Source organism: Amblyomma americanum, chromosome 6 (assembly GCF_052857255.1).
Source record: "Amblyomma americanum isolate KBUSLIRL-KWMA chromosome 6, ASM5285725v1, whole genome shotgun sequence".
Taxonomy (NCBI): domain Eukaryota; kingdom Metazoa; phylum Arthropoda; class Arachnida; order Ixodida; family Ixodidae; genus Amblyomma; species Amblyomma americanum.
The window spans coordinates 111,701,174-111,844,146 of NC_135502.1; the positions used below are offsets into that span (position 1 = coordinate 111,701,174).

Here is a 142,973-nt window from a genome sequence, read left to right on the forward strand (position 1 = left end):
CTGAGCACGGGAGTACCTGTCTGCAGAAGACACTGGCTCTACACCGTGTATGGTGCTCGCGATGGTTACTACAGAATTGTCCATCCAGCGGACAACGATTATTCCATCGTCGCTCAACACGTGCTCTTCGTGTCCGCGAGGTTGGCGCTTCACGAAATCCGGTCGAGCGATAGGGCACTCTTTCGGAACACGGTTCTGCCTCACTGTGCCACCTTCGTAGCCCTGTCCGTTGAGATGCATAAGTAGAGGGATGCTCGTGAATAAGTTGTCAAAATAGAAAAAGAATGGAAAATGGTGAGCTTCTGACGGCAGTTCATCCACCATTTGAAGAAGTGGCGCCGCAGCTTTCCCAAAGTCCTTTTCATATTTTGCAGACATCCCTGGGTTCCCCTGCTTGCCTTGATACACTTCAAAGTTTACAAGGTAGCCATTCTTGGCATTTAGACACCAAACTTTATATCCGAAGCGAATTGGCTTTCCACGTATGAACTGTTTACAGCCATGGCGACCGTAGTACTCAATCATACTTTCGGCATAGCTCAAGTGACGCACAGGCTGAAAGTGCTTCAGAAACCTCGCTTTCAACAGTGTCATCAATGGGCGCAACTTTGTTAACTTGTCGCTGAGTGTCAGGCTCGCGTTGTCCGCACAGTGCAGAAACCTCATTATCTGTATGAAGCGGTTTCTTCGCATGGCGTTGTAGACCATGGTGTTGCGCATGTCCGTGCCGCTATCCCAGTAGCACTTTTTTCCTGGCAAGCGGGTATAGCCGTACAGGACGAGGACTCCGATAAAGCATCTCATTTCTTCTGTGGTGACCTCCGGATCAGGCATATTCAAAAATAGCGCGTATTTTCGTGTTTGCTCAACGAGCAGCTCCACTACGGCTTCATCGAAAAAGAGTTCGAACAATTCCACAGCGAAAAAGTCCCTGTAAGAGGAAAAGTTTGGGTCGGGAAATATGGCAGGACTCTTTTGAAGATCCCCCTTCTTCCACTTCGAAGTCAGAGGTAATTTCGCAGAAACGCCTGCATCACCCGCAGGTGACGAGGTGTTCGATGCTCCGTCGCCTTGCCCGCCATGGTCGTCGTCGTCGTCGTCGGAATCACATCCACCAATGCGGCGTCCGTCCGTGAAAACAGTTTCGGCTCCGGCTCTCAGCTGCCTCCCACTCAGATTGTCAATGAGCCCGCCAGAGTCCTCATCTGCGGAGTCCTCATCCGAATATGTGCTAGCTTCTGGTGGTTCTATGTAAATTGCTGACACGTCGTCATCTTCTTCTTCGAGTATCTTCGCTATTTCTTCCAACGTCAACCTATTTAGACAATAATGCATTAAATGAGTATTGCGGGAACAACCTTGCCACAGTGCGAGTGAAAAGAATGCAGATATGAAAAATAAAAAATTTACGGAGCCCTAAGGCCCAGCGTGACCATATGGTAACGCAGAAAAACATGCGCTCTTTCGTTCATAAAACAAACATCAATCCCTCCAAAACGCTCACCGGTGGTCGCATATTCAAAGGGCTACACGGAGGTAAGTGCATCCTCCTATTGCCTAGAGGAACAGTGCAAAAAACACACTTACCCACGGGAGCGTTGCATGGCGACGCACCTCTCACAAGAACACTATTTCCCGCCTTTTGAAGCAGCTGACACAAAACATGGACAGCTCGTGACACCTGGCGACCTATAAAGTAAACACTAAGCTTTCAAACGCTGTATACGAGATTTTGGCGCGGGTTTTTGAATCTGTATAAATCGAAATGCTTCTTGCATACTAGCGTGACCATATGGGCACGCTGGACCTTAATGGGTTAAAGTGCGCCTGTTAAGTACGAAATATTGGCTTTTGTGGTCTGCAACGCTTTGCCAATACGAGAGCAAGCCATCGCTTATTTCGAGCAAACTTTGCATTTTCATGCTTTTCGGCTCGTTTGTTGCAATTTATAAATAGAATATTGAATGATAGGACATTCTTGATTATCGAACAATGCTTGTTTCTTCATTATTTTTTGACCAGAAGCTGTAGTTCTGCAGTCGGTAGCTCTCCACCCCATGATGCTTAGAGCGCCAATGGTGGCACAAGTGGTCTCGATGAGGCTCCATGCAAACTCCCATAGGCGGGGCGCCAGCATTCCCTCTAGTCAATAGTAAGAAACTATGTCAAAAACAGAAAATGTCTGTTTTTTTTTTGCTTGATCACGTTTCTGTTATTTCCAGTAACAGATTTTTTTCCGCGGGGAAACAAAAAAATTCCGCAAAAACGCCTGTAATTTCACACACTTTTTTACAGTGTAGAAGAGAGACGGACAACACGAACGCTGAATCTAAAGTTCACCAACTAGCCTGCAGCTTTCCGCTTTAAAAACTCTTAGGTGAAACATCCTGTATATGGGGGTATCTAATGTGACCACGTCTGAACGTAATGTCCTCGTTCAAATAGATTCACAGTGTAAAGTAACACGGTCAGTTCCCACCAGATTAAAGAATGAGACGGATCCCAGTGACCACTCCTCGTCGAAGCATCCAACAACGCATGAGTAATGTGTAGCTATCTGCGCATGCGCGTTGACGGCTGGTGGCAGCGCTGCACACTGCTAAAACACTGAGTTCACACAACGGTTCTGTTCCCTGTCCCGTTTCCGTCAAGGCCCAATTTGGCGTCATTGATGACAGTTTTCCTCTGTATTTTTTCCTCGAATACGAGCTGCCAGGAGGGTAAAAGCAAACACGAAAACGATCGGAAAGGTGCGCAGATATTTAGCGAGCCCCTAGTAGCAAAGTTGACAGCCATTCAGAGCGGTATCAATGCGCAGTTTCACATTTATTTAAAATGCAGCAGCAGCTTTTTTTGTAGGCTGCGTTAGCTGTTAGGAATCCAAAGGCGCATGATGAGGTTGCCTTTTCAGTGACGGACCAAATCTTATGTTTAGAGCACAAATAATTACTGTGGTGCAGTGTGTATACAGTCCTGCACAGCACCCGTACAGTACTGCACATTATTACAGTATACCTGTGCATTCAACACACACCGGTCACACTGGTCTCAAGGTTTCAGTTTTTCTTACTGCTCCTTAAAGAGTCCATCTAATGTTGGAGGTGCATAAAATAAACTATTGGCCCAAAACTATTGGCGCAGTATGATCGGTCTTGCTCTATATGGTGGTAAGGCGAGCCAAAAATTGGCAAATTGATCAGTAATTGACGATTTAAATTAACAGAGAAAGTGAGGCTAAACTCGATAGGGGCGACGTACGTGCTGTGCTCAGACGTCGTCCCCTTGCTGGCAGGCGGCCTACTGTTGCCTGCAGTGACTACACTACATCTGATGAAGTCTGAGTGCAATTTAAACATTACTATTCGAAGGAACTTCAGGCGCTCCGAACAGATTTTTTTTCATGCAGTTAGGGACAATGTACTGTGCTAAGGCAAGGCTGTACTGTGCCAGTACTGTGCGGTTTAACATATTTTTAACGTGCCTTAATTTGCTTAACAATACTTCCCGCCAGAGGAGTATTCAAGGCTAAACTCACTTCATCTTCTAAAGACAAAGACAGAGGGATGAGGCCCAATATAGGTTACAAACAGAGCGCCGAATAACGGACCGCTTGCGCAAAACTAAACCCGTACCTGCGTGTCCTTGATTTTCTTGCCATAGTTTCGGACCTGCGTTGCAGAAACGAATCAGTGGAGTGGGTAAGTCTCTTTAAAAACAGGGATGCATATATTTTCTTCTTGTTGTTCTTGAAGAATGGGGACTGCGGGAGGAATTTCAGGCGCGTGTTCAAGTTCAAATATTGCGATAATGTTTCAGTAAGTACGCAATAAAGCCATGAAAAGAAAGTGTAACAAGCTCTAAAAAGTATGCGTGTGAAAAACCTAAAACCAACAACAACGCGATCGTCAAACATGCTCGAAGAAAAGTTTGTGAGATTTGATTGCTGTTTAATAATGTTGCTCTCGCCAGACATTTAAGTGAGAAAAGAATGCTGCATTATGAACTTCTCAAAAAGTATGGAGATCCGTAGCACGCCTCTCGTTTAATATTTTACCACAGAGGTGAAGATGAGTTGTAAATTTTTTTCTGTCATATACACGTGACAATTCCAGGACACCCGAGACAATGATGAAGGATGATTGTTTTCTGCAGATCGGTTCAATACCGCCAGCGGATTTGCTTTGAGAATATTGAATCTTACCACGAAACGCTCAATATTTTTTTCCCTTGAAATACACGATACAACGTAAGTCTTCAAAATGTTGAACGTTAGCATCAGTGCTGTGTTTGACATATAAGCTAGAGTGCTACCGCAAGCGAAAAGAAATCCTTTTTACCATCATACGTGTAGGCGTACGGAACGTCATGGCCACTCATACAACGCTTGTCGGAGTATTGGATGTAGCCATGCGCCTGCAGGAGTGCCTCGCCCAACATCAGGCACCTTATTCTGCGTAATAAAATGAAGTTAGGTGAAAAAGCAACTGGAGAAATGAGACACTGTAGCTGAAGGCCCTAACAGCTTTCTTCCGCAGGCTACAGTTGTACCGCACCGTCCTATACCGCTTATCTGCATTGTTCATCAGGTAAGATATCAACATGTTGAAGAAACTGACGTCTTTTGAGGAAACGAGAATGATGCAGCATTTCTAGGTGTTCCTGGGAAAAGGAAGAACTTCGTTTGCAGCGAGAGCTTCAAAACAAAGTTCCTATTTTGGTTACAGAGAGAGAGAGGGAATAAATATTTAATTGTAAAAAAAAGATCGGTGCGGATTGTGGGTGGGGTCCTCAGTTCAAGACTCCAGTGGCTTCCGCCGACGCTTTGGTGATGACGGCTAGCGCCTCCTGGTCTTCCAGGGTGCCTCTGGCCAGCGTCACCTCCCACTGCTCCAGAGCCGCGTTGTGCGGCTTTAAGTGTTTCGGTTCGGCTTCTCTGAGCATTGTTAAGAACGGCGACAGCACTTCTATTAATTAGCAAAGGTGACAGCAAGTCTCGCCTGTTGGCATCCGTTTCTACTGGGTGGCTTCGAGCAACTCGGTGGCGATAGCTCCCAGGCCGGCCGTCAAGCACCACACGGGACCCGGGTGTCAGCTGGTTCTAATTTCCGAGCTTTGCCCGATCGGAGTGTGAGACCCGAAAGAGCGGATGGCTGAAGTTTTGAGCTGTTACAGACGGAGAGCGCCAACATGCCAAGAATGTTCGACTGGGAGTCGTAAATCGACATATCCCCCCCCACCTCCCAAACCTGTTGTTTACGGGAATGAAATGGCCATCCGCTGCGTGGGAACATTTCTCGGGACCGTAGTTATCATTAGTTCACGGTGCCGGACCCACCCGGGACGCAGCGACATGGTGTCGGTGGAGGCGGCGGCAACGGTTAATCACGGCTGACGCGGCTGTGTAAGTTTAAGGCGAGCAAGGACGCCTGAATGCTCGCGCTTCGGAAGAGACCTCGTCTTCCCCTAAGTGCCTTCCTATAAGTGGAACCATCTGCGCAAGTGCAGCGGCGGCCTTTTGTTCCCACGAGCTGTGCAGTGCAGGTGTCTGACCTTCGACGCCGATTGGGCCTCCATTCTGGCTTTTCATCACTGCTGCAGGGACAGCACGGACCATAACTTGCCATTGTTGCGAGAGTGTGTTGTTGGGGACGTCCTGGAAGGCGGATCCTAAAGACTGGACACGTGATCGACATCACAGTAATTGGACGCATTTTAAATGAACTAAATTCCCCAACAAGGGACCCGGGGAAAGGAAACCCTATTTAAGGAGAAGCTGGTATGTGATAAACCAGCTCCCGATTCGCTTTTTTGAACTCTGCAAAAATGTAAATGAACCCACTCGTAACCTTCCTCCCATCACCCAGCTCCTATAACTCGTCGGCAGTCCTGTCCTGGTGGTGGCGGCGGTGGAATCGGCGTCGTCCTGAACGCGTGGTTCCATCAGAGTGCGACTCCGAGCCCCACCATCCAACAGCATGTCCATTTAATGTGCGTGAATGTGGGAATTTCGCCACACCAAGGACATATATCTGTGTATAATGTTGCGTAAATGCGGTGTAGGTGGTGGAGATTGGGTAGAGAGAGGGCTTGAATGCGTCTTAAGTGGTAGGAGTTCTCCGGGGAAAGTTTCTTATGTGGCGGGAGGTAGAGACGCCTATTACGGCAGAGGGTCTCTAGGTGGGTTGAAAAATGGGATTAGAGGCGGTAGAGAGTAGAGCCAGTGTGCCCCGCTCGTTTGGTATAATCTCCAGCTAGGGCAACTGCCCTAATATTGCCATCGAGACCTGCATGTCCTGGGACCCAGGTGATGACATGGTCATACTGGAGAAGGCCGCCCAGGTTGCGGAGAGCTGTGCGTGAGGCACGTCCACTCGTATAGGCACCTCAGGCGGCTTGGGTGTCTGTAAAATGGGGCTGCCGTGGTTTTGAGTGTCGCCCATTTTGATGATAATGGCTATTGCTATGGCTTCTGCACCCGCCGGACATGAGGAAACGGAATACACAGGAAATTCAACATTGGCATAGTCTTTCGTAACCGAACTCCTCCTTATGTGGTCGAATTGGGGCGTTGCTTAGTTAAGAGTCGAAAAGTGGACATCCTCTAAAAAGCGCCCTTCTTGTAAATACAACTCGAATATCCTTGGGAGACTGGGCATTCATGGAAAAAGGATTTACATGGACAGTTCAGCACTGCCGTAGTTTTTCGTAACCGAAGGCTCCCTTCTCCTTTTGGCTGTATGGCGGCCACGGAGCAAGACTATCCAGGAGGTGAAACTCCCGTCAGCGCGAGCGAGCGCAGGCGACCAGATAAAGTCACAATTGTATGCGCCGACGGGGGCGCATGCAGTGGCGGCGCCTTACGGCGCCTCGTAGAAGCAGCAGAAAAAAAAATGCAGCGCCCGGGCAGGCGGCTCCAGTACAGAGGCTAGAACCTTCTAGCCTCTATAGCTCCAGCGCGCTCTCCGGCGGCGCGCGCTCAAAGCAGATGACAAGCACCCAAAACGGGTGCTTGCTTCAGCGGGCACGCCGTGACGTTGTATTTCAGTACTTTCCAGGCCGCCAGAAGAATAGTGGCGCTTCGGGTTTGTGACCTTTTTTTGGTCGCCGCAGACGGCGGAGTTTCCACTCCTTATAGTCTTCCTGCGCGATGGCGGCGCTACCTCAGGTAGGTTCAAAGAGTGGGTGTTGCCTAGAAAGCTCCCTTTGTGTTAATGCGACCCAGGTTGCCTTGGGAGACGGGGAATTCATAGGGAAAGGTAGTTCACTGGAAGTTCACTACTGCACCAGTCTTTCGTGACCCAAGTCAACCGCCTTGTTCTGGCCGAACGGAGGCTCTGCCTAGGTTTGGGCAGGAGAGTGGGCTTTACCCAAAAAGCACTGTTTTTGTTAATGCGACCCATGTTGGAAAGGGAGAGGGGTCATCCTTGGAGAAATGCTGGGACGAAAAATGCAGTCGAGGTAGCACTCGTAGGGCGAAGGCCTTCTCCATGGAGAGGGCAAGGAGCCTGAGAGGCCTTTTCTTTTCCTTGTGGTTTCCCGAAACGTGTCTTGTATATATGCTACCTGAAGCCGAGGTGTCATCACCATGTCCGTGGACGAGAGCAGCGATGCTCCGGTTACCAGGGAGATGGAAGGCGGCTAGGGATGTCTTCCTGGTGGGAATCCTGTTCCAATGGGAGGTTACGCTCTAAGGACGGGAACCCATCGCCGCCGGGAGGACGCGCGGTGGCCCAGCTGGTCTGGGCGCCTCTCGCGGAATGTGCACGGGTGGAGGCAGAGCCATCTCAGCCACGGTTCCTGGTTGGGACCGCCTTGCGGACAGAACTCAGTCGTGTGCCGAATGCCTTGGGCAACCGGCCCAGTGGTCGTTTGACCCGAAGGAACGTTGGGGGTACCGGCAGTTATCCTCGGTCATCCGACGCCCGGCGGAGGGCTGGCGCTGACTTCCCTATTCCACAGCTGCATCGCACGTGTGGCTGTAAAACGGGAGCTGCGGTCCTTTTGCAGCTTTTACAGCAAGGAAGCCACGGCAAGCGGAAACGAAAGGATTTTAACGTGATAGCGTTAAAGGCCACATTCACCAGAAAATTCGGCGTCGCGTTGTCGGCATCGTGAGTGAAGAATCACGGGCGTGCCAGGCGTGGCTCTGGCAAGCGGTCCACAGAGTGCAACCTAGGAGGCAGTTGGGCCACCTCGGTGACGTGCCCTTGCGGCGTCATCACAACCTACCCATTGGAATGTGAGAAAACTACCCACCGTGGCAGGTGGCCCAGCGTTGCCGATTGGTCACTAGGAAATAGCAACCTGGGTCGCACAAGGAGGACTGGTGGCAGCAGCTGCCATTCGGGGCAGTGACTTATCGCTTAACCGCTACGCCACTGCGCCAGAAGTGGTAGTAGGGCTCCCAGGGAACTATGAATTTGAAGTAGAGAATGACCAATTCCGCACACATGGGCATTAACTCATTAACTTTATTACGTCATACCCTTAAGGCGGAGCTGAAGTGGCCCCTCCAATTTCGCGTCGTCGTCGACGAGTCGAGATAAGCAGGTGGCCCAACTGCCACCTACGTCGCGCACGTGACCGTGTGAATTCATCATTGCGAATTCATCAAACTACACCCCGCGGCATGCGGCAGTTAACGATTGGTCGTAAGTGGTTTCTCGGTCGAGAAGAGCAGCCTGGGTCTCCCAAGTCCCACCGGTGGCTGTATTTGAAACAGCCACCTGCCAGCCGGGGCAGTGACACTCCGTTTGACCGCTGCAACATTGATCCAGGTGTGGTATGGGGAGTCCCAGGCATCTATGAATGTGAGGTAGATAATTACCAACTTCGCATATATGGGCTTGTAGACAGAACCGAAAGGACAGGGATTTCTTTTGTTAAAATTCAGGCCCCAAAGCGACTCATGCGATGAGGGACGCCGTAGTGAAAAGCTCCGGAAATTTCGACCACGGATTGCTAACGTGCACTGGCATCACACAGTACACCGACCTCTATAGAATTCCGCCTCCATACGAATTCAACTAGAGCGGCTGGGATCGAACCCGCGTCTTTCGGGTCAGCACTAGAGGACAGAGTATACTTACGCGAGCGGGATCTCTAATCCTATCGCATTGTACTCTCAAGGGTGGTTTAAGCGTTACGCGATGGTGAAAGAAAGAACAGCGTCATTGTCTGCGAAGTAAAACGCAAAGAGAACACCAGGCCGCTGACTGGACCCATTAACGCTCTCGCGTCATACCCTTAAGAGCTTAAAGGGGCTCTGAAACACCTCCCGAGCATGCCTTGTAAAGTAGCTAACTTGCTAGATGTTGTTGCGATGAACATTCGAGAGATAACATACATCTACGCGCAGTAGAGAGCCAATAATTACATTCTAAAGTTGGCGGGCTCTTTCCTGCGACTTTTTCAGGCTCGCTCCCTCTTTTGTGCACCATATCTACGTAAATACGGTTTCGAATGGCTATTGAACAGTTGCTTCTATAGACGTCACGGAGCCGTTACTGGACACTTATTTCAAATTACATGTAATATTATTAGCTTCTAGTGATTACAACTGAAAATTATGGATTTTCAGTGCGTGATAATGTTTTTTACAAGATTTTCGTTTTGCACTCCCGGTCTGGGGCGGGCGGTCCTCGCAGCTGTCACAGCCGCGGTTGTCGCAGTCCCAGCGCAAGCTGTGTATCATGTGTTTTTGTTTCTTGCGTTTCCCACACGACATGTGTTTCGAAGTTCGCTTGCTGGTCCACAGGATTAAGACTGGTGCCTCTGTAACCGTATGCCGACGTTTCGTACGTGCAGAAATTTTCGGTTTGCACCGTCGTCACTAACCAAGTCACGCCGACAACTTGCGCCGGTAAGTAATATATCCTCGAGGCTCAACACAGTGCCGGCTAAAATAAGGTTTCAAGTGTGTATTGTGTTTAATTCATATGCGAGCATACACCCCTGTTATGCATCATGAACGTACACGGTTTTTAAAATCTGCCCACGTCTACCACTGGCTAGTTTGCGGTGAAACTGCGCACGGAGCTAGCATATTGCGGTAACTTTAGGCTGGTAGTAAGCTTGGCAACGGTACATATCTGGTTCGGGCGCGCATCGCAAATGAGCCGGCGGTTGAGGCGGGAAGATTTCTAAAAGTCGCTACAGTAAAGATGCATAGCACGAAATCTAACGTGCAGCGACAGCGAAACTGAAGAAAACAACTATATTTAGGGCCTCTCTCTCAACTGCATGCGTCATGGTATTGCATATGCTGTTTTCCCCCTTGCAACGTTTCACATGATATGCAGTGATAACGAAACATCGAAGGAAAGAAAGAAGGAAAAGAACTTTATTTGAGGCCAGTACAAGGGCTTTTCTCTCCTCGGCGGCTGGCCGTGCTTCCAAAGTTCTGCATGAGCTATAGAAAATGTGTGTATGCAAGAATAAAGCAAGGGTTTCCAAGTGCAATAAATACTCCATTAGTTGGTGCATAATCTTATGGTCTGCTTTATGCTGTTGTCTTGTCAGTGCAGAGTAATTGATGGGTAGCAGCGTTCTTGTGAACAGAAAGACTCACTAGTCATGTGCAGAGTTTGCTCATTTTACTATCATAGTGGTACTTGTATATGCAGTTTCCAGGAGGCACTGCTTTTTGCCAAAAGATGATTCATCCTATGGAGCAGCAGCATAGGTTTGTGGGAATATCTGCAGCCAATTTTTATCCACGAGCAACGTGTAATTCTATCCTTTGGCACTAAGAGCTGCAGGTAATAAAATACCTTACATGGCCGTAAATATTACCTGCAGGCAAGTGGTTACTTGTGTCTGTAGGAAGGCCATACTGACCTTTGAGTTGAGGCCAGCTGCACTTGTCACCAATGAAAACATACCATTCTGAACCATTGTTCACAATCGCACATCGCTCTGCCTTTTGCTATTTGTCCCTAACCTGCTTTAATCTCTCCTCGACAATGCTTTTTTTCCAACTTTTTTTCGTGACGTTAAGAAGCGCTGTCTAGAAATTAATCGGTTTTTAAACACAGATTCCAGAAACATTTAGGCCTCACCGACATGGAATCTAAACATTTGCCACTGCCGTGCTTCCAACGCAGCGATCTCCGAACCATCTTTTACTGCGTGTAAACCAGATGCGTTCACCTTACCTTCCACCACAATGGCAGCAGCGACAGTGACGTCAATGGCAGAAAGAGAGAATAAACATTTATTTGTAAAAAGAAGACCGGAGCGGATTGGGGGTGGGCTCCTCAGCTCAAGACTCCAGTGGCTTCCGCCGACGCTTGGGCGATGACGACTAGCGCCTCCTGGTCTCCCAGGGTGCCGCTGGCCAGCTTCACCTCCCACTGCTCCAGAGCCGCGTTGTGCGGCTTCAAGTGGTTCGGTTTAGCTGAGCAGATCCATGTAACGTCCGTGAACGGGGGAATATCGCCACACCAGGGACATGTATCTGCGCATAATGTTCGGTGAATGCGGTATAGGTGGTGGAGATTGGGGAAAGTAAGTGTTTCGATGCGGCTTAGGAGGTAGGAATCCTCAAGGGAGATTCTTATCTGGCGGGGCGTAGAGACGCCTATTTAGGAGGAGGGTCTCTAGGCAGGTTGAAAAATGGGCTGAGAGGGGGTAAAGAGTAGACTCAAGGTGCCCTGCTCGGTCGGTGTAATCTCGAGCTATACACGGTATCTGCACTAATATTGACATCGAGACCTGCATGTCGCCAGGTGATGACGTGATCATACTGAAGAGTTCCGCCCAATATGCGGAGAGCCGTGCCCGGGACTGGTCCTCTCGTTTAGGCTCTGCAGGCTGCTTGGGATAAAAATGTGAGTGCCGTGGTGTTGGGTGTCGCACATTTCGATGCTGATGGCTATTGCAATGGCTTCTGCGGCTGCAGCATCCTGTGCCGTGAAGGACGCTCCAAGAAAAGGGGTGTTGGCGTGATTGACAGCAGCGCAAGCATATCTGTGGGGCTGCGCATAGGAATTAACATCCACATATATAGCAGAGCTGTCTTCGCCGTATGGCCTGCAGAGGCTGCGAAGGCGGGCCTGACAGCGCGGGGCCTGTGACTCGTGCTTCATATGGCGAGGGATAGGGTCTATGTAAAGGCGTGAGCGGACAGCATTTGGAAGAACTCCGGTCAGGGCCATGGGTCGCCTATCCTTGAAAGGATGGCCCTACCCGCCGAGGTGGTGAGGAGGCGAGTCTGTTGGGAGTTCAGAACAGCCTACTGGATTTCCGCAAACATGTTGTGAATCCAAAATGCAACCAGTCTAGTGGTGGATGTACACATGGGAAGGCCCAGAGCTGTTTTAAAGAGGGCATAACGGATAAGGATATCGATCTTACTCTCGGCGGTGCGATCAATATTGTGGTATATGGGAGACCATACTGGATTCGACTCATGGCTAGGGTTGGATAGGGCATGGATAGGGCGGTTGTGAATTTGATTATGATTGGGCCAGGGGAACGATAGCGGGGACCATGAACACGGATGATTTCCGATTTCTCCGGTGCACACTGCATACCGCTGCTCTGAACAAAATGCTCGACCGCACTGATGGCTGTTTGTAAGGCTTGCTCTTTGGCGACGCGGAATCCTCAGGTTGACCAGATGGTGTTGTCATCCGCATAAATGGTATATCCGATGTCTCAGAGAGTGTAGAGAGCTTGTGGGCGAGAGGGGCCATACGTTTATTGAATAGCAGTGGTGATAGGACAGCTCCTTGTGGAGTGCCCTTCTCAGGTGCTTGGAAGGAAGACTATCTAGTAGATACGATACCTATCGTGGCTGTGCGGGCAGTGAGGAAGGTGGCGATATATTGGAAGATGCGAGAGTCACAGTGTATATGATTTAGACCTTCCAGAATTGCAGAATTGGAAATGTCGAAGGCGCCCATAATTTCAAGTGTTAGAAGAAGGTGCTCTCCGCCAGGAGGTATCCCCGTGAGGACTTCGTGTTTGATAAGAAGAAATGCGTCATGTGCAGAAAGACCTGATCGAAAGCCGAGCCTAAAAGGGGAAAAGAGATTATTATCTTCAATATAGCTGCGAAGACCTCTCCATAAGTGCTTGGCGAACGGCGTAGCAGTTTGAGGCTGCCTTTCTGCAATGCCATTGGCCACAGCCCTGGAAACACACAAACCACACTTGCCATATTCTGTGGAGATGAAGTTTCAGACTCGAAAACTCTCTTCATCAGTTGTGTTTGCATGAATCAAGCAGTCATTGCACTGTGATGAAATAATGAAAAGGAGGCCTGATATGCGGGTGGAGTCAAATAGAAAGGCGCAGTGAACGGTCTCGATCAAGGTGGGAACCGGAACCACGCAGTCAGGAATAGAATGAAAAAGGCGGTGAAAGGAGGCAGAGAGAATTGCCATATTTGAGAACTGCAATAGGACGAAGGCACGCTTTGATGCTACGCACCACTATCTCCGTTCGGCAAGTTCGCTGTCGTATTTTTCACCGGATCACTATGTGCCGGCCGAAACGAGGTAGATGCGAACGCGGTCTGAAGGCAGCATTTCAAATTCGTCAAGCTCGCGTGCTTGCACTCACCTCTGCGTCCTTGACATGGGTCAGTGGTCCGTGTTTGGGGCAGTCGCCGGAATGGTCGACACCGCAGTCATCGCAAACTGGAAGCAGATTACCCGCACCGTGGTTTAGGAAAAAAAAAAGGTGTGCGGATGCCGACATCAGAATGGGCACTGAATCTTCCTTGGACGTTCTGCAGACGCCCTGCAGACATCCTGAACGTCTATAGAACGTCCAAGGGAGTTTCAATGCCCATTGGGATATTTTATATATGCACTGCTCGCCGACTGCAGCGGAATCAATTTGCGCGTGAAATATCCGTGTCTGGGTGTCCTAGGCTCATTCAGGCCATGATAAAAATGAATTCATCAGAGCACTCCTTTTGTGCGACATACATTAACCGTATAACAAGCTGCCCAACTGGCCGCTCCAGAAAGTGAAGCATGTAAGTAGCTAAGAAGGTTTGTGCTAAGAGCTCTTGACGCTGTAGACAAGCCGCTCTGCATTTCATGTGTTCATCCCTTACGAACTACACTAAAAGACTCTTTTACAATAAGGTGTGCATTTCCCATTCTCGTGTTGGAAGTCAGGAACCGGCTTTCGCAGACAACTCACATAGGTATTCTTCGTCCGAGTTCTCCTCGCATTCCATGTAGTTGATGTCTTTTCGCTGGCGTCTCGGGTAGCGGGACCCGCTGGAAGACGTCTCGGGCGAGGCTGCATTTCACCCCACGATATTTGTAAGACTGGCTTGTAGAATCGTGCGCATCAAGCAGTTTTAACGGCACGCTACTATTTTGCGCAGAAAAACAAACATGCTCCAGACCAATCAAGCGTCACTTACTACATTCTATTAGGAGAACAAAAACCAAACAGCAGTCCCCAGCCCAGTAAAACATCAAACCATATATAATCTCTAGTAATTGAGTGATGTTTCAAAACTGTTTCAAAGGAAAGTTTGTGAGAAAGCTCGGAGGATAGTTTGTGAGTTTCGATCGGAATTCGTGGCGTCTATGATTGACCATGACACATTTCTTGATAGCCTGAATCGTTTCCTGATCCTGTGAATGGACTTGCAGCTGCCCAATTTTTATTGGAAAAGGTGTGTTTACTTGATGTATGAAATCTCTGAATGGCTGATTGTTACTGTGTACGTTCTGTACGTTTCAGAGCCCCATTGATTATAAATTCTGCCACTAATTTATGCATCGTGTAGTTAAAACAGCTCTGTGCCGGGCGCATAATCATACCGAGAATCTCCGAATTTGGTTACTAGAGCAGCGACTTCTACTGACGGAAAAGGAACCGTATCGCGTGCATTTCCACGAAACTTTTGCAAAAGAGTGCGCGCATTTTTCTCTGGAACAATTTCCTAGGATTCCTAGGAAGAGTAGTCCACCCGTACAAAGGAGCTCATTCAGTCAAGAGATTAATGAACGTATATGGCCTATGGTTTTCCCTTTCCGGTGGCTGTGTATTTGTAATTGTGTATGTGTGGTGGGTGCGCGCGAGGGTAACGGATGTGCGTGCGTGTGTGTGCGTGTGCGCACGGGCGTGTGTGCCATTTATCAATGCCAAATTAAGTCGTCGTCTTGGGAAAACCACCGGGCTTCTCCGTAACGAAATTCAATGATTGGTCAAGAGGGGCGCGACGCCATCAGCACCATCAAATGTGTAAATCTGAGGAATTTTCTAGTACCTTCCACTGAATTATCATAGCGACACAATCTTCCACCTCAATCCACTCACTAATCCCCACCAATCCACCTATCTGAATTAATAGAGACCCATTAATCCGCACTAATCCACTTTAATACTTTTTATGGGATGGGCTTACTCGCAAAATTGGGGGGTCCTGTGACATTCCTTGTGTGCTCCGAGGTTCCGCGTTCCACGGCGCGGCGTAGACGGAGACCCAGATGACAGCGGCATCATCAATTACCCAGCCATGCTCTTTGAGTGACGACCAGAACAACCGGACCCGCCGCCGCCGCCGCGGGGAAACAGGCTTTATCCTCCCCAATTTGCGTGGCCGTTCCAGGTGCGGCCCTCCCGGGCACATTCCAGGACAAGGGAGCTGTCAGCGGGCCAGAGCGCGCCGTACCACAGCCGACGCTATGCGCTACCGCGAAGACAACATTCTTTCCCTCCTTCCCCTTTCGACGTGGGCTATTGCCGGGAAGGCACCCACAGCTTCCCGCCGTGCCTCGTGAACAAAAGCGCATTCCCAGAAGGGCCGTGACGGACACCTGTCATGGCGGACAGGCAGTACTCGCCAAGAATGTGGAAAGACAGGCGCTAGTGAATTAGCTCCGAAGAGAGAGCCTGTGTATACTCTCACTTGAGAGAGAGTGGTGGCGTTTTTGTTGTTTATTTAGTTTGTATGTTAACAGACTCTGGGTTCGAGGCTAAGCCCAACCCAAGGGGTTGTCCCCATCTCGCATGTTATTTTGGATTGGAGAATTGATGCTTTGGGCGGGCCACTGGAAATGACCGCCCTTAGTCCTTTGTTAATAAAGTGCTTAAAAGCACATGTAAACGGATGCAGTCCAGTCTGAGCTGGGGCTCCATGCCTAGCATGTAATGTGATGCTACTTAGGCACTAACCTGCCCGGTCGATGAGTAAAGTAGTGCAAAGTTTGTTCTTTTGTAAATTCAGTTCTGCTTTTTCCAGTTTAACTCTCTGTATATGTATGTTGTAAAATTATGCTCTGCTGTCATCATCTACAAGCTCGCCTCCTGTTCATCTTCCAAGTCGAACGACACTAGAGGAAGGGTTTGTGAACCATCCTCGAAGAAACGGACGACTATTGAAATTCTACTGCATACACGCTCAGGGCGACATCGTTCGCCAAGAGGGCCTTCAGCGCCGAAGCCCGACGGCGTGCAGCTTCTGCCAGCAACCGCTCGAGCCCAACTCCGGAGCCACTCCATCGCCCCCATGAAGTCGTCGGCACGTAAGCTCGGACGCCCCAGCCTCTGATGTATAATCTTAATCATCTGTAATTATTGAATATACCTGTTTGTTTAAACTGAGCCATACGGTGTCTCTTTGCCTCTCCGTCCCGTGTGGACCTGCGCATTATGGGGGTCATCACACTGGTGTCAGAAGTGGGGTCTCAAAAGCAAATGTCCTCTGAATGCTGCGACATTCATGACTTCAAAATTGTAATCAAAAGGGAATCACGGGACTGATTGTGGGACTTTTACCCCCATTTGAGAGGCTTGAGGCACCGGAGGGCTTGAAAAAAAAATGTCTTTATCTGAGGGAGCTCCCACTCCACAGCCGTCGCTCGGAGCAAGCATGCTGGCATTAGGAAGCGTCATTCCGACGTTTACGGGAGATAAGACAGGGGTTCCAATCTGCGATTTCTTTTCCATGCTAGAAGAGATTGGGAAAATGGGGGGATGGTCCGATGCTCAAATGCTGGGAATGGCGAGGTGTAAGATGGCAGGAGCTGCTCATGATTTTGCATGGCGAGACGAAAAAGTAAAATCCACAAAATCATTTGCGGAATTTAAGAAGCTCGCGTTTGAGCATTTTGACACTGAACCACGTCACGTGCGAGTACAGAGGTTCCGTGACGCCGGACAGATGGTAGGGGAGGACGTGCGAACGTTTGCGTCGCGGCTTCAGCGCTTAGCGCGCGATACGTTAAGCAGGGAGGAGGAAGAAGACCAGCTTAAGAAGAAATACGCGGAGGATATACTTAAAGAGGAAATGACCGCTTTGTTCGTGGCTGGTCTGCAAGACCCCGTGCGCCGGTTCGTGCTCTCGCGCAAGCCGAGCAATTTCGACCAAGCCGTGGAGGCCGCATTGGATGAGGAACAAAATGAGGCGTTAACGACAGCCGCAGCGAGAGTACGCGTCATAGAGAGAGCGGTGCTCAACCCTGAGGTTGCTCTCTTGACAGAGCGGTTAGATCGCTTTGAACAGCTGCTATCTCAGCAGGTAGAATGCCAGGTTGAAGCGCGCGCTCAACAGCGCCCATTCGCTGGAAACCGGAGACCGCCACAAAGCTACAGGCGCGGTATGCGAGATTTTGAAGAAATCGTATGCTTCGCTTGCCAGGGTCGCGGACACATCGCCAGGTTCTGCCAAAACGTGCGCCGTGGGGAGCCACAAAGAGAAGCAGGCGAGACACGCCCTAAGCAAGCCTACAGCGGGGCTCCAGATACCGAGACAAAAAACTAGTTAGTCCTCCCCAGCCTGAGGAGCGTGGGGAGGGAGCAGTAGATGATGAGGTGGTGGTAGTTTGTGTGGCCGACGAGGCATGCCCTGTTGTGCGTTGCAAGTTAAATGGTTGTTGTATGGAATTGTTGATAGATACGGGGTCAAAGGTGACATTGCTTAAGGAGAGCAGTTTTAACACGATTCGAAGGAAGGGGGACCGCGAGGTGTTGGAAGCGTCTGGTGGTATGGCAACCAAATTTTTAGGCATAACGGGGGATCCTCTTGGCATAAGTGGACTCTACCGGTTACACTTCTCTCTCGGCGGAATTGCATTGGAGCACCCCTGCTACGTATGCCCGGACACGGTGTCTCTGCCAAACGGAGTGTCAGGTATATTAGGGCAGGATTTTTTGAGAAAAGGGAAGGTACTAGTCTCATTCTCTGAGGAAGAGGTTAATGCGGGCGGATCAAAAGTTCCGTTTTTGAACAGGAGAGGGGCTGAGATTCGCATTACCGATATTGACACCCGCCAAACAGTGGGATCATTGGAGAAGGTATATTCGCGGGTGGCCGTCAGGCTGGTCGATGAGGCGGTCGTCCTTCCTTGGTCGGAGCACATTTTGTACGCGTTTGTGCCTTCAGATGTAGAGAGCGGCGCCGTGGGAGTGCTTGAGCCGGTCGACTCTCTCAGCAATGGCCTGAAGGCAGCCGCGTGCCTCGTGACAGTTAATGACGCCCACAGAGTGCCCCTACGGGTGGTTAACTGTAGCCAGCAGCCACTGAGCCTTCCCAAGAACAAAACATTGGCTTTCTTCACCTCTGCGATAGAGCAACGTGAGCCCACCGATACGGTACTCGCAACTGTAGAGCATGCTAGTCCTTCGGCTGCTCCAAAGGTGTCGTTCGATCTTTGTCACGTAAAATCCAGGGAGAGGGAGGCTCTGGCTGGTTTGCTGAACGACTACTCGGAGGTATTCGCCGCGTCCAACCTGGATTTGGGCTGCTGTGGCGTTATAAAGCACAGGATAGAAACCGGCACTTCATCGCCCGTTTACCAGCGTGCGTACAGGATTCCTTACTCCCAACGTGAGGAGATGGAGCGGCAGGTGCAGGACCTGATTGATCGCGGCATTGTCGAACACTCAAAGTCACCCTGGGGAGCACCAGCACTATTGGTGGAAAAGCCAGATGGCTCGTATCGATTGGTAGTGGACTACCGCAAACTAAATGCCGTAACTCGCATCGATCCGTACCCCATCCCCAATATACAGGAGCCGCTTTCTCAGCTGGGCTCTGCCAGGTACTTCACGGTAGTGGACATGGCGGCGGGATTCTGGCAGATAGCAACGGATCCGGCAGATGCCGAGAAAACGGCATTCAACACGCCCTCAGGGCACTATGAATGGAAAAGAATGCCGATGGGTCTGGCCAACAGCCCTGCTGTCTGGCAGAGAACCGCTGATGTTATCCTGGCAGGTCTTCTGTGGAGGCTGTGCTTCGTGTATATGGATGACATTATCATATACAGTGACAGTTTTGAGAACCATTTGCGTGATATTGAGCAGGTTTTGGTGCGACTAAGAGGAGCGGGTCTCAAGCTGAAGCCCTCTAAGTGCCAATTCCTCAAAAACGAGGTGAAATACCTCGGGCACGTTGTTTCAGCTGACGGCGTGCGACCGGACCCTGAGAAACTAAGGTGTGTCTCGGATTTTCCATCCCCGACTAGCGTCCGCCAGGTCCGGCAGTTTCTCGGCCTGATCGGTTACTACCGAAGGCACATAGAGGAGTTCGCCAAGCTCGCTAAGCCGCTCACCGCCTTAACAGCCAAAAATGTCGCCTTTCGCTGGGACGAAAACGCGGGGGATGCTTTTGGGGCCCTGAAAAGGAAGCTAATGAGTGCACCGCTGTTGCGCCACCCGGATTTTAATTTGCCCTTCGTTATGGCCACAGATGCGTCAAAGTTCGCAGTTGGTGCCGTGCTATCTCAGGTTATCGAGGGCAAAGAACATCCCATTGCTTTTGCTAGCCGACAGCTGAGCACCACAGAGCAAAAGTACGGAGCTACGGAAAGGGAGTGCCTCGCCGTTGTCTGGGCAGTAAAGCACTTCAGATGCTACCTTTACGGCCGCAAATTCAAGCTAGTCACAGACTGCCATCCTCTGAAATGGGTGATGAGTGTCAGGGACCCTAGCTCGCGACTCGCTAGATGGAATCTACACCTGCAGGAATACTGCTTTGAAGTTGAGCACAAGTCAGGAAAGACACATCTGAATGCTGATGCACTCAGCCGCACAGCTGCCGTGGCAGCTATAGATGAGTTTGTCCCCGTAGTCGACCCCGCCGAATTACGCACAGAGCAGTGCAAAGATCCTGACCTGAAGCGAATAATCGAAAGCTTAGAGGGCGCACCGTCTCACCCCGAACAGCTAGGTTATTTTATTGGCAAAGACGGCACCCTGTGTCGGCGCACGAGGCCAACCAGGAAAGGGAGACCAGAGAAAACCGCTTGGGAGAGAGTCGTCATACCTCGGTCGTGGACAGAAAGGGTTCTTCGCGCGTTTCACGATGCGCCATGCGCCGGTCATTTTGGCGTAGCGAAGACACGCAGGCGTGTGGAGCGTTTGTACTTTTGGAGTGGCATGCGACAGGATGTTAGAGACTACTGTGCGAAGTGTCATTCCTGTCTCGAAAGAAAAACACCCAAGGGACGAAGACCAGCTCCAATTCAGCCGTTCCCTGAGGTTTCGGCTCCCTTCGAGCGGACAGGTATGGACATAATGGGCCCATTGCCCACGACCACTTCCGGAAACAAGTACATTTTAGTATTTGTCGACCACTTTTCAAAATACGCGGAAGCGGTAGCACTCCCAGATCAGAAGGCAGACACGGTTGCAAGAGCATTTGTCGAACAGATCGTGCTCCGACATGGACCCCCGAGGCAACTCTTGACAGATCGGGGAACGAACTTCGTGTCGCAGCTAATGAGGAGAGTTTGCGAGCTGCTTAAGATCGCTAAGAAGCAGACAACACCGTACCATCCGGCTTGCAACGGCGCGGTGGAGCGACTGAACCAAACCGTGGCCGGGTTCCTGTCGCATTTTGTTTCGCGCGACCAGCGGGACTGGGACTTGTGGCTCCCGTATGCAATGTTTGCCTACAATTCCGCAGCACACGAGAGCACGGGCGAATCGCCATTCTTTCTTCTCTACGGCCGAGACCCGGACCAGCCTAGTGAAGTGCCAGAGGGCCCCCGTCGTGTCCCATACGCTTCACTGGACGACTATAAGGTTGAGCTAGAATCGCGCTTGCAAGTGGCGAGGGACATCGCAAAGGAGTCCTTAAAGAAAGCGGCGAAGCGCAGGAAGGAGGTGCACGATCGCAGTGCTAGAGACGCGCCGTTTGATGTGGGGGACAGCGTGTACATTGAAAACTGCCAAAGGCAGATTGGGCTAGCTCGTAAGTTCCAGACGAAGTGGAGAGGACCGTGCGAGGTTGTCGAGAAGCTTTCTCCGGTAAACTTCAGAGTCCGAGACGTGAACCGGCGTTTGATAAGGATACACGCAAATCGCCTCAAGTCGGCACCGGTTCAGTATTCACGAAATGAGGAAAGGGAAAGCGCGGATTTTGATGGGGACAGAAGTGAAGCGGAGCGCGCAGATAGTTCGCAAGAAACGCCCTCTCCTGCATTTGTTCGGCAGGCGCCCGAGGTGACGGCCGGAATGCCACCGGATTTACTTCATGCATTGCTAGAAGAAGAAGCGCGCGAGGTTGCCGCGCAGATAACGCCAGGAGAGGCTCCTGCCACGAGCCCTCGCGAGTCCCAAAGCAGACAAAGGGGCACAGACTTACTTAATATGACTCATGAAGGCCGATATCCGCTGCGAAATCGGAAAGCTAAGTCGGACTAATGGCGTAAACAGAGCGGAGTTGTGAACTGGTTAGAATTGTGGAATGCCGCAGCTCATAACATTGCTATATGCGTATGTGTTAAGTTATCGGAGTTAATAGTTAAACCTTTCTGTCATTAAGTAACACCTTCACAGGAGAGCATGCGGAGCGCATGCAGAACCTGCCCTACTTTCTTTCGTTATCTATATTTTTGTCTGTGCCGTGATCGTGCTAGAAGTGGGAGCTCCTTTGTAACTGTGGTAAATTTATTTCGTCCAGTTTGGACTAGAAAGGAGAGGCTTGGGTGCTGAGTTTCATGTTTATCTGTAAAAGAAGATCAGTGCTGCCCCTGGAGACGCCAGTTATGACAGCGGAGGCATTGGTGTTGTGCAGTGGTGTTGAGTGCAGCGAAAAGTGTTTTGTCGGACGCACTGTGCGAGGCGATTCAGAAAGACAAGGGGAGCTGCAGGGACTCAAATGTTCGGAGAACATTCTTCTGGAGGGTGAGCGAGTGTGACATTCCTTGTGTGCTGCGAGGTTCCGCGTTCCACGGCGCGGCGTAGACGGAGACCCAGATGACAGCGGCATCATCAATTACCCAGCCATGCTCTTTGAGTGACGACCAGAACAACCGGACCCGCCGCCGCCGCCGCCGCGGGGAAACAGGCTTTATCCTCCCCAATTTGCGTGGCCGTTCCAGGTGCGGCCCTCCCGTGCACATTCCAGGACAAGGGAGCTGTCAGCGGGCCAGAGCGCGCCGTACCACAGCCGACGCTATGCGCTACCGCGAAGACAACATTCTTTCCCTCCTTCCCCTTTCGACGTGGGCTATCGCCGGGAAGGCACCCACAGCTTCCCGCCGTGCCTCGTGAACAAAAGCGCATTCCCAGAAGGGCCGTGACGGACACCTGTCATGGCGGACAGGCAGTACTCGCCAAGAATGTGGAAAGACAGGCGCTAGTGAATTAGCTCCGAAGAGAGAGCCTGTGTACACTCTCACTTGAGAGAGAGTGGTGGCGTTTTTGTTGTTTATTTAGTTTGTATTGTTAACAGACTCTGGGTTCGAGGCTAAGCCCAACCCAAGCAGTTGTCCCCATGTCGCATGTTATTTTGGATTGGAGAATTGATGCTTTGGGCGGGCCACTGGAAATGACCGCCCTTAGTCCTTTGTTAATCAAGTGCTTAAAAGCACATGTAAACGGATGCAGTCCAGTCTGAGCTGGGGCTCCATGCTTAGCATGTAATGTGATGCTACTTAGGCACTAACCTGCCCGGTCGATGAGTAAAGTAGTGCAAAGTTTGTTCTTTTGTAAATTCAGTTCTGCTTTTTCCAGTTTAACTCTCTGTATATGTATGTTGTAAAATTATGCTCTGCTGTCATCATCTACAAGCTCGCCTCCTGTTCATCTTCCAAGCCGAACGACACTAGAGGAAGGGTTTGTGAACCATCCTCGAAGAAACGGACGACTATTGAAATTCTACTGCATACACGCTCAGGAAGACATTGTTCGCCAAGAGGGCCTTCAGCGCCGAAGCCCGACGGCGTGCAGCTTCTGCCAGCAACCGCTCGAGCCCAACTCCGGAGCCACTCCATCGCCCCCATGAAGTCGTCGGCACGTAAGCTCGGACGCCCCAGCCTCTGATGTATAATCTTAATCATGTGTAATTATTGAATATACCTGTTTGTTTAAACTGAGCCATACGGTGTCTCTTTGCCTCTCCGTCCCGTGTGGACCTGCGCATTATGGGGGTCATCACAGTCCTTTGGAATAACTTAGAAGGACTTTGGTGTAGGCCAGTTGATATGACATCATGAAGAGCAAAACCGCAAAACAGGACGGGACTGAGGCAGGCGACAACACAGGCGACAACAATATTTTGTTGTGGGCGATATTCCAAATGCTATCTCGTTTTATTCTCTGAATGTGGTTAAGAAGGCCCGAGGTTTTTTTAGACTACCATTATTGTAGGTGAGGTGAGACCACCATACGCGGCATGTATATGGGCCGGCCGTGGGTTCGGATCCTATCGCAGCCGCGCGATTGTCTTTTCTACTATATTTTACCCACTGGGGGCCCTCAGTGAATGGTAATTGGTTGTTGAGCCCCAATAAAGGACGCGAGATTCAATCCCGACCGAAGTAGAAGCACATTTTGATGGAGGCAAAATGCAAATACGCACACATGTTCTGTCGATATATCACGGCACGTTAAATACCCTATAGCGAGGTAGGTGGTCTATATTATTCCAGAGCCCTCCACTACGGCGTCTCTCATACATAGGTAGCTGTGTAACATGATGCAGACTGTCGCACAATTAAACGCGTGCCGTAGAATGCTTTTCTCAGCTAAACTGATGAGTTGTTCGAGCTCAAATTTCGGAGAGAAATGGTGGATATTCAACAAAGAAATTCCACTAAATTCGGCAAAGAAATTCCGGCAAAGAATATTCGATATTCGAATATTCGGCAATGTAATTCAACTAAATTCCGTCTTTTTTTTTACAAAAGACTTGAAATTTAGTGGAATTTTGGCCAAATTAAGTTTTTGTCATCCTTAACAAAGCAGTTGAAAAAAAAACGTGTTCAAATCTCCCGCAAACTATCCCCACCCACCTCCTTTGCCGAATCTCCACATCTGCCAAACGAGATGGCGCTACAAGTACAATCACTGAAATAACGGCTAGTTTCGTTTCCTCGTCGCCACAGACGATGCTAATATCCGACTTCTTTTTTTTTACCGATTCAGACAATTACATCACACAAATGTATCATGAAACAATTGTACCGAGCTGCTGCCATTTCTGTGCGGAATTTGAGCTCGAACAAGTCACCAGTTTAGCTGAGAAAAGCATTCTACGGCGCGCAATTAACTGCGTCATACGCTGTATTTATTATCATTTGCCTATCGAAACGAGCAGCTCGCACTAACAACTTGTCACGACCGTCCAATCTGAAAAGGTGTTTTCTCAACTGCAACAAAATATTGGTTGAACATATTTTCCAACGTCTGTTCTAGGTCGAACAAAACTCATTCTAAGCGTATACGGGGTCACGGACCTCTGCGATATCGCTCCGAGATGCAACTGAGGCAGAGACGTGCATCTTTCCATCAGCATATGAAGCAAGAAAGTGGCCGTAAAAATAAAAGAAAGAATTATCTCAGCACCTGACACTGTGACAGCTCTTTGTATACTTACGGGAATTGGACTTTGTTGGAGGTTTAGCAGGTTTAGCTGGGGCCGGTTTTGGTTTCATAAATTCAGGAAGCACTGGCTTCAGTCCTGTAAATATGCAGGTAAGAGTCATATCTTTTATGCGCAAGTCTTTTTCTGTTTGTATCTCCTTTTATGCTAGCAATCATTGATGTCTGTCGTGGTGTGCGACTGAGCCGTTGATTCTGGCCCCACAAATTTTCTAATATGCACAGTTGCTGCGTTTTTTGAAAATTGCGTCATTCTGGTAGCCTTAAACTATATTAATCGCAGAGAACTTTTAAAGCAATTCGCGCTTTCAAAGACGCAGCTCCGAAGGAAGGCAGTACAAAAGAGTTCACTCACCCAGATTCAGCATCAGCTCGTACTTCTTTTTGAGGTTCGAGTCCGCCGTCTTCATGCATTCCGAAAGGCCCTTCCATTCTTCGTCCGTGAAATAGTGACGAAAGTTTGCAAAGTCGTCTTCGCTCGCCATTCCAGTCAACGCACGAAAGTCTCAGCAAAGATCTCTCTCCACTTCTGCGCGTTAACCGCCACTCGGAAAGGCTGTCGTCTGCGTGAGCGCTTAGCGGTTCATGTAACAATTATACAGCTTAAACACGCATAATCAGTTTAAGTTGACTATCACGGAGTTAGTAGATCTTTTCATAACGTTTTGCGATGAATATTAGTTCACATTCGTCCAGTAATTACAAACAAGTGATTACAAATGATCACACAGCCAGTGCAGAGTTTAGCAGGATCCGAACACTCATCTGGCCACATTGTAGTATTCCCTTTTTTTTTTTTTGACGGAAGTTTGTGGTGGTCCGTATGGTCGCGTTGTTGTGTGGAAGTATGTTGAGTCTTCCCAAACGCGCGAATATAGTGCTGAGACTTCGCAGGTCTCGATCTAAATTGCAGGCCGTGAAACATAGCGCGAGCGCTATTCATAATTTGCTGCGACGAACCGCCCCGTAGCCGCTTGTTTGAAAAGCGCGCTCAATTTAATGCGCGTACTTTGCTTTCGAGTGGCGAAGCTGGCCTTCAATATCGACGCACATAATTTTGCGCTGATCGTTGCAACGCTGTCAGCCTAATTGATACGGTCCAATGTGGGCGTGAGATTTGTTTTTTTTTCTCCTCAGGTCTGTGCCTCAGTGCCTGAGGCTTTGCACAGCGGCTACAACGTGTTGATCGAGCTGGTGGGGTTAGCGGTTCTGTACATGTGCATTTTTTTTCTCCACTGTTGAACTTATCAGCTTACGGGCAATAGCGCCTAGGGCAGCTCTGAAAGGTAGAACAGCTGTAGTTTCATGTGTGCATGTGTGGTGTATTGCTCTTCAGGAAGGTGTCGCGAATTGCCAGGTCTCAGGAGGAAGCAGTTGTGAGCGGTCAGGTGGTAACAGGCCTGAATTCACTTGTGAATTTTGCAGATACACATTTCCGTGTTTTGACTGGAGCACTACTATGTACTATGAAAAAAAAATCACGTTTGGTCCGAACTACTAGGTGCACTTCTCCAATTAAGCTAATCATTGCCTGTGGCATTTATAGTGAAAGGAGGATGTTTGGAATTTCTCTACTGTTGACATATTCTTTAAATACGGTGTTACAACTTTCTCAACAGTGTGTACATAAATTCTCTCCCTGAATGCGATCCATAGAGATGTGTTGGCATGTAGTTAGGGATTTAGGCAGCTGCGCTTCTTGCTATCAACTAATGCATTATTGTCTGTTCACTGCCTCTTAAGTTGCTTCTCCTGGTCCAGTTTCATGTAAATCTCTTTTCCCGTCTCCTACACTTTCTCTCTCACGGTGGAGAGGATGGGAGAGTAACCCATCAGTTAGCACAATGGTAGCACCAGATTGCTGGCCCATCTTCTTGGCCCAGTACAGAAGTATGTGTTTATGAACCTCATGTTGTTGAAGAAGCATTCACAATTGAGTTCTATATTACTGAAGATTGTAAAAGCTGCTGGATGCATAAAGATAAAGCAGGCCAGAAGACTAGAATGGCAACAGCAATAAAGTGTAGAAACACCAACGCATTGCAAATTAAACAAAATCCAGTTTTTATTCAGCTTACTGATGCCATCATGCTTGCTTGCAAAGAACAGATTTTGTTTGAAGAGGCGCCACATAACGATTAGGACGGCCATAGCAGTCTCATGCTGAAGTCTATCTTGGTGCGACTAGGGGTAGAGCATTCTGGCGGTTGGTCACAGGCATTATTTTGAATTCTCGCTTCCTATGCTACACAGCAAATTGGCAGAAAAAAAAAACTGTCTTATTAATTACTGTGCATTCGTCAATGTGGTTGGTTGCATTGAGGCATAATTCTGGAATAAATTCTTTTCACCTTTTGGAAATGGACCAAAGACAAAAGAAACACACACTATGCAGATGACTGATTTGTCGTTGCTGATCCTATCTTCACTCTTATTCTTTGTGCCCATTGTTTACTCCTTAATCTTAATTATTTATGTGTTATTTTTATTGATTGTTATTCTATGCTTAATCTTATTCATTGCTCCAGGCCTGTGTCCTGAAGGTAGGGTGAATGCAATTCAAATATTAAACAGCCAGCTCACTAACTGCAATGATGGCACTGATGAACTGTGTGTCATTTGTAATGTTACTGTAATGTCATAACTGGCCCAGCTATGCCTACTTCAGAACAAGGGCCTCTCCCAGATCCCTCCATTTAACCCTGTTCTGAGCCACCTGCAGCGACCTTAGCCCCGTAGACTCCCCAATATAGTCTGCTGCTTACCTGACTGTTGGTGCCCTCTTGTATGTCTGCATTCGCCTGTGTTACCCAAGGATCTCTCGGGTAATGTCACTGCATGATAGATTGTAATTAGAGCTTGCTCCTCTGTGAATTTTTTGGTGTGAATAACGCGCTACACACTAACAAAATGACAAATGGAAGAACGGGAGACACAGGACAAGCGCGCACTAACAACTGAAGTTTATTCTGGTACGAGGGTACAGAAATACATCCCGTCACATGCTGAAGCAATCAATTCATTGTCAACAGCTGTGTGTTCTTCCAGTTGTCGTTTTGTTAGTGTGTAGCGCGTTATTCGCACCAAATGTATAATTAACTAGCCCACATTGCTGCCTTGCCTCTGTGAATATTGAACAGATCTGGCCGCTCATGCTTTGCTATGCCGTGCTGCGAGTGAGTTGGTACAGTGCAGTAAGTATGCCTTGCAAACATGGGTGCAAAATTATATTAACAGTGAAATATGCAATGGAACCATCTTTTCTAAGTTTTCGCTTTGGACCAAAGTCATCTTTTGTGTTCCTAAAATGGTTTTGCCTTTCTATCATTGACTCAAGGCTGATCTTACAAATTATATTCTGAATAAGGAATAAGTGGGCATCATTTGTAGTGTACGGTGATCGCTGTTTTTTGTTTGCCCTGTACATCGTGTGTTTTCAGAATTAGAATTCCATTACTCTTTCTGCGAATGTATGGCACCATTCAGTTCGAGCTGAAACTCTTCTCCTTCCTATATCACCGTGTATGCATTGTTCTTTTGTTTTCTGGTTCCAACTTGAATTTCCTCTTAGCAAGATGAAAAATGGACGCATTTTTAAGCCGGCTCTCTCTATCATCCATGGCTTTTTTCCTTCCTCCCTGTCTTTGCACTGCTTTTCCGTTTTTCAGTCATGCTGAACCAACTAGCCCAATGCTCAATGTTTGTGAGCAAGCCAAGGGATTTGCCACTGCTCCTGTAGTGTGCAGGTAGGTTGAGAGACCATGGTCCTGAGCATAAATGGGTTGCAACCACCCACCCATGCTCTAACCTGTGTATGGTATGCATTATGTGCCCTTCTTTGTCTCTCTCTTTCCGCTCTTCACCTCCGTCGTCCCTTCCTCCTCCTGGTGTAGTTCAGGCTTGTACACAGTGTGAAGCAATCTACATTGCCTTCACTCTCTCCATAGCTTTCTCCTCACTACAAAGAGGACTGTGTTTCATTGAAAATGTCTGCACTGAGCTGAGGGGTCTCCATCACTCTCATATTCCTAATTCCTGTTTATCTCCACATTCCTGATGTGATACCTGCGATCTTGTGATCAAGCCCAAAGCACTACAGCATTCTGGCAGATGGAACAGGCTAAGTTGTGAGCTTTGCAGGGGTTGTTAGTGCCTGAAAGAAGATGACTTATTTGGCTTTCAGCTATGGGTTCTCCCTGTTGATTCAAATTCCTTGTCCTCCGTTTCGCTTGAATAGCTTCTTCACCTTCTGTTGTTCTGTGTGTGACATGCATGCTGGGTTCGAGACCATCAAATGGTGCCTGAAGTGGTTTCTGAAATATTTCCACAGTCATGGTGAGTTGAATAATAACAATAATAATTGGTTTTTTGGGGAAAGGAAATGGCGCAGTATCTGTCTCATATATCCTTGGACACCTGAACCGTAAGGGAAGGGATAATGGAAGGAGTGAAAGAAGAAAGGAAGAAGAGGTGCCGTAGTGGAGGGCTCCGGAATAATTTCGACCACCTGGGGATCTTTAACGTGCACTGACATGTGCACTGACATCGCACAACACACGGGCGCCTTAGCGTTTTTCCTCCATAAAAAGACAGCCGCCGCGGTCGGGTATGCAGTCAGCTTACTTTGCCGCTCCAGGACACGACGCTATTATGGATCCATTCATCAGATTAAGTTTGGAGATGGCGTCCAGCACTAGTGGTGAGTGCTTCTCTCACCACAGTGTTTTGTTATGACTCTCTGCATCAATGCATACTCTGAGCTGATAAGGCTTCTCTCTTATATCTTGTTTTGGTCATGTTCCTTCACCCGGCTCTCCGTGCACTTTCTAGAGCTTTTTCTTATATCTTTCAGGTGCAGCTTGCTAATTTCGTTTCAGAATGATAATGTTTATTTATTTTATTAAGCTTTCAAGACAGTCGCAGATCTAGAGCAAGTAACATTTTTCTTCTTTGTGAATAATCTTGAAACAGTCAAGCGTGTGAAGTTCACAGTGGCACCGGCTGCACTCCTGACAGCTTACGCTGTTTTAATGCTGTAGCATTGAAAGTCCCGTGTCGCAGAAAAGCTGGCATCAGTGTCATTGGCCATGGGCGATGGGCCACGGGAAAAATGCCTACCGTGGCAGCTGGCAGATCAATTAATAATTGTTTGCAAGAGGCTGCTTGGGAAGAGCAACGTGGGCTCACCGCCTTGGGGTCGGTGAGCTGGGGTACCTTGTCAACTTGGCTGGTGCCGGAGATCGATTCCTTCTGGTCTTCCCGAGTGGCTACCGCGAGCTGGGTGTTACCCGGTGCCTGGACATTGCCGGGCCTGCGGGTGGTGTCAGCTCGGGGCTGACGGTCGCCGAATTCTGTCGTGCTGCTGGAGTTATTTTTTTTTGATGGTCCATTGGGTTCTTCGGAAGGGCGCAGACCCTTCCAAACGTTGTTGTTCGGCGGTGATGAAGGGAGATGTGCAGCTGAAGGTCAAAGAGGGAATATATTTACAGGATGTACAAGGGAAAACTGCGTTACAAGTTGAGTCACACAGACAGTGAAGCTTCAACTTAGAAAGACAGTTCTCACACAGAGAGACACTGGCTACAAGCCCTTACTCATCGACCCGAGGTTAGAGTCTAGGGTTGTCGAGTTACGTGCCACTGCACGGAGCCTCTAGCTCAACTAGACAGGAGTGCTCTCCAATGATTTTACATGCAATTTTAAAGCTTTTGCAAACAAAGAAGTTAGGGCGGTCATATTTCGAGGCCCGCCCTAAGCTTCGATAACCAATGCAGGTAGCCACGGCCCCTGAAGGTTGGACCCAACTTCGAGCCCGGGGCGTGGCTAAAAAGGAAAAGGAACACATACCGAAAACATTCTGAAAACCTTCTCACCTGCGCGTCGCCTCTTGAAGGATGAAAAGTTTTTTTTTTCAGCTAATTGGCGGGACCACTAATCTACTAGCTCGCCGCAGGAATGTCAGATGGCGGAGACCCGCGACGCTTCGGTGCCATCGAGAATGCCAAAAAAATGGGGGCCCATCACGGAATGCGACGCGGTTCGCATATTTCCGTAGACGCGCAGTATGGCGATTTGCCGCCGTGGGAGTGCTGCCTAAGACCAAGCGGCACCACGTGCTCGTTGTGTGCGCCTTGCATGCTTTCTTGGGCCGCTTAACAAAGCTAGGAGCCTTCGACCCTCACAGCGGTGCTGTCAAGCGGCAAATGATTCCTGTGCCTTTGCTGCTGTTTGCGGGAGAGGGTCACGCAGGTAGGGGGGAGCTCGGAGCTTCACTGAGAGCTCTCCACGCAGACCGGAGGCTCACAGTGACCGCAAGCTAAGGGGGAAAAAAAATGTATGCTTTGATGAAGCGCGGCGTTACAATAGCCTTAAGGTTTTCTAATATGCACGTGTTGGGTGACAAGGTTTTTTCATGTTTGCTTTCTAGCTCTTTTTGTTTTTACACTTGAAGGCACGGTTCTAGGGCTACTGTACATCTTGTTGCACATGGTTGACATTATGGTCTATTTTTATGCTCATGTCTTTTCCGAAAAATAAACAGTTGCTGGTAGCACATCGTCGTGTGTGTGTGTGTGTTTCGTGCCAGTTAGCGTGTTCCAAAACCTTACGATGAAATATCAACCAGCCTCCCTAGTAGGTCTTCAAGTTGGGATACAGCCACTTTCCCCTCTCTAGGCCTGTGTACTGTGCACAATTTTTATTCTATTTATTTCATTACCCTTAGGGCTCAAGGGCATTACAGAAAGGAGTGGGTTACATATGAAAGTGAAACAAAAATACAGCAGTATATAAACATATAAATCAAAATAAATGAGTGTCACAAGAAATGAAGAAAGGTTACATCAGAACAGTAAATAAGAGAGGCTAGAAAAATAAGATAAGCATAGAAGGCATAACAACAACTTTTGTAAACATTAAAAAAAAATGGTACCACTCTAAAAAAGCATCAACATGCACATATACAGAACAAGAACAGGAACTGTTTTTTAAAAAGATTGGCTGGATCAGGAAATTAACTATAAAAAAGCAAAAATGGCAGTGCTGCAGTTTATCTATTTATTACAAATACCTCAAGGGCCCTTGGGTGAGGGCTTTACATGAGGGATAAAGCTAAAGGTGCTCCTTTGAGGATGTAACATAGGGGGGGAAGGGTCACTGTAAAAAACTTGTATAAAGAGCATAATTAACAAGCAAAGGAGCAAAAAACAGGTAAGGTATAACATGAGAATATAATTAAGCACCAGAGAGTAAATAAAGAAACAGGCAATAGGAAACAATACAATACAAATTATAGGTTTAAAGAAAATGATAAGGCATAACAGAAATTAAGAATACTACAGTGTACGTATAAGGCACGAAAAGAACAGAAGTAATCGCAAAAGTACAGCAAATAGAAAACATGGAAACTGGAAACATTTCAAATGCCAACGTCTCTGCGGATGAGATCAAAAAATGCGGAGGCGTTAGATTCAATGGCTCTATGTGCTGGTAAATTGTTCCACTCCATGATAGTGCGTGGCATGATTGACTTGGCAAATGCAGATGAACGACACTTGATGCGTTTAACTTTGTGGGGATGGTTGAGCCGCGGAAAGAAGGCTGATGGCGATTGGAAAGAATCGTGGTGAGGAGATGGATGGTGATGCAGTTAATAGAAAAGTGGTAGTCATGATAGTTTATGGCAGTGAGACAAGCCTTCTAATTCACCGCGATTTTTTAAAGCAGTGACGCTGGTAGCATGTGAGTAGTGTGAAAAAACAAAACGTGCAGCATGGTTCTGCAAGGACTCAATGTTAGCTATGAGGTAGGCTTGGTCAAGATCCCAGATGGCTGATGCATATTCATCTTCGGACAAATGACTGTTATGAACTTAACTTTCTTCAGGTGCGAGGGAGCCAGTCTGAGGTTATGCTTTAGCGGGCCGAGTCAGAGGTTGGCAGACGCTAAATTCAGATTAATGTGGTTAAGCCATGTTAAGTCTGAATGCATGCGACTTCCGAGGTACTTGTAAATAGTTCCAAGTTCGAAAGAATCGTTATTTAAGAAATAAGTTGTGGGAATGCAAGAACTGCAAGTGATAGACATAAGATTAGTTTTAGAAGTATTGAGCGGCATAAGCCAAGATGTGCACCATGAGGTTACTGCATCAAGGTCAGTTTGCAAACATTGTTGATCAGTGATAGAAACAATATTACGGTATATCACATAGTCATCAGCAAAGAGCTGAACTTGAGTAGACACAGAGTTAGGTAAATCATTAACATATATTAAAAAGAGGAGTGGACCAAGAACGCTCCCCTGTGGTACCCCAGAACCGACTAGAGTAAGTGGAGTTGTAGCTGTTGATGGAGGTAAAATGAAGTCTAGCGTTCCTTGGGTTTATGACAGCAGCAGGTTAGAGTGAATGCAGACTTGGATGCAGAAATATCAGAAATTTCGACGATAGATCCCGGGACATCATCATCAGCCTGACTACACCCACTGCAGGGCAAAGGCCTCTCGTATGTGTCTCCTATTAACCCTGTCCTTTGCGAGCTGCGCCCACCCTATTCCTGCAGACTTCTTAATCTCATCCGCCCACCTAACCTTCTCCGCCCCCGCTACGCTTGCCTTCTCTTGGAATCCACTCTGTCACCCTTAACGACCAGCGGTTATCTTGCCTTTGCATTATATGCCCTGCCCAAGCCCATTTCTTCCTCTTGATTTCAACTAGGATGTCATTAACACGCGCTTGTTCCCTTACCCACTCTGCCCGCTTCCAGTCTCTTAACGTTACACCTATAATTTTTCTTTACCTGGCTTGCCGTGTTGTCCTTAACTTAAGCTGAACCCTTCTCGTTAGATCCGGGGGCAATTCCAAATAATGTCCGGACCCCGTAGAGTATCTGTTACGGGTTCAGTTGGGTTTATTTTTGGAAATGTGGCGGAGAGTTTGAAGGAGGCTTCACTCCCGCCATCGGTTGGCCTGGTATTGCACTACCTCAGGGATCGGCCTCGTCTTTAGCGCCTCTTTACTATCCTGTCTTTCTATCCCATCTTTCAACTCTCCTACTATCTGCACGTGGTAGCGATTGTGGCTCGGCTAGAGCCAGTGAGCAGGCCTGTGCACTTTCCTTTTCTTCCTTCCTGGCAACAACAGACAGACAGATGCACTTGGGATGAATGAATTGTTTCATTAGCTTTTTTCTTCCTGTACTGGAGTTTTACACCACGCTTGCATATGTGCAGTACCTGAAAATGATGCATTCTAAATCCACTTCTGACGCGTTACCGTATCCTACAAGTTACTACACTACAGTGACTATTTTAGCACGGCACAAATTGTAGTGCACTATTTTTATGCACCGTGCAAAGGCAATAAGTGTTATTATTCTTTGTAAACCAGCGCAATGGCACGAAGCCAAAAAGGAGAAGAGGGGACAAGACACAGTACTGATGTGATCCCTCACAGCTGAGACCCGCAGGACAGTGGCGTAGCCAGAAATTTTGTTAAGGGGAGGGGGGCTCATGTTGCAGCACGGCCTTCTCATAGAATTTGTGGAAGGCTCAAACGCAACAATAATAACTGCATTTCCATTGCAATGCCATTGTGTATTAGATAACGCTACATACTGTCTAGACAAGTGAAATATGTATTTTTTTAAATAAAAGAATGTATTCGTGTGTCTTAAAATCATGGCAGACATGATTACAAAACATAAGACTGAGCAGGGGACAAGACAGCAGGGAAGGAAACAGGACGAGCTCATCCTGTTTGCTTCTCTTCTGTGTCTTGTCCCCTGGTCAGTTTAATTTCTTGTAAGCAAGTCATACCAACTATGTATCCCCTTATTGTTCACTCGTGGCAGACATAACTGATACCAATGCTTCCATGTTTTTGCGTATTTATTAAGTAAAGAAAATATCCCACGAAGTATAAAACTATATCAGTCTGAAACCAGTAAAGCAGTGCATGCCGCTGATATGAAAAACGTAAAGGCATGAAATTAGCAAGTAGAGGACAAATATTTTAATGAATGTTTGTCGTTGAGGAACCTTTACATGTTTGTACATATGCAACGGCCAGGGAAAAATCTCTACGATGCTGTCCTTCGTGCCATAAATAAAAATAAATAAAAATTGTACTGAGCAGCAGCAGCTGTCACCGGTCATGTATTGCGAGTAATTGCACCGAAATTTTAGTCGCAACAGCGAGCCATCGATAGGCCCTTGAAAGTTTGTGCTAGGATGGGGCCCCTTGCTTTACATGACCCCAGGTGCATTTGAGTTTCCACAAAATCAAACCAGAGTTAGCAACGTTCGTGCCAAAATGACTTCTCTAGTCTGAAAAAGACACTGTAGGTGGCAAAATCTAGAATGACTTCCAGAACCGGTCATTGTTTTGGTCAGCGGTGCGGGACAGTTTGAAAAAATTTGGGGGGGGGGGGGCTGAAACACCACAAGCATCCCCCCCCCCTCCTGGCTACGCCCCTTCCGCAGGATGCAGACTCCTGTAGTGGCCCAGTGGTATCAGCATTTACCTCAAATGAAAAGTGTGGAGCTTGATCCCTAGAGCTCCCAGCTACCCACCAGTGATAAACGCGTACAAGCTTTTCCTTATCTTGGTGCCCGGATTCACTGGGTGAAAAACTTTGAATTTCTCTCAAGTTGTCTCCACCGTCTGTAGATCAAAAAGATGTTAGCTACTGCACTCTTCGACTGACCTGCTCTTGCACTAATGAAATTTTGCTTGCAGATGCTTACTGCCCCAGCTTGTGAAAGAAGCCGTCTTGTAGAGGGCTGGTGATAGTGGTGTAATGAATCTGCTTAACAATCGTGTGCAAAGGGACTTGTAGGTTTTTCAGTGAGTGTGCCGCACCTAGAAGCGATTGCTTTGTTTCAGGTGAATTTTGCATCCTTCATGTCGTAAATAATGTGGTTCTTTTATTGCCATATAGTGAACGCTGCAAATAATATTGCAAAAAACAGTGAGAGGGGTAGCATGTCAGGCACCATTGTCGTGCAGACTTATTTTGCCACCAGTAAAAACAGCAATTTTCTTTCGCATTTTGAAGTGTTACGTGCACCTTCAAAATAGAAATTAAAACTTCCATGGTCATCCAAATGTTTACTTGATAAATCACGGGAATTTGATGGTGCTATGTGCATCAATTATGACACATTTTACGAAATTTTACTTATCCCTGCAAAATAAACCACCAGTATTTTGCGCTCAGAAGTTAACAAATTATCTTAATTAAGACATAGATATACTATTTAGGCAGAAAAACATTTGATTTTGATGGAAACAACAAGTGGAATGAACGGATTAAGAAAATCCTTTGAAAGGATAAGAAATTTTGCTTCCCTAGATGATGCCGAACTACTACAGTATAAAAACCATCGACCACAGGTTGATTAGAGCCCTTCAAGGAGATTCCAAGGTGCAACAACGGCAACCAGGACCCAGATGCAGGAAGAAACAGCCCTTCTAGCTGCATGGCTTGATACAGCTCATCTGTGAACACACAGCTAGACCATCACCTTGAGCATCAAACTTTAGCCGGAAGGTCAGAAATAAAAGCATTTATTACAAAAAGCACAGCTCTGATGGGGCTGTCAGATAAAATATGCTGCACACACAGCATGTACAGTATTTATGTGCAGGTGGGCTCCCGGCGTGTTCTTTCTTCACAGTGTCTTGCACTCTACAGTGGTGTCTGCATTTGTGGTCACCCAGGGGTGACTCAGTACCTCATCAAGGGAAATTCGGTCGGCAGGCCATGTCTTCAACAACTGTTGAAAAAAGAAAAAGAAAGACTATGCTGAGCGCAGGCACTCGCACGTGATCAAATGAATAAGACCTGTTTCATTCATGGGAAGTGCTTGCGGATCATGGAATCCCCAGAATAATTTAGAGTCCACATTTTTTTTCAAATGTGGTGCCCTCTAGGAAGCATACCAAAATTTGTCCGCTACACAACTGGTGGGAAACAAATGCATGTGGCCACTGCTGTTCCCACTACTGGCACAATCCGCTTCAGCAAGGCACCAACTGCTCATGTGATGCAGCAGGTGTCCACATTTGGCTGTTGATTGCTTTTGTGGCTAACACGAATTGCACATGCGTGGCGTAAGGTGGCAATTTGTTTTCAGCCAGTGGGTTGCAGGCATCTCTAAGAGACTTGGACATTCCGAGTTCATAATTGCATCATATCCTTCGAAGTCCCGTTTCTCCAGCACAGCAAAGCATTTTATCAGTATATCGAGTGGAACTATTTTAAAACAGCAAATCGAAACCAATACTATATGGCCAAAGACTGCACTCTCCTCGACTCCATGACGACGTCACAAACATTCCTGAAAAAAAATTGTGCACAGGTTAAATGGCTGAAACAGTGATTGAACGGTACCCCATGCACAAAATGCCTCAGATGATCTGACACAAAGTGCGAAAATTTTGTGCAGCGAGTATAAGTCAATGTGTTGGCAATGTCTGCGACATCCCAAATATAGTGTTGCCCGTGGAAATCACACGAAATGACACATTGCTGCTAAACTTTGTGGAAATGACCCATGTGGCGAGGGGAACCTACAGCAATTGTTTTATGTGAATATAGGAACCTTGAGAAGCCCTCGGAGTTGCTCTTTGAGAGGTCCAGTCGGTGCTTGTGCAAGTGACCACCACAATCTTCTTCCAATTCCAGCTTTCAATGCTGTCCAAGAACAAGTCAAGTAACAAATTTTTTTTTGCGTGTGTGTGGCTCTAGTGGTCATTAATATTTCGTCCCCAATAACCCACGGCTGCGCAGTCCAACAAAACGTGTACATGGCTCACTCTTGACAGGTTCAACTTAGAGGCCTGCGCACGAGGTACAAGAATACGCATCACAGGATGGCAAGAAAGGGCTGCACTTATGGTTCCAAAAATAAAGAGAAGGCCTGGTGTTGCACTGCACGCATCTGAGTGCAGCGCAATGCTATTTTTCTCCTGCAGTACTTTTCCTCATTCAATGTCTTCAAATGCAAAGCTTTGTGCTGTCACAACTTGCAGCTTGTCATAAAAGCCAATAAAATTGCCATCGCCCAGATGAATGAGCCAGGAACATGTAGTCCAAAAAACAAAAAACAAAACCTTCCTCCTGGATTTCTGATGCTACTGTGCGAATTTTAAACGTTTAAAGGAGACTAAACTGAGACATTAGGCGTACGGAAAAAGGCGATCTCACACACACACAGCCACCCACATTTGCGCGCACGCGCACAATTAGAAAGCACATGGGTATTAAATTACCAGACAGAAGAAATGCAAAAGGGCATAGTTCCATCAGTTAAAGCTGAGGCGGCCGTGACTGGCAAACTTTTCTAGCTTGTTTTGTGAGCAAGCACCATGACAATTTCTAAGTTTTGCTTACCTGTAGTGCTATATGCAAAAAATACGCTTCTATTTTTGTCACTTGCCAGTTGTACAACAGCCTTCATCGTCGATGTCACTGGTCTCAGATTCTCTACAATGCGCATATTAGCCGTCTGCCGAGCCACTTTCAAGCTGCCTGTTTACAAATGCAAGATGGCGATTTTTTCATTGTCTCTCATTTACTATGTTAACAGTTGAAAAAAGAAACGGGTATGTTTAGCTCCCATGATGCTGGCAGCATGGGCAAACAAGCACGAATTTACAGACAAATTTTAAAACAAGCGCGATTTTAGGTAGGCAAGCTATAAGCGAACGTCCCCAATGCCGCAACATTTGATAAACTGAGGCGCCCCTTCTAGGTTGTAGAAATCTGCAAAAGACACCAAATTCTGGTTGAGGGTATTCTTTGAAAGGATACATAACACAACAGCATACGTGGGTATTCTCTGTAACATGTGGTATTCTCTTATGACTGTGACTGCTACACAATAACTGAATTTCGTCACATCATGCTTCGGTTTCAACAGTGGAATGATGGCTGCGATGTCAAAGGTCAGTACAGGTCACATGAGGCATAAAAGCATTGATATAATATCTGCTCCATCTTTCTTTGCGATTCCCGCTCTGGAGACAGGCTGGCTTTAACGTTGCAGTGAATTAAAATGAGAGAGAGAAAACTATATCGCAGTTTTTTCATGCCTCAGGTGACCTATATTGAACTCCTTCATGACAGCCATAGTTCGGCTGTTAAAACTGAAACCAAAACAAAATAAGAAAAGAAACTCAACTGTAAACTATTTTGCGGTTGTTGCCGAATGCACTGGGATGATCCATGCATACCAATGTCTTATGTGTTCTTAAAAAGAAGAAGATAGGCAACCAAAAATTTTATGTCTACACTCCTTATACACATTAACCTTTCAACTCCTTACTGAGACAGCAGAGTCGATTTGGGCACTGCATTAGCCCATAAACTTCAAGTGTCCAAGTGCAGCATGTCACCAGCATGTCACCAGGACGTACTTCCCAGCTAGGTATCGTTATGTGCCAGTTCAGTTTCCTCAAGCACATAGCGCTGCCATCACATGAGTGCACTAGATGCCCCCTGTGCAAGTCATCACTTGGCTCAGAGGCAACCTTGCTCACCTTTCCAATGATGTCGCGGGCATCAGCGCTGACGTATGGTGGAAACTGGGCCCTTGCGTTACGAATGCGCTGGTACGTCTCCTGCGTGGTCTCCGATTCGAAAGGCGGCTTGCCGACCAGGAACTCGTAGATGAGTATGCCCAGGGCCCAGTGGTCAACCTTCTCATTGTACACAGTGCCCTCGATCATCTCTGGTGGCAGGTAGTCCAGTGTGCCGCACATGGTCGCTCGCCTGCAGACCGGGTTGCAAGAACCACAATTAAAGGCCTATGAACCGCAATTAAATGCATGACAGGATGATAAAGCAGTCTCTTTGCTTCTGCTGCCAGAGGATAAGTCTTACTGGCCGATTGGCCAGACCACACAAACAGAAGGGCATTCGGAACAGAACAAGAAAAGAGGATGGCATTGCAATTCTGTGCCAATGACAGAAGGCTATTTGCTAAATGTAGATAGAAAAACAAGGGGGTTCTGCACTGTTACTTCCTATGCTCAATATTAACGAAAATGGCGGAAAAACATGTCGACCATCTGAAATGAGGGCAAGCACTGAAATACAAAACTTTGACATGAGCACACCATGTATATTTCCCCGCGGGAAACTTCTGTGTAGATAATGCGGTTTAGAACATTTTAAAACATTAGGAACAGTCAACTGAATTCCCTCTTCAATTCTGGGTTAAGCAGTGCACCTTCAGAACTATTTGAAACCTTGGAGACCTAATGAATAAATCTTGCACCGTGGAAAAATGCTACCAACATGGCCCGAAGCTATGGTTCAATACAACAGCCGATAATGATCAAGACACTATGCTGCCTTACACAATGGCCAACACAAAAATACTTTGAGGACACTTGCGCTCACCTTACGACTATGACTTGATAGCATTAAAATGTCCCTATAATTGCTTCACAGACATCGACACATTTGCTGCTATAACAAACCGCTTTATTACACATCATTGTCCATATTAACTGGTAATACTAATTCGTGACCCTAATTACCAATTCCGCTTGACCGCCTGTTTTCAGCAAAACTACTTTTCTGTGTCACTACCCTCTTTACCAGGTCAGGATGATCCAGTCACACCGACACAGACACCGGGGTTTTTGTCGAACGGGGCCTTTGAACCTTGAGAGTTAAAAGCTGGCCATAGGAATAGATGCCACCTGTAGCTACTGGTGGCATCAATGATTGATAATAGCCAGCAAACAAACAAAAAAATGCTGAAGAAATATATGGCTAAAGCCTCCAATTTCTTGTAGCAGAAAGATTAAAATTCCAAGAATGAAAAATAAGGAATCTGCAACATGCTGCGGGAAGCCTCCCGCATGTTAATGAATGTGACCTTTCACGCGGCAGACGTTTCCTCTGCTTCGTTTCTTCGTGCTCTGCACTCCCCAGTTCTTTGCCCATCAGTCCTTTTTCCCTTTCTTACCCCTCGCGGCTTCTTTCAATGACTTCTCTTTATCAACAACCTGCACCACGTTCTTTCCACATTTGCAGCAACTCTCTTGACAATGTGTGCTGGGTGCTTCACCTCAATGACTCCTGTCGACAAGTTTGCTTTTCCTCACACCTCTCAAATTTGGTGGGAGCTTCTGTGGTTATGAGCAGAGTTGTGCAACTGTTTTCCCCAAACCACTGTTAATGCTGCTTGTGGAGCGCCAATCACATGATCCTGCAGACGTCGAACAAGTCCAAAATTCTAGGACATCAATTTTAATTTTGAGGCAACTGTGAAATATTGTAAGGTACTGTTATGGAAATGTTGACAAAATGGTCCATTCTTTTCATGCATAGTAAAATTATCTTTTAAGATTGTCCATCGCTTGCATAGAGTAGTTCAGACTGCCACAGAAAACAAATAGGGATCTTTTTTGACGATAGCGAAAACGTTAATATGTAGCAAAAAATACAAGCCTGTAGAGGGGAGATCTACTGATATACGGCCAGCAGCGCTTCCAGGGAGGATTGGCAGCTGATAGAAGAGCCAACACCGCTGTTTGTTTGGCTGATGCGACTGCCGGCTACGCTTTTCTTGGTGGCTCTGACGGCTTGTGCTTGGCTGTTCGGTCGTGTCTTGCAATGGGATATCACAACTATACGGCATGTTTCAAACTGCTTGTCAGCGCGGAGTGGCGAAGCCAGCGAGAATAACCGCGTGCGCACAAGTTTGCCCATAGACGACAATCGTTGTGTCGGCAAACTTGTGCGCACGTGGCTATTCTCACTGGCTTCTCAGCTCCGCGCCGTGATAAGGCGCCGACAAGCGGTTTGGTCGACGCTCGTGCGGTACTGTTAAAGAGTTGTGTGGTGTGGTAATTGATTCGCGGTTGCTTTCCCGGACGAAGTTGCGAAAGCAAACTTATGGAATCCGGAACTACCGAACAATTCGCTGGGCCGCAAGTGATGACGCTGTTTTAGCGTCTTACTCAGCTTCGTGCGTGCACCTTCATGCCATCCTGCAAGGGGGTGGGGGAGGGAGGGGGGGTGCGCGTGGCCTTTCATTTAGAGTGAACTTTTTTCGGGGGCCGACCAGCGTAGGGTGCGGGTCCGGGTGGTGACATATACGCAGCAACATACACTATACCTATATTGCGAGTTATGACCTTTGTGGAGTTTTTTAAGTCGCGCTTGCGAAATCAATGCCTAATTTGCGCACCGCCTTCTTAGAGCCCTAATTTCTGAATAAAAAGTGCGCAAATTATGCACTTAAATACGGTATTGATTATTACAGTGGAATCCTACTAGTATATGAAAAAACTGAGTTCACGAACTTCCCATTGAAAAATGCACTAGTCCAGAATTTCTCGGCATGTGTTCCATTTCACTGTAACACAGATGACTTCACAGCTGCAGTCCCGGCTCTTCACATGCACAGATTGCCAGCACGTGGCACAGTCGCTGCTGACAAGTGGTCGCAATATACGCCATGCGAAAATTCAATTTAGCATAGAGTTTCCTGTGCTACAACTGCGCATGAGAGATTTACTGGAGGCGACGACGGCAGTGAGACATTTTTTTCTGCAATACCCTAATAGCTAGCACCTTGTTACTACCCGAACATAATTTTGAAAAGCAACTCAGGTGGGTCTTCACAAACATTTTAAGTTGGTAGCCACATCACATTCCTTCGAGTGCTCTCGAAGGCCACCACAAACCATTTTTGAAACTACACAGTGGAATACTTTTAAAACAGCGGAAACAGCAAATCGAAATTGAAACACAGCCCGCGGCCAGAGACGAGAAAAGAAAAGCACTCATACGCGTGCTGAATAACTGCAGCTGTGACTGGAAATGACGAGTCTTTTGATAAAATGCTTAAGACGACCTAATACAAGCCTCAAAATTTTGTTAAATAAGAGAGGAGCACGTATGAATGTGCTGAAAATGTTTGAGTTGTCGAAAAAGCAGTGTTTCCCACAGATAACCACTGAACCGAGGCTATGGAAATGACAAACTTTAAAAATCGATTTGCCACGAAATGAAATGACGCATGGCTGCCAAGCTTAACGGAAGTAATCGGGAACAAGAGAAAAACCTACAGTACAAGCTTCATTAGAATAGGGTAACCTTCGAAAACCCACTAAACCCAACTGTTTCAACACATAGCGTCTGAACTACGGTTCGAAGCTGCTACATGTCTAGGTATGGCCACACATGTTGCATGAACAAGGCGACTACTCCGAGCTTAGCATGGCAGGTTGTCAAAGGGGTGGACAAAAAAAAGTCTCTTAAGCCCGTTTGTGAAATGACAAGCAACTTGAACTTAAGGCTTAAGGAGGTTTAACATCCCAAAACGACTAAGGCTATAAGGGACGCCATAGTGAAGGGCTCCAGGAATTTCAATCGCCTGGGGTTCTTTAACGTTCACTAACATCGCACAGTACATGGGCCTCTAGAATTTCGCCTAAATCGAAATTTGACCGCTGTGGCCAGGATAGAACCCGCGTCTTTCTGGTCAGCAGCCGAGCGCCATAACCACTGAGCCACCACGGCGGCCAGCAATTTGAACTGTAGTTTGCCTTCTAACAACTTTCGTGAGTTTAAGTTGTTGCTATAAATACTCATTTCAGAGTGAATAAATGCGTTCAGATAACCAGAATTGACTATCAATTCACAGGGCATGATCATAAAAAGTTATGGCTTTGTAATTTACCTAATGAGAGTTCCTGTAATAAGGCCAACAAGCAAGCTTTATCCAGAATAAACATGAATTGTGCAGCTGTTGGCTCTTGAAAAGGCCAGAAGAAGAGAAAACATGAATGATGTAGAAACAGCCTCCCATGTCGCAAATATTTACATGCACTGCATGCAAAGTTTTGGTCGAGTGGTCGAGACGCCTTGGGCTGCCGTGCCAAGGATTTCAGGTTTGATGCCTGCACTTGGGCAGATATCCACTTTTTCCTTTTCTGGGCTACTCTTTGTATCAAAGCGAAAGAAACACCTGATAGTAAATGGCTTACTAAAGCCTCCAGCAGCATTGGCCTGCAACAATGGTTGAATTTATTAAAGACCTGCAAAAACAATAAGTGATTGCTCATTTATGGTGTTTCTGGCAGAACCACTGATAAAGCTTTTCCTTAGACCCCTTAGAGCAAATGTAGCTGCCAATGAAATGACTATCATCAGCTTATTTTACTGCCCCGAATGCGTGCCCGAGACGAAGAAGGCGGATTCGCAAACATTCAGCGATGCAAACATTTTAAAATATAATGTTTGCAGAAATATATTTTTTTCTTACCAGTGCTTAGAGAATAAACAGACATAGTTCTTCAGCATGACATGTATATCAGTGAAGTCAATGAAGTTTAAGCCAGGCTCCTGTAAAACCTTACCAGGTTTAAAGTCTTAATTACTCACCATAACAACGGCGGCCACTAACTGGATGTGGTGCCACATTACAGCACCATGAATAATTGTGACTTCACAGCAGAGCATTAAGAGTCAAATTTGAGCTCTGCATGAACTAATAATCTATTAATTTTTGAATTTTATCAACACCTCTGTGGTCATTTTCACCTGGTTCTACCCAAGGCGAGTGTGACGTCAACTCTGGTGAGCCCCGCTATCCAGGTTACCCAAGCGATGCTGCCAATAATTCCGAATAATTATGATGTCTAGTTTTTTTCTAGAAGAGAGACACTGACATAGGAAACAAGTGTGTTGTCGCACTAGTGCAGCCCTGCAAACAGAGTGAAATCTTCAGGCTCACAAACTGCAGTCCCCTCCCAGAGCTGGTCATATCATTGCAAGTTTTCCGGCCCTCAATGAGTCAACCTTGCTGTATAGGGGGCTCCAATGCCTTCCCACTTGCCGACTAGCCTGGTTAACGGCTGCTCGCATGGAGCGAAGGGTTGCAATACCATGCATAACACTGAATGGCTGGAAGCCCATCTTTGCATTAATATGGCACAGCTGCACTTCAGGCTGTGCAGGGTGTCGGTGAGTGCTGTCCCAACAGAATCAGGTTGCTTAGCGGGCTTGGTCACAGAGGTGGTTAGCATGAGTTGCATCGTCGACGGGCTACTAGCTGACTGTTCATCCTCACTTGGCTTGAAGTTTACGATTTAGTACAATGTCCATAGACCCTGGCACCATCAGGCATACCATTAAGGCTATACAGACCATCTGACTATAACCGAGTTGACCTTTGGGCGACCTCATACACTTTTACGTCCTTTGCATAGCAGCTGATTCACTGGACCAGCATTATCCAGCATGCCAGCTGCACCAAATTTATGTCATTGCATGTTGAACATGGAGTGCATTAGGCCACGTAGCAAATGGTTACAGCCCAGCAACCTGCACTGTTAAACTACTGCTGTTAAACTACAGCCTGTGTTGTAACAAAACATGGCAAACTGCTGTAGTTCAACAGAGCTGTACAGTCTGTAAATTAGCTACAGTTCATGCAGCAGAGAGGCCTCCATGTCACCAGCTGAACAGTGCAACTGTCACGCCACAGCAAAAGATGTGAATGGCCCCTGAGCAGCAACTCACCTCCACCTTCAATTTAGCATCGAATCCCAATATCTTCTGGGCCACTATGGCATATATCTGCCGGAGAGACTGTGCTAAGTGTATGTTGTTGCCTACCAAGCACTGCACATGTACAGCACCAAGAATGTGCATGCACATACCACATTTTTCTATTTTCGTGTGTGTAAGTCACGCTTTTTTTCTGAATTTTCCATCCGTGACTCATATACCTTGAAAAATCATGCACTGCCACACGCCATCTTTTGGCATGACCAGCAACTAACATGAAGAGGAAACCAGTGCCTCTCAGCCCACTACACCTCTGCCCTCGACATCTAGACATAGACACGATGGCCTCCAGTGACGGCACCAAGCGCAAGCTCAGTGCCTTGCTGGACATTGTTTCAGAGTCTGGCGTCCTAACCCTTTCGGCATCAAATTGCTCACTCATTCACTCACTGTTCTTTCTTACTGAATGTGATGGCACCTTGCGGTGGCCCACGGGTTAGGGCGTTCAGCTACCGAGCCGGAGTACCTGTGTTTGAACCCAAATGCGGTGGCCGCGTTTCGATGGAGGCGAAACACAAATGGTGCCAATGTGCTGTGCGATGTCAGAGGGCACACTAAAGATTCCCAGCTGGCCGAAATTATTCTGAAGCACTCCACTGCAGCACCCATTTCTCTTCTTTCACTCCAACCCTCCTTCCCTCATGGCGCAACTGAGGTATCCAACTTGAAGCAGGACAGTTACTGCACCATTTCCTTTTCACGCTGCCTGAGAGGAGAAGGAGTTACGATGCAAAATTCAAGTTCTCTGCCATTGAATGTGTGCTGGAGAATGGGATCAGGGAAGCAGGGAGACTGTTTGACGAGAGCAATATTACCCAGGACTGGCGTAATTCAAACCTTGCAGGTGCAAACCTGCAAGAGCACCCCAGCTGACAAAGCTAAAAAAAAAGAAAAAGCACTCCATAGGAAGAAAGCACCCTGGCCAGTGCTCGAAGATCGTCTGCACATGGCAGCTGCCGCAAGAGTAGGTATCTTCACCACACTTTCCGACGAAGGGATCCTCAGTATGTTTATAGCACTCGCAGAATGAGCAGGTGTGCATTATACACTAGTGAGACTTGATGATTATGGATTATTATGGTGCAAGGGCATCTATGGCAAAAAGCGCCATGGCACAGGGTATTTTCGATTACTCAATGTGGGGTCAAAGACCCGTTTTTCAAGCATTTCACCACTTACTAACCGAGCACCAGGCCAAGAAAAAGCTTGTATCCACTGCAGCACCGGTGGGTATAGGGTGGCACGGGAGATCTAACCTCGCACCTCCCAGATGTGAGCAGGATGCTCAACCACTCAGCCACTGCTGTGGTGCTAGTGAGACTTGTGTGAGGCTTTTTGAGAAAAACTGCCATTTGCAGGGGGCGCAACTTATGCACAGGTGCAACTTGCAGACTGAAAAATACGGCAAGCCCGGTAGCGTTGCCCCTCTTTCAGGTCTAATTTTGTTGTAGCATCTTTCAGGCAGAGATGTTGTGAATGCTCACATCACAGGCTCACACAATGTTCTCTTAGCAGAGCACAGCCTCGGCTGGCATCTGTGCATGCACCAAGAAGGAAAGCCATTACATGCAAGGGTAATTCTTGAACTCCTACCGCTCGCCTAATACAGCACACACAGGAGGATACTCCATGACAAAATGACTGTCATTCGTCGCAATCAAATCAGCTAAGATTTAATCCCCCAAAAGAAAAGCCATGCTTTTTTGAGCTTGAAATAAAGAATTCACTACAGAGTGCCCAATTAAAGGCGGCAGATCGGACATCAAAGTTGTTGAGCAGCACACCATTCTTGGAGTTACGTTCTCTTATTTAATCTGGAATTTACTTGCCGAGAATATACCGTAAAAACCGGACTATAGGTCGGACCGGAATATAGGTCGACCCCCTAAGTAACCAATTCTAAAAATGAAAAAGATCTTTTTCAATGGGAAAAGTACCGAAAGACATCCTTACTTTGAAACAAATGCGACTCGAGAGGTTGCACAATGGTGACAGTATTTAATTTCATTTAAATGCTGCTTGTATGTACACCCGGCAAATGTTTTAACAATATCGCGCACCAATCGGCCCGCGTGTTTGTTTCTGGCACAGGCATGTACGGCGCCGTAGAGCAAAGCCCTCCTCTTCATGAATCGCCGCAACCAGGATGGCGAGCCTTTGAATTGCGCCCTCGTGAGTCTAGAGGCACGCGCGATCTCTGCCGCTTTCACGCGGATGCATTCGGCAGTCACAGGCAGCGATCTTGCTCGCAGCGCAACGTTTCCTTCCTATTCTCGATACACTACGGTCTGCCCACGAAATGATGTTTTCTTCTGGATGCTGCAAGTTGTAATACGCAGCCTCTGCCTCCGCCAGTACTGAATGCTCTTTTCGGATACTCCAAATTCGCGCTGTGCCGCCAGGTTCCTGTGAGCTTCCTCGTACTCAATCGTGTTTTTCTTGAAGGCGACGGTAAATTGCCGTTAGCTTCCGCTTTGCACCTACTGAAACGCAAAATGGCGGCACTGCGGCTGATGGCGATGGTGATAGAGGCTGCTGACTTCAGCCACCCATTGTAGCAAGACTTCCGTATTTTTTCCGCCAATGACCGGTATATAACACGGGGGTCGACTTTTCACCATGGTTTTTTGAAAAAAAGTTCGACCTATATTCCGGTTTTTACGGTATACCCGAAGCTTTTTCGTAACTGGAGCAATATCGCTAACCCGCACTCTTTCTTCCACAAAATAAACAAATATATCCCACATTGTTTGCCTAGAAGTTATTACAGTCTTGTGTGGCTGACCATTAATTTAAACAAAAATCTAGTTTTAGAGAAAGAGGCTAGCCATCACATATTGAAACGAAAGCTCCACTTTCCAGCCAGGCTTCACATGCCTGATGTCATACCATGTGATTGGCCACAGCTGAAGCCGAGCTTCGCCCGCGCCGAGCCTCCACCGTACCACATGACATTAATACGTGATTAGCCGTATATAGCGAGCGCCTCGCCGCGCTCACTTCAGTCGGAGCTGTTGGGGGCTTGACTTTGCGGAGGGATGGAGGCCTGTCTTTTGCTCGTCTCATTAGGTAGAACCAAATTAAACCCGAGCCATTTTCCGATGGGTAAACCCCGATCAAGATCTAGCTATGTTCGTAGGTAGGTGCCAAGAGCATAGAATAATAAATAAATTATAAAGTGAACATTGCCACGACTAGGATTCGAACACATGGCGCCACGAACAGATCAGCTTCGCTGACCAGTGCATGATAGCATTATGCTATCATCGCAGCCTATCACGCCTCCTGTTAAACTGCACCACACTCGCAAGCTGTGCATCACACATCCTCGTCTTCATCAACTTCCATCTGCGGCGCGAACAGATCAGATCAGCTTAACCTCGATCAGAGATTTAACCGGTTCTAATTTTGTTGCCAGACGTGCCAACGACCCAGCAAAGGAAAACCATGAGCCAGTCAGGCGAAACACATGCTTTCGCATTTTAGCTGCGTTAAAACCCTGAAATTTTTTTGTTTTGCTGCTGATCTCCTACCGTACTTTCTTCAGCTGTATAAAATTCTTCAAATAAATCATATTTATAACAACAGAATTTTGCACCCAATCATTCATCTGCTTTAAACAAGCCTTACGGTTTTATGGGGTTTAACAGCCCGTAGAGACTCTGGCTATGAGCTACCATAGTGGAGGGCAGTACACGAGCATCTAGCATTTCACCTCTATTGAAATGCGACTCTTGCTGCCAGAATCGAATCCGTGTCTTTTGGGTCCGTAGGCGAGCGCCATAACCACTGTGCCATGCCAAATTTTCACATTTGTACCAGCAAAGAATGCGTAGGAACCTTCCGAGACAATGTTGCTCTTGATGGAAATGCAATGCATGGCATATTGTCGTGTAGTGGAGAAGGCAGTCCAGGCATTGAGGAAGACAGTAAAAGAAAGTTCCAAAAGGAACTGTTATTGGGCTGACCTGTGCCCACAATGAACCGAATGACTAGGCGGTGGCGAAAGCAGCAAATATGCTCAGTGGTCGTTGGTGTGCCCGCAGCTCTTGGTCGTGCTGTATTTAAATCTGATAGCGCATTCGGAGATATGACGAGCAAAGTTACCACGACAGTTTGGAACCACGCAGAATTGGCTCTGCCTGGATGCGATCAATCGAGATGAATCTGGTCACGTCTTGCATCACAAAGTGATAAAGCCATGTGCTGCCAGATTTGAAGAACAAACAAATAACGAGTAAAAAGATTAGTGGCAATACTATAGGCATGCGTGGCTGTCAGCAAAGTAGAGTATCACCATACACCCCGAACCCAGCTTTAAAAACCTATTCCATAATCAGCCTCATTTATTTTCCATCTTGTAATTAAGATGTTCAACTGGGTTATCATAATACACTGAAATTTAGAGACATCACTTGCGTAGCTCACTGATGAAGCATGGCGTGAAAGTAGATTAATGTGTTTTAACTTTTACGTGCCAAAAAACTGCCATTTGCTATGACATAGTACAGCAAAAGGCCCCAGATTGATTTCAAATACTGGGATTTCTTTAGAGAGCACCACAACTCAGTACAAAGGTGGTTTTACACTTTGCATCTGTTGAAATGGAGCAGCAATGGTCGGAGATGAACCAAGAGCTTGTGTGCTCAGAAGCCAAATGCTATGGCCACTGCGCTGCTGTGCCAGGTGCACAACAGGAGAAGCAATGATTCACACAAAACAAGGCTGGAATAGAGTCTCCTTCACCGTTACCGACCCCCTAGGTACAAAGAAAAGAGACTGCAAGTAGAAAAAAAATTGGTTGATACACTTACTTAGAAGAGGGCGCGTGTACGGACCAGCCAAAGTCTGAAATCTTGACATCGCCATTGATTCCCAGGAGCAGGTTTTCGGGCTTGATGTCCCGGTGGATGACCTTTTGGCTGTGGCAGACCTTGAGAGCGTTGCACAGTTGGTAGATGTACTGCACAAGAGGAACGGGCCCCTAAGAACCTCAAGAGCAAGGCAACCTTGCACTGTTTTGCACAGCACCGCCAAGTATGTCGTGGTGGCTTTTACCTCATACTGCACAGCATGGACTAGTCTATCAGGGTCATGATGAGTACCTAAAAAAGTCCCTACACACTACAGTGTAAGAAAAACAATGCACAAAGAGCTGTCTAAACCATGCTCCCTGTTAACATTTAGCAAAAGCACTGTTTGCGAAGTTGCTGCCAAAACACTGGAAGAGAAACAGGCAGCATGTGCACATAATTCAAGTGATTCTTTTCCACAGAAAGTGGCCACAAAGCCAAGGTAAGCCTGTGCTCATCCGACAGGTGCCTGGTGGCAGTGCAGTTGAAACCAAGAATCTCCCACAGATGAGGCAGGGTGTTGCATGTGCTTGCATGAGGAGGCAAATACGCACCGCACCCTGCCTATTTTCATTTCTGGCTGGCCTTTGCCCTGGTCCTACGTTTTGTATTCACTCCCTGATCTCACGCCCTTCCTACTTTTGACATCCGTCAGTATTGAAGTTGGGGCTCATTTGCCCTCATAGTTATGACTGTTGTCCACAACAATAAGGCTATGGAAACTAATTATGGCGCACAGTTCACAAGCTCAGAGAATATGCACAAGCTATGCAACAGGAGATTATAAAGGGTTCAAGAAGAATCCGAACCACAGTCGCCTCCAATGTACACGAAAATCTCTGCGTGCAGCTGTTTCCACATCAAGCCTCAACCACCGTCGGAAAGCTAATTTCTATTTATACTTTTTGATCTGATAACACTCTGTGGCGATGCAAGCCAGTGCAAGTGGTTAACACAAAGCAGAGCCTCGTTCGTTGTGGCTGCAGGATACAGCTCCAAACAGAGAGGGCCCCATACAAACGGCCAAGCTAGGCTGAGCTCTGGCAAGCCCGAAACCATAGAATCTGAAACAAGAGGCAAATGAAACAACAGACAGCGAACAACAATACTGGGCCTGTATGGAAGTATGTATTGTAAGTAAAAAAGTTCAGTTTAACAGCACTTTGTCTCATTGGAATCACCTAGAAGACATCACAGTGGCGCAGAAACAGGCAGAGTGCTTACTGTCGCAGCTCTCTGGTCGGTGAATCTCCTTGCTCTGGTGAGGTGGCGGTACAGCTCCCCCTGGGGTGCATACTCCAGGATGAGGTAGACACGTGTCTCATCGTGGAACCAGTTGTACAAGCACAGGATGTTTGGGTGCCTGCATCAGGGACGCCATTTTCCACCAATTGTTTACCTCTGCAGCTAGCATACAGTTACAGCTAGGGAACCTGGGTGTGGCCATTCCAAGCGCTAAATTCAGTTTGGGAGTAGAAATGAACCAATTTTACAGAAAAACTCCAATTTGCAGCAACATGCAGCAGGTTTAATACAATGGTGCAGTTTGGTGCGAACAGCATGGCATTCCCATGACTGGCCTAATGAGTAATACTAATGAGGAAATTTCAGATACCTTTCAAAAACAAAGCACCACACTTACCAAATAAATTAAAAGGCCAAACGCGTTCATCGAAAAATAGCAAATGCCCAAGGGCATACAATACAAGAATCTTTGTGCACGCAAAGCACAAGTGCACTCTCAACACGAATACTCCTGTATGGGAGTAAAAAAGATGTAACTGTCCTCTAGCATGCTCCCTTTTTACTCCTTTCTGTTTAGAGTGTGGTGACCAAACCACTAAGCAATGCACTCGCAAAAGAACTCATGACACCAAATTCAAACGCTTCTTTGAACACAAAAGCAGCAAGCATGTATGCCCCCGTGTGTGTGGGAGTCAATGCCAAAATAGCTCAGGAAACAAGTGTGGCGTGACGTCAGAAGGAAGACTCCGGCTTCACGGGGTTTAATGTCGCAAAAAGACTCCGGCAACGGGGGATGTTGTGATGAAGGGCTCCACTAGTTTTAATTACTTGGCGTCCTTTAACATGCACTGACATTGCACAATACACAGGCCTCTAGCATTTCGCCTCCATTGAAAGGAAACTGCCATGGCCGGGATCGAACGCGTGCATTTCATGTCAGCAGCCGAGCACCATAACCACTGAGCCACTGCGGCGGCTTCTGAAGGAAGACTCAGAACTAAATCTCACTCAAGAATGCCGTTAGGAATAAGCTAGTGACATACTATTGTTCACCTTGCTTTACTTTGACAGCTTTCACAAACCTTGAATGCGTTACACATACTAGTAGAACAGCAATGTTCTGTAGCCCCGAGCTACCGTTCTAAAAAAATGATTTATTCTCAACAGCAGTGAAAGGAAATAAAAATTGGCGGTGGTTTAACTCTGGTTAAACCTGGAGTGACGCGATACCTACAGCTGGCAGAGTGGAACTTGGTCATGTGACCAACCATGTGACGAACCATGTGATCAGCCATGTGATGAACCATGTGGTCAGCCACGGCGCCACTCCGCCGACACCTGCTCTGCACCACCTGACCAACCACGTGACAGTGTGGCGGTCCCGCCACGCTGAAGGCTCGAAATGCTACCATAATGAAGCTATCGCTACAAAACTCTGTAGCAACAAACCCACTTAACACCAGCAAGATATAATGCTTCAATACCTATTCATGCTTCTCCATTCTGTGAAATATGATCGGTCCTGACTCCCGCCATTCCAAGCTGTTGATGCCTGTGTCGGCTGTCTTGCTTGTGTTCAGTTTCAGTTATTGTTCTGAATGCAGCAAGCGGTGCAACAACCTTCATGCATCAAGTGCCATGCAGTGCAATATGAAACAGCAGCCTCACCTGAGGTGAGACTGAATCTCGATCTCCCTCCGCAGCTGGTGCTCCACGTTGTTCTTCTGCAGCTGTGACTTAAACATCACCTGCGTGGACATTTTTCGCAGTTCTTTCACGGGGACTCTTTGTGGGCTATGTGTGTTTTCAGAGCAAGTCATAACAAAGAGGTTGCGGTCTCTGCCAGCTACCAGCAGCTCTTGCTTTGCTTTGCATTGGTGGTGAATACTCTAATGTAGTGACACCAGAACACCCATTCTCCTGCTGGCTAAAGGAGTTACCCGGTAGGCCAGAGTCGTAACAAACGCGCATGCCAGAGAGGGTGCTCTTGAGAACCGGCTACTTGTCATGCGATGTAGGTGGAACCTGGAAAAGGCGTGCTTATGCGAGTGGAGTGGGAGCACAAGAGCACACAGCTATCACTGCCCCTTCTTTGTTGTCTGGGAGTTGGCCATTGCCTTTGAGCACACAATGGAATGAACTGAACGAACTAAGTAGCAAGTAAGATAACTTCACCTCTGGTTGTAAATTTGGTCCGTCGTGACATGAACCGTTGAGGCCGTCTGGCATTTTGGATGGTGCAGGGCAAGTGGCAACTACTACACCAGCTTGTAATTACATAAGAATGAAATAGACACATGTGCCAGCAGTTTGTCCTGGCTAGATAAGGAGTAGCACCGTAGTAGCCAGTTCAGAGACTTAAATGAGTTGTAACAAACCAACAGGAATGCCGCAATAGGTACGTTCAGTTGCCAAGCCAACGCTGGCCTACAACTCCATCACAGACCCTACAAGCAGCAATCAACAATGTGGAGAGGTCATGTAAATGGTAGAACAGGGACTACTGTAACCTCAGAAAAGTACAAGCCGCAGTACTTGCAAATGGATAGAAAACAGGAAAGTTAAACTTAAACTTAGCTTAATAAAGACAGCTGTTGCTCAAACTCTTTAGGTGCCACTGGGCACTTCTACTACAGATGAAGCCTTCCATAAATTATCTATGTGGACCAAAAAAAAAACCAAACTGTTTGTGTACATGCCTGCAACACAGCAGCACACAGTTGTGTACAAAGCGTCCCGGTGGTCGCAACATCACAAGGTGCTTCAGGTAAGGTAGGACCACAGACGCTGCCAACTTTCGACCTGCAAGCAGGCGAAGCTCCGAGAACCACCAAACTTGCTCTAGTGAATTTAAAATTTGTGATCAGTAGCTTACACTCTCATGGCATATGTTAGCGTCAGGCTGGGGCAGATGCAGCTTCTTTTCTACTAGGAGATTGTCCTAGGAGATTGTCCTAGTCATGCAGCATTATCGTCCTTTCAAGACAGTGCACCAATGCACTCATGGCTTACACGGCCAGCTGAAAATGCTCATTCCTTTCTTACAGTGTTCACCGTTGTAGTTAGCACATGCTCTGTACTGTGCCTTACAGGTTGTAGTTAGCACATGCTCTATACTGTGCCCTACAGCCTAGCACCTTGGATATATTTCCTTTGCAGTTAAACGTAGCCAGGAAGTATGCCAAAAATAAAGCGAGAAAAAAAATTTTTTTAAATTGGTTTTGAGAGAAGGAAAGGGCGCACTGACTTTTCAGTGGGCATCAAAACCATGCCAAGAGGGAAGGTATGAAAGATGGAGTAAAATAAGAGAAAGAGGTGGTGTAGAGGAGAAGTCCAAATAAATTTCGACCACATGGCGATCTAATGTGCACAGAGCTCCTTGCCAGCGCCCACGGCCTTGGGTGTCCGGCATGTATACGTTGCTGTAACGCATGAAGGCCACCGGGTTCTGCGCCTGCGGACTGGCCGCGCAGTTCACGTATCGCATCAAGATGGATCTGTCCAGCGGACGATCGCCTACCAGGAACACCTCCCCATCCTTGCGAACCTGCGGACAAGCCGGGAAGAACATCGCCTTGGCGTTCTGTCCCCACCTTTAGCTTAGGGACGCCATGAAACTATCTGACATATTTGTGAAGCTTTCTTTCTTTCGTCTCCCCTGGCCATCGCAAGCCTGCTGGAAGCTACTATAAAAAGGGGTCGTATATTTACTAAATTTCGTTTAGAAGATTTCTTTTAGTCCCTTCTCATTGGTAATGACTTCCCAATGACCTATGCCTTTGTGGACGACCCCAATGAGAGAACCAAAAGAAATCAGAACGAAACAAAGATCGCGAAATGTGGTTCGAGTCTTTGTAACCTCCAGTCAATAATATTACCTGCTTTGCAAGTTAAAGTTCGTGTGAGGATTGTCAGTGCATAGCTACAAAGCGAATGGGGTTCATTCCTTAAGGGCTGTGCTCCTGAGCACCACATTCTGTTCCTCGAGTGCAAAGAAACTGACCAGTCTTGCGAACATTTCATTTCTATGACGTACGCAATAAGAGTCATTTTGCGCCAACAAATGTCATGAATACTGAAAGAGTGAAAAATCGAAGGAATTTTACAAAAGAATGCTGTAAGCATGGTTTTGGCCAATCTTAGCCTAAAGCTATAATGTAGAAGACAGCAACAATGTTCACAGTGATGACTTGCGAAGCTGAATTCAACCAAAGTGCGCTGCACACAACACCGTTAAAAAAACTGTTTGCCGTGCTTTTTCAGTTAGGCAGATATTTCGCTAACACAAAGAGTGTGGACGTACTTCCTTCCGTAAATGAAAGATCATGCCGAGAGAGATTCGTATCGAGCATTTCAAACGTACATCAGGCGATATGTAGGTTTATCCTGAAAGGTACAAGGCGTGAACAGTTCCTTTGCATGCATCTGACGGAAGTAGGCCAATGAGTGAATATATATATATATATTCACTGATTGGCCTACTTCTTTCAATGAGTGAATATATATATATATATATATATATATATATATATATATATATATATATATATATATATATATATATATATATATATATATTGTAACTATCTAACAGCTGTCGCTAAGTACAAAGACAAGTTCTGTAACCACTGCCTCAATGGTTCTTAAGAGGTCCTGTGTCCGACGCACCTGCCAGGTGTAGCCGTTGTCCTCTGCGTTGTCCTCCACGTTGAAACCCTCGTATGGACCAAAGTAGACCCTCCTGGGATGTGGTTTCAGGGCGAGCACTCCGTACTGGGCCCCTTTAATAGTATAGCGGCAGATGGACATGCCCTCGGGGAGGGTTTTGTTGGCAACAAGCGGGTCCCCGGCCTCCACCTGCAAACAGCGTTTCAGTTTGACTCCCTGCAATGCCAGTGGCTAATGTTTTTTATAGCACTGGAAATGCACAGATTACACTTTTCATATTCTCTGGACCTGAAGTTCTTGACTCTACAATTGTTTTCATTTGCGTTCGCTTGACTGCGGCAGTCTTTGAAACGAGCTGAAATCATAAAAAGGCGTGCACGTGTTGTATGCTGGTGAGGTCAAAAAGGAAAGGCGCAGTTAACAGTGTCGCTCAAGGCGGAAACCCGAACCACGCTGTCAACACAAGAATGCAACAGGCGGTAAAAGGAGGGAGAGGGAATTGCCATAGTCAAGAGCTCCATTAAGATGAACGCATGGTCTTTAAGCACCACTGTCTCCGCTGGGAAAGTTCGCTGTAGAAGTTTTCATCGGCGCGAACGCAGTTTGAAGACAGTGTTGTATGATCACCATCCAAAGTACAAGTGCTTGGCACTCACCTCCACGTCCTTGACGTGGGTCAATGGTCCGTGTTCGGGGCAGTCGCCAGGGTGTAGTCCATTCCGCAGTCATCGCAAACTACAGAGTATCCAGGCCGTGGTTTCAGAAAAGGGTGCGAGGATGCTGACATTTTGTATGCAATGCTCGCCGACTGAAGGGCCCTCAAACTGCGCCTGAAATATGCGCGTCTAGGTGTCCAAGGCTCATTATGCCATGATAAAATGAAACCTTAACAGGACGCCTTCTGTACGCTAGACATTAGCATTGTAAGACGTTGTCTAACTGGCCGCTCCTAGTGTGGAGCATGTAAGTAGCCAAGAGCACCTGACGTTGTAGACAAACCATGCTGCATTTCTAATGTTCATTACTTACTATATAGCTCTGCTTAAAGGCTCATTTACAACGAAGCACGCATTTCCCATCATCGTTCTGCAAGCCAGGAACCGGTTTTTGAAGACAACTCACACAGGTATTCCTCGTTTGAGTTTTCCTCGCATTCCATGTACTTGATCGCTTTTCGCTGCCGTCTCAGGTAGCGGGACCCACTGGAAGACGTCTCGGGTGAGGCTGCATTTCATAACAAGATAGTTGCTGTAAGCGTGGCTTGTTGCATAGAATCGAATACAGCGGTTCTGACAGAACTTTACAATTCCGTGCCAAAGAAAAAAAAACATTTAAGCTGTAGCCTAATCAAGTGTCTTCTACAACATTCTATTACAAAAAATAAAACAGCAATCCTATCATCTAAAACGTCAAACCGTTCATAATCCCTAGTTATTAATATTTGAGAACTTACAGCCATGCAACTGCCCAAAGCTCTGCTGATTCTTAGCTGGGTAGCACGACATCTTTATTATTTTTGCTTTATTAGCATATGTCTGCTAACGGACTGTTTCAGGGAAAGTCTCTGCAGAACATTGGCTTAAAACAGTAATATAGCTTCTGTCGGAAGCAAGAAGTTGGTCCTTTGTAGCACTCTCATGTAAAGCCCCCTCCCAAGGGCGCTTAAGGTATCTGTAATAAATAAATGATTGAAGATCAAATCATGCCTTTCAGCTGGAAATGTCCAATTCCAGCTAGAACTACATGTTTGTAGCTATATTATTAAACCGGAAATCGTGTCCAGCTAGAACATTTCTTGCTTTCAGCTGGAAAATTTCCACTTGCAATCCAGTACCTCCAGTTTGAGTCTCGTCCACATACGGCGAGAAAGTGTCACTCCAGCGACAAATTCAGCTCAAGAAGTTCTTTTACAGAGTGAATACCCCTGAGGAAAGTTTGCTTAGTCTTCAGTTTCATCTCGCAATGCCTTACTGGCTCACCTTTAGGTAACAGCCAAAGAGCACAGGCATACATGGACATGCACCTCAACACTTAATGCTTTTATTTTTCCATTCACACCTTTAGTTCCAAAAGATCCCGCAATAATTTGTCATGTATGCTCCCGATTGATTTAGACCTCGCTTTTAATGTACTGCCGCCCAGCTCTTTATGGCGATGGGTCCGTCACGTGCTTTCTGGTCTCACTGAATACCCCTCTCTTGATATCGCTTTTACGGATATTTGAGGTGCACAGGGAATAACTAAATAAGCGGGCTTCCCCCAGGAACCCGCCCACTCACGAGGGTTGGCCGGATGACCCCTGGCGGCTGTCTTCGGCGTCCTCCGCGAAGCTGACTTGCTTGACGGCACGCTTGGGGTAGCGTCTGTCGTCAGCTCCGACTGCACCGGCAACTGAATCAAAGAAGGTGGGAAACGTTAGGTCCCAAACGACATGCAAGTATACGTGTTCGTTGCAAAGGCTGGGAATGGACCACGTTTCATTTTTTTGTTTGTAAAAAGAAAGTTACTCCAAAAGCGTTCCTTATCATTCCTTCAGTTAAGCGTCGAGAATTAAAAGCTGCACATGTAAGCTGGTGTAATCATTCATTCACCACAATACATATGTTTTTAATGACCACACTGTGCCAACCAAAGGCGTTCAACCCAAACGATGAAATGATAATGGAAACCAAAACAGGATAGTGCAATTCAAAGTGAGGCAGAGGTAGGCAAATTAACCTTGTGGGTCCACTTACCTTCATAGCGGGCTAATGAAAAGACAGTTATTAAACATTAGCTTATGACCCGGCTAATCTATAGAATTTCCTAGTGAACTGACATCCGCCGCGGCTGAGGGTGTGTTCCTCAAAAGATTTTCTATTTCGAGCACACGTTTAGGAAGTTTTGAAAGTGGTCGCTAAAACACCGGTGATTACAGCAAATAAACAGATGAAATGGTCATATAATTTCTCTAGTAATTCTACCTTGTAAGGGTGAGGAGATTGGTAACTTACGTGTCTTTAAAAGGTAATTATCCTTCGAAGGTCCTCTCTTCTCTTTCGGCACGATGTCCTTTGACGGCAGGAGGCCACAGCTGACGCCGCCAAGCACCAGGCTTCTTTATCTGGCTTGAGCTCGCGTTCTTTGTCTGAGGAGACTGATAATGACATGCACAAATAACTCGCGATAAACAACAAGAAATACTTATCCCGCGGTCCAATGTGTGAAGCGGGAGACAATGATGAGACTTAAAAGGTAAACAACCACTTTGTCTAAATTGTAGGAATAGTGTATCCGGGACACTCGTCCACGAGGGTAGGTTGAGCTCAGAAAGCATCACAATGTGCGGTTTGCGGCCGATGGCCTTGCACAATTTTAAAAAAAATAGGCTTTTCGAGTTACTTAGAAGGATTTGGTGTTAGGCCAGTTGGCAGGACATCGTGAAGAGCAAAACCGCAAAACAGGACAGGACTGAGGCCCGCCCTGTGTTGTCGCCTGTCTCAGTCCAGTCCTCTTTTGCGGTTTTGCTCCTCACAAGGTTTTCGAGTTAGAACAGCGCGTGTTTCGGAATAGCATGGCCAGCAGTGAAGTGCATCAGAATATAGCTAAGGTGTGATAACTAGCAGCTAGTTGGTTAACTAATATTGAATAGTTAAATGTTTTACCATTACTATTGCACTGCTTAATTATTGAGAGGCGTGTAGCCCACCGTAAGTAATAGCCATACCAGTTTGCATAATTTCGAAAGCACGATTACCTTTGGCGCTGTGGCCCAACAAATTTTGGCTATTTCGGCGGGCTACGTGCACTGCAAAGGTTGCTTTGCCTGCAAGTTTCTTGAAAGCGCATGTGTATTGGCATGATAACGGCCAAATTTGTTGGGATTCGCCTGCAAGGTTTTGAAAGCATGTCTATTGGCGTGATATCGGCGAATTTTTTTCGGCGACCGCCGAGGGCCACCGCATTTTCGAAATTCTAAACACTAATTTTACAATGTCACTTTTTATTATTTACCGAAAATCACCGTGAAACTTCTCTAAAGTTCCATTTTCTGTTTCGAAGTAAGTCTGTGATTTTCATACTTTTCTTCATCATTATTTACTGAAAGCTTGCAAAAGGTCTGTGAAATTCACGTTCTGTTTTCAGCGATTCTGTTATTTTACAGTGTTTCTTTTCTATCATGTACAGAAAATCAGTGAATAAAAAGAGAGTTCAGTTCTCTGTTTTTGGCTTGCTGTTAATTTACACACATCTTTCTTTTTTGTTTGCAGAATATATGTTTCAAAGTAATGGAAAGTTCTGTTGCCTGGTTGTTCTTTTATTTCAATAATTTTTTCCCCACAAAATGCGGCTTTTCTGCAAGCATTTAAAGAAGTGCACATTAAATTACAAATGCGCTCTTTACGTCGCTTACAGAATTGAAAGTGTGAGGTTCGATAATTCACTGCTCGAGGGAAGTTGCCTGCAGCCAGTTTAACAATGTCTAAATATGAAATGTTTGCACAACACACTGATTTTCATTGGTGTAGCATTGCCTGCGAACCGAAAACAAAACAGCTTGTATGAAGGAGCACTTCATTAAAATGAAAGTGAAAACATGGGGCCTTGAGTTTTAAGCAGTCTCCCTGTGTTTCATCGTTACGACACACGTGGCGTGTCTTACTGTATACGACAGTACGCCGTTCGAAGGTTGCAACATGAAATCTTTATTGCTTCCGGCTCGGGGCGTATATATACGAAACAGAGAGGAGGGAAAGGGAGAACAAGGGAAGGATATCAAACGATAAACGCACGTGCCGTCAGCGCTTGCAAGGCAGTCTGATTGCGGCTGACGTCACTTTACAACATCTCTTCTTCCTTAATAGTGAAGTCGCTGTACTGGTTTCCTTTGACGTGTAGAGCGCCGCCAGGCTTGGGGTGATCTGACTGGTTCAGCGTTGCTCCCTGCGAGTTCCGGCTGAATTTCATGCTCAGGTTCTGTTATGCCCCCTTGTTCGGCTGGAGTTCTAGGCAACAGTGGGTAGTCGCTAGGAGTACCTGTTCTCGAGTCTCGTTTTGCCGCTTCTTGGTATTTACCAAACGGTGGCGTCGCATCTTCCCGGTCCCGCACCTGGTCAACATGTCGTCTTACTGATCCGGCTGGTGTTCGAATGCTCACCATCCGAGAGCCTGTTGTACTATACAATTCCTGGAGTCCATTTCTCACCCCTTCCGAAGTTGCGGGCGTACACGGTAGCTTCAGGCAATGGCAGTGGCCACTCGTTTGCTTCGTTCGCTGGCCCTGCGTGTACAGGAGGGAAACATGTATCTAAACGGGATCGAATTTTATATCCGAAGAGCAGCTCTGACGGCGATTTTCCAGAGCGGTTAGGTGTCCTTCTGTAATTGAAAAGGAGCTTGTTTATATTATCTTCCAGCCGCCCCTCACCAATCTTCTTGAGGCCGTCCTTAATTGTCCTGACAGCCCTTTCTGCTAGGCCGTTCGATTGAGGGTGATATACAGCTGTGCGCAGATGCGTTATGTTGTTCCTCTTGACAAAAGTAGCGAACTCGTCAGCGGTAAACTGCGTTCCATTATCGGATACGATGGTTCGTGGCACGCCAAATCTGCAGAAGATACCGCGCAGGCAGTTGATTGTGCATGAAGCGTTTGCTTGTCGGAGTGGCACAGCTTCAATCCACTTACTGTATGCGTCCACGACCACGAGTATCATGTTCCCTGCAATAGGTCCCGCAAAATCGATATGTGCCCTTGCCCATTTTTCAACAGTAGCGGGCCAGCCTTTTGGCGTTGCTGTAGCTGGCATAGGCAGGTTTTGGACACAACTCTGACATGACGCTGTCACTGCCTCTATTTCGCAATCTAACCCTGGCCACCAGAATGACGATCTAGCAACCGCCTTCATAGCGGACGATCCCTGGTGCGTCTCATGCAAAAGGTATAAGATGCGACGTCGCGCCTCCATCGGAACGACTACTCGCCGGCCCCAGTATAACAACCCGTGGGCCAAAGAAAGCTCCAATTTCTTGTCAAAAAAAAGGTGCGACACTCGTGTTCAAGCCTTTCGCGCAGGGCGGCCAACCGTTCTTGGTGAATTGCATAACTTGACTCAGAGCAGGGTCGCCCGCACTCAACTGCCTTAGCTCCTCAACTGACACAGTTCCCTCATCGAACACACTCAATGCCAGCAGATAGTCTGGTGGGTCCGCTTCTGGTGGCTTCGGCTCAGATGTCCGTTGTGGCAGTCTACTAAGGGTGTCAGCGTTGAGGAGTTGTTTACCAGGAGAGTATTGAAGCTGATAGCGGAATCCACCTAAGTACAGCGCCCAGCGCTGTATTCTGGCGGCTGCCAATGCTGGAGTTGGTCGATCCGCCTTCAGCAGGCCCAGGAGCGGCTGGTGGTCGGTGACCAATACAAATTCTCGGCCTACGAGATAATCACGGAATTTGGACACTCCAAACACAAGAGCAAGGGCTTCCCTCTCAAGCTGGGAATAATTTTTCTCAGCCCTTGTTAGCGTCCTAGAACGGAACCCGACAGGTTTGTTAACCTTTCCGAATGTATGGAAAAGCACGGCACCTATTCCGTTCTGTGAAGCGTCACACTCTAGCTTGAGGGGTCTCTCGGGATCATAGTGAGCCAGCACAGCCGCTTCCCGAAGGCATTTTTTTGCTGCACGAAAAGCTGCTTCTTGCGCATGTCCCCAGAACCAACGTGTGCTGTTCTCCAATAACTTGTACAGCGGTGCAAGTACGGAAGACATGTTGGGCACGAACTTCGAATAAAATGTAATCATGCCCAGAAACGACCTCAACTGCTGAACATTTTGTGGGTTGGGGGCTTGCGCGATTGCTTCAACATGCTTCTCTATCCGATGCAGACCTTCACGATCAATTTTATGACCCAGATACGTCACTGCCTCTTAATAATAATAATAATAATAATAATAATAATAATTGGTTTTTGGGGAAAGGAAATGGCGCAGTATCTGTCTCATATATCATTGGTCACCTGAACCCCGCCCTAAGGGAAGGGAGAAAGGAGGGAGTGAAAGAAGAAAGGAAGGAAGAAGTGCCGTAGTGGAGGGCTCCGGAATAATTTCGACCACCTGGGGATCTTTAACGTGCACTGACATCGCACAGCACACGGGCGCCTTGGCGAAAGCTGCATTTCTCAAGTCTGAGCTTCCCTCCATGCTCACGAAAACGCTGCAGTACTTGTCGTAATACGTCGGTGCTACCAAGTTTTTCTGATACCAAAACGTCGTCAAGGAAAGCCTGACCACCTGTCAGGCCCTGCAGAACTGTTTCTATTTTCCGCTGGAAGATGGCAGGCGCGGAAGCTATACATACCGGACCTTTAAACAGGAAATTGTCAAAGAAAATATCTATGATAATTGTAGGGGAAGTTCTTTGTTGTTTGAGGCCAGGACTGGAGTTTTGCGGACTAAGAAGTATAGAGTCAGGTACCAGGAGATAGACACTTTGTGCATTGCGTGCGGAGAGGAGGAGGAAACGGCTGAACACTTGATACTTTTCTGTAAAGGGCTTCACCCTACAGTGGAAGGCAGCGGGGCTGACTTACCCAAGGCATTGGGGTTTAGGGATAGTGAAGGGAAAGTGGATTTTAAGAGGTTAGAAGTAACCAAGCGAAGGTTATCTGATTGGTGGCTAAAAGCAAGACAGGAGTAAAATTTCACAAGACATGGCTAGGTGGCTTGAGCCACCGCCCGATGTAAAGGGTTCAGCCGTATCCATCCATCCGAACGGCAGTCGGTTGTAGCAAAACAACCCACGGTGTGTATTGATTACGCACATCTTCCTTGAGTCCTCATCGAGGGGGACTTGGTTATACGCGTCTCTTAAATGCAGCGTGCTGAAGCAGTCCCCACCGTTCAGGCATGCGAAGATGTCATCAATAGCTGGCAACAGGTACTGCTCCAGTTCACAGACGTGATTCAAGGTCACCTTAAAATCAACGCAGATTCTAACCTCGCCGTTCTTCTTCATTACAGGCACAATGGGAGTGGCCCATTCGGCGTGCGTTACAGGTGACAGTACTCCAAGCGTTACGAGCCTATCAATCTCTTTCGAAACTTTGTCGCGTAAAGCAAATGGAAGGAAACGGGCCTTACAAAATTTCGGCATGGCGCCTTCCTTGAGCTTCAGATGAACAAGGTGTCCGTCAATTAGGCCCAGCTCGGGGCTGAAGACGTCTTTGAACTCTGACAGGACGGCATGTGTGGCGGGGGTATGGCTGCTTCCTGGACCAGAGTTTTGTTGCACTGATACGTTCAACACCGAGTTTCCTGCGTCATTGAACTTGGAAATCAACTCCCGTCCACAAAGGCTCGGACCTGAACAGTTCAGGACCATCAAGGAACTCTTGACCTCCTTGTCGTTGTAGGACACTGACATACTCAGTTTCCCTAATACTGGAAGTTGTCCAAGATAACAGGATAGTTTAATGAATGCAGGTCCTAATTGCGGCCAATTTTCACGGTTTTTCTCAACAATCTCTTTGGACACAACACAGACGGGTGAGCCGGTGTCCACAATCATAGGTACGTCAATGCCACACCATGTGAAAGTACGAAGAATAGGCAGTGGTAGCCGACCATTGAAGGGTGCGGTTAGTGTCCAAATGTGCGCATTGTCTCCATTTTCCTCAGTAACATCCGCTGTTACTGCAAACGCTTCTCCTTGCCTGCATTGTGAACGTGCCTTTGGGCGTCCTTTCCGCACGTCGCTTTGGCACATCTTCGCCAGATGGCCGTACACACCACAGCGGTAACACCTCGCTTTCGCCCAGCCGCAGGCGTTTCTGTTGTGTTTCTTACTTCCCCAACGCCCACATACTGACACCAGTTCATCAGCTTGTCGTGCATTGACCTTGAGTACGTGTTCAATGTCAGAAGACATCTTCTTTGTATCGTTTTCCGCTGCTTCTGCTGATATGACAATTGTATCAGCCTCCTTCAACGTCAAATCTGTTTTCGCTAATAGCTGCTTCTGAATAGCGCTTGACCTCACGCCACAGACGATTCTGTCGCGAAGCATCCGGTCTAGCATGTCACCGAAATTACAGCCATCCGTAATCCGGCGAACTTCAACGATGAACTGTTGAATGGGCTCACCTTCCAACTGGCAGCGATTGAAGAACCGATAGCTCTCCGTTATTTCATGACGCTTGGGGTCGAAGTAGGCATCCAAAACTTTGACTGCTTCCTCGTACGTCAGCGAGTTTGGCTTCCTCGGTGCAACCTGTCCTGAGAGCACTTGCACGGTGCGCGTACTCAATGCTGCTACCAGCAACATCCTCTTCTTTCCCGAATCGCTGACGCCAGTTGCCTCAAAATAGGCTTCTACCTTCGTGATGTAGGCCTTCCAGTTGTCGGACTGGTCATCGTATTCCGGTAGTTGATGATGAGCCAAGGTCGGTATTTCCGCGGCCGCTGTTTCCTGCTTAACTGCCTGGCTTACATCATTTTTCACCTCAAGGGTTCTTTCTGGCCTCGTCGCCACTGTTACATCGTTACGACACACGTGGCGTGTCTTACTGCATACGACAGTACGCCGTTCGAAGGTTGCAACATGAAATCTTTATTGCTTCCGGCTCGGAGCGTATATATACGAAACAGAGAGGGGGGGAAAGGGGAAAGGAAGAACAAGGGAAGGATATCAAACGATAAACGCACGTGCCGTCAGCGCTTGCAAGGCAGTCTGATTGCGGCTGACGTCACTTTACAACACCCTGCTACAAAACTATTTGTGAGTACAACATTTATCAATGCCAATAATAAAAGGCTTATTACTCCCGAAAAGAAACATGCAGTCCTAGAAAGAGCAACACAAGCCAAAAATATAAAAGTCGTAGTCTTTGAGTGCTGTTATGACTGCAGCAACTCTCGGTGCCAGGCAGTGTTGCTTTCTGCCTGTCTTCTCAACCTTCGTTCCTGTTGCAAGATTAATAGCTGCAATAGCCCTGAAACAAAGAGCCACAAGCTGCGACTAACGACCAGGCACAAAAACTAAATATTTAATTTTTACAGTTGAAAGACAAAAATATATATGTTGTACACTTGCACAACTACTCCGACAAGGGCAAAAGGAACTATGATGTGTTAAAAAAAATCAGGTCCCATGAATGATCCGCTACGTTCTGAGTAGTATAAGTTAAGCAAAAAAAAACACTAAAAAAAACACTGTTTCCATCCAGAAATAAAACTCTAGCTTTGTGAGGTGTCACATTCCTGCTCAAACCTTCTTGGCAAGCTCCTCATCATGATAAAGCAGCAAGATTCGTTTTATCGAAAACTGTACATCAGCTGGAGTCGCAGGTACTGCTAGGTGGAAAGAGCATATGGTGCTTCTACATTCTCATTGTTTATGAGGCGCATGCGTTGGCAGAGTTTCCGGTCATACAGGTACCATTGGAAACAGAAGTCTCTAGGACGCTAGTAAAGCCAATTATGCGCCATGTTTCTGAGTGATCACATCATTTTACGGCCACATATTAAAGAACTTGAGATAGACTTTCATCTCCACAAGTGAGGTTTAGATCCAGTGGGTAGTAATAAAGCTGTCGGCTTCGTTCGTAGCTCATGCGTCATAGAAGCTCATAGCCTCGACAGCACATGTGGCCATATGAATAAGGAGAATTTAATGATAAACCAAGGTGAAACATGTTTTATCAAAACGTTATGGTCTTTTCTGCCTTACCTCTTGCTACTATAGATTCCCAAGGCAGAACATACCCCTCTCCAATCAAAAAACAAAAGCCTGAATGCCATACCCCCGATTCCATACCTTAAGTGTGTGTGTGTGAAATGTGGCGGACAAAGAGCGGTACAGATACATTTTTTTCCTACACAGTGGTATTATATACACAGGGTGATTTTTGTCACTTTTTCAGATTTTTATTTCAAGTACTTAGTTACATCGGTGTGGTCTTCTGAGCTGGATTGTACAGCAAGGCAGACAATACGTATACCTCAAATGCATCAGTAGTTAAATGATTAACTTTGATAGACTTTTCTGTCTTTGATCTTAGAGGCAAGGTTGTATTGCAAAGTAATAGCCGTCAACTTCGAATGCCAGCTGTTTTTTAAATATTGTTAATCGACAGTATCATTCGAAATATCGGCTCAAAAATATGCACCTGAAAGTTCGTTGATTCGGCTTTCCAGCATTACATATTCATAAAAAATCGCTTCTCGCACTTCTAATGCATGCATCAAATACAGGCGCAGTTAGTGCATTGGATGACGTATAAGTTAACTAGATTTCAGCGGCAATACCATGCACAGCGATGGCATTGTTTAGTTAGGTAATGTGGGCAAGCCAACTGAAAAAGCTTCGATACTACGTACTACATTGCCAAAAAAAAAATTAAAAACAACGCTAGCTCTCTATGTTGACGAATAAATTTTGCAATATAACCTTGCCACTTTAAGCAGAAATAACGAAGTTTATTAGCTAATTTAAGCTGATTAATCGTCGAATTACTGACCGATATGAGAGACACACCCTGCCTAAAATGAGAGGCACACCCTGCTAAGCCTCAACGATTGTTTCACATTTGGGCTACACCGTGTAGCAGCGTGGCTGCTCCTTAAAGATTTCGCTCCTTTGGTGAGCCTCGTTGGTGAGCCTTTGGTGAGCCTCTAAAGCCTCGTTCAAAGTATGCCCTCCATGCTACTTGCTACGCGCTCTTCAATAAGTAGGCTATATACGCAGTTAAATTACACGGTCTATTTGCTGCTTTCGAGATGCTACAGATGCGCACCTACCAACATAGCACACATGATCGACGTCTGCACGCCTGGTTGCGCGGCAAGCACCGCTGACTCGTATCAGGTTGCATGCAAGCGTCGGCGACAGGCGACGCGACGGACTATGTCAGCAGAAATGCGCATTCGCTCGAAGCCTAAACTTAGCCCTTAGTAAGCAGTCAAGTAACCTGCGCCCTCAATCTGCTTGTAATTGCAGCATGCTGTCAAGCATCTACGGCGCGTGCAAATCAGCGCCAGCCTTCGATGAGAACGGACACGTGCAGGTGATCGACGGCCCGTGCCCAACATAACATGCATCTCACCGTCATAACAGTCCGTATTACGTGATATAATCCAATATGGTTGTTCTCGTTACCCGGCAAACAGGATATCCGACATTACAATTTTTAGATTATATTTCACAGCCATAGCAAAAGCCGTGTGGAACCTTTTTGACGCTTAAGCCGATACAGCGGTGGCGACCAGGCCACCGAGCCTACTGAGGCGAAGACATGCTCCACCGCAATACACGGGGAAGCACAGCCGCGCAGCAACGGCAAAGCGGGAAACGAACGATCCGCCTCCGGGTCGACGTTGCTTGTCGACAGCTAGGCAAGGACCCAGACCGCAGCCTTTTCTTCTCGAGAAAAAGCTGCGGTCTGCGCCAGCCGAACAGCCTCCGCTCAGCCGTAGCCCCACATGAGCAAGATGCGATGCCGCTTGCCGTTGTCAGATGAGAAGGGGAGTTGGCACAGTACAGTGCCTCGTCCCAGGGTCACACATAACCCATCAACTCATCATCATCCATCCGACACCCCCGGCAAGGCCCCGCTGCATTCGGAACGACACGCTGACGCAGGTGCCGGAAACCTGCGATACTGGTTTCAGCTCGAGCGACCGGCCGGTGCGCCGGCTGCATGACGACTGCCCGCGCGGCGGCCAATCCCGCGAGCCGCAGCCCAAGCGAGAACCTGGCCCCTGGCAAATCTCAACTTCAACGCGCACACCACGCTAAAAACACAGTGGAAATATTTCAAATAGCCCTTAGAGACAGTCATGAAAGCGAGGAAAATTAAGGCTTCGTGGTTGCTGTAGCGAGGCCGCCGCACGAGAAGCTAGCACGATGGAACCACACGACGCTTGCCGCAACGGCGGCGTCCGCGGCGGGAAGGCATTCGCGCGTCAGCGCTCGTCCTGTTAGTTTCAACTGCGTGTCAGAGCTGCACCTTCCACAATGAGCAGTTTACGGAGCATAGACAGCTTGAAACCACAAGGTGGAGGAGGAAAGTTACACACGGCTCGGGCTTTCCTGCCATTTTGTGAGATGCGCCCATGCCTTAACATTTCGCTACAGCAATCCACCTCCATCGCACGTATCATCTACAATACAGTTTAGAGACCACCTCAGGTGACAAAAAGCAAAACATACTATCTGTATCAAGCAGCAGAGATTGTTTTTTTCACTCACCTGTCCAAATAAAGCGAACCAATCGACGCAGCAAGAAATCCACCGCTCTTCATTCGGGAGCCATCTTGCGAAGTGCCGCTAGTAGTTGTGCGGAAAAGTTGGCGCTGCGCTTTAGTTTACTACATTCCAGGCTTTAAAAAATAAACGAAAGTTTTTAAGGTTTTCAGGAGCATTTTTCGTTGCTTCTTTCTTACTAGAAACGCACGTGACTAGGCCATGGCGGTCAAAAACCATAGAGTTCCTTACTATTAATAAAGTGTACTAGAATATTAGTTCTAGTTCACTTTACTATTAACTAGAGGGAAAGCTGGCGGCACTGTGGCTGAACCTCTATGGGCGCGCAAAGCATCATGGGACGATGAGCTACTTCGTGCGGGACAGTAGGTTTGTTTTTTCCAGGAACGCAGAGTGGCCTTACAGAGATATTCCATTCCGTATCCACGGCGCAGACGATTTCGGCGTAAAAGTAGTGCGCAAAAGCCACAGTAGCGAAAACGCAAAAGCACATGACGCCAATAAAAGGTTCTTGTTTTCCAAAATGCTGTGGAAAAAAGTTTTAAAATGTTGAAGCGACAACATTTTTTTCAAAAGCATATCTCTTTCTAAAAGTGCGCCTGTTAAGTACGAAATATTGGCTTTTGTGGTCTGCAACGTTTGGCCAATAGGAGAGCAAGCCATCGCTTATTTTGAGCAAACTTTGCATTTACATGCTTTTCTGCTCGTTTGTTGCAATTTATAAATAGAATATTGAATGATAGGACATTCTTGATTATCGAACAATGTTTGTTTTTTCATTACTTTTTGGCCAAAAGCTGTAGTTCTGCAGTCGGTAGCTCTCCGCCCCATGATGCTTAGAGCGCCAATGGTGGTACAGGTGGTCTCGATGAGGCTCCATGCAACAAAAAAATTCCGCAAAAACGCCTGTAATTTCACACACTTTTTTACAGTGTAGAAGAGAGACGGACAACACGAACGCTGAATCTAAAGTTCACCAACTAGCCTGCAGCTTTCCGCTTTAAAAAATCTTAGGTGAAACATCCTGTATATGGGGGGTATCTAATTTGACCACGTCTGAACGTAATGTTCTCGTTCAAATAGATTCACTGCAGTGTAAAATAACACGGTCAGTTCCCACCAGATTAAAGAATGAGACGGATCCCAGTGACCACTCCTGGTCGAAGCATCCAACAACGCATGAGTAATGTGTTATCTGCGCATGCGTGTTGACGGCTGGTGGCAGCGCTGCACACTGCTAAAACACTGAGTTCACACAATGGTTCTGTTCCCTGTCCCGTTTCCGTCAAGGCCCAATTTGGCGTCATTGATGACAGTTTTCCTCTGTATTTTTTCCTCGAATATGAGCTGCCAGGAGGGTAAAAGCAAGCACCAAAACGATCGGAAAGGTGCGCATATATTTAGCGAGCCCCTAGTAGCAAAGTTGACAGCCATTCAGAGCGGTATCAATAATAATAAAAATTGGTTTTTTTGGGGGGAAAGGAAATGGCGCAGTATCTGTCTCATATATCGTTGGACACCTGAACCGCGCCGTAAGGAAAGGGATAAAGGAGGCAGTGAAAGAAGAAAGGAAGTAATAGGCGCCGTAGTGGAGGGCTCCGGAATAATTTCGACCACCTGGGGATCTTTAACGTGCACTGACATCGCACAGCACACGGGCGCCTTAGCGTTTTTCCTCCATAAAAACGCAGCCGCCAAGTTTCACATTTATTTAAAATGCAGCAGCAGCTTTTTTGTAGGCTCCGTTGGCTGTTAGGAATCCAAAGGCGCATGATGAGGTTGCCTTTTCAGTGACGGACCAAATCTTATGTTTAGAGCACAAATAATTACTGTGGTGCAGTGTGTACACAGTCCTGCACAGCACCCGTACAGTACTGCACATTATTACAGTATACCTGTGCATTCAACACACACCGGTCACACTGGTCTCAAGGTTTCAGATGTTCTTACTGCTCCTTAAAGAGTCCATCTAATGTTGGAGGTGCATAAAATAAACTATTGGCCCAAAACTATTGGCGCACTATGATCGGTCTTGCTCTATATGGTGGTAAGGCGAGCAAAAAATTGGCAAATTGATCAGTAATTGACGATTTAAATTAACAGAGAAAGTGAGGCTAAACTCGATAGGGGCGACGTACGTGCTGTGCTCAGTCGTCGTCCCCTTGCTGGCAGGCGGCCTACTGTTGCCTGCAGTGACTACACTACATCTGATGAAGTCTGAGTGCAATTTAAACATTACTATTCGAAGGAACTTCAGGCGCTCCGAACAGATTTTTTTTCATGCAGTTAGGGACAATGTACTGTGCTAAGGCAAGGCTGTACTGTGCCAGTACTGTGCGGTTTAACATATTTTTAACGTGCCTTAATTTGCTTAACAATACTTCCCGCCAGAGGAGTATTCAAGGCTAAACTCACTTCATCTTCTAAAGACAAAGACAGAGGGATGAGGCCCAATATAGGTTACAAACAGAGCGCCGAATAACGGACCGCTTGCGCAAAACTAAACCCGTACCTGCGTGTCCTTGATTTTCTTGCCATAGTTTCGGACCTGCGTTGCAGAAACGAATCAGTGGAGTGGGTAAGTCTCTTTAAAAACAGGGATGCATATATTTTCTTCTTGTTGTTCTTGAAGAATGGGGACTGCGGGAGGAATTTCAGGCGCGTGTTCAAGTTCAAATATTGCGATAATGTTTCAGTAAGTACGCAATAAAGCCATAAAAAGAAAGTGTAACAAGCTCTAAAAAGTATGCGTGTGAAAAACCTAAAACCAACAACAACGCGATCGTCAAACATGCTCGAAGAAAAGTTTGTGAGATTTGATTGCTGTTTAATAATGTTGCTCTCGCCAGACATTTAAGTGAGAAAAAAATGCTGCATTATGAACTTCTCAAAAAGTATGGAGATCCGTAGCACGCCTCTCGTTTAATATTTTACCACAGAGGTGAAGATGAGTTGTAAAGTTTTTTCTGTCATATACACGTGACATTTCGAGGACACCAGAGACAATGATGAAGGATGATTGTTTTCTGCAGATCGGTTCAATACCGCCAGCGGATTTGCTTTGAGAATATTGAATCTTACCACGAAACGCTCAATATTTTTTTTTCCCTTGAAATACACGATGCAACGTAAGCCTTCAAAATGTTGAACGTTAGCATCAGTGCTGTGTTTGACATATAAGCTCGAATGCCACCGCAAGCGAAAAGAAATCCTTTTTACCATCATACGTGTAGGCGTACGGAACATCATGGCCACTCATACAACGCTTGTCGGAGTATTGGATGTAGCCATGCGCCAGCAGGAGTGAATCGCCCAACATCAGGCACCTTATTCTGCGTAATAAAATGAAGTTAGGTGAAAAAGCAACTGGAGAAATGAGACACTGTAGCTGAAGGCCCTAACAGCTTTCTTCCGCAGGCTACAGTTGCACCGCACCGTCCTATACCGCTTATCTGCATTGTTCATCAGGTAAGATATCAAAATGTTGAAGAAACTGACGTCTTTTGAGGAAACGAGAATGATGCAGCATTTCTAGGTGTTCCTGGGAAAAGGAAGAACTTCGTTTGCAGCGAGAGCTTCAAAACAAAGTTCCTATTTTGGTTACAGAGAGGGAATAAATATTTAATTGTAAAAAAAAGATCGGTGCGGATTGTGGGTGGGGTCCTCAGTTCAAGACTCCAGTGGCTTCCGCCGACGCTTTGGTGATGACGGCTAGCGCCTCCTGGTCTTCCAGGGTGCCTCTGGCCAGCGTCACCTCCCACTGCTCCAGAGCCGCGTTGTGCGGCTTTAAGTGGTTCAGTTCGGCTTCTCTGAGCATTGTTAAGAACGGCGACAGCACTTCTTTTAATTAGCAACGGTGACAGCAAGTCTCGCCTGTTGGCATCCGTTTCTACTGGGTGGCTTCGAGCAACTCTGTGGCGATAGCTCCCAGGCCGGCCGTCAAGCACCACACGGGACCCGGGTGTCAGCTGGTTCTAATTTCCGAGCTTTGCCCGATCGGAGTGTGAGACCCGAAAGAGCGGATGGCTGAAGTTTTGAGCTGTTACAGACGGAGAACGCCAACATGCCAAGAATGTTCGACTGGGAGTCGTAAATCGACATATCCCCCCCCCCACCTCCCAAACCTGTTGTTTACGGGAATGAAATGGCCATCCGCTGCGTGGGAACATTTCTCGGGACCGTAGTTATCATTAGTTCACGGTGCCGGACCCACCCGGGACGCAGCGACATGGTGTCGGTGGAGGCGGCGGCAACGGTTAATCACGGCAGACGCGGCTGTGTAAGTTTAAGGCGAGCAAGGACGCCGGAATGCTCGCGCTTCGGAAGAGACCTCGTCTTCCCCTAAGTGCCTTCCTATAGGTGGAACCATCTGCGCAAGTGCAGCGGCGGCCTTTTGTTCCCACGAGCTGTGCAGTGCAGGTGTCTGACCTTCGACATGGAGACTCTTGAAGGTGACACAGCAGATCATCATGTTGCTTGTGGTGTTCCTCAGGGAGGAGTGCTCAGTCCAACGTTGTTCAATCTCGTGCTCATTGGCCTTTTCAAACAACTACCGAAGACTGTTTCAATATCCGCCTACGCAGACAATATTTGCATCTGGACATCAAGTGTCACGCGTCCCCAAGTGCAAGCAAGATTGCAGCGTTTGGTGTCCATTACGTCTGCGTACTTGCGCCGTCAGGGGCTTGAACTTTCGCCAACTAAAAGCGTAACATTGGCTTTCACACGCAAGATAATGGCGTGGTATCCGGTCACAATCGACGGGCAAATTGTTCCATACGTAACACATCACAAATTCTTAGGTGTTACGATAGACCGTGACCTGTCCTGGACGAAGCACATTTCTGTGCTCAAGAAAAAGCTCGACAGCTTTGCAAGCATGTGCGGTGTATGGCAGGAAAATGTTGGGGTCCCTCTGAGCGATCTTTACTACACGTGTACCAGGCGCTGGTAGTCGGCCTTCTCAGATACAGTGCACCCGTTCTCTCGGGGGTCAGACTATCAGGCCTGCGTGTGCTTGAAAGCGCGCAGGCTCGTGCTTTAAGAGTATGCTTGGGTTTGCCATGTAAAACTTCTACATGGGGCACATTTTATGAGGCCCGCGCCTGCCCAGCACGAATTTATTTTCAACAGGAGCCACTTCGTGTGCATTTGCGGCATCTGACCAGGCATCGTCATCACCCCCTGACTAACATTAGTGCGGTGCGTCCAGATGCAGCCTTTTCCAGAGCCCTTTGGATACAGCACAATGCGCTGCCTTCGAACTACGCGCCACACCAGATTGCGGAGGTGCCACTTTGGGCAGTACCAAAACCATCTATACGGACAACAATCCCAGGGATAACAAAGAAAACGCACATTCCAACAGTCGGACTGAAACAGCTGGCGCTGTCATACATTACATCTATGTATACTAACACCCAGCATGTTTTCGTGGACGGATCCGTTACGACCACTTCTTCAGCTGCAGCGGTGATAGTGCCAGGAAATGCCTCATGTCACCGTTTCAGGCTCATGCACAAAACGTCCTCTACGGCAACCGAATTGGCAGCCATACGAGAAGCCGTCCTTTATATTGGTCACCAGCCAGCGCAGCAATGGACTATATTCTGCGACTCGAGATCGGCATTACAGGTCGTACAAACTTATCTAAAACCAAGAGCATGCGAGCAGCTGGTTCAACAGATTGTGCTTTTGTTAGCCGAGGCTTTCCACCGCGGCCATATCATAAAGTTTCAATGGATACCGAGCCATTGCGGCATAGCGGGAAACGAGCGTGCTGACGCCGAGGCTCGGATGGCACATAGTGATGGTGCTTTCATTGAGATAGCCTTTTCAAGATCAGACATTGGAGCCTTGTTGGCGCATTTAATGCAGGCGGCAATGCAGTCGCACTGGCATGATCCGAGTCATCAACAGGACCGCGCGTGTAAGCTTGACGCTGGCTCACGATTACATTTCCCATCTGTGGTGGTGCGACGTCATGGGACTTTACTCCACCGGCTACGGCTTGGCGTTGCCTACACCAAACACTATCTTCACAAGATCGGCATCGAAAGTAACCCAAATTGCGCACAGTGCAACACACCAGAGACTATTGGACACCTTCTTTGCGCGTGCCCGAAGTATACTTCTGAAAGAACAACATTGGAGGCGACCGTGAAAAACCTGGACTCTCGCCCTCTCACTGAGGAAACTCTTCTGGGCGCAAGGACGAGACGTTCTGATTGGTGGCGTATGACAAAAGCCCTGCTCAACTTTTTGTGTGAAACAGGCCTGGATACTCGTTTGTGACCGCCTGTGCACAACCTACATGGTTAATGACATGTGTCGGTGTTGTGTTGCAGACACCAGTTTTGAGTTTTATGTGTGTCCAGTAACCGCGATGCGAGCGCCAGCCAGTGTTGTGTGTGTGTGTGTGTGCGTGTGCATAGACATCACCCGTGAAACTCATTGTATTATGCCATCATCAGCCTTCATTCACACTTTCCTTTTCCTCCTCTTCCCTTTCCCCTGTGTGGAGTAGCAGGCCAGGGCCCTGTTACCACCGGCTGACCTCTCCGCCTTTCTTTCATTAAAATTCCTTTCTCTCTCTGACCTTCGACGCCGATTGGGCCTCCATGGTTTTTCATCACTGCTGCAGGGACAGCACGGACCATAACTTGCCATTGTTGCGAGAGTGTGTTGTTGGGGACGTCCTGGAAGGCGGATCCTAAAGACTGGACACGTGATCGACATCACAGTAATTGGACGCATTTTAAATGAACTAAATTCCCCAACAAGGGACCCGGGGAAATGAAACCCTATTTAAGGAGAAGCTGGTATGTGATAAACCAGCTCCCGATTCACTTTTTTGAACTCTGCAAAAATGTAAATGAACCCACTCGTAACCTTCCTCCCATCACCCAGCTCCTATAACTCGTCGGCAGTCCTGTCCTGGTGGTGGCGGCGGTGGAATCGGCGTCGTCCTGAACGCGTGGTTCCATCAGAGTGCGACTCCGAGCCCCACCACCCAACAGCATGTCCATTTAATGTGCGTGAATGTGGGAATTTCGCCACACCAAGGACATGTATCTGTGTATAATGTTGGGTAAATGCGGTGTAGGTGGTGGAGATTGGGTAGAGAGAGCGCTTGAATGCGTCTTAAGTGGTAGGAGTTCTCCGGGGAAAGTTTCTTATGTGGCGGGAGGTAGAGACGCCTATTACGGCGGAGGGTCTCTAGGTGGGTTGAAAAATGGGATTAGAGGCGGTAGAGAGTAGAGCCAGTGTGCCCCGCTCGTTTGGTATAATCTCGAGCTAGGGCAACTGCCCTAATATTGCCATCGAGACCTGCATGTCCTGGGACCCAGGTGATGACATGGTCATACTGGAGAAGGCCGCCCAGATTGCGGAGAGCTGTGCGTGAGACACGTCCACTCGTATAGGCACCGCAGGCGGCTTGGGTGTCTGTAAAATGGGGCTGCCGTGGTTTTGAGTGTCGCCCATTTTGATGACAATGGCTATTGCTATGGCTTCTGCACCCGCCGGACATGAGGAAACGGAATACACAGGAAACTCAACATTGGCATAGTCTTTCGTAACCGAACTCCTCCTCCTTATGTGGCCGAATTGGGGCGCTGCTTAGTTAAGAGTCGAAGAGTGGACATCCCCTAAAAAGCGCCCTTCTTGTAAACACAACTCGAATTTCCTTGGGAGACTGGGCATTCATGGAAAAAGGATTTACATGGACAGTTCAGCACTGCCGTATTTTTTCGTAACCGAAGGGTCCCTTCTCCTTTTGGCTGTATGGCGGCCACGGAGCAAGACTATCCAGGAGGTGAAACTCCCGTCAGCGCGAGCGAGCGCAGGCGACCAGATAAAGTCACAATTGTATGCGCCGACGGGGGCGCATGCAGTGGCGGCGCCTTACGGCGCCTCGTAGAAGCAGCAGAAAAAAAAATGTAGCGCCCGGGCAGGCGGCTCCAGTACAGAGGCTAGAACCTTGTAGCCTCTATAGCTCCAGCGCGCTCTCCGGCGGCGCGCGCTCAAAGCAGATGACAAGCACACAAAACGGGTGCTTGCTTCAGCAGGCACGCCGTGACGTTGTATTTCAGTACTTTCCAGGCCGCCAGGCGCCGCCAGGCGCCGCCAGCAGGATAGTGGCGCACCGGGCTTGTGACCTTTTTTGGTCGCCGCAGACGGCGGAGTTTCCACTCCTTATAGTCTTCCTCGGCGATGGCGGCGCTACCTCGGTTAGGTTCGAAGAGTGGGTGTTGCCTAGAAAGCTCCCTTTGTGTTAATGCGACCCATGTTGCCTTGGGAGACGGGGAATTCATGGGGAAAGGTAGTTCACTGGAAGTTCACTACTGCACCAGTCTTTCGTGACCCAAGTCAACCGCCTTATTCTGGCCGAATGGAGGCTCTGCCTAGGTTTGGGCAGGAGATTGGACTTTCCCCAAAAAGCAGTTTTTGTTAATGCGACCCATGTTGGAAAGGGAGAGGGGTCATTCTTGGAGAAATGTTGGGACGAAAAATGCAGTCGAGGTAGCACTCGTAGGGCGAAGGCCTTCTCCATGGAGAGGGCAAGGAGCCTGAGAGGCCTTTTCTTTTCCTTGTGGTTTCCCGAAACGTGCCTTGTATATATGCTACCTGAAGCCGAAATGTCATCACCATATCCGTGGACGAGAGCAGCGATGCTCCGGTTACCAGGGAGATGGGAGGCGGCTAGGGATGTCTTCCTGGTAGGAATCCTGTTCCAATGGGAGGTTACGCTCTGAGGACGGGTACCCATCGCCGCCGGGAGGACGCGCGGTGGCCCAGCTGGTCTGGGCGCCTCTCGCGGAATGTGCACGGGTGGAGGCAGAGCCATCTCAGCCACGGTTCCTGGTTGGGACCGCCTTGCGGACGGACCTCAGTCGTGTGCCGAATGCCTTGGGCAACCGGCCCAGTGGTCGTTTGACCCGAAGGAACGTTGGGGGTACCGGCAGTTATCCTCGGTCATCCGACGCCCGGCGGAGGGCTGGCGCTGACTTCCCTATTCCACAGCTGCATCGCACGTGTGGCTGTAAAACGGGAGCTGCGGTCCTTTTGCAGCTTTTACAGCAAGGAAGCCACGGCAAGCGGAAACGAAAGGATTTTAACGTGATAGCGTTAAAGGCCACATTCACCAGAAAATTCGGCGTCGCGTTGTCGGCATCGTGAGTGAAGAATCACGGGCGTGCCAGGCGTGGCTCTGGCAAGCGGTCCACATAGTGCAACCTAGGAGGCAGTTGGGCCACCTCGGTGACGTGCCCTTGCGGCGTCATCACAACCTACCCATTGGAATGTGAGAAAACTACCCACCGTGGCAGGTGGCCCAGCGTTGCCGATTGGTCACTAGGAAATAGCAACCTGGGTCGCACAAGGAGGACTGGTGGCAGCAGCTGCCATTCGGGGCAGTGACTTATCGCTTAACCGCTACGCCACTGCGCCAGAAGTGGTAGTAGGGCTCCCAGGGAACTATGAATTTGAAGTAGAGAATGACCAATTCCGCACACATGGGCATTAACTCATTAACTTTATTACGTCATACCCTTAAGGCGGAGCTGAAGTGGCCCCTCCAATTTCGCGTCGTCGTCGACGAGTCGAGATAAGCAGGTGGCCCAACTGCCACCTACGTCGCGCACGTGACCGTGTGAATTCATCATTGCGAATTCATCAAACTACACCCCGCGGCATGCGGCAGTTAACGATTGGTCGTAAGTGGTTTCTCGGTCGAGAAGAGCAGCCTGGGTCTCCCAAGTCCCACCGGTGGCTGTATTTGAAACAGCCACCTGCCAGCCGGGGCAGCGACACTCCGTTTGACCGCTGCAACATTGATCCAGGAGTGGTATGGGGAGTCCCAGGCATCTATGAATGTGAGGTAGATAATTACCAACTTCGCGTATATGGGCTTGTAGACAGAACCGAAAGGACAGGGATTTCTTTTGTTAAAATTCAGGCCCCAAAGCGACTCATGCGATGAGGGACGCCGTAGTGAAAAGCTCCGGAAATTTCAACCACGGATTGCTAACGTGCACTGGCATCACACAGTACACCGACCTCTATAGAATTCCGCCTCCATACGAATTCAACTAGAGCGGCTGGGATCGAACCCGCGTCTTTCGGGTCAGCACGAGAGGACAGAGTATACTTACGCGAGCGGGATCTCTAATCCTATCGCATTGTACTTCTCAAGGGTGGTTTAAGCGTTACGCGATGGTGAAAGAAAGAACACTAAGAGCTGCAGGTAATAAAATACCTTACATGGCCGTAAATATTACCTGCAGGCAAGTGGTTACTTGTGTCTGTAGGAAGGCCATACTGACCTTTGAGTTGAGGCCAGCTGCACTTGTCACCAATGAAAACATACCATTCTGAACCATTGTTCACAATCGCACATCGCTCTGCCTTTTGCTATTTGTCCCTAACCTGCTTTAATCTCTCTCCTCGACAATGCTTTTTTTCCAACTTTTTTTCGTGACGTTAAGAAGCGCTGTCTAGAAATTAATCGGTTTTTAAACACAGATTCCAGAAACATTTAGGCCTCACCGACATGGAATCTAAACATTTGCCACTGCCGTGCTTCCAACGCAGCGATCTCCGAACCATCTTTTACTGCGTGTAAACCAGATGCGTTCACCTTACCTTCCACCTCAATGGCAGCAGCGACAGTGACGTCAATGGCAGAAAGAGAGAATAAACATTTATTTGTAAAAAGAAGACCGGAGCGGATTGGGGGTGGGCTCCTCAGCTCAAGACTCCAGTGGCTTCCGCCGACGCTTGGGCGATGACGACTAGCGCCTCCTGGTCTCCCAGGGTGCCGCTGGCCAGCTTCACCTCCCACTGCTCCAGAGCCGCGTTGTGCGGCTTCAAGTGGTTCGGTTTAGCTGAGCAGATCCATGTAACGTCCGTGAACGGGGGAATATCGCCACACCAGGGACATGTATCTGCGCATAATGTTCGGTGAATGCGGTATAGGTGGTGGAGATTGGGGAAAGTAAGTGTTTCGATGCGGCTTAGGAGGTAGGAATCCTCAAGGGAGATTCTTATCTGGCGGGGCGTAGAGACGCCTATTTAGGAGGAGGGTCTCTAGGCAGGTTGAAAAATGTGCTGAGAGGGGGTAAAGAGTAGACTCAAGGTGCCCTGCTCGGTCGGTGTAATCTCGAGCTATACACGGTATCTGCACTAATATTGACATCGAGACCTGCATGTCGCCAGGTGATGACGTGATCATACTGAAGAGTGCCGCCCAATATGCGGAGAGCCGTGCCCGGAACTGGTCCTCTCGTTTAGGCTCTGCAGGCTGCTTGGGATAAAAATGTGAGTGCCGTGGTGTTGGGTGTCGCACATTTCGATGCAGATGGCTATTGCAATGGCTTCTGCGGCTGCAGCATCCTGTGCCGTGAAGGACGCTCCAAGAAAAGGGGTGTTGGCGTGATTGACAGCAGCGCAAGCATATCTGTGGGGCTGCGCATAGGAATTAACATCCACATATATAGCAGAGCTGTCTTCGCCGTATGGCCTGCAGAGGCTGCGAGGGCGGGCCTGACAGCGCGGGGCCTGTGACTCGTGCTTCATATGGCGAGGGATAGGGTCTATGTAAAGGCGTGAGCGGACAGCATTTGGAAGAACTCCGGTCAGGGCCATGGGTCGCCTATCCTTGAAAGGATGGCCCTACCCGCCGAGGTGGTGAGGAGGCGAGTCTGTTGGGAGTTCAGAACAGCCTACTGGATTTCCGCAAACATGTTGTGAATCCAAAATGCAACCAGTCTAGTGGTGGATGTACACATGGGAAGGCCCAGAGCTGTTTTAAAGAGGGCATAACGGATAAGGATATCGAGCTTACTCTCGGCGGTGCGATCAATATTGTGGTATATGGGAGACCATACTGGATTCGACTCATGGCTAGGGTTGGATAGGGCATGGATAGGGTGGTTGTGAATTTGATTATGATTGGGCCAGGGGAACGATAGCGGGGACCATGAACACGGATGATTTCCGATTTCTCCGGTGCACACTGCATACCGCTGCTCTGAACAAAATGCTCGACCGCACTGATGGCTGTTTGTAAGGCTTGCTCTTTGGCGGCGAGGAATCCTCAGGTTGACCAGATGGTGTTGTCATCCGCATAGATGGTATATCCGATGTCTCAGAGAGTGTAGAGAGCTTGTGGGCGAGAGGGGCCATACGTTTATTGAATAGCAGTGGTGATAGGACAGCTCCTTGTGGAGTGCCCTTCTCAGGTGCTTGGAAGGAAGGCTATCTAGTAGATCCGATACCTATCGTGGCTGTGCGGGCAGTGAGGAAGGTGGCGATATATTGGAAGATGCGAGAGTCACAGTGTATATGATTTAGGCCTTCCAGAATTGCAGAATTGGAAATGTCGAAGGCGCCCATAATTTCAAGTGTTAGAAGAAGGTGCTCTCCGCCAGGAGGTATCCCCGTGAGGACTTCGTGTTTGATAAGAAGAAATGCGTCATGTGCAGAAAGACCTGATCGAAAGCCGAGCCTAAAAGGGGAAAAGAGATTATTATCTTCAATATAGCTGCGAAGACCTCTCCATAAGTGCTTGGCGAACGGCGTAGCAGTTTGAGGCTGCCTTTCTGCAATGCCATTGGCCACAGCCCTGGAAACACACAAACCACACTTGCCATATTCTGTGGAGATGAAGTTTCAGACTCGAAAACTCTCTTCATCAGTTGTGTTTGCATGAATCAAGCAGTCATTGCACTGTGATGAAATAATGAAAAGGAGGCCTGATATGCGGGTGGAGTCAAATAGAAAGGCGCAGTGAACGGTCTCGATCAAGGTGGGAACCGGAACCACGCAGTCAGGAATAGAATGAAAAAGGCGGTGAAAGGAGGCAGAGAGAATTGCCATATTTGAGAACTGCAATAGGACGAAGGCACGCTTTGATGCTACGCACCACTATCTCCGTTCGGCAAGTTCGCTGTCGTATTTTTCACCGGATCACTATGTGCCGGCCGAAACGAGGTAGATGCGAACGCGGTCTGAAGGCAGCATTTCAAATTCGTCAAGCTCGCGTGCTTGCACTCACCTCTGCGTCCTTGACATGGGTCAGTGGTCCGTGTTTGGGGCAGTCGCCGGGATGGTCGACACCGCAGTCATCGCAAACTGGAAGCAGATTACCCGCACCGTGGTTTAGGAAAAAAAAAAGGTGTGCGGATGCCGACATCAGAATGGGCACTGAATCTTCCTTGGACGTTCTGCAGATGCCCTGCAGACATCCTGAACGTCTATAGAACGTCCAAGGGAGTTTCAATGCCCATTGGGATATTTTATATATGCACTGCTCGCCGACTGCAGCGGAATCAATTTGCGCGTGAAATATCCGTGTCTGGGTGTCCTAGGCTCATTCAGGCCATGATAAAAATGAATTCATCAGAGCACTCCTTTTGTGCGACATACATTAACCGTATAACAAGCTGCCCAACTGGCCGCTCCAGAAAGTGAAGCATGTAAGTAGCTAAGAAGGTTTGTGCTAAGAGCTCTTGACGCTGTAGACAAGCCGCTCTGCATTTCATGTGTTCACCCCTTACGAACTACACTAAAAGACTCTTTTACAATAAGGTGTGCATTTCCCATTCTCGTGTTGGAAGTCAGGAACCGGCTTTCGCAGACAACTCACATAGGTATTCTTCGTCCGAGTTCTCCTCGCATTCCATGTAGTTGATGTCTTTTCGCTGGCGTCTCGGGTAGCGGGACCCGCTGGAAGACGTCTCGGGCGAGGCTGCATTTCACCCCACGATATTTGTAAGACTGGCTTGTAGAATCGTGCGCATCAAGCAGTTTTAACGGCACGCTACTATTTTGCGCAGAAAAACAAACATGCTCCAGACCAATCAAGCGTCACTTACTACACTCTATTAGGAGAACAAAAACCAAACAGCAGTCCCCAGCCCAGTAAAACATCAAACCATATATAATCTCTAGTAATTGAGTGATGTTTCAAAACTGTTTCAAAGGAAAGTTTGTGAGAAAGCTCGGAGGATAGTTTATGAGTTTCGATCGGAATTCGTGGCGTCTATGATTGACCATGACACATTTCTTGATAGCCTGAATCGTTTCCTGATCCTGTGAATGGACTTGCAGCTGCCCAATTTTTATTGGAAAAGGTGTGTTTACTTGATGTATGAAATCTCTGAATGGCTGATTGTTACTGTGTACGTTCTGTACGTTTCAGAGCCCCATTGATTATAAATTCTGCCACTAATTTATGCATCGTGTAGTTAAAACAGCTCTGTGCCGGGCGCATAATCATACCGAGAATCTCCGAATTTGGTTACTAGAGCAGCGACTTCTACTGACGGAAAAGGAACCGTATCGCGTGCATTTCCACGAAACTTTTGCAAAAGAGTGCGCGCATTTTTCTCTGGAACAATTTCCTAGGATTCCTAGGAAGAGTAGTCCACCCGTACAAAGGAGCTCATTCAGTCAAGAGATTAATGAACGTATATGGCCTATGGTTTTCCCTTTCCGGTGGCTGTGTATTTGTAATTGTGTATGTGTGGTGGGTGCGCGCGAGGGTAACGGATGTGCGTGCGTGTGTGTGCGTGTGCGCACGGGCGTGTGTGCCATTTATCAATGCCAAATTAAGTCGTCGTCTTGGGAAAACCACCGGGCTTCTCCGTAACGAAATTCAATGATTGGTCAAGAGGGGCGCGACGCCATCAGCACCATCAAATGTGTAAATCTGAGGAATTTTCTAGTACCTTCCACTGAATTATCATAGCGACACAATCTTCCACCTCAATCCACTCACTAATCCCCACCAATCCACCTATCTGAATTAATAGAGACCCATTAATCCGCACTAATCCACTTTAATACTTTTTATGAGATGGGCTTACTCGCAAAATTTGGGGGTCCTTTGGAATAACTTAGAAGGACTTTGGTGTAGGCCAGTTGGTATGACATCATGAAGAGCAAAACCGCAAAACAGGACGGGACTGAGGCAGGCGACAACACAGGCGACAACAATATTTTGGTGTGGGCGATATTCCAAATGCTATCTCGTTTTATTCTCTGAATGTGGTTAAGAAGGCCCGAGGTTTTTTTAGACTACCATTATTGTAGGTGAGGTGAGACCACCATACGCGGCATGTATATGGGCCGGCCGTGGGTTCGGATCCTATCGCAGCCGCGCGATTGTCTTTTCTACTATATTTTACCCACTGGGGGCCCTCAGTGAATGGTAATTGGTTGTTGAGCCCCAATAAAGGACGTGAGATTCAATCCCGACCGAAGTAGAAGCACATTTTGATGGAGGCAAAATGCAAATACGCACACATGTTCTGTCGATATATCACCGCACGTTAAATACCCTATAGCTAGGTAGGTGGTCTATATTATTCCAGAGCCCTCCACTACGGCGTCTCTCATACATAGGTAGCTGTGTAACATGATGCAGACTGTCGCACAATTAAACGCGTGCCGTAGAATGCTTTTCTCAGCTAAACTGATGAGTTGTTCGAGCTCAAATTTCGGAGAGAAATGGTGGATATTCAACAAAGAAATTCCACTAAATTCGGCAAAGAAATTCCGGCAAAGAATATTTGATATTCGAATATTCGGCAATGTAATTCCACTAAATTCCGTCTTTTTTTTTTACAAAAGACTTGAAATTTAGTGGAATTTTGGCCAAATTAAGTTTTTGTCATCATTAACAAAGCAGTTGAAAAAAAAAACGTGTTCAAATCTCCCGCAAATTATCCCCACCCACCTCCTTTGCCGAATCTCCACATCTGCCAAACGAGATGGCGCTACAAGTACATTTACTGAGAACTGCTAGTTTCGTTTCCTCGTCGCCACAGACAATGCTAATATCCGACTTCTTTTTTTTTACCGATTCAGGCAATTACATCACACAAATGTATCATGAAACAATTGTACCGAGCTGCTGCCATTTCTGTGCGGAATTTGAGCTCGAACAAGTCACCAGTTTAGCTGAGAAAAGCATTCTACGGCGCGCAATTAACTGCGTCATACGCTGCATTTATTATCATTTGCCTATCGAAACGAGCAGCTCGCACTAACAACTTGTCACGACCGTCCAATCTGAAAAGGTGTTTTCTCAACTGCAACAAAATATTGGTTGAACATATTTTCCAACGTCTGTTCTAGGTCGAACAAAACTCATTCTAAGCGTATACGGGGTCACGGACCTCTGCGATATCGCTCCGAGATGCAACTGAGGCAGAGACGTGCATCTTTCCATCAGCATATGAAGCAAGAAAGTGGCCGTAAAAATAAAAGAAAGAATTATCTCAGCACCTGACACTGTGACAGCTCTTTGTATACTTACGGGAATTGGACTTTGTTGGAGGTTTAGCAGGTTTAGCTGGGGCCGGTTTTGGTTTCATAAATTCAGGAAGCACTGGCTTCAGTCCTGTAAATATGCAGGTAAGAGTCATATCTTTTATGCGCAAGTCTTTTTCTGTTTGTATCTCCTTTTATGCTAGCAATCATTGATGTCTGTCGTGGTGTGCGACTGAGCCGTTGATTCTGGCCCCACAAATTTTCTAATATGCACAGTTGCTGCGTTTTTTGAAAATTGCGTCATTCTGGTAGCCTTAAACTATATTAATCGCAGAGAACTTTTAAAGCAATTCGCGCTTTCAAAGACGCAGCTCCGAAGGAAGGCAGTACAAAAGAGTTCACTCACCCAGATTCAGCATCAGCTCATACTTCTTTTTGAGGTTCGAGTCCGCCGTCTTCATGCATTCCGAAAGGCCCTTCCATTCTTCGTCCGTGAAATAGTGACGAAATTTTGCAAAGTCGTCTTCGCTCGCCATTCCAGTCAACGCACGAAAGTCTCAGCAAAGATCTCTCTCCACTTCTGCGCGTTAACCGCCACTCGGAAAGGCTGTCGTCTGCGTGAGCGCTTAGCGGTTCATGTAACAATTATACAGCTTAGACACGCATAATCAGTTTAAGTTGACTATCACGGAGTTAGTAGATCGTTTCATAACGTTTTGCGATGAATATTAGTTCACATTCGTCCAGTAATTACAAACAAGTGATTACAAATGATCACACAGCCAGTGCAGAGTTTAGCAGGATCCGAACACTCATCTGGCCACATTGTAGTATTCTTTTCTTCTTTTTTTTTTGACGGAAGTTTTGTTGGTGGTCCGTATGGTCGCGTTGTTGTGTGGAAGTATGTTGAGTCTCCCCAAACGCGCGAATATAGTGCTGAGACTTCGCAGGTCTCGATCTAAATTGCAGGCCGTGAAAAATTGCGCGAGCGCTATTCATAATTTGCTGCGACGAACCGCCCCGTAGCCGCTTGTTTGAAAAGCGCGCTCAATTTAATGCGCGTACTTTGCTTTCGAGTGGCGAAGCTGGCCATCAATATCGACGCACATAATTTTGCGCTGATCGTTGCAACGCTGTCAGCCTAATGGATACGGTCCAATGTGGGCGTGAGATTTGTTTTTTTTTTTCTCCTCAGGTCTGTGCCTCAGTGCCTGAGGCTTTGTACAGCGGCTACAACGTGTTGATTGAGCTGGTGGGGTTAGCGGTTCTCTACATGTGCATTTTTTTTCTCCACTGTTGATGAACTTTTTGATGACCCCACTGTTGACGAACTTATCAGCTTACGGGCAATAGCGCCTAGGGCAGCTCTGAAAGGTAGAACAGCTGTAGTTTCATGTGTGCATGTGTGGTGTATTGCTCTTCAGGAAGGTGTCGCGAATTGCCAGGTCTCAGGAGGAAGCAGTTGTGAGCGGTCAGGTGGTAACAGGCCTGAATTCACTTGTGAATTTTGCAGATACACATTTCCGTGTTTTGACTGGAGCACTACTATGAACTACTATGAAAAAAAAAATCACGTTTGGTCCGAACTACTAGGTGCACTTCTCCAATTAAGCTAATCATTGCCTGTGGCATTTATAGTGAAAGGAGGATGTTTGAAATTTCTCTACTGTTGACATATTCTTTAAATACGGTGTTACAACTTTCTCAACAGTGTGTACATAAATTCTCTCCCTGAATGCGATCCATAGAGATGTGTTGGCATGTAGTTAGGGATTTAGGCAGCTGCGCTTCTTGCTATCAACTAATGCATTATTGTCTGTTCACTGCCTCTCGAGTTGCTTCTCCTGGTCCAGTTTCATGTAAATCTCTTTTCCCGTCTCCTACACTTTCTCTCTCACGGTGGAGAGGATGGGAGAGTAACCCATCAGTTGGCACAATGGTAGCACCAGATTGCTGGCCCATCTTCTTGGCCCAGTACAGAAGTATGTGTTTATGAACCTCATGTTGTTGAAGAAGCATTCACAATTGAGTTCTATATTACTGAAGATTGTAAAAGCTGCTGGATGCATAAAGATAAAGCAGGCCAGAAGACTAGAATGGCAACAGCAATGCAGTGTAGAAACACCAACGCATTGCAAATTAAACAAAATCCAGTTTTTATTCAGCTTACTGATGCCATCATGCTTGCTTGCAAAGAACAGATTTTGTTTGAAGAGGCGCCACATAACGATTAGGACGGCCATAGCAGTCTCATGCTGAAGTCTATCTTGGTGCGACTAGGGGTAGAGCATTCTGGCGGTTGGTCACAGGCATTATTTTGAATTCTCGCTTCCTATGCTACACAGCAAATTGGCAGAAAAAAAAAACTGTCTCATTAATTACTGTGCATTCGTCAATGTGGTTGGTTGCATTGAGGCATAATTCTGGAATAAATTCTTTTCACCTTTTGGAAATGGACCAAAGACAAAAGAAACACACACTATGCAGATGACTGATTTGTCGTTGCTGATCCTATCTTCACTCTTATTCTTTGTGCCCATTGTTTACTCCTTAATCTTAATTATTTATGTGTTATTTTTATTGATTGTTATTCTATGCTTAATCTTATTCTTTGCTCCAGGCCTGTGTCCTGAAGGTAGGGTGAATGCAATTCAAATATTAAACAGCCAGCTCACTAACTGCAATGATGGCACTGATGAACTGTGTGTCATTTGTAATGTTACTGTAATGTCATAACTGGCCCAGCTATGCCTACTTCAGAACAAGGGCCTCTCCCAGATCCCTCCATCTAACCCTGTTCTGAGCCACCTGCAGCGACCTTAGCCCCGTAGACTCCCCAATATAGTCTGCTGCTTACCTGACTGTTGGTGCCCTCTTGTATGTCTGCATTCGCCTGTGTTACCCAAGGATCTCTCGGGTAATGTCACTGCATGATAGATTGTAATTAGAGCTTGCTCCTCTGTGAATTTTTTGGTGTGAATAACGCGCTACACACTAACAAAATTACAAATGGAAGAACGGGAGACACGGGACAAGCGCGCACTAACAACTGAAGTTTATTCTGGTACGAGGGTACAGAAATACATTCCGTCACATGCTGAAGCAATCAATTCATTGTCAACAGCTGTGTGTTCTTCCAGTTGTCGTTTTGTTAGTGTGTAGCGCGTTATTCGCACCAAATGTATAACCAACTAGCCCACATTGCTGTCTTGCCTCTGTGAATATTGAACATATCTGGCCGCTCATGCTTTGCTATGCCGTGCTGCGAGTGAGTTGGTACAGTGCAGTAAGTATGCCTTGCAAACATGGGTGCAAAATTATATTAACAGTGAAATATGCAATGGAACCATCTTTTCTAGGTTTTCGCTTTGGACCAAAGTCATCTTTTGTGTTCCTAAAATGGTTTTGCCTTTCTATCATTGACTCAAGGCTGATCTTACAAATTATATTCTGAATAAGGAATAAGTGGGCATCATTTGTAGTGTACGGTGATCGCTGTTTTTTGTTTGCCCTGTACATCGTGTGTTTTCAGAATTAGAATTCCATTACTCTTTCTGCTAATGTATGGCACCATTCAGTTCGAGCTGAAACTCTTCTCCTTCCTATATCACCGTGTATGCATTGTTCTTTTGTTTTCTGATTCCAACTTGAATTTACTCTTAGCAAGATGAAAAATGGACGCATTTTTAAGCCGGCTCTCTCTATCATCCATGGCTTTTTTCCTTCCTCCCTGTCTTTGCACTGCTTTTCCGTTTTTCAGTCATGCTGAACCAACTAGCCCAATGCTCAATGTTTGTGAGCAAGCCAAGGGATTTGCCACTGCTCCTGTAGTGTGCAGGTAGGTTGAGAGACCATGGTCCTGAGCATAAATGGGTTGCATCCACCCACCCATGCTCTAACCTGTGTATGGTATGCATTATGTGCCCTTCTTTCTCTCTTTCCGCTCTTCACCTCCGTCGTCCCTTCCTCCTCCTGGTGTAGTTCAGGCTTGTACACAGTGTGAAGCAATCTACATTGCCTTCACTCTCTCCATAGCTTTCTTCTCACTACAAAGAGGACTGTGTTTCATTAAAAATGTCTGCACTGAGCTGAGGGGTCTCCATCACTCTCATATTCCTAATTCCTGTTTATCTCCACATTCCTGATGTGATACCTGCGATCTTGTGATCAAGCCCAAAGCACTACAGCATTCTGGCAGATGGAACAGGCTAAGTTGTGAGCTTTGCAGGTTGTGTTAGTGCCTGAAAGAAGATGACTTCTTTGGCTTTCAGCTATGGGTTCTCCCTGTTGATTCAAATTCCTTGTCCTCTGTTTCTCTTGAATAGCTTCTTCACCTTCTGTTGTTCTGTGTGTGACATGCATGCTGCCTTCGAGACCATCAAATGGTGCCTGAAGTGGTTTCTGAAATATTGCCACAGTCATGGTGAGTTGAATAATAACAATAATAATTGTTTTTTTGGGGAAAAGAAATGGCGCAGTATCTGTCTCATATACCGTTGGACACCTGAACCTGTAAGGGAAGGGATAATGGAAGGAGTGAAAGAAGAAAGGAAGAAGAGGTGCCGTAGTGGAGGGCTCCGGAATAATTTGGACCACCTGGGGATCTTTAACGTGCACTGACATCGCACAGCACACGGGCGCCTTAGCGTTTTTCCTCCATAAAAATGCAGCCGCCGCGGTTGGGTACGCAGTCAGCTTACTTTGCTGCTCCAGGACACGACGCTATTATGGATCCATTCATCAGATTAAGTTTGGAGATGGCGTCCAGCACTAGTGGTGAGTGCTTCTCTCACCACAGTGTTTTGTTATGACTCTCTGCATCAAAGCATACTCTGAGCTGATAAGGCTTCTCTCTTATATCTTGTTTTGGTCATGTTCCTTCACCCGGCTCTCCGTGCACTTTCTAGAGCTTTTCCTTTATATCTTTCAGGTGCAGCTTGCTAATTTCATTTCAGAATGATAATGTTTATTTATTTTATTAAGCTTTCAAGACAGTCGCAGATCTAGAGCAAGTAACATTTTTCTTCTTTGTGAAAAATCTTGAAACAGTCAAGCGTGTGAAGTTCACAGTGGCACCGGCTGCACTCCTGACAGCTTACGCTGTTTTAATGCTGTAGCATTGAAAGTCCCGTGTCGCAGAAAATCTGGCATCAGTGTCATTGGCCATGGGCGATGGGCCACGGGAAAAATGCCTACCGTGGCAGCTGGCAGATCAATTAATAATTGTTTGCAAGAGGCTGCTTGGGAAGAGCAACGTGGGCTCACCGCCTTGGGGTCGGTGAGCTGGGGTACCTTGTCAACTTGGCTGGTGCCGGAGATCGATTCCTTCTGGTCTTCCCGAGTGGCTACCACGAGCTGGGTGTTACCCGGTGCCTGGACATTGCCGGGCCTGTGGGTGGTGTCAGCTCGGGGCTGACGGTCGCCGAATTCTGTCGTGCTGCGGGAGTTATTTTTTTTGATGGTCCATTGGGTTCTTCGGAAGGGCGCAGACCCTTCCAAACGTTGTTGTTCGGTGGTGATGAAGGGAGATGTGCAGCTGAAGGTCAAAGAGGGAATATATTTACAGGATGTACAAGGGAAAACTGCGTGACAAGTTGAGTCACACAGACAGTGAAGCTTCAACTTAGAAAGACAATTCTCACACAGAGAGACACTCTCTACAAGCCCTTACTCATCGACCCGAGGTTAGAGTCTAGGGTTGTCGAATTACGTGCCACTGCACGGAGCCTCTAGCTCAACTAGACAGGAGTGCTCTCCAATGATTTTACATGCAATTTTAAAGCTTTTGCAAACAAAGAAGTTAGGGCGGTCATATTTCGAGGCCCGCCCTAAGCTTCGGTAACCAATGCAGGTAGCCACGGCCCCTGAAGGTTGGACCCAACTTCGAGCCCTGGGCGTGGCTAAAAAGGAAAAGGAACACATACCGAAAACATTCTGAAAATCCTCTCACCTGCGTGTCGCCTCTCGAAGGATGAAAAGTTTTTTTTTTTTCAGCTAATTGGCGGGACCACTAATCCACTAGCTCGCCGCAGGAATGTCAGATGGCGGAGACCCGCGACGCTTCGGTGCCATCGAGAATGCCAAAAAAATGGGGGCCCATCACGGAATGCGACGCGGTTCGCATATTTCCGTAGACGCGCAGTATGGCGATCTGCCGCCGTGGGAGTGCTGCCTAAGACCAAGCGGCACCACGTGCTCGTTGTGTGCGCCTTGCATGCTTTCTTGGGGCGCTTAACAAAGCTAGGAGTCTTCGACCCTCACAGCGGTGCTGTCAAGCGGCAAATGATTCCTGTGCCTTTGCTGCTGTTTGCGGGAGAGGGGCACGCAGGTAGGGGGGAGCTCGGAGCTTCACTGAGAGCTCTCCACGCAGACCGGAGGCTCGCAGTGACCGCAAGCTAAGGGGGAAAAAAAATGTATGCGTTGATGAAGCGCGGCGTTACAATAGCCTTAAGGTTTTGTAATATGCACGTGTTGGGTGACAAGGTTTTTTCGTGTTTGCTTTCTAGCTCTTTTTGTTTTTACACTTGAAGGCACGGATCTAGGGCTACTGTACATCTTGTTGCACATGGTTGACATTATGGTCTATTTTTATGCTCATGTCTCTTCCGAAAAATAAACAGTTGCTGGTAGCACTTCGTCGTGTGTGTGAGTGTTTCGTGCCAGTTAGCGCGTTCCAAAACCTTACGATGAAATATCAACCAGCCTCCCTAGTAGGTCTTCAAGTTGGGAGACAGCCATTTTCCCCTCTCTAGGCCTGTGTACTGTGCACAATTTTTATTCTATTTATTTCATTACCCTTAGGGCTCAAGGGCATTACAGAAAGGAGTGGGTTACATACGAAAGTGAAACAAAAATACAGCAGTATATAAACATATAAATCAAAATAAATGAGTGTCACAAGAAATGAAGAAAGGTTACATCAAAACAGTAAATAAGACAGACTAGACAAATAAGATAAGCATACAAAGCATAACAACAACTTTTGTAAACATTAAAAAAAAAATGGTACCACACTAAAAAAGCATCAACATGCACATATACAGAACAAGAACAGGAACTGTTTTTTAAAAAGATTGGCTGGATCAGGAAATTAACTATAAAAAAGCAAAAATGGCAGTGCTGCAGTTTATTTATTTATTACAAATACCTCAAGGGCCCTTGGGTGAGGGCCTTACATGAGGGGTAAAGCTAAAGGTGCTCCTTTGAGGATGTAACATAGGGGGGGAAGGGTCACTGTAAAAAACTTGTATAAAGAGCATAATTAACAAGCAAAGGAGCAAAAGACAGGTAAGGTATAACATGAGTATATAATTCAGCACCAGAGAGAAAATAAAGAAACAGGCAATAGGAAACAATATAATGCAAATTATAGGTTTAAAGAAAATGATAAGGCATAACAGAAATTAAGAATACTACAGTGTACGTATAAGGCACGAAAAGAACAGAAGTAATCGCAAAAGTACAGCAAATAGAAAACATGGAAACTGGAAACATTTCAAATGCCAACGTCTCTGCGGATGAGATCAAAAAATGCGGAGGCGTTAGATTCAATGGCTCTATGTGCTGGTAAATTGTTCCGCTCCATGATAGTGCGTGGCAGGATTGACTTGGCAAATGCAGATGAACGACACTTGATGCGTTTAACTTTGTGGGGATGGTTGAGCCGCGGAAAGAAGGCTGATGGCGATTGGAAAGAATCGTGGTGAGGAGATGGATGGTGATGCAGTTAATAGAAAAGTGGTAGTCGTGATAGTTTATGGCAGTGAGACACGCCTTCTAATTCACCGCGATTTTTTAAAGCAGTGACGCTGGTAGCATGTGAGTAGTGTGAAAAAACAAAACGCGCAGCATGGTTCTGCAAGGACTCAATGTTAGCTATGAGGTAGGCTTGGTCAGGATCCCAGATGGCTGATGCATATTCAATCTTCGGACAAATAACTGTTATGAACTTAACTTTCTTCAGGTGCGAGGGAGCCAGTCTGAGGTTATGCTTTAGCGGGCCGAGTGAGAGGTTGGCGGATGCTAAATTCAGATTAATGTGGTTAAGCCATGTTAAGTCTGAATGCAGGTGACTTCCGAGGTACTTGTAAATATTTCCAAGTTCGAAAGAATCGTTATTTAAGAAATAAGTTGTGGGAATGCAAGAACTGCAAGTGATAGACATAAGAATAGTTTTAGAAGTATTGAGCGGCATAAGCCAAGATGTGCACCATGAGGTTACTGCATCAAGGTCAGTTTGCAAACATTGTTGATCAGTGATAGAAACAATATTACGGTATATCACATAGTCATCAGCAAAGAGCTGAACTTGAGAAGACACAGAGTTAGGTAAATCATTAACATATATTAAAAAGAGGAGTGGACCAAGAACGCTCCCCTGTGGTACCCCAGAACCGACTAGAGTAAGTGGAGTTGTAGCTGTTGATGGAGGTAAAATGAAGTCTAGCGTTTCTTGGGTTTATGACAGCAGCAGGTTAGAGTGAATGCAGACTTGGATGCAGAAATATCAGAAATTTCGACGATAGATCCGGGGGCATCATCATCAGCCTGACTACACCCACTGCAGGGCAAAGGCCTCTCGTATGTGTCTCCTATTAACCCTGTCCTTTGCGAGCTGCGCCCACCCTATTCCTGCAGACTTCTTAATCTCATCCGCCCACCTAACCTTCTCCGCCCCCGCTACGCTTGCCTTCTCTTGGAATCCACTCTGTCACCCTTAACGACCAGCGGTTATCTTGCCTTTGCATTATATGCCCTGCCCAAGCCCATTTCTTCCTCTTGATTTCAACTAGAATGTCATTAACACGCGCTTGTTCCCTCACCCACTCTGCCCGCTTCCAGTCTCTTAACGTTACACCTATAATTTTTCTTTACCTGGCTTGCCGTGTTGTCCTTAACTTAAGCTGAACCCTTCTCGTTAGATCCGGGGGCAATTCCAAATAATGTCCGGACCCCGTAGAGTATCTGTTACGGGTTCAGTTGGGTTTATTTTTGGAAATGTGGCGGAGAGTTTGAAGGAGGCTTCACTCCCGCCATCGGTTGGCCTGGTATTGCACTACCTCAGGGATCGGCCTCGTCTTTAGCGCCTCTTTACTATCCTGTCTTTCTATCCCATCTTTCAACTCTCCTACTATCTGCACGTGGTAGCGATTGTGGCTCGGCTAGAGCCAGTGAGCAGGCCTGTGCACTTTCCTTTTCTTCCTTCCTGGCAACAACAGACAGACAGACGCACTTGGGATGAATGAATTGTTTCATTAGCTTCTTTCTTCCTGTACTGCAGTTTTACACCACGCTTGCATATGTGCAGTACCTGAAAATGATGCATTCTAAATCCACTTCTGACGAGTTACTGTATCCTACAAGTTACTACACTACAGTGACTATTTTAGCACGGCACAAATTGTAGTGCACTATTCTTATGCACCGTGCAAAGGCAATAAGTGTTATTATTCTTTGTAAACCAGCGCAATGGCACGAAGCCAGAAAGGAGAAGAGGGGACAAGACACAGTACTGATGTGTTCCCTCACAGCTGAGACCCGCAGGACAGTGGCGTAGCCAGAAATTTTGTTAAGGGGAAGGGGGGGGGGCTCATGTTGCAGCACGGCCTTCTCATAGAATTTGTGGAAGGCTCAAACGCAACAATAATAACTGCATTTCCATTGCAATGCCATTGTGTATTAGATAACGCTACATACTGTCTAGATAAGTGAAATATGTATTTTTTAAAATAAAAGAATGTATTCGTATGTCTTAAAATCATAGCAGACATGATTACAAAACATAGGACTGAGCAGGGGACAAGACAGCAGGGAAGGAAACAGGACGAGATCGTCCTGTTTGCTTCTCTTCTGTGTCTTGTCCCCTGCTCAGTTTTATTTCTTGTAAGCAAGTCATACCAACTATGTATCCCCTTATTGTTCACTCGTGGCAGACATAACTGATACCAATGCTTCCATGTTTTTGCGTATTTATTAAGTAAAGAAAAATCCCACGAAGTATAAAACTATATCAGTCTGAGACCAGCAAAGCAGTGCATGCCGCTGATATGAAAAACGTAAAGGCCATGAAATTAGCAAGTAGAGGACAAATATTTTAATGAACGTTTGTCGTTGAGGAACCTTTACATGTTTGTACATATGCAACGGCCAGGGAAAAATCTCGATGACGCTGTCCTTCGTGCCATTGTACTGCGCAGCAGCAGCTGTCACCGGTCATGCATTGCCAGTAATTGCACCGAAATTTTAGTCGCAACAGTGAGCCATCGATAGGCCCTTGAAAGTTTGCGCTAGGATGGGGCCCCTTGCGTTACATGACCCCAGGTGCATGGGAGTTTGCACAAAATCAAACCAGAGTTAGCAACGTTCGTGCCAAAATGACTTCTCTAGTCTGAAAAAGACACTGTAGGTGGCAAAATCCAGAATGACTACCAGAACCGGTCACTGTTTTGGTCTGCGGTGCGGGACAGTTTGAAAAAATTTCGGGAGGGGGGGGGGGGGGGGGCTGAAACACCACAAGCATCCCCCCCCCCCCCCCCCTCCTGGCTACGCCCCTGCTGCAGGATGCAGACACCTGTAGTGGCCCAGTGGTATGAGCATTTGCCTCAAATGGAAAGTGTGGAGCTTGATCCCTAGAGCTCCCAGCTACCCACCATTGATAAACGCATACAAGCTTTTCCTTAGCTTGGTGCCCGGATTCACTGGGTGAAAAACTTTGAATTTCTCTCAAGTTGTCTCCACCGTCTGTAGATTAAAAAGATGTTAGCTACTGCACTCTTCGACTGAGCTGCTCTTGCACCATTGAAATTTTGCTTGCAGATGCTTACTGCCCCAGCTTGTGAAAGAAGCCGTCTTGTAGAGGGCTGGTGATAGTGGTGTAATGAAACTGCTTAACAATCGTGTGCAAAGGGACTTGTAGCTTTTCTAGTGAGTGTGCCGCACCTAGAAGCGATTGCTTTGTTTCAGGTGAATTTTGCATCCTTCATGTCGTAAATAATGTGGTTCTTTTAATGCCATATAGTGAACGCTGCAAATAATATTGCAAAATACAGTGAGAGGGGTAGCATGTCAGGCACCATTGTCGTGCAGACTTATTTTGCCACCAGTAAAAACAGCAATTTTCTTTCGCATTTTGAAGTGTTACGTGCACCTTCAAAATAGAAATTAAAACTTCCATGGTCATCCAAATGTTTACTTGATAAATCACGGGAATTTGATGGTGCTATTTGCATCAATTATGACACATTTTACGAAATTTTACACATCCCTGCAAAATAAACCACCAGTATTTTGCACTCAGAAGTTAACAAATTATCTTAATTGAGACATGGATATACTATTTAGGCAGAAAAACATTTAATTTTGATGGAAACAACAAGTGGAATGAATGGATTAAGAAAATCCGTTGAAAGGATAAGAAATTTTGCTTCCCTGGATGATGCCGAACTACTACAGTATAAAAACCATCGACCACAGGTTGATTAGAGCCCTTCAAGGAGATTCCAAGGTGCAACAACGGCAACCAGGAGCCAGATGCAGGAAGAAACAGCCCTTCTAGCTGCATGGCTTGATACAGCTCATCTGTGAACACACAGCTAGACCATCACCTTGAGCATCAAACTTTAGCCGGAAGGTCAGAAATAAAAGCATTTATTAAAAAAGCACAGCTCTGTTGGGGCTGTCAGATAAAATATGCTGCACACACAGCATGTACAGTATTTATGTGCAGGTGGGCTCCCGGCGTATTCTTTCTTCACAGTGTCTTGCACTCTACAGTGGTGTCTGCATTTGTGGTCACCCAGGGGTGGCTCAGTACCTCATCAAGGGAAATTCGGTCGGCAGGCCGTGTCTTCAACAACTGTTGAAAAAAAGAAAAAGGAAGACTATGCTGAGTGCAAGCACTCCCATGTTATCAAATGAATAAGACCCGTTTCATTCATGGGAAGTGCTTGGGGATCTTGGAATCCCCAGAATAATTTAGAGTCCACATTTTTTTAAAAATGTGGTGCCCTCTAGGAAGCATACCAAAATTTGTCCGCTACACAACAAGCACTTCCCATGAATGAATGAAAATGTGGTGCCCTCTAGGAAGCATACCAAAATTTGTCCGCTACACAACAAGCACTTCCCATGAATGAATGAAAATGTGGTTCCCTCTAGGAAGCATACCAAAATTTGTCCGCTACACAACAAGCACTTCCCATGAATGAATGAAAATGTGGTGCCCTCTAGGAAGCATACCAAAATTTGTCCGCTACACAACAAGCACTTCCCATGAATGAATGAAAATGTGGTGCCCTCTAGGAAGCATACCAAAATTTGTCCGCTACACAACAAGCACTTCCCATGAATGAATGAAAATGTGGTGCCCTCTAGGAAGCATACCAAAATTTGTCCGCTACACAACTGGTGGGAAACAAATGCATGTGGCCACTGCAGTTCCCACTACTGGCACAATCCGCTTCAGCAAGGCACCAACTGCTCATGTGATGCAGCAGGTGTGCACATTTAGCTGTTGACTGCTTTTGTGGCTAACACGAATTGCACATGCGTGGCGTAAGCTGGCAATTTGTTTTCAGCCAGTGGGTTGCAGGCATCTCTAAGAGACTTGGACATTCCGAGTTCATAATTGCATCATATCCTTCGAAGTCCCGTTTCTCCAGCATAGCAAAGCATTTTATCAGTATATCGAGTGGAACTATATTAAAACAGCAAACTGAAACCAATACTATATGGCCAAAGACTGCACTCTCCTCGACTCCATGACGACGTCACAAACATTCCTGAAAAAAAATTGTGCACAGGTTAAATGGCTGAAACAGTGATTGAACGGTGCCCCATGCACAAAATGCCTCAGATGATTTGACACAAAGTGCGAAAATTTTGTGCAGCGAGTATAAGTCAATGTGTTGGCAATGTCTGCGACATCCCAAATATAGTGTTGCCCGTGGAAATCACACGAAATGACACATTGCTGCTAAACTTTGTGGAAATGACCCATGTGGCGAGGGGAATCTACAGCAATTGTTTTATGTGAATATAGGAACCTTGAGAAGCCCTCGGAGTTGCTCTTTGAGAGGTCCAGTCGGTGCTTGTGCAAGTGACCACCACAATCTTCTTCCAATTCCAGCTTTCAATGCTGTCCAAGAACAAGTCAAGTAACGAAATTTTTTTTGCGTGTGTGTGGCTCTAGTGGTCATTAATATTTCGTCCCCAATAACGCACGGCTGCGCAGTCCAACAAAACGTGTACATGGCTCACTCTTGACAGGTTCAACTTAGAGGCCTGCGCACGAGGTACAAGAATACGCATCACAGGATGGCAAGAAAGGGCTGCACTTATGGTTCCAAAAATAAAGAGAAGGCCTGGTGTTGCACTGCACGCATCTGAGTGCAGCGCAATGCTATTTTTCTCCTGCAGTACTTTTCCTCATTCAATGTCTCCAAGTGCAAAGCTTTGTGCTGTCACAACTTGCAGCTTGTCATAAAAGCCAATAAAATTGCCATCGCCCAGATGAATGAGCCAGGAACATGTAGTCCAAAAAACAAAAACTTCCTTCTGGATTTCTGATGCTACTGTGCGAATTTTAAACGTTTAAAGGAGACTAAACTGAGACATTAGGCGTACGGAAAAAGGCGATCTCACACACACACAGCCACCCACATTTGCGCGCACGCGCACAATTAGAAAGCACATGGGTATTAGATTACCAGACAGAAGAAATGCAAAAGGGCATAGTTCCATCAGTTAAAGCTGAGGCGGCCGTGATTGGCAAACTTTTCTAGCTTGTTTTGTGAGCAAGCACCATGACAATTTCTAAGTTTTGCTTACCTGTAGTGCTATATGCAAAAAATACGCTTCTATTTTTGTCACTTGCCAGTTGTACATCAGCCTTCATCGTTGATGTCACTGGTCTCAGATTCTCTACAATGCGCATATTAGCCGTCTGCCGAGCCACTTTCAAGCTGCCTGTTTACAAATGCAAGATGGCGATTTTTTCATTGTCTCTCATTTACTATGTTAACAGTTGAAAAAAGAAACGGGTATGTTTGGCTCCCATGATGCTATCAGCATGGCCAAACAAGCACGAATTTACAGACAAATTTTAAAACAAGCGCAATATTAGGTAGGCAAGCTATAAGCGAACGTCCCCAATGCCGCAACATTAGATAAACTGAGGCGCCCCTTCTAGGTTGTAGAAATCTGCAAAAGACACCAAATTCTGGTTGAGGGTATTCTTTGAAAGGATACATAACACAACAGCATACGTGGGTATTCTCGGTAACATGTGGTATTCTCTTATGACTGTGACTGCTACACAATAACTGAATTTCGTCACATCATGCTTCGGTTTCAACAGTGGAATGATGGCTGCGATGTCAAAGGTCAGTACAGGTCACATGAGGCATAAAAGCATTGATATAATATCTGCTCCATCTTTCTTTGCGATTCCCGCTCTGGAGACAGGCTGGCTTTAACGTTGCAGTGAATTAAAATGAGAGAGAGAAAACTATATCGCAGTTTTTTCATGCCTCAGGTGACCTATATTGAACTCCTTCATGACAGCCATAGTTCGGCTGTTAAAACTGAAACCAAAACAAAATAAGAAAAGAAACTCAACTGTAAACTATTTTGCGGTTGTTGCCGAATGCACTGGGATGATCCATGCATACCAATGTTTTATGTGTTCTTAAAAAGAAGAAGATAGGCAACCAAAAATTTTATGTCTACACTCCTTACACACATTAACCTTCCAACTCCTTACCGACACAGCAGAGTCGATTTGGTCACTGCATTAGCCCATAAACTTCAAGTGTCCAAGTGCAGCATGTCTCCAGCATGTCACCAGGACGTACTTCCCAGCTAGGTATCGTTATGTGCCAGTTCAGTTTCCCCAAGCACATAGCGCTGCCATCACGGGAGTGCACTAGATGTCCCCTGTGCAAGTCATCACTTGGCTCAGAGGCAACCTTGCTCACCTTTCCAATGATGTCGCGGGCATCAGCGCTGACGTATGGTGGAAACTGGACCCTTGCGTTACGAATGCGCTGGTACGTCTCCTGCGTGGTCTCCGATTCGAAAGGCGGCTTGCCGACCAGGAACTCGTAGATGAGTATGCCCAGGGCCCAGTGGTCAACCTTCTCATTGTACACAGTGCCCTCGATCATCTCTGGTGGCAGGTAGTCCAGTGTGCCGCACATGGTCGCTCGCCTGCAGACCGGGTTGCAAGAACCACAATTAAAGGCCTATGAACCGCAATTAAATGCATGACAGGATGCTAAAGCAGTCTCTTTGCTTCTGCTGCCAGAGGATAAGTCTTACTGGCCGATTGGCCAGACCACACAAACAGAAGGGCATTCGGAACAGAACAAGAAAAGAGAATGGCATTGCAATTCTGTGGCAATGACAGAAGGCTATTTGCTAAATGTAGATAGAAAAACAAGGGGGTTCTGCACTGTTACTTCCTATGCTCAATATTAACGAAAATGGCGGAAATACATGTCGACCATCTGAAATGAGGGCAAGCACTGAAATACAAAACTTTGACATGAGCACACCATGCATATTTCCCTGCGGGAATCTTCTGTGTAGACAATGCGGTTTAGAACATTTTAAAACATTAGGAACAGTCAACTAAATTCCCTCTTCAATTGTGGGTTAAGCAGTGCACCTTCAGAACTATTTGAAACCTTGGAGACCTAATGAATAAATCTTGCACCGTGGAAAAATGCTACCAACATGGCCCGAAGCTATGGTTCAATACAACAGCCGATAATGATCAAGACACTATGCTGCCTTACACAATGGCCAACACAAAAATACTTTGAGGACACTTGCGCTCACCTTACGACTATGACTTGATAGCATTAAAATGTCCCTATGATTGCTTCACAGACATCGACACATTTGCTGCTATAACAAACTACTTTATTACACATCATTGTCCATATTAACTGGTAATACTAATTCGTGACCCTAATTACCAATTCCGCTTGACCGCCTGTTTTCAGCAAAACTACTTCTCTGTGTCACTACCCTCTTTACCAGGTCAGGATGATCCAGTCACACAGACACAGACACCGGGGTTTTTGTCGAACGGGGCCTTTGAACCTTGCGAGTTAAAGGCTGGCCATAGGAATAGATGCCACCTGTAGCTACTGGTGGCATCAATGATTGATAATAGCCAGCAAACAAAAAAAAATGCTGAAGAAATATATGGCTAAAGCCTCCAATTTCTTGTAGCAGAAAGATTAAAATTCCAAGAATGAAAAATAAGGAATCTGCAACATGCTGCGGGAAGCCTCCCGCATGTTAATGAACGTGACCTTTCACGCGGCAGACGTTTCCTCTGCTTCGTTTCTTCGTGCTCTGCACTCCCCAGTTCTTTGCCCATCAGTCCTTTTTCCCTTTCTTACCCCTCGCGGCTTCTTTCAATGACTTCTCTTTATCAACAACCTGCACCACGTTCTTTCCACATTTGCAGCAACTCTCTTGACAATGTGTGCTGGGTGCTTCACCTCAATGACTCCTGTCGACAAGTTTGCTTTTCCTCACACCTCCCAAATTTGGTGAGAGCTTATGTGGTTATGAGCAGAGTTGTGCAACTGTTTTCCCCAAACCACTGTTAATGCTGCTTGTGGAGCGCCAATCACATGATCCTGCAGACGTCGAACAAGTCCAAAATTCTAGAACATCAATTTTAATTTTGAGGCAACTGTCAAATTTTGTAAGGTACTGTTATGGAAATGTTGACAAAATGGTCCATTCTTTTCATGCATAGTGAAATTATCTTTTAAGATTGTCCATCGCTTGCATAGAGTAGTTCAGATTGCCACAGAAAACAAATAGGGGTCTTTTTTGACGATAGCGAAAACGTTAATATGTAGCAAAAAATACAAGCCTGTAGAGGGGAGATCTACTGATATACGGCCAGCAGCGCTTCCAGGGAGGATTGGCAGCTGATAGAAGAGCCAACACCGCTGTTTGTTTGGCTGATGCGACTGCCGGCTACGCTTTTCTTGGTGGCTCTGACGGCTTGTGCTTGGGTGTTCGGTCGTGTCTTGCGATGGGATATCACAACTATACGGCAAGTTTCAAACTGCTTGTCAGCGCGGAGCGGCGAAGCCAGCGAGAATAACCGCGTGCGCACAAGTTTGCCCATAGACGACAATCGTTGTGTCGGCAAACTTGTGCGCACGTGGCTATTCTCGCTGGCTTCTCAGCTCCGCGCCGTGATAAGGCGCCGACAAGCGGTTTGGTCGACGCTCGTGCGGTACTGTTAAAGAATTGTGTGGTGTGGTAATTGATTCGCGGTTGCTTTCCCGGACGAAGTTGCGAAAGCAAACTTACGGAATCCGGAACTACCGAACAATTCGCTGGGCCGCAAGTGATGACGCTGTTTTAGCGTCTTACTCAGCTTCGTGCGTGCACCTTCATGCCATCCTGCAAGGGGGGGTGCGCGTGGCCTTTCATTTAGAGTGAACTTTTTTCGGGGGCCGACCAGCGTAGGGTGCGGGTCCGGGTGGTGACATATACGCAGCAACATACACTATACCTATATTGCAAGTTATGACCTTTGTGGAGTTTTTTAAGTCGCGCTTGCGAAATCAATGCCTAATTTGCGCACCCCCTTCTTAGAGCCCTAATTTCTGAATAAAAAGTGCGCAAATTATGCACTTAAATACGGTATTGATTATTACAGTGGAATCCTACTATATGAAAAAACTGAGTTCACGAACTTCCCATTGAAAAATGCACTAGTCCAGAATTTCTCGGTATGTGTTCCATTTCACTGTGACACAGCTGACTTCACAGCTGCAGTCCTGGCTCTTCACATGCACAGATTGCCAGCACGTGGCACAGTCGCTGCTGGCAAGTGGTCGCAATATACGCCATGCGAAAACTCAATTTAGCATAGAGTTTCCTGTGCTACAACTGCGCATGAGAGATTTACTGGAGGCGACGACGGCAGTGAGACATTTTTTTCTGCGATACCCTAATAGCCAGCACCTTGTTACTACCCGAACATAATTTTGAAAAGCAACTCAGGTGGGTCTTCACAAACATGTTAAGTTGGTAGCCACGTCACATTCCTTCGAGTGCTCTCGAAGGCCACCACAAACCATTTTTGAAACTACACAGTGGAATATTTTTAAAACAGCGGAAACAGCAAATCGAAATTGAAACACAGCCCGCGGCCAGAGACGAGAAAAGAAAAGCACTCATACGCGTGCTGAATAACTGCAGTTGTGACTGGAAATGACGAGTCTTTTGATACAATGCTTAAGACGACCTAGTACAAGCCTCAGAATTTTGTTAAATAAGAGAGGAGCACGTATGAATGTGCTGAAAATGTTTGAGACGTCGAAAAAGCAGTGTTTCCCACAGATAACAACTGAACCGAGGCTATGGAAATGACAAACTTTAAAAATCGATTTGCCACGAAATGAAATGCCGCATGGCTGCCAAGCTTAACGGAAGTAATCAGGAACAAGAGAAAAACCTACAGTACAAGCTTCATTAGAATAGGGTAACCTTCGAAAACCCACTAAACCCAACTGTTTGAACACATAGCGTCTGAACTACGGTTCGAAGCTGCTACATGTCTAGGTATGGCCACACGTGTTGCATGAACAAGGCGACTACTCCGAGGTTAGCAAGGCAGGTTGTCAAAGGGGTGGACAAAAAAAGTCTCTTAGGCCCGTTTGTGAGATGACAAGCAACTTGAACTTAAGGCTTAAGGAGGTTTAACGTCCCAAAACGACTAAGGCTATAAGGGACGCCATAGTGAAGGGCTCCAGGAATTTCGATCACCTGGGGTTCTTTAACGTTCACTAACATCGCACAGTACATGGGCCTCTAGAATTTCGCCTAAATCGAAATTCGACCGCTGTGGCCAGGATCGAACCCGCGTCTTTCTGGTCAGCAGCCGAGTGCCATAACCACTGAGCCACCACGGCGGCCAGCAACTTGAACTGTAGTTTGCCTTCTAACAACTTTCGTGAGTTTAAGTTGTTGCTATAAATACTCATTTCAGAGTGAATAAATGCGTTCAGATAACCAGAATTGACTATCAATTCACAGGGCACGATCATAAAAAGTTATGGCTTTGTAATTTACCTAATGAGAGTTCCTGTAATAAGGCCAACAAGCAAGCTTTATGCAGAATAAACATGAATTGTGCAGCTGTTGGCTCCTGAAAAGGCCAAAAGAAGAGAAAACATGAATGATGTAGAAACAGCCTCCCATGTCGCAAATATTTACATGCACTGCATGCAAAGTTTTGGTCGAGTGGTCGAGACGCCTTGGGCTGCCGTGCCAAGGATTTCAGGTTTGATGCCTGCACTTGGGCAGATATCCACTTTTTCCTTTTCTGGGCTACTCTTTGTATCAAAGCGAAAGAAACACCTGATAGTAAATGGCTTACTAAAGCCTCCAGCAGCATTGGCCTGCAACAATGGTTGAATTTATTAAAGACCTGTAAAAACAATAAGTGATTGCTCATTTATGGTTTTTCTGGCAGAACCACTGATAAAGCTTTTCCTTAGACCCCTTAGAGCAAATGTAGCTGCCAATGAAATGACTATCATCTGCTTATTTTACTGCCCCGAATGCGTGCCCGAGACGAAGAAGGCGGATTCGCAAACATTCAGCGATGCAAACATTTTAAAATATAATGTTTGCAGAAATATATTTTTTCTTACCAGTGCTTAGAGAATAAACAGACATAGTTCTTCAGCATGACATGTATATCAGTGAAGTCAATGAAGTTTAAGCCAGGCTCCTGTAAAATCTTACCAGGTATAAAATCTTAATTACTCACCATAACAACGGCGGCCACTATCTGGATGTGGTGCCACATTACAGCACCATGAATAATTGACTTCACAGCAGAGCATTAAGAGTCAAATGTGAGCTCTGCATGAACTAATAATCTATTAATTTTTGAATTTTATCAACACCTCTGTGGTCATTTTCACCTGGTTCTACCCAAGGCGAGTGTGACATCAACTCTGGTGAGCCCCGCCATCCAGGTTACCCAAGCGATGCTGCCAATAATTCCGAATAATTCCAAATAATTATGATGTCTAGTTTTTTTCTAGAAGAGAGACACTGACATAGGAAACAAGTGTGTTGTCGCACTAGTGCAGCCCTGCAAACAGAGTGAAATCTTCAGGCTCACAAACTGCAGTCCGCTCCCAGAGCTGGTCATATCATTGCAAGTTTTCCGGCCCTCAATGAGTCAACCTTGCTGTATAGGGGGCTCCAATGCCTTCCCACTTGCCGACTAGCCTGGTTAACGGCTGCTCGCATGGAGTGAAGGGTTGCAATACCATGCATAACACTGAATGGCTGGAAGCCCATCTTTGCATTAATATGGCACAGCTGCACTTCAGGCTGTGCAGGGTGTCGGTGAGTGCTGTCCCAATAGAATCAAGTTGCTTAGCGGGCTTGGTCACAGAGGTGGTTAGCACGAGTTGCATCGTCGACTGGCTACTAGCTGACTGTTCATCCTCACTTGGCTTGAAGTTTACGATTTAGTACAATGTCCATAGACCCTGGCACCATCAGGCATACCATTAAGGCTATACAGACCATCTGACTATAACCGAGTTGACCTTTGGGCGATCTCATACACTTTTATGTCCTTTGTATAGCAGCTGATTCACTGGACCAGCATTACCCAGCATGCCAGCTGCACCAAATTTATGTCATTGCATGTTAAACATGGAGTGCATTAGGCCACGTAGCAAATGGTTACAGCCCAGCAACCTGCACTGTTAAACTACTACTGTTAAACTACAGCCTGTGTTGTAACAAAACGTGGCAAACTGCTGTAGTTCAACAGAGCTGTACAGTCTGTAAATTAGCTACAGTTCATGCAGCAGAGAGGCCTCCATGTCACCAACTGAACAGTGCAACTGTCACGCCACAGCAAAAGATGTGAATGGCCCCTGAGCAGCAACTCACCTCCACCTTCAATTTAGCATCGAATCCCAATATCTTCTGGGCCACTATGGCATATATCTGCCGGAGAGACTGTGCTAAATGGATGTTGTTGCCTACCAAGCACTGCACATGTACAGCACCAAGAATGTGCATGCACATAACACATTTTTCTATTTTCGAGTGTGTAAGTCGTGCTTTTTTTCTGAATTTTCCATCCGTGAGTCATATACCTTGAAAAATCATGCACTGCCACACGCCATCTTTTGGCATGACCAGCAACTAACATGAAGAGGAAACCAGTGCCTCTCAGCCCACTACACCTCTGCCCTCGACATCTAGACATAGACACGATGGCCTCCAGTGACGGCACCAAGCGCAAGCTCAGTGCCTTGCTGGACATTGTTTCACAGTCTGGCGTCCTAACCCTTTCGGCATCAAATTGCTCACTCATTCACTCACTGTTCTTTCTTACTGAATGTGATGGCACCTTGCGGTGGCCCACGGGTTAGGGCGTTCAGCTACCGAGCCGGAGTACCTGTGTTTGAACCCAACTGCGGAGGCCGCGTTTCGATGGAGGCGAAACACAAATGGTGCCCGTGTGCTGTGCGATGTCAGAGGGCACACTACAGATTCCCAGCTGGCCGAAATTATTCTGAAGTACTCCACCGCAGCACCCATTTCTCTTCTTTCACTCCAACCCTCCTTCCCTCATGGCGCAACTGAGGTATCCAACATGAAGCAGGACAGTTACTGCACCATTTCCTTTTCACGCCGCCTGAGAGGAGAAGGAGTTACGATGCAAAATTCAAGTTCTCTGCCATTGAATGTGTGCTGGAGAATGGGATCAGGGAAGCAGGGAGACTGTTTGACAAGAGCAATATTACCCAGGACTGGCGTAATTCAAACCTTGCAGGTGCAAACCTGCAAGAGCACCCCAGCTGACAAAGCTAAAAAAAAAAGAAAAAGCACTCCATAGGAAGAAAGCACCCTGGCCAGTGCTCGAAGATCGTCTGCACATGGCAGCTGCCGCAAGAGTAGGTATATTCATCACACTTTCCGACGAAGGGATCCTCAGTATGTTTATAGCACTCACAGAATGAGCAGGTGTGCATTATACACTAGTGAGACTTGATGATTATGGATTGTTATGGTGCAAGGGCATCTATGGCAAAAAGCGCCATGGCACAGGGTATTTTCGATTACTCAATGTGGGGTCAAAGACCCATTTTTCAAGAATTTCACCACTTACTAACCGAGCACCAGGCCAAGGGAAAGCTTGTATCCACTGCAGCACCGGTGGGTATAGGGCGGCACGGGAGATCTAACCTCGCACCTCCCAGATGTGAGCAGGATGCTCAACCACTCAGCCACTACTGTGGTGCTAGTGAGACTTGTGTGAGGCTTTTTGAGAAAAACTGCCATTTGCAGGGGGCGCAACTTATGCACAGGTGCAACTTGCAGACTGAAAAATACGGCAAGCCCGGTAGCGTTGCCCCTCTTTCAGGTCTAATTTTGTTGTAGCATTTTTCAGGCAGAGATGTTGTGAATGCTCACATCACAGGCTCACACAATGTTCTCTTAGCAGAGCACAGCCTCGGCTGGCATCTGTGCATGCACCAAGAAGGGAAGCCATTACATGCAAGGGTAATTCTAGAACTCTTGCCGCTCTCCTAACACAGCACACACAGGAGGATACTCCATGACAAAATGACTGTCATTAATCAAATCAGCTAAGATTTAATCCCCCAAAAACAAAAGCCATGCTTTTTTGAGCTTGAAGTAAAGGATTCACTACAGAGTGCCCAATTAAAGGCGGCAGATAGGACATCAAAGTTGTTGAGCAGCACACCATTCTTGGAGTTACGTTCTCTTATTTAATCTGGGATTTACTTGCCGAGAATATACCGTAAAAACCGAACTATAGGTCGGACCGGAATATAGGTCGACCTCCTAACTAACCAATTCTAAAAATGAAAAAGATCTTTTTCAATGGGAAAAGTACCGAAAGACATCCTTACTTTGAAACGAATGCGACTCGAGAGGTTGCACAATGGTGAAAGTATTTAATTTCATTTTAATGCTGCTTGTATGTACACCTGGCAAATGCTTTAACAATATCGCGCACCAATCGGCCCGCGTGTTTGTTTCTGGCACAGGAAAGTACGGCGCCGTAGAGCAAAGCCCTCCTCTTCATGAATTGCCGCAACCAGGATGGCGAGCCTTTGAATTGCGCCCTCGTGAGTCTAGAGGCACGCGCGATCTCTGCCGCTTTCACGCGGATGCATTCGGCAGTCACGGGCAGCGCAACGTTTCCTTCCTATTCTCGATACACTACGGTCTGCCCACGAAATGATGTTTTCTACTGGTTGCTGCAAGTTGTAATACGCAGCCTCTGCCTCCGCCAGTACTGAATGCTCTTTTCGGATACTCCAAATTCGCGCTGTGCCGCCAGGTTCCCGTGAGCTTCCTCGTACTCAATCGTGTTTTTCTTGAAGGCGACGGTAAATTGCCGTTAGCTTCCGCTTTGCATCTACTGAAACGCAAAATGGCGGCACCGCTGCTGATGGCGATGGTGATGGAGGCTGTTGACTTCAGCCACCCATTGTAGCAAGACTTCCGTATTTTTTCCGCCAATGACCGGTATGTAAGACGGGGGTCGACTTTTCACCATGGTTTTTTGAAAAAAAGTTCGACCTATATTCCGGTTTTTACGGTATACCCGAAGCTCTTTCGTAACTGGAGCAATATCGCTAACCCGCACTCTTCTTCCACAAAATAAACAAATATATCTCGCATTGTTTGCCTAGAAGGTATTACAGTCTTGTGTGGCTGACCATTAATTTAAACAAAATTCTAGTTTTAGAGAAAAAGGCTAGCCATCACATATTGAAACGAAAGCTCCACTTTCCAGCCAGGCTTCACGTGCCTGATGTCATAACATGTGACTGGCCACAGCTGAAGCCGAGCTTTGCCCGCGCCGAGCCTCCACCGTACCACATGACATTAATACTTGATTAGCCGTATATAGCGAGTGCCTCGCCGCGCTCGCTTCAGTCGGAGCTGTTGGGGGCTTGACTTTGCGGAGGGATGGAGGCCTGTCTTTTGCTCGTCTCATTAGGTAGAACCAAATTAAACCCGAGCCATTTTCCGATGGGTAAATCCCGATCAAGATCTAGCTATGTTCGTAGGTAGGTGCCAAGAGCATAGAATAATAAATAAATTATAAAGTGAACATTGCCACGACTAGGATTCGAACACATGGCGCCACGAACAGATCAGCTTCGTTGACCAGTGCATGATGGCACTATGCTATCATCGCAGCCTATCACGCCTCCTGTTAAACTGCACCACACTCGCACGCTGTGCATCACACATCCTCGTCTTCATCAACTTCCATCTGCGGCGCGAACAGATCAGATCAGCTTAACCTCGATCAGAGATTTACCCGGTTCTAATTTTGTTGCCAGACGTGCCAACGACCCAGCAAAGGAAAACCATGAGCCAGTCAGGCGAAACACATGCTTTCGCATTTTAGCTGCGTTAAAACCCTGAAATTTTTTAGTTTTGCTGCTGATCTCCTACCGTACTTTCTTCAGCTGCATAAAATTCTTCAAATAAATCATATTTATGACAACAGAATTTTGCACCCAATTATTCATCTGCTTTAAACAAGCCTTACGGTTTTATGGGGTTTAACAGCCCGAAGAGACTCTGGCTGCGAGCTACCGTAGTGGAGGGTAGTACACGGGCATGTAGCATTACGCCTCTATTGAAATGTGACTGCTGCTGTCAGGATCGAATCCGTGTCTCTTTGGTCAGTAGCCGAGCGCCATAACCACTGTGCCATGCCAAATTTTCACATTTGTACCAGCAAAGAATGCGTAGGAACCTTCCGAAACAATGTTGCTCTTGATGGAAATGCAATGCATGATATTGTCATGTAGTGGTGAAGGCAGTCCAGGCAGTGAGGAAGACAGTAAAAGAAAGCTTCCAAAAGAAACTATTATTGGGCTGACCTGTGCCCACAATGAACCGAATGACTCGGCGGTGGCGAAAGCAGCAAATATGCTCAGTGGTCGTTGGTGTGCCCGCAGCTCTTGGTCGTGCTGTATTTAAATCTGATAGCGCATTCGGAGATATGACGTGCAAAGTTACCACAACAGTTTGGAACAACGCAGAATTGGCTCTGCCTGGATGCGATCAATCGAGATGAATCTGGTCACGTCTTGCATCACAAAGTGATAAAGCCATGTGCTGCCAGATTTGAAGAACAAACAAATAACGAGTAAAAAGATTAGTGGCAATACTATAGGCATGCGTGGCTGTCAGCAAAGTAGAGTATCACCATACACCCTGAACCCAGCTTTAAAAACCTATTCCATAATCAGCCTCAATTATTTTCCATCTTGTAATTAAGATGTTCAACTGGGTTATCATAATACACTGAAATTTAGAGACATCACTTGCGTAGCTCACTGATGAAGCATGGCGTGAAAGTAGATTAATGTGTTTTAACTTTTACGTGCCAAAAAACTGCCATTTGCTATGACATAGTACAGCAAAAGGCCCCAGATTGATTTCAAATACTGGGATTTCTTTAGAGAGCACCACAACTCAATACAAAGGTGGTTTTGCACTTTGCATCTGTTGAAATGGAGCAGCAATGGTTGGAGATGAACCAAGAGCTTGTGTGCTCAGAAGCCAAATGTTATGGCCACTGCGCTGCTGTGCCAGGTGCACAACAGGAGAAGCAATGATTCACACAAAACAAGGCTGGAATAGAGTCTCCTTCACCATTACCGACCCCCTAGGTACAAAGAAAAGAGACTGCAAGTAGAAAAAAAATTGGTTGATACACTTACTTAGAAGAGGGCGCGTGTACGGACCAGCCAAAGTCTGCAATCTTGACATCGCCATTGATTCCCAGGAGCAGGTTTTCGGGCTTGATGTCCCGGTGGATGACCTTTTGGCTGTGGCAGACCTTGAGAGCGTTGCACAGTTGGTAGATGTACTGCACAAGAGGAACGGGCCCCTAAGAACCTCAAGAGCAAGGCAACCTTGCGCTGTTTTGCACAGCACCGCCAAGTATGTCGTGGTGGCTTTTACCTCATACTGCACAGCATGGACTAGTCTATCAGGGTCATGATGAGTACCTAAAAAAGTCCCTACACACTACAGTGTAAGAAAAACAATGCACAAAGAGCTGTCTAAACCATGCTCCCTGTTAACATTTAGCAAAAGCACTGTTTGCGAAGTTGCTGCCAAAACACTGGAAGAGAAACAGGCAGCATGTGCACATTATTCAAGTGATTCTTTTCCACAGAAAGTGGCCACAAAGCCAAGGTATGCCTGTGCTCATCAAACAGGTGCCTGGTGGCGGTGCAGTTGAAACCAAGAATCTCCCACAGATGAGGCAGGGTGTTGCATGTGCTTGCATGAGGAGGCAAATACGCACCGCACCCTGCCTATTTTCATTTCTGGCTGGCCTTTGCCCTGGTCATACGTTTTGTAGTCACTCCCTGATCTCACGCCCTTCCTACGTTTGTCATCCGTCAGTATTGAAGTTGGGGCTCATTTGCCCTCATAGTTATGACTGTTGTCCACAACAATAAGGCTATGGAAACTAATTATGGCGCACAGTTCACAAGCTCGGAGAATATGCACAAGCTATGCAACAGGAGATTATAAAGGGCTCAAGAAGAATCCGAACCACAGTCACCTCCAATGTATACGAAAATCTCTGCGTGCAGCTGTTTCCACATCAAGCCTCAACCACTGTCGGAAAGCTAATTTCTATTTATACTTTTTGATCTGATAACACTCTGTGGTGATGCAAGCCAGTGCAAGTGGTTAACACAAAGCAGAGCCTCGTTCGTTGTGGGTGCAGGATACAGCTCCAAACAGAGAGGGCCCCATACAAACGGCCAAGCTAGGCTGAGCTCTGGCAAGCCCGAAACCATAGAATCTGAAACAAGAGGCAAATGAAACAACAGACAGCGAACAACAATACTGGGCCTGTATGGAAGTATGTATTGTAAGTAAAAAAGTTCAGTTTAACAGCACTTTGTCTCATTGGAATCACCTAGAAGACATCACAGTGGCGCAGAAACAGGCAGAGTGCTTACTGTCGCAGCTCTCTGGTCGGTGAATCTCCTTGCTCTGGTGAGGTGGCGGTACAGCTCCCCCTGGGGTGCATACTCCAGGATGAGGTAGACACGTGTCTCATCGTGGAACCAGTTGTACAAGCACAGGATGTTTGGGTGCCTGCATCAGGGACGCCATTTTCCACCAGTTCTTTACCTCTGCAGCTAGCATACAGTTACAGCTAAGGAACCTGGGTGCAGCCATTCCAAGCGCTAAATTCAGTTTGGCAGCAGAAATGAACCAATTTTGCAGAAAAACTCCAATTTGCAGCAACATGCAGCAGGTTTAATACAATGGTAAAGTTTGGTGCGAACAGCATGGCATTCCCATGACTGGCCTAATGAGTAATACTAATGAGGAAATTTCAGATACCTTTCAAAAACAAAGCACCACACTTACCAAATAAAATAAAAGGCCAAACGCATTCATCGAAAAATAGCAAATGCCCAAGGGCATACAATACAAGAATCTTTGTGCACTCAAAGCACAAGTGCACTCTCAACACGAATACTCCTGTATGGGAGTAAAAAAGAAGTAAGCTGTCCTCTAGCATGCTCCCTTTTTACTCCTTTCTGTTTAGAGTGTGGTGACCAAACCACTAAGCAATGCACTCGCAAAAGAACTCATGACACCAAATTCAAACGCTTCTTTGAACACAAAAGCAGCAAGCATGTATGCCCCCGTGTGTGTGGGAGTCAATGCCAAAATAGCTCAGGAAACAAGTGGGGCGTGACGTCAGAAGGAAGGCTCCGGCTTCATGGGGTTTAATATCGCAAAAAGACTCCGGCAATGGGGGATGTTGTGATGAAAGGCTCCAGTATTTTAAACCACTTGGCGTCCTTTAACATGCACTGACACCGCACAATACACAGGCCTCTAGCATTTCGCCTCCATTGAAAGGTGACTGCCATGGCCGGGATCGAACGTGTGCATTTCATGTCAGCAGCCGAGCACCATAACCACTTAGCTACTGCGGCGGCTTCTGAAGGAAGACTCAGAACTAAATCTCACTCAAGAATGCCGTTAGGAATAAGCTAGTGACATACTATTGTTCACCTTGCTTTACTTTGACAGCTTTCACAAACCTTGAATGCGTTACACATACTACTAGAACAGCAATGTTCTGTAGCCCCGAGCTACCGTTCTAAAAAAATGATTTATTCTCAACAGCAGTGAAAGGAAATAAAAATTGGCGGTGGTTTAACTCTGGTTAAACCTGGAGTGACGCGATACCTACAGCTGGCCGAGTGGAACTTGGTCATGTGACCAACCCTGTGACGAACCATGTGATCAGCCATGTGATGAACCATGTGGTCAGCCACGGTGCCACTCCGCCGACACCTGCTCTGCACCACCTGACCAACCACGTGACAGTGTGGCGGTGCCGCCACGCTGAAGGCTCGAAATGCTACCGTAATGTAGCTATCGCTACAAAACTCTGTAGCAACAAACCCACTAAACACCAGCAAGATCTAATGCTTCAATACCTATTCATGCTTCTCCATTCTGTGAAATATGATCGGTCCTGACTCCCGCCATTCCAAGCTGTTGATGCCTGTGTCGGCTGTCTTGCTTGTGTTCAGTTTCAGTTATTGTTCTGAATGCAGCAAGCGGTGCAACAACCTTCATGCATCAAGTGCCATGCAGTGCAATATGAAACAGCAGCCTCACCTGAGGTGAGACTGAATCTCGATCTCCCTCCGCAGCTGGTGCTCCACGTTGTTCTTCTGCAGCTGTGACTTAAACATCACCTGCGTGGACATTTTTCGCAGTTCTTTCACGGGGACTCTTTGTGGGCTATGTGCGTTTTCAGAGCAAGTAATAACAAAGAGGTTGCGGTCTCTGCCAGCTACCAGCAGCTCTTGCTTTGCATTGCATTGGTGGTGAATACTCTAATGTAGTGACACCAGAACACCCATTCTCCTGCTAGCTAAAGGAGTTACCCGGTAGACCAGAGTCGTAACAAACGCGCATGCCAGAGAGGGTGCTCTTGAGAACCTGCTACTTGTCATGCGATGTAGGTGGAACCTGGAAAAGGCGTGCTTATGCGAGTGGAGTGGGAGCACAAGAGCACACAGCTATCACTGCCCCTTCTTTGTTGTCTGGGAGTTGGCCATTGCCTTTGAGCACACAATGGAATGAACTGAACGAACTAAGTAGCAAGTAAGATAACTTCACCTCTGGTTGTAAATTTGGTCCGTCGTGACATGAACCGTTGAGGCCGTCTGGCATTTTGGATGGTGCAGGGCAAGTGGCAACTACTACACCAGCTTGTAATTACATAAGAATGAAATAGAGACATGTGCCACCAATTTGTCCTGGCTAGATAAGGAGTAGCACCGTAGTAGCCAGTTCAGAGACTTAAATGAGTTGTAACTAACCAACAGGAATGCCGCAATAGGTACGTTCAGTTGCCAAGCCAAAGCTGGCCTACAGCTACATCACAGACCCTACAAGCAGCAATCAACAAAGTGGAGAGGTCATGTAAATGGTAGAACAGGGACTACTGTAACCTCAGAAAAGTACAAGCTACAGCTCTTGCAAATGGATAGCAAACAGGAAAGTGAAGCTTAAATTTAACTTAATAAAGACAGCTGTTGCCCAAACTCTTTAGGTGCCACTGGGCACTTCTACTACAGATGAAGCCTTCCATAAATTATCTATGTGGACCAAAAAAAAAAAAGCAAACTGTTTGTGTACATGCCTGCGACACAGCAGCACACAGCTGTGTACAAAGAGTCACGGTGGTTGCAACATCACAAGGTGCTTCAGGTAAGGTAGGACCACAGACGCTGCCAACTTTCGACCTGCAAGCAGGCGAAGCTCTAAGAACCACCAAACTTGCTCTAGTGAATTTAAAATTTGTGATCAGTAGCTTACACTCTCATGGCATATGTTAGCGTCAGGCTGGGGCAGATGCAGCTTCTTTTCTTGAACAGGTACACACTAGGAGATTGTCCTAGTCATGCAGCATTATCGTCCTTTCAAGACAGTGCACCAATGCACTCATGGATTACACGGCCAGCTGAAAATGCTCATTCCTTTCTTACAGTGTTCACCGTTGTAGTTAGCACATGCTCTGTACTGTGCCTTACAGGTTGTAGTTAGCACATGCTCTATACTGTGCCCTACAGCCTAGCACCTTGGATATATTTCCTTTGCAGTTAAACGTAGCCAGGAAGTATGCCAAAAATAAAGCGAGAAAAAAAATTTTTTTAAATTGGTTTTGAGAGAAGGAAAGGGCGCACTGACTTTTCAGTGGGCATCAAAACCATACCAAGAGGGAAGGTATGAAAGATGGAGTAAAATAAGAGAAAGAGATGGTGTAGAGGAGAAGTCCAAATAAATTTCGACCACATGGCGATCTAATGTGCACAGAGCTCCTTGCCAGCGCCCACGGCCTTGGGTATCCGGCATGTATACGTTGCTGTAACGCATGAAGGCCACCGGGTTCTGCGCCTGCGGACTGGCCGCGCAGTTCACGTATCGCATCAAGATGGATCTGTCCAGCGGACGACCGCCTACCAGGAACACCTCCCCATCCTTGCGAATCTGCGGACAAGCCGGGAAGAACATCGCCTTGGCGTTCTGTCCCCACCTTTAGCTTAGGGACGCCATGAAACTATCTGACATATTTGTGAAGCTTTCTTTCTTTTGTCTCCCCTGGCCATCGCAAGCCTGCTGGAAGCTACTATAAAAAGGGGTCGTATATTTACTACATTTCGTTTAGAAGATTTCTTTTAGTCCCTTGTCATTGGTAATGACTTCCCAATGACCTATGCCTTTGTGGACGACCCCAATGAGAGAACCAAAAGAAATCAGAACGAAACAAAGATCGCGAAATGTGGTTCGAGTCTTTGTAACCTCCAGTCAATAATATTACCTGCTTTGCAAGTTAAAGTTCGTGTGAGGATTGTCAGTGCATAGCTACAAAGCGAATGGGGTTCATTCCTTAAGGGCTGTGCTCCTGAGCACCACATTCTGTTCCTCGAGTGCAAAGAAACTGACCAGTCTTGCGAACATTTCATTTCTATGACGTACGCAATAAGAGTCATTTTGCGCCAACAAATGTCATGAATACTGAAAGAGTGAAAAATCGAAGGAATTTTACAAAAGAATGCTGTAAGCATGGTTTTGGCCAATCTTAGCCTAAAGCTATATTGTAGAAGACAGCAACAATGTTCACAGTGATGACTTGCGAAGCTGAATTCAACCAAAGTGCGCTGCACACAACACCATTAAAAAAACTGTTTGCCGTGCTTTTTCAGTTAGGCAGATATTTCGCTAACACAAAGACTGTATATATATATATATATATATATATATATATATATATATATATTGTAACTATCTAACAGCTGTCGCTAAGTACAAAGACAAGTTCTGTAACCACTGCCTCAATGGTTCTTAAGAGGTCCTGTGTCCGACGCACCTGCCAGGTGTAGCCGTTGTCCTCTGCGTTGTCCTCCACGTTGAAACCCTCGTATGGACCAAAGTAGACCCTCCTGGGATGTGGTTTCAGGGCGAGCACTCCGTACTGGGCCCCTTTAATAGTATAGCGGCAGATGGACATGCCCTCGGGGAGGGTTTTGTTGGCAACAAGCGGGTCCCCGGCCTCCACCTGCAAACAGCGTTTCAGTTTGACTCCCTGCAATGCCAGTGGCTAATGTTTTTTATAGCACTGGAAATGCACAGATTACACTTTTCATATTCTCTGGACCTGAAGTTCTTGACTCTACAATTGTTTTCATTTGCGTTCGCTTGACTGCGGCAGTCTTTGAAACAAGCTGAAATCATAAAAAGGCGTGCACGTGTTGTATGCTGGTGAGGTCAAAAAGGAAAGGCGCAGTTAACAGTGTCGCTCAAGGCGGGAACCCGAACCACGCTGTCAACACAAGAATGCAACAGGCGGTAAAAGGAGGGAGAGGGAATTGCCATAGTCAAGAGCTCCATTAAGATGAACGCATGGTCTTTAAGCACCACTGTCTCCGCTGGGCAAGTTCGCTGTAGAAGTTTTCATCGGCGCGAACGCAGTTTGAAGACAGTGTTGTATGATCACCATCCAAAGTACAAGTGCTTGGCACTCACCTCCACGTCCTTGACGTGGGTCAATGGTCCGTGTTCGGGGCAGTCACCAGGGTGTAGTCCATTCCGCAGTCATCGCAAACTACAGAGTATCCAGGCTGTGGTTTCAGAAAGGGTGCGAGGATGCTGACATTTTGTATGCAATGCTCGCCGACTGAAGGGCCCTCAAACTGCGCCTGAAATATGCGCGTCTGGGTGTCCAAGGCTCATTATGCCATGATAAAATGAAACCTTAACAGGACGCCTTCTGTACGCTAGACATTAGCATTGTAAGACGTTGTCTAACTGGCCACTCCTAGTGTGGAGCATGTAAGTAGCCAAGAGCACCCGACGTTGTAGACAAACCATACTGCATTTCTAATGTTCATTACTTACTATATAGCTCTGCTTAAAGGCTCATTTACAACGAAGCACGCATTTCCCATCATCGTTCTGCAAGCCAGGAACCGGTTTTTGAAGACAACTCACACAGGTATTCCTCGTTTGAGTTTTCCTCGCATTCCATGTACTTGATCGCTTTTCGCTGCCGTCTCAGGTAGCGGGACCCACTGGAAGACGTCTCGGGTGAGGCTGCATTTCATAACAAGATAGTTGCTGTAAGCGTGGCTTGTTGCATAGAATCGAATACAGCGGTTCTGACAGAACTTTACAATTCCGTGCCAAAGAAAAAAAAACATTTAAGCTGTAGCCTAATCAAGTGTCTTCTACAACATTCTATTACAGAAAACAAAACAGCAATCCTATCATCTAAAACGTCAAACCTTTCATAATCCCTAGTTATTAATATTTGAGAACTTACAGCCATGAAACTGCCCAAAGCTCTGCTGATTCTTAGCTGGGTAGCACGACATCTTTATTATTTTTGCTTTATTAGCATATGTCTGCTAACGGACTGTTTCAGGGAAAGTCTCTGCAGAACATTGGCTGAAAACAGTAATATAGCTTCTGTCGGAAGCAAGAAGTTGGTCCTTTGTAGCACTCTCATGTAAGGCCCTTCCAAGGGCGCTTAAGGTATCTGTAATAAATAAATGATTGAACATCAAATCATGCCTTTCAGCTGGAAATGTCCAATTCCAGCTAGAACTACATGTTTGTAGCTACCGTAAAAACCGGACTATAGGTCGGACCGGAATATAGGTCGACCCCCTAACTAACCAATTCTAAAAATGAAAAAGATCTTTTTTCAATGGGAAAAGTACCGAAAGACATCCTTACTTTGAAACAAATGCGACTCGAGAGGTTGGACAATGGTGACAGTATTTAATTTCATTTAAATGCAGCTTGTATGTACACCCGGCAAATTTTTTAACAATATCGCGCACCAATCGGCCCGCATGTTTGTTTCTGGCACAGGCAAGTACGGCGCCGTAGAGCAAAGCCCTCCTCTTCATGAATCGCCGCAACCAGGATGGCGAGTCTTTGAATTGCGCCCTCGTGAGTCTAGAGGCACGCGCGATCTCTGCCGCTTTCACGCGGATGCATTCGGCAGTCACAGGCAGCGATCTTGCTCGCAGCGCAACGTTTCCTTCCTATTCTCGATACACTACGGTCTGCCCACGAAATGTTTTCTTCTGGTTGCTGCAAGTTGTAATACGCAGCTTCTGCCTCCGCCAGTACTGAATGCTCTTTTCGGATACTCCAAATTCGCGCTGTACCGCCAGGTTCCCGTGAGCTTCCTCGTACTACAGTGCTCTAGAATATGGGTAGTGGGTTCAGGAGCCGGCGCGCTCCATGCGATGCGGTGAGGCGGCGAGTGTCGACAGGTCCCGGATGTAAGCGGTGGCGCTGTTGTAGCGTGGGCTGTAGGCTCGGCGCGCCCGCGCGCGCGGCTAGCAGTCCCGCCAAGCTGCCTGCAGCTGTTTGTTGCTTTTTGTGCGGTGCATTTTTCCTCTTTGTGAGTTCGCGGCGTTAAGACTACGGTCATGCCGAATCGTCGGCGTCAACGGCATTGTTTTGCTCCCGGCTGCAAAACGGAATACCAGTGGACGAGAGGCGATCAGCCGTCGCTCTTCGCTGTGCCAAAGGATGAGAACCGACGGAAGCAGTGGGAACGCAACCTTCATCGAAAAGATAAAGTTTTGGACGAAACCTGCTGTGTGTGTGAGCTACATTTCGAGCCATCATGCATTGTGAGGGACTTTATACACATCATTGACGGCAAAGAAGTCCGCATCCCGCGTGGAAAGCCGGAACTTTTACCCGATGCGGTGCCAACTTTGCTGCCGAACGCGCCGAGCTATCTGTCAAAGAAAACACCGCTACAGAGACCACCTAGAAAGAGGAAAAACACAAGTACATATCCTAATGAAGCGAAAAGACCACAAAGTAATGCTTCCGACGTTAACATGGAATCGAGGTGTGCGGGCATTGACACTGAGAGTAGCGTGTTGGCGAACGACCAAGACCCTTGTGAAGTTGACGAAGCATCTGTGCCGGACGATTTTTCTAAGCTGGATGTTCCTTCAAAGCCAGGACAGTGAGTTTACTGCAATTTGCGACAAAGGAGGGTTGCTCTACCCGTCTCGTGTGCTTTTTTTGATGGTGAGAAGGCTGGAAAACCTTTTCACAACTTTTTTTAGTCAGGAAAAGCTGTGCAGTAACAGCATAGTAGATGTTATTGTGCTGGGAAAATCTCAGATTTCATGTGGTGTAGGGTGCAGCCAGCACTCAGAAGCGCTCACAGTCAGCATTCTCAAGTTTTATGTTTTGACAAGGCTGCATTTTTATGTTAAATCAATCAATGAGTCGCGAGAAGCTCGCAGGAAAAAGAAGCTTCATGCTAAGATGGGCAAGTGCTCATAGTCGCGCAAACAAGAAAACACGGCATTCCTTTGAGAAATTCAAGAATATGTCTCACACTGTGCATACATAGTTGGAGCGCTGAATAAAGGAGTGCTTTGTTTTATAAAAATTATTTTATCTTGTCGCATTCATGAGCGTTTATACATCGGCGGCAGTTGACCCTTCGTTTTGATGAAAAAAATGCATGCATCAAAACAACAATTAAAACAGGGGCATGAAATCTAAAGTTCGACGAAAACTCGTCCGGTCAGGTAGAAGATTCATGTAAAAAGGAAAGGAACGCCGACCAAAGGTTGTTAGAAAAAAAGACGTTTCGGCTTCCCTACGGAAGCCTTGATCAGAGTTATCAAGGCTTCCATAGGGAAGCCAGAGCGTCTTCTTTTTTAACAACAATTTTTGGTCGGCGTTCCTTTCCTTTTTACAAAACAGAGGCATGCATACCACACTTAAAATTATCGCATTCACATATAGTACGCTGTACACACAACGGTCTCTAAGTGAAGCGTTTTTTTTTAGTCCAATTTCTTGTTGCCCCGCCCCTCTACTAAAACACTTCCGATGGCTCAAGCTGGAGTACACTCGGCCACGTTTGCCGACAGCTTCGAGTTGGCCGCTGGATAACCCCGATGATCGATAGAATGTTTGCTCCTCTCCCTGTACTCAGCCTTTCCTATGGGAGGCGATAATACTAGTATGCACTAACGTTGAAATATGGGAGCCGTACCTGCAAAAGAGCACGATCAGCGTTGCGAAGCATTAACGGGGCCGCTCGTCCGCACCACCGCGCTATCGGCTGTTGGCTACTACTACATCTAATTTTCTTGATTCGCCGACAATATCTGTGTACAGCTTCACCTATTTGTAGGACCTGTTTTAAAAGACAGAGCCTTGCTTATTTCTCCGACGATTCTATGCACAGCGCGCATCCACGGCGCGGCGCGCCGCATTTCATACAGCCCATGCTCTGGTGGCGCCATCTGGTATCGTCGACACAAGTCGCCTCACCGCTGGCCGCTCCCTGAACCCACTACCCATATTCTAGAGCACTGTACTCGTACTCAATCGTGTTTTTCTTGAAGGCGACTGTAAATTGCCGTTAGCTTCCGCTTTGCATCTACTAAAACGCAAAATGGCAGCACTGCTGCTGATGGCGATGGTGATGGAGGCTGTTGACTTCAGCCACCCATTGTTGCAAGACTTCCGTATTTTTTCCGCCAATGACCGGTATATAAGACGGGGGTCGACTTTTCACCATGGTTTTTTGAAAAAACGTTCGACCTATATTCCGGTTTTTACGGTATATTATTAAACCGGAAATCGTGTCCAGCTAGAACATTTCTTGCTTTCAGCTGGAAAATTTCCACTTGCAATCCAGTACCTCCAGTTTGAGTCTCGTCCACATACGGCGAGAAAGTGTCACTCCAGCGACAAATTCAGCTCAAGAAGTTCTTTTACAGAGTGAATACCCCTGAGGAAAGTTTGCTTAGTCTTCAGTTTCATCTCGCAATGCCTTACTGTGCCATTATAGGCTCACCTTTAGGTAACAGCCAAAGAGCACAGGCATACATGGACATGCACCTCAACACTTAATGCTTTTATTTTTCCATTCACACCTTTAGTTCCAAAACATCCCGCAATAATTTGTCGTGTATGCTCCCGATTGGTTTAGACCTCGCTTTTAATGTACTGCCGCCCAGCTCTTTATGGCGATGGGTCCGTCACGTGCTTTCTGGTCTCACTGAATACCCCTCTCTTGATATCGCTTTTACGGATATTTGAGGTGCACAGGGAATAACTAAATAAGCGGGCTTCCCCCGGGAACCCGCCACTCACGAGGGTTGGCCAGATGACCCCTGGCGGCTGTCTTCGGCGTCCTCCGCTAAGCTGACTTGCTTGACGGCACGCTTGGGGTAGCGTCTGTCGTCAGCTCCGACTGCACCGGCAACTGAATCAAAGTAGGTGGGAAACGTTAGGTCCCAAACGACATGCAAGTATACGTGTTCGTTGCAAAGGCCGGGAATGGACCACGTTTCATTTTTTTGTTTGTGAAAAGAAAGTTACTCCAAAAGCGTTCCTTATCATTGCTTCAGTTAAGCGTCGAGAATTAAAAGCTGCACATGTAAGCTGGTGTAATCATTCATTCACCACAATACATATGCTTTTAATGACCACACTGTGCCAACCAAAGGCGTTCAACCCAAACGATGAAATGATAATGGAAACCAAAACAGGATAGTGCAATTCAAAGTGAGGCAGAGGTAGGCAAATTAACCTTGTGGGTCCACTTACCTTCATAGCGAGCTAATGAAAAGACAGTTATTAAACCTTAGCTTATGACCCAGCTAATCTATATAATTTCCTAGTGAACTGACATCCGCCGCGGCTGAGGGTGTGTTCCTCATAAGATTTTCTATTTCGAGCACACGTTTAGGAAGTTTTGAAAGTGGTCGCTAAAACACCGGTGATTACAGCAAATAAACAGATGAAATGGTCATATAATTTCTCTAGTAATCCTACCTTGTAAGGGTGAGGAGATTGGTAACTTACGTGTCTTTAAAAGGTAATTAACCTTCGAAGGTCCTCTCTTCTCTTTCGGCATGATGTCCTTTGACGGCAGGAGGCCACAGCTGACGCCGCCAAGCACCAGGCTTCTTTATCTGGCTTGAGCTCGCGTTCTTTTACTGAGGAGCCTGATAATGACATGCACAAATAACTCGCGATAAACAACAAGAAATACTTATCCCGCGGTCCAATGTGTGAAGCGGGAGACAATGATGAGGCTTAAAAGGTAAACAACCACTTTGTCTAAATTGTAGGAATAGTGTATCCGGGACACTCGTCCACGAGGGTAGGTTGAGCTCAGAAAGCATCACAATGTGCGGTTTGCGGCCGATGGCCTTGCACAATTTTAAAAAAAATAGGCTTTTCGAGTTACTTAGAAGGATTTGGTGTTAGGCCAGTTGGCAGGACATCGTGAAGAGCAAAACCGCAAAACAGGACAGGACTGAGGCCCGCCCTGTGTTGTCGCCTGTCTCAGTCCAGTCCTCTTTTGCGGTTTTGCTCCTCACAAGGTTTTCGAGTTAGAACAGCGCTTTTTTTTTTTCGGAATAGCATGGCCAGCAGTGAAGTGCATCAGAATATAGCTAAGGTGTGATAACTAGCAGCTAGTTGGTTAACTAATATTGAATAGTTAAATGTTTTACCATTACTATTGCGCTGCTTAATTATTGAGAGGCGTGTAGCCCACCGTAAGTAATAGCCATACCAGTTTGCATAATTTCGAAAGCACGATTACCTTTGGCGCTGTGGCCCAACAAATTTTGGCTATTTCGGCGGGCTACGTGCACTGCAAAGGTTGCTTTGCCTGCAAGTTTCTTGAAAGCGCATGTGTATTGGCATGATAACGGCCAAATTTGTTGGGATTCGCCTGCAAGGTTTTGAAAGCACGTCTATTGGCGTGATATCGGCGAATTTTTTTCGGCGACCGCCGAGGGCCACCGCATTTTCGAAATTCTAAACACTTATTTCACAATGTTACTTTTTTATTATTTACCGAAAATCGCTGTGAAACTTCTTTAAAGTTCCATTTTCTGTTTCGAAGTAAGTCTGTGATTTTCATACTTTTCTTCATCATTATTTACTGAAAGCTTGCAAAAGGTCTGTGAAATTCACTTTCTGTTTTCAGCGATTCTAATATTTTACAGTGTTTCTTTTCTATCGTGTACAGAAAATCAGTGAATAAAAAGAGAGTTCAGTTCTCTGTTTTTGGCTTGCTGTTAATTTACACACATCTTTCTTTTTTGTTTGCAGAATATATGTTTCAAAGTAATGGAAAGTTCTGTTGCCTGGTTGTTCTTTTATTTCAATATTTTTTTCCCCACAAAATGCGGCTTTTCTGCAAGCATTTAAAGAAGTGCACATTAAATTACAAATGCGCTCTTTACGTCGCTTACAGAATTGAAAGCGTGAGGTTCGATAATTCACTGCTCGAGGGAAGTTGCCTGCAGCCAATTTAACAATGTCTAAATATGAAACGTTTGCATAACACACTGATTTTCATTGGTGTAGCATTGCCTGCGAACCGAAAACAAAACAGCTTGTATGAAGGAGCACTTCATTAAAATGAAAGTGAAAACATGGGGCCTTGAGTTTTAAGCAGTCTCCCTGTGTTTCATCGTTACGACACACGTGGCGTGTCTTACTGTATACGACAGTACGCCGTTCGAAGGTTGCAACATGAAATCTTTATTGCTTCCGGCTCGGGGCGTATATATACGAAACAGAGAGGAGGGAAAGAGAGAACAAGAGAAGGATATCAAACGATAAACGCACGTGCCGTCAGCGCTTGCAAGGCAGTCTGATTGCGGCTGACGTCACTTTACAACATCTCTTCTTCCTTAATAGTGAAGTCGCTGTACTGGTTTCCTTTGACGTGTAGAGCGCCGCAAGGCTTGGGGTGATCTGACGGGTTCAGCGTTGCTCCCTGCGAGTTCCGGCTGAATTTCATGCTCAGGTTCTGTTATGCCCCCTTGTTCGGCTGGAGTTCTCGGCAACAGTGGGTAGTCGCTAGGAGTACCTGTTCTCGAGTCTCGTTTTGCCGCTTCTTGGTATTTACCAAACGGTGGCGTCGCATCTTCCCGGTCCCACACCTGGTCAACATGTCGTCTTACTGATCCGGCTGGTGTTCGAATGCTCACCATCCGAGAGCCTGTTGTAGACTCTACAATTCCTGGAGTCCATTTCTCACTCCTTCCGAAGTTGCGGGCGTACACGGTAGCTTCAGGCAATGGCAGCGGCCACTCGTTTGCTTCGTTCGCTGGCCCTGCGTGTACAGGAGGGAAACATGTATCTAAACGGGATCGAATTTTATATCCGAAGAGCAGCTCTGACGGCGATTTTCCAGAGCGGTTAGGTGTCCTTCTGTAATTGAAAAGGAGCTTGTTTATATTATCTTCCAGCCGCCCCTCACCAATCTTCTTGAGGCCGTCCTTAATTGTCCTGACAGCCCTTTCTGCTAGGCCGTTCGATTGAGGGTGATATACAGCTGTGCGCAGATGCGTTATGTTGTTCCTCTTGACAAAAGTAGCGAACTCGTCAGCGGTAAACTGCGTTCCATTATCGGATACGATGGTTCGTGGCACGCCAAATCTGCAGAAGATACCGCGCAGGCAGTTGATTGTGCATGAAGCGTTTGCTTGTCGGAGTGGCACAGCTTCAATCCGCTTACTGTATGCGTCCACGACCACGAGTATCATGTTCCCTGCAATAGGTCCCGCAAAATCGATATGTGCCCTTGCCCATTTTTCAACAGTAGCGGGCCAGCCTTTTGGCGTTGCTGTAGCTGGCATGGGCAGGTTTTGGACACAACTCTGACATGACGCTGTCACTGCCTCTATTTCGTGATCTAACCCTGGCCACCAGAATGACGATCTAGCAACCGCCTTCATAGCGGACGATCCCTGGTGCGTCTCATGCAAAAGGTATAAGATGCGACGTCGCGCCTCCATCGGAACGACTACTCGCCGGCCCCAGTATAACAACCCGTGGGCCAAAGAAAGCTCCAATTTCTTGTCAAAAAAAAGGTGCGACACTCGTGTTCAAGCCTTTCGCGCAGGGCGGCCAACCGTTCTTGGTGAATCGCATAACTTGACTCAGAGCAGGGTCGCCCGCACTCAACTGCCTTAGCTCCTCAACTGACACAGTTCCCTCATCGAACACACTCAATGCCAGCAGATAGTCTGGTGGGTCCGCTTCTGGTGGCTTCGGCTCAGATGTCCGTTGTGGCAGTCTACTAAGGGCGTCAGCGTTGAGGAGTTGTTTACCAGGAGAGTATTGAAGCTGATAGCGGAATCCGCCTAAGTACAGCGCCCAGCGCTGTTTTCTGGCGGCTGCCAATGCTGGGGTTGGTCGATCCGCCTTCAGCAGGCCCAGGAGCGGCTGGTGGTCGGTGACCAATAGAAATTCTCGGCTTACGAGATAATCACGGAATTTGGACACTCCAAACACAAGAGCAAGGGCTTCCCTCTCAAGCTGGGAATAATTTTTCTCAGCCCTTGTTAGCGTCCTAGAACGGAACCCGACAGGTTTGTTTACCTTTCCGAATGTATGGAAAAGCACGGCACCTATTCCGTCCTGTGAAGCGTCACACTCTAGCTTGAGGGGTCTCTCGGGATCATAGTGAGCCAGCACAGCCGCTTCCCGAAGGCATTTTTTTGCTGCGAAAAGCTGCTCCTTGTGCATGTCCCCAGAACCAACGTGTGCTGTTCTCCAATAACTTGTACAGTGGTGCAAGTACGGAAGACATGTTGGGCACGAACTTCGAATGAAATGTAATCATGCCCAGAAACGACCTCAACTGCTGAACATTTTGTGGGTTGGGCGTTTGCGCGATTGCTTCAACATGCTTCTCTATCGGATGCAGACCTTCACGATCAATTTTATGACCCAGATACGTCACTGCCTCTTGGCGAAAGCTGCATTTCTCAAGTCTGAGCATCCCTCCATGCTCACGAAAACGCTGCAGTACTTGTCGTAATCTGTCGGTGCTACCAAGTTTTTCTGATACCAAAACGTCGTCAAGGTAAGCCTGAACACCTGTCAGGCCCTGCAGAACTGTTTCTATTTTCCGCTGGAAGATGGCAAGCGTGGAAGCTATGCCGAACGGCAGTCGGTTGTAGCAAAACAACCCACGGTGTGTATTGATTACGCACATCTTCCTTGAGTCCTCATCGAGGGGGACTTGGTTATACGAGTCTCTTAAATCCAGCGTGCTGAAGCAGTCCCCACCGTTCAGGCATGCGAAGATGTCATCAATAGCTGGCAACGGGTACTGCTCCAGTTCACAGACGAGATTCAAGGTCACCTTAAAATCAACGCAGATTCTAACCTCGCCGTTCTTCTTCATTACAGGCACAATGGGAGTAGCCCATTCGGCGTGCGTTACAGGTGACAGTACTCCAAGCGTTACGAGCCTATCAATCTCTTTCGAAACTTTGTCGCGTAAAGCAAATGGAAGGGAACGGGCCTTAAAAAATTTCGGCATGGCGCCTTCCTTGAGCTTCAGATGAACAGGGTGTCCGTCAATTAGGTCCAGCTCGGGGCTGAAGACGTCTTTGAACTCTGACAGGACGGCATGCGTGGCGGGGGTATGGCTGCTTCCTGGACCAGAGATTTGTTGCACTGATATGTTCAACACCGAGGTTCCTGCGTCATTGAACTTGGAAATCAACTCCCGTCCACAAAGGCTCGGACCTGAACAGTTCAGGACCATCAAGGAACTCTTGACCTCCTTGTCGTTGTAGGACACTGACATACTCAGTTTCCCTAATACTGGAAGTTGTCCAAGATAACAGGACAGTTTAATGAATGCGGGTCCTAATTGCGGCCAATGTTCACGGTTTTTCTCAACGATCTCTTTGGACACAACACAGACGGGTGAGCCGGTGTCCACAATCATAGGTACGTCAATGCCACACCATGTGAAAGTACGAATAGGCGGTGGTAGCCGACCATTGAAGGGTGCGGTTAGTGTCCAAATGTGCGCATCGTCTCCATTTTCCTCTGTAACATCCGCTGTTACTGCAAACGCTTCTCCTTGCCTGCATTGTGAACGTGCCTTTGGGCGTCCTTTCCGCACGTCGCTTTGGTACATCTTCGCCAGATGGCCGTACACACCACAGCGGTAACACCTCGCTTTTGCCCAGCCGCAGGCGTTTCTGTTGTGTTTCTTACTTCCGCAACGCCCACATACTGACACCAGTTCATCAGCTTGTCGTGCATTGACCTTGAGTACGGGTTCAATGTCAGAAGACATCTTCTTTGTATCGTTTTCCGCTGCTTCTGCTGATATGACAATTGTATCAGCCTCCTTCAACGTCAAATCTGTTTTCGCTAATAGCTGCTTCTGAATAGCGCTTGACCTCACGCCACAGACGATTCTGTCGCGAAGCATCCGGTCTAGCATGTCACCGAAATTACAGCCATCCGCAATCCGGCGAACTTCAACGATGAACTGTTGAATGGGCTCACCTTCCAACTGGCAGCGATTGAAGAACCGATAGCTCTCCGTTATTTCATGACGCTTGGGGTCGAAGTAGGCATCCAAAACTTTGACTGCTTCCTCGTACGTCAGCGAGTTTGGCTTTCTCGGTGCAACCTGTCCTGAGAGCACTTGCACGGTGCGCGTACTCAATGCTGCTACCAGCAACATCCTCTTCTTTCCCGAGTCGCTGACGCCAGTTGCCTCAATATAGGCTTCTACCTTCGTGATGTAGGCCTTCCAGTTGTCGGACTGGTCATCGTATTCCGGTAGTTGATGATGAGCCATGGTCGGTATTTCCGCGGCCGCTGTTTCCTGCTTAACTGCCTGGCTTACATCATTTTTCACCTCAAGGGTTCTTTCTGGCCTCGTCGCCACTGTTACATCGTTACGACACACGTGGCGTGTCTTACTGTATACGACAGTACGCCGTTCAAAGGTTGCAACATGAAATCTTTATTGCTTCCGGCTCGGAGCGTATATATACGAAACAGAGAGGGGGGAAAGGGAGAACAAGGGAAGGATATCAAACGATAAACGCGCGTGCCGTCAGCGCTTGCAAGGCAGTCTGATTGCGGCTGACGTCACTTTACAACACCCTGCTACAAAACTATTTGTGAGTACAACATTTATAATGCCAATAATAAAAGGCTTATTACTCCCGAAAAGAAACATGCAGTCCTAGAAAGAGCAACACAAGCCAAAAATATAAAAGTCGTAGTCTTTGACTGCTGTTATGACTGCAGCAACTCTCGGTGCCAGGCAGTGTTGCTTTCTGCCTGTCTTCTCAACCTTCGTTTCTGTTGCAAGATTAATAGCTGCAATAGCCCTGAAACAAAGAGCCACAAGCTGCGACTAACGACCAGGCACAAAAACTAAATATTTAATTTTTACAGTTGAAAGACAAAAATATATATGTTGTACACTTGCACAACTACTCCGACAAGAGCAAAAGGAACTATGATGTGTTAAAAAAAAAATCAGGTCCCATGAATGATCCGCTACGTTCTGAGTAGTATAAGTTAAGCAAAAAAAAAAACACTAATGTTACCTGTTTCCATCCAGAAATAAAACTCTAGCTTTGTGAGGTGTCACATTCCTGCTCAAACCTTCTTGGTAAGGTCCTCATCATGATAAAGCAGCAAGATTCGTTTTATCGAAAACTGTACATCAGCTGGAGTTGCAGGTACTGCTAGGTGGAAAGAGCATATGGTGCTTCTACATTCTCATTGTTTATGAGGCGCATGTGTTGGCGGAGTTTCCGGTCATACAGGTACCATTGGAAACAGAAGTCTCTAGGACGCTAGTAAAGCGAATTATGCGCCATGTTTCTGAGTGATCACATCATTTTACGGCCACATATTAAAGAACTTGAAATAGACTTTCATCTCCACAAGTGAGGTTTAGATCCAGTGGGTAGTAATAAAGCTGTCGACTTCGTTCGAGGCTCATGCGTCATAGCAGCTCATAGCCTCGACAGCACATGTGGCCATATGAATAAGGAGAATTTAATGATAAAACAAGGTGAAACATGCTTTATCAAAACGTTATGGTCTTTTCTGCCTTACCTCTTGCTACTATAGATTCCCAAGGCAGAACATACCCCTCTCCAATCAAAAAAAAAAAACCTGAATGCCATACCCCGATTCCATTACCTTAAGTGTGTGTGTGTGAAATGTGGCGGACAAAGAGCGGTACAGATACATTTTTTTCCTACACAGTGGTATTATATACACAGGGTGATTTTTGTCACTTTTTCAGATTTTTATTTCAAGTACTTAGTTACATCGGTGTGGTCTTCTGAGCTGGATTGTACAGCAAGGCAGACAATACGTATACCTCAAATGCATCAGTAGTTAAATGATTAACTTTGATAGACTTTTCTGTCTTTGATCTTAGAGGCAAGGTTATATTGCAAAGTAATAGCCGTCAACTTCGAATGCCAGCTGTTTTTTAAATATTGTTAATCGACAGTATCGTTCGAAATATCGGCTCAAAAATATGCACCTGAAAGTTCGTTGAGTCGGCTTTTCAGCATTACATATTCATAAAAAATCGCTTCTCGCACTTCTAATGCATGCATCAAATACAGGCGCAGTTATTGCATTGGATGACGTATAAGTTAACTAGATTTCAGCGGCAATACCATGCACAGCGATGGCATTGTTTAGTTAGGTAATGTGGGCAAGCCAACTGAAAAAGCTTCGATACTACGTACTACATTGCAAAAAAAAAATTAAAAACAACGCTAGCTCTCTATGTTGACGAATAAATTTTGCAATATAACCTTGCCACTTTAAGCAGAAATAACGAAGTTTATTAGCTAATTTAAGCTGATTAATCGTCTAATTACTGACCGATATGAGAGACACACCCTGCCTAAAATGAGAGGCACACCCTGCTAAGCCTCAACGACTGTTTCACATTTGGGCTACACCGTGTAGCAGCGTGGCTGCTCCTTAAAGATTTCGCTCCTTTGGTGAGCCTCGTTGGTGAGCCTTTGGTGAGCCTCTAAAGCCTCGTTCAAAGTATGCCCTCCATGCTACTTGCTACGCGCTCTTCAATAAGTAGGCTATATACGCAGTTAAATTACACGGTCTATTTGCTGCTTTCGAGATGCTACAGATGCACACCTACCAACATAGCACACATGATCGACGTCTGCACGCCTGGTTGCGCGGCAAGCACCGCTGACTCGTATCAGGTTGCATGCAAGCGTCGGCGACAGGCGACGCGACGGACTATGTCAGCAGAAATGCGCATTCGCTCGAAGCCAAAACTTAGCCCTTAGTAAGCAGTCAAGTAACCTGCGCCCTCAATCTGCTTGTAATTGCAGCATGCTGTCAAGCATCTACGGCGCGTGCAAATCAGCGCCAGCCTTCGATGAGAACGGACACGTGCAGGTGATCGACGGCCCGTGCCCAACATAACATGCATCTCACCGTCATAACAGTCCGTATTACGTGATATAATCCAATATGGTTGTTCTCGTTACCCGGCAAACAGGATATTCGACATTACAATTTTTAGATTATATTTCACAGCCATAGCAAAAGCCGTGTGGAACCTTTTTGACGCTTAAGCCGATACAGCGGTGGCGACCAGGCCACCGAGCCTACTGAGGCGAAGACATGCTCCACCGCAATACACGGGGAAGCGCAGCCGCGCAGCAACGGCAAAGCGCGAAACGAACGATCCGCCTCCGGGTCGACGTTGCTTGTCGACAGCTAGGCAAGGACCCAGACCGCAGCCTTTTCTTCTCGAGAAAAAGCTGCGGTCTGCGCCAGCCGAACAGCCTCCGCTCAGCCGTAGCCCCACATGAGCAAGATGCGATGCCGCTGCATTCGGAACGACACGCTGACGCAGGTGCCGGAAACCTGCGATACTGGTTGCAGATCGAGCGACCGGCCGGTGCGCCGGCTGCATGACGATAGCCCGCGCGGCGGCCAATCCCGCGAGCCGCAGCCCAAGCGAGAACCTGGCCCCTGGCAAATCTCAACTTCAACGCGCACACCACGCTAAAAACACAGTGGAAATATTTCAAATAGCCCTTAGAGACAGTCATGAAAGCGAGGAAAATTAAGGCTTCGTGGTTGCTGTAGCGAGGCCGCCGCACGAGAAGCTAGCACGATGGAACCACACGACGCTTGCCGCAACGGCGGCGTCCGCGGCGGGAAGGCATTCGCGCGTCAGCGCTCGTCCTGTTAGTTTCAACTGCGTGTCAGAGCTGCACCTTCCACAATGAGCAGTTTACGGAGCATAGACAGCTTGAAACCACAAGGTGGAGGAGGAAAGTTACACACGGCTCGGGCTTTCCTGCCATTTTGTGAGATGCGCCCATGCCTTAACATTTCGCTACAGCAATCCACCTCCATCGCACGAATCATCTACAATACAGTTTAGAGACCACCTCAGGTGACAAAAAGCAAAACATACTATCTGTATCAAGCAGCAGAGATTGTTTTTTTCACTCACCTGTCCAAATAAAGCGAACCAATCGACGCAGCAAGAAATCCACCGCTCTTCATTCGGGAGCCATCTTGCGAAGTGCCGCTAGTAGTTGTGCGGAAAAGTTTGCGCTGCGCTTTAGTTTACTACATTCCAGGCTTTAAAAAATAAACGAAAGTTTTTAAGGTTTTCAGGAGCATTTTTCGTTGCTTCTTTCTTACTAGAAACGCACGTGACTAGGCCATGGCGGTCAAAAACCATAGAGTTCCTTACTATTAACTAGAGGGAAAGCTGGCGGCACTGCAGCTGAACCTCTATGGGCGCGCAAAGCATCATGGGACAATGAGCTACTTCGTGCGGGACAGTAGGTTTGTTTTTTCGAGGAACGCAGAGTGGCCTTACAGAGATATTCCATTCCGTATCCACGGCGCAGACGATTTCGGCGTAAAAGTAGTGCGCAAAAAAGCCACAGTAGCGAAAACGCAAAAGCACATGACGCCAATAAAAGGTTCTTGTTTTCCAAAATGCTGTGGAAAAACGTTTTAAAATGTTGAAGCGACAACATTTTTTTCAAAAGCATATCGCTTTCTAAAAGTGCGCCTGTGAAGTACGAAATATTGGCTTTTGTGGTCTGCAACGCTTGGCCAATAGGAGAGCAAGCCATCGCTTATTTTGAGCAAACTTTGCATTTACATGCTTTTCTGCTCGTTTGTTGCAATTTATAAATAGAATATTGAATGATAGGACATTCTTGATTATCGAACAATGCTTGTTTCTTCATTATTTTTTTGGCCAAAAGCTGTAGTTCTGCAGTCGGTAGCTCTCCGCCCCATGATGCTTAGAGCGCCAATGGTGGTACAGGTGGTCTCGATGAGGCTCCATGCAAACTCCCATAGGCGGGGCGCCAGCATTCCCTCTAGTTAATAGTAAGAAACTATGTCAAAAACATAAAATGTCTGTTTTTTTTGCTTGATCACGTTTCTGTTATTTCCAGTAACAGTAAAAAAATTTTTCTGAGGGGCAACAAAAACATTCCGCAAAAACGCCTGTAATTTCACACACTTTTTTACAGTGTAGAAGAGAGACGGACAACACGAATGCTGAATCTAAAGTTCACCAACTAGCCTGCAGCTTTCCGTTTTAAAAACTCTTAGGTGAAACATCCTGTATATGGGGGGTATCTAATTTGACCACGTCTGAACGTAATGTTCTCGTTCAAATAGATTCACTGCAGTGTAAAATAACACGGTCAGTTCCCACCAGATTAAAGAATGAGACGGATCCCAGTGACCACTCCTGGTCGAAGCATCCAACAACGCATGAGTAATGTGTTATCTGCGCATGCGTGTTGACGGCTGGTGGCAGCGCTGCACACTGCTAAAACACTGAGTTCACACAATGGTTCTGTTCCCTGTCCCGTTTCCGTCAAGGCCCAATTTGGCGTCATTGATGACAGTTTTCCTCTGTATTTTTTCCTCGAATATGAGCTGCCAGGAGGGTAAAAGCAAGCACCAAAACGATCGGAAAGGTGCGCAGATATTTAGCGAGCCCCTAGTAGCAAAGTTGACAGCCATTCAGAGCGGTATCAATAATAATAAAAATTGTTTTTTTGGGGGAAAGGAAATGGCGCAGTATCTGTCTCATATATCGTTGGACACCTGAACCGCGCCGTAAGGGAAGGGACAAAGGAGGGAGTGAAAGAGGAACGGAAGAAAGAGGTGCCGTAGTATAGGGCTCCGAAATAATTTCGACCACCTGGGGATCTTTAACGTGCACTGACATCGCACAGCACACGGGCGCCTTAGCGTTTTTCCTCCATAAAAACGCAGCCGCCAAGTTTCACATTTATTTAAAATGCAGCTGCAGCTTTTTTTGTAGGCTGCGTTAGCTGTTAGGAATCCAAAGGCGCATGATGAGGTTGCGTTTTAAGTGACGGACCAAATCTTATGTTTAGAGCACAAATAATTACTGTGGTGCAGTGTGTATACAGTCCTGCATAGCACCCGTACAGTACTGCACATTATTACAGTATACCTGTGCATTCAACACACACCGGTCACACTGGTCTCAAGGTTTCAGATGTTCTTACTGCTCCTTAAAGAGTCCATCTAATGTTGGAGGTGCATAAAATAAACTATTGGCCCAAAACTATTGGCGCACTATGATCGGTCTTGCTCTATATGGTGGTAATGCGAGCAAAAAATTGGCAAATTGATCAGTAATTGACGATTTAAATTAACAGAGAAAGTGAGGCTTAACTCGATAGGGGCGACGTACGTGCTGTGCTCAGACGTCGTCCCCTTGCTGGCAGGCGGCCTACTGTTGCCTGCAGTGACTACACTACATCTGATGAAGTCTGCGTGCAATTTAAACATTACTATTCGAAGGAACTTCAGGCGCTTCGAACAGATTTTTTTTCATGCAGTTAGGGACAATGTACTGTGCTAAGGCAAGGCTGTACTGTGCCAGTACTGTGCGGTTTAACATATTTTTAACGTGCCTTAATTTGCTTAACAATACTTCCCGCCAGAGGAGTATTCAAGGCTAAACTCACTTCATCTTCTAAAGACAAAGACAGAGGGATGAGGCCCAATATAGGTTACAAACAGAGCGCCGAATAACGGACCGCTTGCGCAAAACTAAACCCGTACCTGCGTGTCCTTGATTTTCTTGCCATAGTTTCGGACCTGCGTTGCAGAAACGAATCAGTGGAGTGGGTAAGTCTCTTTAAAAACAGGGATGCATATATTTTCTTCTTGTTGTTCTTGAAGAATGGGGACTGCGGGAGGAATTTCAGGCGCGTGTTCAAGTTCAAATATTGCGATAATGTTTCAGTAAGTACGCAATTAAAGTCATAAAAAGAAAGTGTAACAAGCTCTAAAAAGTATGCGTGTGAAAAACCTAAAACCAACAACAACGCGATCGTCAAACATGCTCGAAGAAAAGTTTGTGAGATTTGATTGCTGTTTAATAATGTTGCTCTCGCCAGACATTTAAATGAGAAAAGAATGCTGCATTATGAACTTCTCAAAAAGTATGGAGATCCGTAGCACGCCTCTCGTTTAATATTTTACCACAGAGGTGAAGATGAGTTGTAAATTTTTTTCTGTCATATACACGTGACAATTCCAGGACACCCGAGACAATGATGAAGGATGATTGTTTTCTGCAGATCGGTTCAATACCGCCAGCGGATTTGCTTTGAGAATATTGAATCTTACCACGAAACGCTCAATATTTTTTTTTTCCCTTGAAATACACGATACAACGTAAGCCTTCAAAATGTTGAACGTTAGCATCAGTGCTGTGTTTGACATATAAGCTCGAGTGCCACCGCAAGCGAAAAGAAATCCTTATTACCATCATACGTGTAGGCGTACGGAACATCATGGCCACTCATACAACGCTTGTCGGAGTATTGGATGTAGCCATGCGCCAGCAGGAGTGAATCGCCCAACATCAGGCACCTTATTCTGCGTAATAAAATGAAGTTAGGTGAAAAAGCAACTGGAGAAATGAGACACTGTAGCTGAAGGTCCTAACAGCTTTCTTCCGCAGGCTACAGTTGCACCGCACCGTCCTATACCGCTTATCTGCATTGTTCATCAAGTAAGATATCAAAATGTTGAAGAAACTGACGTCTTTTGAGGAAACGAGAATGATGCAGCATTTCTAGGTGTTCCTGGGAAAAGGAAGAACTTCGTTTGCAGCGAGAGCTTCAAAACAAAGTTCCTATTTTGGTTACAGAGAGGGAATAAATATTTAATTGTAAAAAAAAGATCGGTGCGGATTGTGGGTGGGGTCCTCAGTTCAAGACTCCAGTGGCTTCCGCCGACGCTTTGGTGATGACGGCTAGCGCCTCCTGGTCTTCCAGGGTGCCTCTGGCCAGCGTCACCTCCCACTGCTCCAGAGCCGCGTTGTGCGGCTTTAAGTGGTTCGGTTCGGCTTCTCTGAGCATTGTTAAGAACGGCGACAGCACTTCTATTAATTAGCAACGGTGACAGCAAGTCTCGCCTGTTGGCATCCGTTTCTACTGGGTGGCTTCGAGCAACTCGGTGGCGATAGCTCCCAGGCTGGCCGTCAAGCACCACACGGGACCCGGGTGTCAGCTGGTTCTAATTTCCGAGCTTTGCCCGATCGAAGTGTGAGACCCGAAAGAGCGGATGGCTGAAGTATTGAGCTGTTACAGACGGAGAACGCCAACATGCCAAGAATGTTCGACTGGGAGTCGTAAATCGACATATCCCCCCCCCCCCCCCACCTCCCAAACCTGTTGTTTACGGGAATGAAATGGCCATCCGCTGCGTGGGAACATTTCTCGGGACCGTAGTTATCATTAGTTCACGGTGCCGGACCCACCCGGGACGCAGCGACATTGTGTCGGTGGAGGCGGCGGCATCGGTTAATCACGGCAGACGCGGCTGTGTAAGTTTAAGGCGAGCAAGGACGCCGGAATGCTCGCGCTTCGGAAGAGACCTCGCCTTCCCCTAAGTGCCTTCCTATAGGTGGAACCATCTGCGCAAGTGCAGCGGCGGCCTTTTGTTCCCACGAGCTGTGCAGTGCAGGTGTCTGACCTTCGGCACCGATTGGGCCTCCATTCTGGCTTTTCATCACTGCTGCAGGGACAGCACGGACCATAACTTGCCATTGTTGCGAGAGTGTGTTGTTGGGGACGTCCTGGAAGGCGGATCCTAAAGACTGGACACGTGATCGACATCACAGTAATTGGACGCATTTTAAATGAACTAAATTCCCGAACAAGGGACCCGGGGAAAGGAAACCCTATTTAAGGAGAAGCTGGTATGTGATAAACCAGCTGCCGATTCACTTTTTTGAACTCTGCAAAAATGTAAATGAACCCACTCGTAACCTTCCTCCCATCACCCAGCTCCTATAAGTCGTCGGCAGTCCTGTCCTGGTGGTGGCGGCGGCGGAATCGGCGTCGTCCTGAACGCGTGGTTCCATCAGAGTGCGACTCCGAGCCCCACCATCCAACAGCATGTCCATTTAATGTGCGTGAATGTGGGAATTTCGCCACACCAAGGACATGTATCTGTGTATAATGTTGGGTAAATGCGGTGTAGGTGGTGGAGATTGGGTAGAGAGAGCGCTTGAATGCGTCTTAAGTGGTAGGAGTTCTCCGGGGAAAGTTTCTTATGTGGCGGGAGGTAGAGACGCCTATTACGGCGGAGGGTCTCTAGGTGGGTTGAAAAATGGGATTAGAGGCGGTAGAGAGTAGAGCCAGTGTGCCCCGCTCGTTTGGTATAATCTCGAGCTAGGGCAACTGCCCTAATATTGCCATCGAGACCTGCATGTCCTGGGACCCAGGTGATGACATGGTCATACTGGAGAAGGCCGCCCAGATTGCGGAGAGCTGTGCGTGAGACACGTCCACTCGTATAGGCACCGCAGGCGGCTTGGGTGTCTGTAAAATGGGGCTGCCGTGGTTTTGAGTGTCGCCCATTTTGATGACAATGGCTATTGCTATGGCTTCTGCACCCGCCGGACATGAGGAAACGGAATACACAGGAAACTCAACATTGGCATAGTCTTTCGTAACCGAACTCCTCCTTATGTGGTCGAATTGGGGCGCTGCTTAGTTAAGAGTCGAAGAGTGGACATCCCCTAAAAAGCGCCCTTCTTGTAAACACAACTCGAATTTCCTTCGGAGACTGGGCATTCATGGAAAAAGGATTTACATGGACAGTTCAGCACTGCCGTAGTTTTTCGTAACCGAAGGGTCCCTTCTCCTTTTGGCTGTATGGCGGCCACGGAGCAAGACTATCCAGGAGGTGAAACTCCCGTCAGCGCGAGCGAGCGCAGGCGACCAGATAAAGTCACATTTGTATGCGCCGACGGGGGCGCATGCAGTGGCGGCGCCTTACGGCGCCTCGTAGAAGCAGCAGAAAAAAAAAATGCAGCGCCCGGGCAGGCGGCTCCAGTACAGAGGCTAGAACCTTGTAGCCGCTATAGCTCCAGCGCGCTCTCCGGCGGCGCGCGCTCAAAGCAGATGACAAGCACACAAAACGGGTGCTTGCTTCAGCGGGCACGCCGTGACGTTGTATTTCAGTACTTTCCAGGCCGCCAGGCGCCGCCAGCAGGATAGTGGCGCCCCGGGCTTGTGACCTTTATTGGTCGCCGCAGACGGCGGAGTTTCCACTCCTTATAATCTTCCTCGGCGATGGCGGCGCTACCTCGGTTAGGTTCGAAGAGTGGGTGTTGCCTAGAAAGCTCCCTTTGTGTTAATGCGACCCATGTTGCCTTAAGAGACGGGGAAGTCATGGGGAAAGGTAGTTCACTGGAAGTTCACTACTGCACCAGTCTTTCGTGACCCAAGTCAACCGCCTTATTCTGGCCGAATGGAGGCTCTGCCTAGGTTTGGGCAGGAGAGTGGACTTTCCCCAAAAAGCACTGTTTTTGTTAATGCGACCCATGTTGGAAAGGGAGAGGGGTAATTCTTGGAGAAATGTTGGGACGAAAAATGCAGTCGAGGTAGCACTCCTAGGGCGAAGGCCTTCTCCATGGAGAGGGCAAGGAGCCTGAGAAGCCTTTTCTTTTCCTTGTGGTTTCCCGAAACGTGTCTTGTATATATGCTACCTGAAGCCGAAATGTCATCACCATATCCGTGGACGAGAGCAGCGATGCTCCGGTTACCAGGGAGATGGGAGGCGGCTAGGGATGTCTTCCTGGTGGGAATCCTGTTTCAATGGGAGGTTACGCTCTGAGGACGGGTACCCATCGCCGCCGGGAGGACGCGCGGTGGCCCAGCTGGTCTGGGCGCCTCTCGCGGAATGTGCACGGGTGGAGGCAGAGCCATCTCAGCCACGGTTCCTGGTTGGGACCGCCTTGCGGACGGACCTCAGTCGTGTGCCGAATGCCTTGGGCAACCGGCCCAGTGGTCGTTTGACCCGAAGGAACGTTGGGGGTACCGGCAGTTATCCTCGGTCATCCGACGCCCGGCGGAGGGCTGGCGCTGACTTCCCTATTCCACAGCTGCATCGCACGTGTGGCTGTAAAACGGGAGCTGCGGTCCTTTTGCAACTTTTACAGCAAGGAAGCCACGGCAAGCGGAAACGAAAGGATTTTAACGTGATAGCGTTAAAGGCCACATTCACCAGAAAATTCGGCGTCGCGTTGTCGGCATCGTGAGTGAAGAATCACGGGCGTGCCAGGCGTGGCTCTGGCAAGCGGTCCACAGTGTGATGACCCCCATAATGCGCAGGTCCACACGGGACGGAGAGGCAAAGAGACACCGTATGGCTCAGTTTAAACAAACAGGTATATTCAATAATTACACATGGTTAAGGTTATACATCAGAGGCTGGGGCGTCCGAGCTTACGTGCCGACGACTTCATGGGGGCGATAGAGTGGCTCCGGAGTTGGGCTCGAGCGGTTGCTGGCAGAAGCTGCACGCTGACGGGTTTCGGCGCTGAAGGCCCTCTTGGCAAACGATGTCGTCCTGAGCGTGCTTGCAGTAGAATTTCAATAGTCGTCCGTTTCTTCGAGGATGGTTCACAAACCCTTCCTCTAGTGTCGTTCGGCTTGGAAGATGAACAGGAGGCGAGCTTGTAGATGATGACAGCAGAGCATAATTTTACAACAGAACAAACTTTGCACTTCTTTACTCATCGACCGGGCAGGTTAGTGCCTAAGTAGCATCACATTACATGCTAAGCATGGAGCCCCAGCTCAGACTGAACTGCATCCGTTTACATGCGCTTTTAAGCACTTGATTAACAAAGGACTAAGGGCGGTCATTTCCAGTGGCCCGCCCAAAGCATCAATTCTCCAATCCAAAATAACATGCGAGATGGGGACCACCCCTTGGGCTGGGCTTAGCCTCGACCCCAGAGTCTGTTAACAATACAAACTAAATAAACAACAAAAACGCCACCACTCTCTCTCAAGTGAGAGTATACACAGGCTCTCTCTTCGGAGCTAATTCACTAGCGCCTGTCTTTCCACATTCTTGGCGAGTACTGCCTGTCCGCCATGACAGGTGTCCGTCGCGGCCCTTCTGGGAAGCTGTGGGTGCCTTCCCGGCGATAGCCCACGACAAAGGGGGGGGGGGGGGGGAGGGAAAGAATGTCGTCTTCGCGGTTTCGCATAGCGTCGGCTGTGGTACGGCGCGCTCTGGCCCGCTGACAGCTCCCTTGTCCTGGAATGTAACCGGAAATTGGGGAGGACAAAGCCCGTTTCCCCGGGGCGGCGGCGGGACCGGTTTTTCTGGTCGTCACCCAAAGAGCATGGCTGGGCAATTGATGATGCCGCTGTCACGGGTCTCCGTCTACGCCGCGCCGTCGAACGTGGACCCTCGCAGCACACACGGAATGTCACACTCGCTCACCCTCCAGAAGAATGTTCTCCGAACATTTGAGTCCACGCAGCTCCCCTTGTCTTTCTGAATCGCCTCGCACAGTGCGTCCGACAAAACACTTTTCGCTGCACTCAACACCACTGCACAACACCATATGCCTCCGCTGTCAATACTGGCGTCTCCAGGGGCAGCACTGATCTTCTTTTACAGATAAACATGAAACTCAGCACCCAAGCCTCTCCTTTCTAGTCCAAACTGGACGAAATAAATTTACCACAGTTACAAAGGAGCTCCCACTTCTAGCACGATCACGGCACAGACAAAAATATAGATAACGAAAGGAAGTAGGGCAGGTTCTGCATGCGCTCCGCATGCTCTCCTGTGCAGGTGTTACTTAATGACAGAAAGGTTTAACTACCAACTCCGATAACTTAACACATAAGCACATAGCAATGTTATGAGCTGCGGCATTACACAATTCTAACCAGTTCACAACTCCGCTCTGTTTACGCCATTAGTCCGACTTAGCTTTCCGATTTCGCAGCGGATATCGGCCTTCATGATTCATACTAAGTAAGTCTGTGCCACTTTTTCTGCTTTGGGACTCGCGAGGGCTCGTGGCAGGAGCCTCTCCTGGCGTTATCTGCGCGGCAACCTCGCGCGCTTCTTCTTCTAGCAATGCATGAAGTAAATCCGGTGGCATTCCGGCCGTCACCTCGGGCGCCTGCCGAACAAATGCAGGAGAGGGCGTTTCTTGCGAACTATCTGCGCGCTCCGCTTCACTTCTGTCCCCATCAAAATCCGCGCTTTCCCTTTCCTCATTTCGCGAATACTGAACCGGTGCCGACTTGAGGCGATTTGCGTGTATCCTTATCAAACGCCGGTTCACGTCTCGGACTCTGAAGTTTACCGGAGAAAGCTTCTCGACAACCTCGCACGGTCCTCTCCACTTCGTCTGGAACTTACGAGCTAGCCCAATCTGCCTTTGGCAGTTTTCAATGTACACGCTGTCCCCCACATCAAACGGCGCGTCTCTAGCACTGCGATCGTGCACCTCCTTCCTGCGCTTCGCCGCTTTCTTTAAGGACTCCTTTGCGATGTCCCTCGCCACTTGCAAGCGCGATTCTAGCTCAACCTTATAGTCGTCCAGTGAAGCGTATGGGACACGACGGGGGCCCTCTGGCACTTCACTAGGCTGGTCCGGGTCTCGGCCGTAGAGAAGAAAGAATGGCGATTCGCCCGTGCTCTCGTGTGCTGCGGAATTGTAGGCAAACATTGCATACGGGAGCCACAAATCCCAGTCCCGCTGGTCGCGCGAAACAAAATGCGACAGGAACCCGGCCACGGTTTGGTTCAGTCGCTCCACCGCGCCGTTGCAAGCCGGATGGTACGGTGTTGTCTGCTTCTTAGCGATCTTAAGCAGCTCGCAAACTCTCCTCATTAGCTGCGACACGAAGTTCGTTCCCCGATCTGTCAAGAGTTGCCTCGGGGGTCCATGTCGGAGCACGATCTGTTCGACAAATGCTCTTGCAACCGTGTCTGCCTTCTGATCTGGGAGTGCTACCGCTTCCGCGTATTTTGAAAGGTGGTCGACAAATACTAAAATGTACTTGTTTCCGGAAGTGGTCGTGGGCAATGGGCCCATTATGTCCATACCTGTCCGCTCGAAGGGAGCCGAAACCTCAGGGAACGGCTGAATTGGAGCTGGTCTTCGTCCCTTGGGTGTTTTTCTTTCGAGACAGGAATGACACTTCGCACAGTAGTCTCTAACATCCCGTCGCATGCCACTCCAAAAGTACAAACGCTCCACACGCCTGCGTGTCTTCGCTACGCCAAAATGACCGGCGCATGGCGCATCGTGAAACGCGCGAAGAACCCTTTCTGTCCACGACCGAGGTATGACGACTCTCTCCCAAGCGGTTTTCTCTGGTCTCCCTTTCCTGGTTGGCCTCGTGCGCCGACACAGGGTGCCGTCTTTGCCAATGAAATAACCTAGCTGTTCGG

The 142,973-nt window shown here is 47.1% G+C and overlaps 5 protein-coding genes and 1 pseudogene across 9 annotated transcripts; all 6 read right to left on the bottom strand.

Moving 5' to 3' along the window:
* Positions 1-11,243: 11,243 nt before the first annotated feature.
* LOC144094919 (histone-lysine N-methyltransferase PRDM9-like) lies at positions 11,244-25,431 on the bottom strand. Of its 2 annotated transcripts, none has more exons than XM_077628785.1 (5): positions 25,166-25,431; positions 24,806-24,889; positions 14,161-14,262; positions 13,570-13,646; positions 11,244-11,398 (listed from the first exon to the last, which is right to left on the bottom strand). In XM_077628785.1, the coding sequence occupies exons 1-5, from the start codon at positions 25,293-25,295 to the stop codon at positions 11,381-11,383; spliced, it is 411 nt and encodes a 136-aa protein (XP_077484911.1). In that variant the 5' UTR covers positions 25,296-25,431; the 3' UTR covers positions 11,244-11,380. The 2 variants fall into 2 exon arrangements, with proteins under 2 accessions (XP_077484911.1, XP_077484910.1); XM_077628784.1 differs by having other exon boundaries at positions 11,244-11,458.
* A 10,980-nt stretch (positions 25,432-36,411) lies between these two features.
* On the bottom strand, positions 36,412-57,389 carry LOC144094920 (aurora kinase A-B-like). Its single transcript, XM_077628786.1, has 7 exons — positions 57,296-57,389; positions 56,174-56,362; positions 53,174-53,253; positions 51,485-51,623; positions 50,222-50,370; positions 39,353-39,584; positions 36,412-36,585 (listed from the first exon to the last, which is right to left on the bottom strand). Exons 2-7 carry the CDS (start codon positions 56,312-56,314, stop codon positions 36,481-36,483), a joined length of 846 nt encoding a protein of 281 aa, XP_077484912.1. The 5' UTR covers positions 56,315-56,362; positions 57,296-57,389; the 3' UTR covers positions 36,412-36,480.
* A 3,519-nt stretch (positions 57,390-60,908) lies between these two features.
* Positions 60,909-72,729, bottom strand: LOC144095456 (uncharacterized; annotated as a pseudogene).
* Positions 72,730-80,125: 7,396 nt separating this feature from the next.
* On the bottom strand, positions 80,126-86,288 carry LOC144094921 (uncharacterized). 2 transcript variants are annotated; one of them, XM_077628788.1, is made up of 5 exons: positions 86,095-86,288; positions 85,735-85,818; positions 83,059-83,160; positions 82,468-82,544; positions 80,126-80,296 (listed from the first exon to the last, which is right to left on the bottom strand). In XM_077628788.1, exons 1-5 carry the CDS (start codon positions 86,222-86,224, stop codon positions 80,279-80,281), a joined length of 411 nt encoding a protein of 136 aa, XP_077484914.1. In that variant the 5' UTR covers positions 86,225-86,288; the 3' UTR covers positions 80,126-80,278. The 2 variants fall into 2 exon arrangements, with proteins under 2 accessions (XP_077484914.1, XP_077484913.1); XM_077628787.1 differs by having other exon boundaries at positions 80,126-80,356.
* An 11,029-nt stretch (positions 86,289-97,317) lies between these two features.
* LOC144093995 (aurora kinase A-B-like) lies at positions 97,318-121,709 on the bottom strand. Of its 3 annotated transcripts, none has more exons than XM_077627818.1 (9): positions 121,390-121,709; positions 118,332-118,433; positions 117,867-117,945; positions 117,211-117,399; positions 114,450-114,529; positions 112,760-112,898; positions 111,497-111,645; positions 100,664-100,895; positions 97,318-97,542 (listed from the first exon to the last, which is right to left on the bottom strand). In XM_077627818.1, the coding sequence occupies exons 4-9, from the start codon at positions 117,349-117,351 to the stop codon at positions 97,438-97,440; spliced, it is 846 nt and encodes a 281-aa protein (XP_077483944.1). In that variant the 5' UTR covers positions 117,352-117,399; positions 117,867-117,945; positions 118,332-118,433; positions 121,390-121,709; the 3' UTR covers positions 97,318-97,437. The 3 variants fall into 3 exon arrangements, with proteins under 3 accessions (XP_077483944.1, XP_077483945.1, XP_077483946.1); XM_077627819.1 differs by having other exon boundaries at positions 117,867-117,961; XM_077627820.1 differs by lacking the exon at positions 117,867-117,945.
* Positions 121,710-124,985: 3,276 nt separating this feature from the next.
* LOC144094922 (uncharacterized) lies at positions 124,986-129,092 on the bottom strand. Its single transcript, XM_077628789.1, has 4 exons — positions 128,694-129,092; positions 127,695-127,823; positions 126,488-126,610; positions 124,986-125,487 (listed from the first exon to the last, which is right to left on the bottom strand). Exons 1-4 carry the CDS (start codon positions 128,989-128,991, stop codon positions 125,063-125,065), a joined length of 975 nt encoding a protein of 324 aa, XP_077484915.1. The 5' UTR covers positions 128,992-129,092; the 3' UTR covers positions 124,986-125,062.
* Between the last annotated feature and the right edge of the window lie 13,881 nt (positions 129,093-142,973).

Bases quoted from the DNA above. Each gene is read 5' to 3' on its own strand.
- LOC144094919 (XM_077628784.1), bottom strand. From the start codon at position 25,295: ATGGCGAGCGAAGACGACTTTGCAAACTTTCGTCACTATTTCACGGAC. The intron at 14,263-24,805 runs GTAAGTATACAA...GGTGAAATGCAG, and splicing joins TCCAACAAAGTCCAATTCCC to CCTCGCCCGAGACGTCTTCC. The intron at 13,647-14,160 runs GTGAGTTGTCTG...ATCTGCTTCCAG, and splicing joins CTCGGACGAAGAATACCTAT to TTTGCGATGACTGCGGTGTC.
- LOC144094920 (XM_077628786.1), bottom strand. From the start codon at position 56,314: ATGTCCATCTGCCGCTATACTATTAAAGGGGCCCAGTACGGAGTGCTC. The intron at 51,624-53,173 runs GTGAGGCTGCTG...TCCCTGATGCAG, and splicing joins GAGATTCAGTCTCACCTCAG to GCACCCAAACATCCTGTGCT. The intron at 36,586-39,352 runs GTGAGCAAGGTT...TTTTTTCAACAG, and splicing joins CCCGCGACATCATTGGAAAG to TTGTTGAAGACATGGCCTGC.
- LOC144094921 (XM_077628787.1), bottom strand. From the start codon at position 86,224: ATGGCGAGCGAAGACGACTTTGCAAAATTTCGTCACTATTTCACGGAC. The intron at 82,545-83,058 runs GTGAGTTGTCTG...ATCTGCTTCCAG, and splicing joins CTCGGACGAAGAATACCTAT to TTTGCGATGACTGCGGTGTC. The intron at 80,357-82,467 runs GTGAGTGCAAGC...CATTATGCGCAG, and splicing joins CCCATGTCAAGGACGCAGAG to ATACATGTCCCTGGTGTGGC.
- LOC144093995 (XM_077627820.1), bottom strand. From the start codon at position 117,351: ATGTCCATCTGCCGCTATACTATTAAAGGGGCCCAGTACGGAGTGCTC. The intron at 114,530-117,210 runs GTGCGTCGGACA...ATGTCCACGCAG, and splicing joins ACAACGGCTACACCTGGCAG to GTGATGTTTAAGTCACAGCT. The intron at 97,543-100,663 runs GTGAGCAAGGTT...TTTTTTCAACAG, and splicing joins CCCGCGACATCATTGGAAAG to TTGTTGAAGACACGGCCTGC.
- LOC144094922 (XM_077628789.1), bottom strand. From the start codon at position 128,991: ATGGCTCATCATCAACTACCGGAATACGATGACCAGTCCGACAACTGG. The intron at 126,611-127,694 runs TTAAGGCCCGTT...TATTGGTCACCG, and splicing joins AGGCGCCATGCCGAAATTTT to ACCACCAGCCGCTCCTGGGC. The intron at 125,488-126,487 runs GTAAACAACTCC...CTGTACACGCAG, and splicing joins TCAGCTTCAATACTCTCCTG to GGCCAGCGAACGAAGCAAAC.